At 48.5% G+C, this 142977-nt stretch overlaps 1 protein-coding gene across 1 annotated transcript; it reads right to left on the bottom strand.

The window, feature by feature from the left end:
* Positions 1-30931: 30931 nt before the first annotated feature.
* Positions 30932-115895, bottom strand: PTH1R (parathyroid hormone 1 receptor). The gene is made up of 13 exons (XM_068176382.1): positions 115359-115895; positions 76610-76715; positions 65760-65870; positions 62503-62621; positions 53092-53186; positions 50479-50665; positions 47345-47498; positions 40963-41023; positions 38979-39045; positions 35254-35348; positions 32882-33023; positions 32369-32410; positions 30932-31294 (listed from the first exon to the last, which is right to left on the bottom strand). The coding sequence occupies exons 1-13, from the start codon at positions 115431-115433 to the stop codon at positions 30932-30934; spliced, it is 1617 nt and encodes a 538-aa protein (XP_068032483.1). The 5' UTR covers positions 115434-115895.
* Between the last annotated feature and the right edge of the window lie 27082 nt (positions 115896-142977).

The raw sequence follows: 142977 nt of genomic DNA, 5'->3' as shown, positions 1-142977 counted from the left end.
CTCCTACTCATCCCTATCCTCCTTTTTGAGACCCAGAATTTGGGATGGGATTGCTCCTACACCATCTGTGGGAATAAGCTCACCAACTGCTTTTGCCAAGCATGAGGAATTGTTGGAATGGGGAAAAACACAGTTCTGGGCCCTTCTGGATGCATTTGATCTTGGATCTGCTTCCATTCAAATCCTAAAATAAGGCGAGGAATTTGGACCTGCTCACGGACCCAGGCTGCGAGAGAGGGGCAGAACCCTCCGACCGCAGCGGATTTCGATTTCTGGAGGCACATCTGGGCTGGATGTGCTGTTCCCTGATTCCAGCAAAAAAATGTGGAGGCAAGATGTGTTCCCTGCTTGGAGCTGGCAGGGATGGGAAGTGATGAGTGAGTGGGAGTGATAACCCGGGCTGCTGACGGGTTCCTGCGTGAAATCCCAGGATGCTGGAGCGGGATTTGGGATTGCTTTCCCTGTCTCGACACCCCCTCCTGCTCCCAAATGCCAGAGGGGAGGAATGTCTACACCACAGAGCAGGCTGAGCACAGGATGGCTTTCCTAAGTCCTCCTGACTTCTTCCTGCAATGCTGGACCTGTGGATCATGGAAAACGGGAGGATCCATCCTTTTTAAAGCTGGACATGGACAAGATGGATGTTCCGGATGTTTCCAGCCTCCCTGAAAACTTAATCAATGATTATCTCATCCAGAATTGAAAAATCCATGATAAATTGATAAATCCAAACTGATTCCATGATTTCCTACTTGTTTCTGCGGGAATCGTGCAGTCACCAAATGACCTGGAGCTGGATCCATCCTGGGATGATCCTGATGTGCTCCAGTTCTGGGCTGGGATTTGTCCACTTCCACTAACCCAGGTTGCTCCAAGTCCTGTCCAAGCTGGCCTTGGACACTCACAGGGATCCAGGAGCAGCCACAGCTTCTCAGGGAATTCCATTCCAGTCCTTCTGCACCCTCCCAGCCAGGAATTCCTTCCCAGTATCCCATCAAATCCTCACCTCTTTCAGTTTAAATGACCTTGACTGATTTGATAGTGAAGGAAACAAAAAATTCACATCCCAGTTGTTGCATCTTCCAAAATTATGGTGTTATCCAAAAAGGAAAAATCTGGGAAGACTGGAACATCACCCCTGGACAAATTATTCTGTAGGACAGCTCCAGTGAGCCAAGAAGACCTCACCTGTTCTCCCTCTCTGGATCTCCACAAATTCCAAGGAACTCTCCCAGCCCCTCAGGGAAAGGCTGTGTGGGATATCAGAGCTTCTCCTCCTTGTCCTGTGCCTCTGCCACTGGCTCTGCTCCACAGCTGGCACCACTTGGAGCCAGGAAAAGGCAGGATTGGTTTCCGGAAAGATGAGTCTGAGCAGCTCCTTGACGCAGCTGGAAGCAGATGTTGGGAGCTCTGGCACGGCTCAAATTCCATAGGGAACACATGGAGGAGGGAGGAGCAGACCTGATTGGAAGTCTTTCAAACAGGGATGAAACATTCCTCTTTGGAAAGATGCTGGAATATTTCAGCTTGTCACTCAGACCCTCTCTTTTTTCCCTGCTTTTCCCTATTTTTTTCTGGTTTCCAGCTGTGCCAATGAGATTTCACTTGTGAAGTTTTTTGGAGAAGCAAAAGCCAATTTTGATTGAAAAGATAAGGTTCAGTGGGATTTTTTTTTATTTCATGTTTTTTTTTTTTTTATTCCATGGATCTGCATGGAGCTGGAAACATTCCCATTCAGGAAGGTCTACCTGATTTTTGTGTAATAAAAGAAATTATCTTGCTGATTAAAGCTTGCCCTGGACTGTATTTCCAGATCATGGAATGTATTTCTGGATCACGGAATGTATTTCTGGATCATCACGGAATGACACAACCAATAAAAAAATCAACAGAAATTCATGCCTGCTTTGAGTTTAAAATGTTGGGGTTTTTTTCATAGCAATCACTGCTGGTGGAATTCTTCTTGGGCAAAGTCAACCATTGCCTGGAAGGCAAAGGAACGACAATTCCCAGGCTGTGTGGGCTTTTCCCACTCCCTGCCTCAGCTGAGGGGTCTCTCCCATGCCCCACATTTTCCTTTGGGCCGTTCCATGGATCCAACAAAGCCTGGAATTCCTGGCTGTGCTGGATGGGTGCCGTACAACGTGACAACCACTCTCCCTAAAATAAATTTTAAATGGTGTAATATTTTTACTCAACACTTTCCTGAGTCATCTGGGGTCAGGGAGCTGATTCCCTTTGTCCCCAGCTTTATCTTGGCCACAAACTGCGTTTGCAAATGAGGGATCAGCCAGAAGGAATTCGGGGGATGTGACGCCATTCCTCTGCTTTCCTGCGGGATTGGAGCATCTTGTGAGTTGGAATAACACGAATTCTTCTCCTTCCTCACCTGAATCCTCCTGGAGCTGCTGCAGGGTTTGTTATGAGGGGCTGTAGCAACTCCAGGAAAGGGAATGGAGCTGGGAAAGGGGCTCAGCCCAGAGAAAAGGGGGGTCAAGGGGGACCTTGTGGCTCTGCACAGCTCCTGACAGGAGGGGACAGCCGGGGGGATTTGGGATTTTATCCCAGGGAACAGGGACAGGAGGAGAGGGAATGGCCTCAGGCTTGGCCAGGGCAGGCTCAGGGTGGAAACTGGGAAATGGTCCAAAGGGAACATCCAAGAGAGCTGGAGAGGGACTGGGGATAAGGGACGGAGGGACAGGACACAGGGAATGGCTCCCACTGCCAGAGTGCAGGGATGGATAGGATATTGGGAATTAAGAATTCCTGGCTGGGAGGGTGGGGAGGGGCTGGGATGGAATTCCCAGAGCAGCTGTGGCTGCCCCTGGATCCCTGGAAGTGTCCAGGGCCAGGCTGGACAATGGGGCTTGGAGCAGCCTGGGACAGTGGAAGGTGTCCCTGCTATGGCAGGGGTGGCACTGGATGATCTTTAAGTTCCCTTCCAATCAAAATCATTCCATGATAACATTCCTGGAAGGGGGATGTCCAGGTGTTGTTTGGATCCCCCCTGGATTGAACATCTAGGGAGCTTTATTCCTTGGAATGATGGATGTTTGGTTCCAATCCAAGATAAAATTGGTAATTGTAAAATGAAATCCCCATGGGTACCTGTGGGGCGCTACCTTCAGTCAGATCCAGAGGTTTGTGTTCCACAAAAAGTGTTTTCCATGCAATATTTCCCTCCTTTCCCTGAGCAGGATTCCCAGGGCAGAGGTGGGACCCCATCCCCAGAGGGATTTAAAAGCTGTGTGGATGTGGCACTTGGGGACATGGTCAGTGGTGGCCCCAGGGCTGGGGAATGGTTGGAGTCCATGATCCTGGGGGGCTTTCCCAACCCCAGTGATCCCATCATTCCCTGCTTTAGCACATCCGGAGCAGCCGGTTGCCCTCGGAATGTTCTCCTGACCGCTGCGTGAACCCTCTGCTCTCCTGAGGGCTCCCTGACCTCGCTCCGGTGGGTGTGGAAGGATTGGGATGAATCCAGAGCTGGGAGGGGTGAGGATGTCACTGACACCCTGCACCCTTTGTGTCTCCCTGTCCGGAACGAGCGGAATTCTCCGCAAACACCAAGGGAAAGGGAGAGTGGACAACAACTCCCAGCCTTTGTTCCTCTCCTCGCCTCCACTCCGCTCCCTCATCCCACACCTCCAGGGACAGGACCTCCATCCCGCTCTCTGGCAAATCCCAGGCTATGGAGCTCTACATGGATTTTCTCATGAGCTCATCTTTCCTCATCCTTTTCCTGAATCCAGGGAGGTTCCAGGCATTGGAATCCCAGCCGTGGGAAGGAGGGAGGCAGCTCCTGGAATCTGCTTCATCCCACATCATTCCGACTGGAACAGGGGGACATCTAGGATCTCCCTGGCGCGAGAACACTGTACACAGCACCAGCTGGGTGTGCCCGAGGTGGTACTCAGGGGGTCTGAGGTGATTCTTTCCCTGCTGAGGGTCTGGAAAATAGGAACAGGCACCTGATGGAGGGATTTGACTGCCTTCGGAAGCGTGGGGAGTGTGGGAGTTGAGCAGGGCTGGTAAACACAGCATTCCTATCCCCACCCTTCCAGAGAAAACACAAAATCAAGGATTAATAGCAAACAGACAATCCAGCTGTCCGCAGCTCTCCAGTTATCAGGTGATTCCCGCTCCAGACAATCCTCAAGAATTGTTCTTAAGCCTACTAAAAATGAGGGAATCGCTGCAAGGATGAAACACCATCATTTTCCAGGGGTTTAGGTTTGATTTCCAAGATTCCTGGAGAAGGGAAAGGTCTTGTGCAGCAGGTGGGGAACCTAGAATTCCCAATGGGAGAAGCAGGAGGGCCAAGAATTCCTGGACCAAGAGCTGGATGCCGATTGGTGCTGGAGCATCCCTTACAGGTGGGTGTGTTCCAAGGTGCCCTCACCAGGAAAAACAAGGAAAAAACAAAGACTCTCCAGGAATTAATGCCTTGAACCCATGGAGATTGGGAAAAATCCAGTTCCCAGGAACTGATGGGATGATTTCACACCCATCGCTTCCATGGGATAGGGAACATCCTGTGTTGGAAAGGATCCTTCTCTCCCTGTGATGTCTTGGTGTGCTCTGCCCTGACTCTTCCACGGTTTTTTGGGATCTGTTTTTCCAGGCTTATCTCTCCCATCCCTTCGCTTGACATTTTGTTTCCCTAAGGAGTTGATTATCCACTTGTTTGGGTCTGCTCAGGAGATCCTGTGGAGATCCTGAGATCTCTTCCCATTGGAGTTGCTCAATGTTTGGAGCTGTAAAAATATTTATGGCTCCTGCATTCCATGCCTGGAAGGAATTCCCGCTGCCAGGAGGCCGGATTGCTTCTAGGTAGTGATCCAAGCATTCTGGTGGCCTCCGTCAAGTTCTGGAGGAGGGAAAACATCTCCTTAAGGGTCACCAGATCCAAAAAGGAGCAGAACTCCCTCAATATTCCTACACTGGCCGATGGAGAAATGGCGCTGGGAAATCCATGGGAGCAAACAGCTGATCCTATGGACAAGGCCGGGATCCAAAGGGAGGCAGAACTGGAATTTGGAGGCAGAAACCCTTGGGAGAACATTCAAGCTGGAAATGAGCCAGCTCCATGGGGAGGGAACAGGAAAAATCCACAACTTTTAGGGAACGTTTCTCATGGAAGAGAACTGGGATTCTGACGAAAAAAATATTTTCAGGAAGAATCTGGACACAAAGATTTGGGATTTGGGATTTCATCTCCTCCCTTTCCATCCCTCCCTGGGATGAGGGTGGGGAGGCCCTGGCACTGCCCAGAGCAGCTGTGGCTGCCCCTGGATCCCAGGAAGTGCCCAAGGCCAGGCTGGACAGGGTTTGGAGCTGCGTGGAAGATGTGGAAGGTGTGACGGGGGTGGAATTGGACGATCCTTAAGATCCTTTCCCATCCAAACCATTCCATGATTCCGGGATTAGAAGGTCACAGTGTGGCAGAGAACCCTCAAATCGCAACAATCTGAACTTGGGGCGACAAAAATGTTCAAATCCAAATATTTTTTCCCCCAGTATTTTCCCAATCCTGGCAGGACTGAGCCTTAATTGGCTGCTGGGATTTAATGGACAATCCCTGGAATCTTATCAGAGTCTGAAAATCCCAGACCACTCAGAGCAAGGGCAGGGCTGATGGGGGGGTGTCAATAGTTACAGACAAAACAGGATAAATGCTGGATAATTCCCTGAAGTGGCAATAAAAAATCCCTCTGTGGCTGGGAGTCCTGCTCTCCTCATTATTTCCTGGATAACAGATGGACTGGGAGGTGTTTGGATGCTCTGACAGGCTGTCCATGAGGAAAGAGATTAAATCTTTCAAATAAATGGTCCAGCTTTCCTTGGCTGGGGTATCCATCTTTTCCAGAGAAAGGATTATCAGGAATGGGGGATATTTGTCACTGACACTGTGAGCAGAGCTTGATTTCCAGCACTTGTCCTGTTTGGAGATGATGGAATCATCTGGAAGATGATGGAAACTTGTCCTGTTTGCTGATGGAATCCATCAAGTACTCCAAGGATCCTTCAGGCTGGAATTAAAGCCGAGATTATTGTCCCACATTGGTCACCTTGGACCGTCCAGCTTGCCCTGTGCTGCTCCAAAGTGACCCCAGGGACTGGAAAGGGGAGTGGTCATTCCATGGGGGAATGAACCAGGACAGGCTCAGGGAGATGCAGGGATGGGATATGGGATATGGGATATGGGATATGGGATATGGGATATGGGATATCCTGACACCACCCTGGGATGAAGGAGCTGCTGAGCAGCCCAAGGATTTCCCTGCACTGCATCAGCATCAGCACAGCCTGGTGATTGGCTGGACAAGTTAATGAATATACAAACATGCAAATGATATGTTAATGAGCCCCTGAGGCTGTGCTGGCTCTGATAAGGACTCGGAGCCTCCTCCAGGCAAAATTTCCCCCCTCTCCTGCTTTCCCTGCTTTCAAATCCTATCTCATGCCCCTCAACCCGAGACTTCCCAGTTCCCATGCCTCGGGATGCAGCCTGGAATTCCAGAACAAAGCTCTCCAGTCCCTTCCCAGACCGCTGTCCTGTTGGGTGGCAGCCTCCCAGTCCAGCTCCCCAGGCCGGGATGCAATCCAAGCCTGGAGGGGGCTGCCTATTTTCCAGAGAATCCCTGGGAGACTCCACAGTTCTCCCTCCAGTCTTTCTTCCCTTTCTTTTTTCACCTCCTCGGTTTCAATTATTTCCCTTTGTGAGAGGGAATGGGGGCCTGAGAGCCTGCAGAGCGGAGCCTTAAAATCCACATGGGTGGCTCCCAGGCGGAGCGAAATGAAGGAAGGGGGAATTTCAGGATGTGCCGTCTCCCTCCATGGCATTCCTGGTGGTCCCATGGTGTGACACCAAAGGCAGATCCCTAAACTGAACGGGCTCCTCTCACTTCCCAGCTGGATTGGGAAGCAGGGATGGCTCGAGGAGGGAGGACATGGAGCACAGGGGAAGGAGGAGCAAAAAATTCCATGGAGTTACAGTGATGTCTCAGGTTTGAGCTTTTATATTTTTCAGATTCTGTGCTGCTTTAGTGTGTGGGTCTGAGCTTCATATCAGGGGATGGTGAGCTCTCTGCACAGAGCAGGGAGACAAAACAATTCCTTCTCCAGCTGGGCACCAAGGACAAATGATCCAAATCTCAGGCCCAAGAGCACAAACAACATGGGCTGGAGAGAGAAAAACAAGCAGGATGGGACTGCATGGGCTAAAGCTGGAATGGGACAATGAACTCCAATGTGCCAATGGAGCAGAGCTGATCACAGTGAGAGCCCCCGGGAGCGGTCGTGCATTTTGGGAGCATTTTGGTTCATCTTGGGTACAGCCCTGGCTGGGCTCATGTGCTGCCCAGGGTGGATCCATGGAGGAGATCCTTTTAATAAATCCCTGCTTTATTCTTTAGCTCTGTCCAGCCTCTGCTCTAGGTCAGCCTGCACAAGGCATCAAATTTAGCAAAATTGGCAAAATTCGCCCCAAAACTGGGGAAGAAAACACCCAAAAGAGGGAAAAATAGGAAAAAAGAGACCAAAAAACATCCAAAAATGACCCCAAATGACCCCAAAATTACACAAATTTACCTCACATTATCCAAAATTAGTGAAAATTACCCAAAACCACAACAACAACAAAAAAACAACATCAAAACAACCCAGAAACACCCAAAAATGACAAATTTCCCCCCAAAATCCCATTTTCATCCCATTTTCCCCCCAACCCTCCTAAACCCTCCCCAAAATTTCCAAATTTCCCCCCAAATTCCCCAAAATTTGAGAAGGGCTCAGGACGGACAGAGCTGGATGGGTTGGAAGAGGTTTTAGCAGATCATTGTTCTGCTTGGAGGGACAGGAGCTTTGTGCCACAGGATCAGCTGGAATTTGGGCATGGCAGGAGCCAGGTCCAGCTTGGACTCGGTGGCACCTGGTGTGAACAGGTGAGATACAAACCAGGACATGACATTCCAAGTGTGGAGAGCTCCCAGCATCACCCAACAGCAAAAATCACGGGAAATCCTGAATTTCAGGCCAAATTCATCACAATTTCACACCAGGAATGCCTGTGCAGAGCAGGAAGCAGGGAGCAGCATGGGAAAGAGGGAATTCCAGGCTCTGCAGGAGCTGGAATTTGCCATCTCTGTGTTAAACTGAGAGTTTATCCCTTGGGACGGAGCTGCCCAGGGAAACCCCACCTTGTTCCAGGCCTTGGAGAGCTGTGGAGTCATGGAATATTCTGAGCTGACCCACAGGGATCATCCATCCCACCAATCCCCGCCTGAATTCCAGAGCCCCGGATTTTGGGATATTGCTGAGATTTGGAGCTCCAGGCCCAGGTGTGAGGGAGAGGCTGGAGAGCTGCAATCCAGGGAGTGCCTGGCACCTGCGCTTCAGCTTCCTTATCCCTGGGAGGAAGGTGCCTGGAATTCTGGAATTTTCCCTGGAATTAGGTGTGGGGCATGCTGGTCCTTCCCTCCTCCTTGAAGAAGTGGTGTGAGCTGCGTCTTTTCCTGATCCTAATCATTCCCACCGCTGGAATAAATCTCCTCCAGCTGCCATGTGTGTGCTCACCACAGAGGCCTCAGCAGCTTCCTGCAGGCTTTGCTCTCCCAAAGCTCGGCAGCTTTTCCACCCCTCGGATCCCGTGTCCTGCAGGAGGGACCACCCAGCAGCTCCTCTCCCTTTGTTCCACTTGGATGCGGAGTGGCAGCGTGGGAGAGGCTGGAGCTGAAGGTGAATCCCACCCAGGAGAATTCCAGCCTGGAGGAGAGAGACCTCAGAGCCCCTTGCAGGGCCTGAAGGGGCTCCAGGAGAGCTGGAGAGGGACTGGGGACAAGGATGGAGGGACAGGACACAGGGAATGGCTCCCACTGCCACAGGGCAGGGGTGGATGGGAGATTGGGAATTAGGAATTCCTGGCTGGGAGGGTGGGGATGGGCTGGGATGGAATTCCTAGAGAAGCTGTGGCTGCCCCTGGATCCCTGGCAGTGCCCAAGGCCAGGCTGGACAGGGCTTGGAGCAGCCTGGGACAGTGGGAGGTGTCCCTGCCATGGCAGGGGTGGCACCGGATGATCCTTAAGGTTTCTTCCAATCCAAACCCTTCTGGAATTCCAGGATCTGACAATTCAATATTTCCCAATTAAATATTTCCCAATTCAGTATTTCCCAATTCAATATTTCCCAATGGCTGCTGAGCAATCCCAGTTATGGATTTCTTATGGGCACTGCACTAAATGGAGGCTTTGGGAAAATATCCTGGCTTTGAAGGACATTTAAATATCCCTGTGTGCCTCAAACGAAGGAGCTCCAGGGCAGCAGCTACAAAACAAGAAGGATCGTAGAATCACAGAAGCTGGAAAGAGCTCCAGGAAGGAGCTCTGTAATCCAGCCTCCTGCTCTGTGTGGGGCCAGCTCAGGGCTTTCCAGTGGGAAAAACTCCAGGAGTGGTGATTTCCCAACCCTCTGGACACCCTTTTCCACTGTCTCAGTGTCCTAATGATCCAAACAACATCACAAGAAGGAAAAACATCCCTGACAGAGAAAGTCAGCTGAGTTGGAATTCCCAGTCCCTAATATTTTAACTGATAGGGGGAAAATACTCAAATCCTAAGGAAGAGGAGATTCCCACAGGGAAAAGTGGACTCATTCTTCTGGAGATGTGAGCCTGGTTGCGGCAGACACCCTGATCCTATAAATAGATTTTAATTACCCCTCACAGAAGGAAATTCCCAGAATTACTGCATCCCAAGCTAACCGTGCCCTGTCTGCAGTAATAAAGCAGCAGCAGGGAATAATCCCGGGACACTCAAGAGTGGCAAATGCAATTTGTCACAATCCCTGGCTCTCCCAAATTTCCAGCTCCAGCTGGAAGGGCTCTGATTTCCCATCTGCAGCAGGCACTGATGTTTCCAGCAGCTTTCCATGCTCTCCCAGGAGCATCAAAGAGGATCCAGCAGGGAGGAAAAAAACATTCCCAGTTCCCTCTGCTGCTGCTGCTGACGGTGCTGGGAGGTTTTGGAGCAGAACATGAGGCTCCCTTTTTTTAATTCCACCCCTGGATTTTGACAGTTTCATTGGAGCTGTGTGGAATTGTTTTCCTTTCCCAGTAAATCCGACTGGGCCCTCCCTGGTTCTGTGTTAGGGACCCGTTTTAGGAGGGATGGGATATTTTGGCGCAGAACTGGAAGGACTAAACCAGATTTTGTGCTCAATCCCACAGGTGTGGAATTAGAGAAATTTTACTTGAGTCAATGTCACCTGTTTTAAAGGAATTAATGCAGGGATTGGGAAGACTCTGGAGCAAATGAGGTGGGAGGGACCAGGATTTATCCCATTATATATCAAACCCAGACACCTGGAATTCAATTTAACAGACAATAAGGGATGTCTTGAATTCCAGCAGAATTCCAGAGATCACTTCTGTTGTCCATAGAAAGGTAGCAGGAGTAAAAACAAGATGTCTTGAGGTCATTTAAACATCCATATGGGCCTGGAAAAGATGGGATTTCTGTGGCCTTTCAGGGGCTGAAGGACAAAGAGGATGAGGACAAGGAAAGGAGAGAGGTTAAATTAAAGTGGGGGGATTTAACTGGAGATAAGGAAGGAGGGTTTCCAATGAGGGTGGCAAAACCCTGGGATAGATTTCCCAGAGGAATTGGGGTTGTCCCATCCCTGGCAGTGCCCAAGGCCAGGCTGAATGTGGCTGGGAGCAGCCTGGGACAGTGGGAGATGTCCCTGCCATGGCAGGGGTGACACTGGATGGGCTTTAAGGTCTTTTCCAGCCCAAACCATTCCAGGATCCTTTTTTTGCAGCCTTCCAGAACCTGAGGGGAGCTACGAGAAAGATGGAGAGGGACTTTTTCCAAGAACCTGGAATGCCAGGATGAGGGGGAATGGATTCAAACTGAAAGCCAGCAGGGTTGGATGGGATATTGGGAAGGAATTCCTGGCTGGGAGGGTAAGGAGGCCCTGGAACAGGTTCCCAGAGAAGCTGTGGCTGCTCCTGGATCCCTGGAAGTGCCCAAGGCCAGGCTTGATGGAATTCTGACCAACCTGGGATAGTGGGAGCTGTCCCTGCCCGTGAATTTACCCTCACTCCCAAAGCCTGGCCACGCCGACCCAACACACGCTTTTGGGATGGAAATTGTGGGAAATGTGAGTTAAATTCCAGTCCCACTGGGATTCCCCACAGAAGTTCTGCCCTGTCCCAGCTCGGGGTCTCTCTGTCCTGCCCTGAGCTGGATGTGCCCCTCCAAGACTCCAGAAAAAGTCCAGGAAGGATTTTTCCCGGCACCTTGCTGTCCCAGTTGTGTTTATACCCACACCTCCATGCCAGGCTCTTCCCACTGTTGGAGAATAAACCCAGGGGTGACAATTTCCAGCCTGGAGATCCTCTGGAATGGGTGAGACCTGCTCCAGAGGCTTCGTGCAGCCCGAGGAGCAGAGCCCTGGGAATTTCCAGGGTTGGGATGAAGCAATGGGACTTGAAAGGAATTGTAGGAGCTCCAGGGAACGTCTTCATGCTGCAGCTCCTAAATCTCACTAATTGTGGTACTAATTAAGGGCTGGGTTATTAAATTATCTCTCCACTCTGGGAAGAAAACAAACAAAGGAATTCCATGGAGCTTTTAAATCTGGATTTCCAAAATGTGTGTCCCATCTGGCCGGGGCACTGGGAACAACTCCCCGGCTGTGTTCCGTGTGGGGATGAATCCCAGGACACCTCGAGGGTATTCCCAAAGGAATCCCACAAAACCAGCCCCTTTTTGAGGCACTTTTATGGCCCTGCCACCACCAGCTGGAGATCGGAGAGGCAGCTGGATTTGGATCCATGAATGGATGTTCCTAGGAAGGCTGAAGTGGCACAGAAAGTGCGGCATATCCCAAAAATCTCATCTGGGACCAGGGAGCATTAAAACCAGGGATAAAGGAGGGAAATCCCAGTGTGGAGGAGGGAACGAGCTGGTTTCAACACTCCAACGCTCGAGAGGATTTCCAGCTGGCTGCCCTCGCTCCATCCTTAAATGTTTCAGGAGCCAGGCAGTGGAATTGCAGGATTTCCAAGGGCTGTTGCACGTGGAAGACAGATGAGGGACTTGGGGAGAGGGAAAAGTGCAAGGCAGGCCTTGAAAAAGGGAAAGACAAAGGAAGGAGTTACTGATGAGTAAATCATGGAAAACTGCTGAGGAAAAGGATCGGAAGGAGTAATTCCGTTATTTGGGATCCTCAACCCCACAGCTCTGTTGCCAGGTGAGCTGGAAAAGGGATTTATGGAAAAGAATGAGGGGTCCTGGTGGTAATGGGGGAGATGATGGATCTGCACTGTCCAGTTTGGGGTTTCCCAGGAGAGGAAAACCATGGAAACACTGGAGCTAGCCCAGTGAAGGGACACCAGGATGGCTGCAGGCAGGAGCAGTGGATGCTGGAGGGATCTGGAATTGTTCTGCCTGGAGAAGGTCTGGGATAGAGATTCCTCACATTTACCTGATGATCCAGAGTCTTCCCATTCCTGGGACAGACAGGGCTGGGATTTCTTCTGGAGAGCCCAGTGAAGGAGGCAATAATTGGATTTGGGTTTCATATTAAAAAAAAAAAAAAAAAAACAAACCTAAAATGGCCAGAACAGCAGCAGACCCAAGGAATTCTTTTCCACTTCCCGCCAAATTTAGGATGAGGGAAGAGAAAAAAACTCCTGGCAATTCCTTCCTTTTCCACTCTTTCCTTACTTTGTGCTACTGGGAAGAGGCAAAGGAAGCCTCCTAGATTCCAGATTTTTTTGTTGTGCACTTGTAGGGTTTTTGGGAATTGCAATTCTCAATTTTTAGCTGTGTAGTTGTAGGGTTTGGGGAACTGCAGTTCTGGATTTGTAGGGTTTTTGGGAATTGAAATTCTGGATTTTTTGTTGTGCATTTGTAGGATTTTTGGGAATTGCAATTCTCGATTTTTAGTTGTGTATTTGTAAGGTTTTTGGGCATTGCAATTCCGTATTTTTAGTTGTGTAGTTGTAGGGTTTTTGGGAATTGCAATTCTGGATTTTTAGGACTTTGGGAATTGCAATTCTGGATTTTTAGTTGTGTAGTTGTAGGCATTTTGGGAATTGCAATTCCATATTTTTAGCTGTGTAGTTGTAGGGTTTGGGAATTGTAATTCTGGATTTGTAGGGTTTTTGGGAATTGCAATTCTGGATTTTTTGTTGTGCAGTTGTAGAGCTTTTGGGAATAGTGGGGCTTTATGCTTTGGAATTTTTAGGTTGGATATCAGGAAAAGGTTCTTCCCCCAGAGGCACTGAACAGGCTCTCTGGAGAATGGCACATTCCCAAGGGGGAATTCCCAAGCTCCGTGAGGGTTTGGACAATGCCCCCAGGCACAGTGGGGGACTGCTGGAGACAGGATTGGGATCCAATCCTCCCTTCCCAAATCCTGGTTGAAATTCCTGCAGCTCTTCCTTGTCCATTTCTCCCAGCCAAAATGCTCCCTAAAAATGGAGCTGCTCCTTTCCCAGTCTGGATATTCAATTCTCCTAAAAAATCCCACAAAACCAAACTGGGAGCGGGGTTGTGACCTCATTCCCTTCATCCCAGAGCTGTTTGCTCCCAAAAAACAACCCCTGTTTGCTTGCTTGTTTTTTTGGAATATTTGGAGGGAATTTTCTGTCTGTTTTCTTTTCCAGAGGAGTGGGAATTCCAAAAGCTTCCACAGACCCTCCTTTCAAACCAGGCCAGGAATTCCCTCCCATCTTCCCACTCCCAGACAGGACAGAAATAGGGAAATAAATAAATCCCTGGATCCAAACAAACCCTGTTGTTTTTCTGGTGAAAAATCCCGGGATCTGTGAAATTCCTCACAAGAACAGCAGCTGGCCTGAGGCTCTGACAACTCCAGGGATTTTACTCTGGATGAATAAAAACGCGATAAAGGGAGTGGGGCTTTGTTTTCCATCCCAAATGATTCAATGAATCTGCCTTGGCTTTTGCCCATTCCCAGTTCTTTTATCTGGGAACGATCCAGGAGTGGACACAGTTCCTCAGAGGGTGGGGGAGGAGGAACCATAAAAAAACCTGTATGAGAAGAATCCAGCTCAACCCACATCTGTGAATTGTGGCCTCAAGCACTGACACTGCTTTTCCCAGGAGAATGGTTTCTTTGAGATCTGCTCCAAAGCACAGGAGGTGGGAATCTTTGATTCCTGAGGTTCAGCTTCTCCCTCTTCAAGTCCATTCCTTTGCAAGGAGCCAGTGGCCCCTGGAATGTCACTGGGAGCCACCAGCATGGAGCAGGGCTCACTGGGAGACATCCCAGCTGGAGGGCAGTGGGAACTGGAAAAAGGGAATAAGAGGAAGGTGAGGGAGGTCAGGGGGAGGACTTGGCAGGAGCATCCTGGGATCACCTGGATCCCTCCAGCTGCCTGGAGAGACTTGGGAAGGACCAGGAGGTAATTCCCAACACAGGGATTATTCCCTCTGGTGGAAGTCCTGGCCAGGGAGCAGGAGCAGGTTCCAACACTGAACTATTTCATGATTGTACAGTTAAATCCAGGGGTAGTTCCTGGTGGATTTGAGGACAATCCTGCTCTTCAGCAGCAGGAACAGGAGGGGGAATTCCAGGATCAGCACTGACCTCCTGTTCCGTGCTTTTGTGCTCCTGTGCCTCCAAGGACAGGGTTTGGACTTTTTGTCCTTTTTAGAAGAACATGCTGGACTGAGGGTTTGTTTATTTATTTATTTTTTCATGGAATGGTGTCAGTTTTGCCAGGGAAGAACATGGAGTGGAGTCACATGAGCTGTAAACAGGGGAGGAGCTGATGTTCCATCCTTTCTGTGGAGAGCTCAGGGAAAAGGAGGCAGAGGGAACAAGGAGAGAGCCAGGAGGGAGGACTGGGGTGTGCTGGGATCCAGGTTGGAAAGATCTTCCCTGCTTAAATTAGAGCTGAGCTTAAGTGGGCCTGGCTTTGGTGAGGGACCCTGGAACGGGATCCGGCAAATCCAGTCAGGCAGAAAAGGGAAAAAAAGGCAGGAAAGAACACTTTCCCCACTTTCCCAGGAATGAAGACTCCTGGGCACTGGCGGACCTGATCTTCACAAGACAAAATGTGGATCCTTGTCTGGCTCCCTAAAAATGGACATGGGATGAAATTCCATGAATGGCAGGGCTGAGGGAGCAGCTGAGACCCTCCTGGGAGGCCCTGTTTGGATCATGGAATCATCCAAGAATGGTTTGTGGCCCTGGGATGACAATCCCAGAGCAGCTGGGGCTGCTCCTGGATCCCTGGCAGTGTCCAAGGCCAGGCTGGATGGGGTTTGGAGCATCTTGGGACAGTGGGAGGTGTCCCTGCCCATGGAATGGGATGGGCTTTGGGGTCCTTGCCAACAGAAAATTTCCAGGATTCTCTGATTCCCACCCTGAATTACTCTCTGGGGAGGTTTTACAACTATTTCACAAGATCTCTTTACCTTTACATGTTATTTTAGCATTCCATGGGAAATGGCAATCCCCAGGGATGATTAGTCCAGAGGGGATTTAAGGGAGAGGAATTATTCTCCCTGGATTAGCAACACTCTACTTCCCAAATTGAAACCATCAATCCAGAGGAATGCTTAGAGCATCATCCAAGGGGAGGAAATGAATCCAGGAGGGTGAGATTTGCAAAAGAAAACAACAGAACACTGAGGGAGGTGATGACTCTGGAGGTGAAATTCCGAAGGGATCCTCACATTTCCCTCTGTCTTTGTGCCCTTTTTCCCTGTTCTGGAGGTTGGACTTTTTTTGGATCTGCCTGAAGAAGTGGGAGGGATTTTCCTGGACGTGGTTTCTTTCCTGTGGGGAGCTCTGGGCAGGTCCCAAAGCCCACACGGAGAGGGAGCAGTGAAGATCCACAGAAAGGCCCCAAATCCGCTCTCCTCGTTATTCCATGGAAGAGAATTCCCAGCTCGGGGCACAGTTCTGTCACTGTAATTACTCAGTGAGTGCATTAGAGCCCTGCTCTTCCTTGGGAGCCATTCCCTTTTGTCTGGATGCTGTTTTTCCATGGAGAGGGAGGATCCAGAGCTGGCTGCTGGTCTTAATCCTGAGATTCCCGCTGGACACTCCGTGCTGGGGGTGGAACAAATGTTTTTAGGAAGCATTGCTGCTTCTCCAGACTCTTGCAGCGTCTCCAGAAGGAACTGTCAGGAAAGCAGCACAGCAAGAGTTGAGGAGGATTAAACTTACGCTCAGGCCAACGGCTGAGTCTAGGTAATCTCCTGATTAAATCAGGGAACGTGCCTGGGGGGGACTTCATGGAATTTGTCACCATGGAAGGGGCCCGGGAAAGCCAAATTTAGGAGGAGTGGAAATTCATGGATTTGCAGAGCCAGGAGTTGTTGGAGTAAAGGCTTGTCAGCAGTGGAAAAACTGGTGGTTATTAATGATCCCATTCCTAATTAAAATCCTTGGATTGTCACTAGTGCTGCAGGAGCTCGGCATTCCTGGGAAAAGAGGTGTCTTTTTTCCCTGGTTTCACAGCTCATGGGGAGAACATGGAGGATCCTGACTCTGCCTGGAGCCTCGGGACAGGAAAAAAAGGACAATTATTCCCCTGAAAAATAACCTTTTCCTTCTGGGAAGAACAAACTGTGTGGGAAACAGATGGGCTGAGGAAGAAGAGCTGTCCTGGAGCTGGGATATCAATCCATGGATGTTGGAACCCTGGCTGCTGAGAATTTCAGACTTTCTGTGCTGCCAGGCACTGACCCCCAGGAGAACACTGCACTTGACCTGAGGCCGTGGAGAAGGCTTCCAAAATGGAATGACAGAACTGGGATTGTGGGGGTGGAGTTTGAATAGAAGTGTGTGATATCACAGGGTGGGAAACTCAGAGTTTAAGGGTTTAGAATACAGCAATAGATATAAAGCAAGATGGAGGTTTTGGGATGGAGGCTGGTCCTTCTCCTTCTCCTTCTCCTTCTCCTTCTCCTTCTCCTTCTCCTTCTCCTTCTCCTTCCCCTTTCCCCCCTCCTTTCTCCTCCTTCTCCTCCTCCTCCTCCTCCTCCTCCTCCTTCTCCTTCTCCTTCTCCTTCTCCTTCTCCTTCTCCTTCTCCTTCTCCTTCTCCTTCTTCTTCTTCTTCCTTCTTCTTCTTCTTCTTCCCCTCAATCCATGGAAATCAATCCATGGATATAAATCCATAGATATCAACCCATGGATATCAATCCATGGATATCAATCCATAGATATCAATCCATAGATATCAACCCATGGATATCAATCCATGGATATCAATCCATAGATATCAATCCAGGGATATCAATCCATGGATTTCAAACCAGGGATATCAATCCATGGATTTCAATCCATAGATATCAATTCATGGATATCAATCCAGGGATATCAATCTATGAGAGAGGCTGGAGAGGGATGGAGATCCCAGATATACCTGGGACCCTCTGCCTCCAAGGAAGGCAGAGCTTCCTCCTTTCTGGATCTCTCTGAGGGTAAAATTCAAGCCCAGGATGAATCCCAGGATCCATCCCAGTGGGATACAGACCACCTTGGAGAAACATCCCCTTTTCCTTTGCTTCCCGATGAAGGAATTGTGTCAGGCAAGGTGAAGTCAGGGACATGTCCCTGGGATCTCTCCTCCTGCAGAGTAATGAAACATTCAGGAGCTGCAGACAAAGGAAAGGGAATCTCTTCACATCCCCACTCCCTGGCTTCCCTTGGAATATTATCCCTAGAGCTCAGCAGGGTTTGCTTAATGATACAAGCAAATTACCATTAACTGGCTTTTAATTGGATCGGAATATTTTTCTTTTTCATTTTCTGACTGCTCCCCAACTGCGCAGAGTCCTGGAATTCCTTCTCTTTTTTTTAGGCAGAATATATTTTAGAATGGAATGGTAACTAGATTTTCCCTCTTTTGGGACAAATCAGAGTGTTATTCCTGGCTGGGATCAGCTGGGATGTTGATGAGCTTCCTGCAGGAGTGCTGAACCTGCTCTGCTCTTCCAGAGCTTTTCCATGGGCTGCTTGTGGAGAGTTTTGCCATGAAAATCAGAAATTTTGGATTAAAAGAGTGGTCACACTCTGAATATTGCATCATCCAGAATATGAAGGGAATATCTCAACATCCCAGAATAATTTGGGTTGGAAGGGTTCATAAAGGTCATTATTGGGCAGGGACACCTCCCACTGTGCCAGGCTGCTCCAGCCTGGCCTTGGACACTTCCAGGGGTCCAGGGGCAGCCACAGCTGCTCTGGGAATTCCACCCCAGCCTCTCCCCACCCTCCCAGCCAGGAATTCCTAATTCCCAGTATCCCATCCTCCCCAACCTCCCAGCCAGGAATTCCTAATTCCCAGTATCCCATCCACCCCTGCCCTCTGGCAGTGGGAGCCATTCCCTGTGTCCTGTCCCTCCATGCCTTGTCCCCAGTCCCTCTCCAGCTTTCCTGGAGCCCCTTCAGGCCCTGCAAGGGGCTCTGAGCTTTCCCTGGAGCTTCTCCTCTCCAGGTGAACATTCCCAGCTCTCCCAGCCTGGCTCCACCCCTGGAGCAGCTCCGTGGCCTCCTCTGGACCTGCTGCAACAGATCCATGTCTTTCCCATTCTGGAGATGTGGTGATTCCCACCCTTCTGCTGTGGCCAGGCTGGCTCCTGGTCTCTCAGCTGGGATTCTTCCTTTGGTGGTGGCACCAGGAATCTCCCAGATTTTCAGGGAACAAAGGATCTTTAACCTCTGCCCCTTTGAGGAAATTTTCCAGAGTTCAATTCCTGCCTGGGAAGAGAGAACAAAATAAACGTGGATTGGGTTTAATTCACCTGCTGAAGGTATCCAGGTGGGAATAAGAGCAGTTGGTGCTCCCATAAATACCTTGGGAAGTTGGTGTGATGAGGAGAAAGGGAATTTGGAAAATGCCACCAGTAACATTTTCCAGGGAAAATTTAGGAGTGCAAAGCATCAATTTCTATAGGATTTTATATGATTTAGGCCTTTAATGTCTTCCAGGTTTTTGGAAATCTCCCCTGTGGATTGGGCTGGATATAAACACGGCAAGGACAGGGAAAAGCACAAAATGAAGTGTTTGGAATTTTTTGGCTGGAATTTTTTGGGTGTCCAAAGCCCTGAGAACGAGGACAAAACCTCCTCACTCTGCTCCAGAGAGTGATTTCATGGAATCTCCTGATTCTGGGGGATGGAAAAGCTTCTTCTGCCCTGTACAGGGCCAACGAAGCTGGAGATGTGTCAAATATACAGAATTTACCAGGGAAAAGGATTTTATGGAGGAAATGAATAATTTCAGACAGCATAAACTAATCAGAGATGTTTGGAGACGAGAGCTGCCCATGGAATCGGATTTGATCCAGAAGATAATCCAATCAAAGGATAAAAATAAGGTTGTTTATTACCTGTTGTAAAAGAGTTGTCTGGGCAAAGAATAAAAACCAGTTTTGTCTCTGTAATAAAATTCTCCAAACAGCCTCATGTGGATTTGTGGGATTTAAAAGAGATGGGATAATTTAATCCCCAAATTTGACCTCAGTGATGTCACTGTCCCTCCGTGTCCCCCCATGTCTCCATTGTGTTGGGTTTGGGGACAATAAGAAAATCCAGTCTGATTAAAATTTGGGAGTCAATTCTGTAGCTGACGTTCCCAGAATTTCAGTGATTTAGAGGCATGGAGACCTTGATGTCAAATTTAAAGGAATAATAATAATAATAATAATAATAATAATAATAATAACAATAATAATAGCAACCTTATTTTTATAGTGCTTCATGAAATTATTGGAAACAAACCTTTATTGGGAATCATCCTGGATTTTCAGCATGTTCCAGTTTTGACTGGAAAAATCCCAAGTCCTTTTTTCTGAACCAATACTTTTTTGCAATTTTTCCATCTCATAAAACCCTGTCGTGTTTCAGGACCCTCCCCAGGTCTCCCACTTCTCAAGATCTTGGATGTACACGGAGATTTATGGAAGTGCCTTTATCCCAATCCCACACCAAGGTCAGGGAAGGTGTTGGAGGGAGGATGAATGAACAAGGCAGGACAGAGCCAAATCCAAGTGAAGACAAAACCTCCAAACATTGCTGGGGTTAACAGTGGGACTGGGGGAAGGAGGGATTTTCACCATTCCCTTGGCAGCATTCCAGCTGTTTAACATTGGTTTTTTTTTTACCTGAAAACAATTTTTTTACCTCAAGAAATTTTTTTTTTTTGCCTCAAGACTTGGCTCTCCACATCTCTCAGCTGTTTTTGTCAAGGAAAGTGATTCAGAATTCACCAAAGTTGTTTTTCCTTTGGATCCGTCGGTGTCCTACCGGCAGATAAGAGCTGACAAAGGGAATGTGCATGATAACAAACAACAAGAATTGTTTTGGATCCGATGGATCCCTCGGGATTGGTCTCGTGTCTTCTTTCCCTTCGGCTTTTCCCTGCCAGACACTCCCTCAAATAATTCTTGCTGCCCTTCAGGCCTTTACTGCTTCCTCTGTATTTACTGCAGCTTTTCCAAGAGAATTTTGGAAAATTCAGGATTCTGCTTCTGGAGCCCTGTGGTTGTTCCCAGAGAGGGCAGGTTTCCCTCAAAATCCAAATGAAATTTCCAGTCCTCAAGGGGCAACTGCAGCTTCTCTGGGAACCTGGGGCCTCCTCACATTCCCAGGGAAGGATTCCTTCCCAAGATCCCATCTAAAGCTACTCCCTTTCATCTTGAAGCCATTCCCTGTGCCCTGTCCCTCCATCCCTTGGAAATTTTCTCTCTCCCTCTTTCTGGTGGCTCCTTCAGGTCCTGGAAGGCCCCAATGAGGTCACCCCAAAGCTTCTCCTCTCCAGGCTGAGCATTCCCAACTCTCCCAGGCTGTCCTCATAGGAAAGGTTCTCCATCCCTCTCATATCCTTCCCAAACTCATAGGAACTGCATCCACCGGGAATGAGCAGCCTTTCAAAAGGGAGTTCCAGGTTAAACAGAGCCTTTCAAAATAAAAATTCCAGGTTCCTCCTTTACCACGGTGATTTCGCTGCTTTGCCATCTCCCAGACAGGATCAAATATATCCAAGGAATATTGCATGAGCTGTTTGGATGCTGGAACTCAGGGATAGACTCTGGATGGACTCGTGGAATGGTCTGGTTGGCTCCCACCCTGCTGCATCCATCGCCTCAATTTACCCCCTCAATTTACCCCCTTACCGAAACGCCTCATCCCTCCCACACGAACCAGCTCGGAACATGCTTCATGATCCACCTGCTGCTCCAGGGAAACCATTCCCCATCCCTGCACACAGCAGAATTCCTGCAGAAAGCCTGCGCAGTGCTGCATGTGGAATCCAGCTGTTTGTCAGCACTTTGGCACACCTCGACCCTTCCCTTCTCCAAGAGCTGTTGATTCCAAACAGACATCGCTTGGATTAAATTTCGTTTTCTTGCTCCAAGTTTGTCTGCCTGGATGTTCCCTCTTTTCCAGGAGCAGATGAAGGCCCTTCAGCAGAGCTGATATTACTCGTTAATCCTTGCGGCATTCCCTGGAGCAAAGAGAAATGGAAAATGTTTTCCAAAGGTTTTGTTCTTCGAGAGAGAACTGCAGAGATTTGGAGCTGCTGAAAACCTGAAACCCCAATTTCAAACTGAAATCCCTGTTTCTCAGGGGGAAAATTATCCATGTTTCATGCCCAGCCTGGCCTGGACACTACCTGGGATCCAGGGGCAGCCACAGATTCTCTGGGAAATCCACCCCAGCCCCTCCCCACCTTCATCTCAAAATTATCTTCCTTTTATCTTGTCTGAATCTTCCCTTTAGTTTAAAACCCTTTCTCCCAGTCCTGGCTGTCACGGATCACAGAGGGATCACTCCAGGCCCACTTCCATGAACCAGCCCTGGGGAAAACAATTTCTTGGAAGACTCAGTTCAGTAAATCTGAGTCTTCCCTTCCCCTCACATTAAGACTGAGCCTTTTCCACATCGTTTTCCTTAGGTTTCCCTGGATAAAAGGCTGCACAGCATCTCCCTGAGCATGGCCCTAAATCCCAGCCCGAGAATTCAGGAGAAATTGAGGAATAAATAGAAAACAGTGGGAACTGGCCAAATGTATCTTTTGTCCCTCCCACAGCACAGAGCCCTCTGTTTTGAAGGAAGATCCTCTGGGACGGGGGACACCTCATGGATTCCCTGGAGCTCTGCCCCACACACGGAGGAGGCTGGAACAGGACACGAGCAGATGCTGCTCCTCCTGTGAATGTGAAATACAATCCCAGGGAAACTGAGGCAGTCCTTCATGGAATGTCATTCCCACTGCTTTGGCTGCTCAATACCATCAAGCCCTCCCTGGAATTCACTCTTCCTGCAGCCCTTCCCTTCTGGATTAGTCATCCCAAACAAAATGGCTCCAGAATCCACAACTTCATGAGAATTTTATTTCAGTGAGACTGGGGCCCTTCTATATCCAGGTTGGACAGGGCTGGGAGCAGCCTGGGATAGTGGGAGGTGTCCCTGGCCATGGCAGGGAGTGACACTGGATCATCCCTTCCAACCCAAACCGTTCTGGGATTCTCTGACTGAAGGAGCCAAACCAGGCATAAGGATAAGGATGTCAGCGGTGGAATTACATCTCCAGAACTCCTGGAAGCACGGATGGGAGGTGACCAGGGTTGTTCCCAGTGCTCCTGAAAATCACAAGCCTAAGGAGGTTTTGAAGCCACTCAGTGTGAATTTTCCTGAAGGAATCCCAGAGAAACTCACTCCCATCTTTCTATGTCTTTAATGAACTGGAGGATCCCATGGAGCTCCTTCCTCGAGAACCCAGAGGAATAATTAACCCACATCCATCCAAGTGTTCCTGACAGGATTTTTGAAGTTCTGAGTCCAAGAGATAGGAAAAGACATGGGAGAAAGATTCCATGAGAATCAATAAAGGTTTCTTTTTTATTGGAATTCCCTTTTACATACACCTGTGGTTTGCCTTTTCCCGCTCGTTACTTTGGTCCATGCAGAAAGCAGAAGTGGAGGAATGTAAACCAAATTCCTGCCTGGAGACACACACATGGCAATGCCCCTGGAATCACACCTTTATCCTCTAGTTTTTTGGGGTTTGTCCCTCCTCTGGAGGGGAACAAGGTCTTGAAACCCACTTCAGTGTTGCAGAGGGACAAACACCCCCCTGCTCCTCTCCCTCCTGCTCCGAGTGGAAGAAGGAGCCAATATCCTGGAAAAAACCCTTTCCCAAAGCCGAGACCCTGTGACTTGTGGTGACCACGAGGGCTGGGTCACTCTGAAGCTGCTGAGATGAAGCAAAGGGGTTCAGCAGCAGGTTTGTCTCCTCATGGATCCCAATGGGAAGAGCTCAGCAAAGGATTTGGAATGCGGGATGGGTTTGGTGCAGGGCTGTGCCTGTCCTTCCTCTTCTCCCACCACTCCTGTCCCACCAGCTCCACCTCATCTAACCTGGCCTTCCAAAGATCCCACCTTTAACAACAGGTGGCTTCTTGTCCAAGGCCACGCTGGGCAGGGCTTGGAAAACCCTGGGATAGTTCCATGGGACTGGAACTGGGTGGTTTTTAAGCTCCTTTCCAACCTAAACCCATCCTGGGATTCTCTGATTTCTCCTTTCCTGCAGCTCTCAAGGAAGAAGGATTCACTTAGATAGGGGATGAGGTAAAAGACTGGCCTGGCAAGAAGAGCTCAGGTCTATATTTAGGCTGGCTCATGTCTCATAAAGCTCTGCTTTAAATCAGTGCTGCTTCTCATGGTTTTGTCTCCTCTTCAGGCACCAGAGCCTGCCTGCCTGGGCCACCCTTCAGTTAAGCTGGGCTTAAGGTGCCTTTCCAGTGGATTATGTATCCCTATTTCAGAGGATGCAACCCTGGGCATTTTGGAAACCAGGCACACGCTGATCCCTCTATCCCAAACATTTTAATTCCAGGTATTTCCACCCAAGTGTCTTCCACATCGTAAATCTCTACATGGGGAAGCTGATACCAAGAGAAAATGAAGAATTTTAGGAGAGGAAGCTGCCCCTTCTCCTGCCTCTGGATGTCAGGGATCCTGCTGGATTCTGGATCTAAAGGATAGAGACACTCTGAAATCCCAGTGCCAATTAAAGTTTTGGGAACAGGGAATTTATTTGAATAATTCCCCTTTTCCTCTTCAGAATTTACGGGTGAAGGCCACTCCATGGAAATGAACAGACACCTTGGTGTTGATTGTCCTGGGGTCAGGATTTCATCCCAATTTGTGCCAGCACCTCTGGTTTTGCACACCCCATCATTAGCCCAGAATCATTAACCCCCACTCAGAGGAAATAATTAAATTCCATTGAATTCCTTAGTTAATGTGCCAGGAAAACCATTGCTCCAGTCGAAGGGAGAAGTTACTCTGTGGGACCAAGGAAAAATGGGTTGGAATTCCATGTTCTCAAGTAGAGTTTGCTCTAATTCACCTATTTTTCCAGGGAAAAAAAAAAAAAGGAAAAGTGGCAGTGAGGATGAAAAGGAAGAGGAATTTGTACTGACTTTGTCACACCCCACCCTTTTGCTGTCTTAATATTCCTTCAATTAGGAGAAATCCTAATTAAGCACTAATTTACCCTTGTCAGATCTGTCTGCATGGAAAGAAGTAAGATTTATTGGAGTTACTCCTGATTAACTGGGTGAGTTTTCCAGAATTTTTCCATTCTTTCCTGGCCCCTGCCAATCCCTCAGCTGATTTCCAGCCCTAGAAATGCCTGGAAACACCTCTCTGGGGGCAGATTTTGGGATGTGCCATGGGTGCAAAGGCAGCTCAAGGGACAAGTGTTCCCAAAGGAGACCTATCAGAGAATCAGGGAATTGCTGAGATTGGAAAAGCCCTGTTGGATCATCGACTCCAGCCAGAATCACTGACCCACAGCTGGGTGCAGAAACCACAGGAGCAGATGAGAAGGTGAAGCTCAAATTAAACAAGAATATTTAATGCTGTATCAGCTCTAATCCCAAACCCCTGGACATGCTGGAAAGACTCCTGGGAACTCTGGAACACTGAGTCTGGATCCTTGAGGAAAACAGGAGTTCACTTGGAGGGTGAAATGCTGGGCTGGAAACCTGGAAACCCTTCCCTGCTCCGTGGGAAAGATTTCAGAGGAACCTGAGTTAATGTTTCTTTTAATGCTCCCTTGGGATCATCCTTCCTCCACTTGACTCCCAAATCCTGGCAAAATGTTGATATTATTGGGAACTTTGTGTGCTCTGGGGCTACTGGAAACCTGGAAAACAGTGGGAAAATTTGGAGGATCAGAGTTCACATGCAAGGATGGGAAGGAGAATGGAGAATGGAGAATGGAGAATGGAGAATGGAGAATGGAGAATGGAGAATGGAGAATGGAGAATGGAGAATGGAGAAGGGAAGGGAAGGGAAGGGAAGGGAAGGGAAGGGAAGGGAAGGGAAGGGAAGGGAAGGGAAGGGAAGGGAAGGGAAGGGAAGGGAAGGGAAGGGAAGGGAAGGGAAGGAAAGGAAAGGAAAGGAAAGGAAAGGAAAGGAAAGGAAAGGAAAGGAAAGGAAAGGAAAGGAAAGGAAAGGAAAGGAAAGGAAAGGAAAGGAAAGGAAAGGAAAGGAAAGGAAAGGAAAGGAAAGGAAAGGAAAGGAAAGGAAAGGAAAGGAAAGGAAAGGAAAGGAAAGGAAAGGAAAGGAAAGGAAAGGAGAGGAAGAGGACAGATAAATGGGATTGTTTTATGTCCAGCTGATCATAGGGTGTCCTTGGATTTAATCCCAACACAGAGCCTGGTCTGAAATTCTCAGCAGAGCATTTCTGGAGCTGCACTTGGAAGCTAGATTTGAAATCCATTCTGCACATTGGACATGAGTCCTGAGCTGTGCTTTAGCTCCAGAGCTGTTCTGCCTTTTCACTGCTCTGAGTTACCCCAATTCCCCTCAGCCAAGCAGCTCCCGCCTCATGCCAAGGAATATCAAATCCACATCAGAGCTGCTTCCAGCTGTCCTGCCCTGGAGCCCAGCTCAGAACATCTCTGCCCACTCACATCCAGCACAGAGAACTGAGAGAAGTCAGAATTCCAGACACGGTCCAGAGCCCAGCAGAGCACTCAGCAGGACCCCAGAAAATAAACAAAAATAGCTTATGATTTCTATTTTGTTGTTTGAAATCCTCCTGGAGTGCGGCACAAACACAATGAATGTTTTCCCTACTCTCTGTGCCCTTTTCCCATAAAACCACCGAGATTTAGGACTATTTTGGAGTCATCTCCCACCCTGGGATACCTGAACTCTGCCCCAGGTGTGATGAGTACAGTGAGACCCAGATGATCCAAGGAAATCACATTCCCATCCCAAAGCTCTGGATTGGTTTGGAAACTGCCAGTTGAGATTGGCTTTGAACCACAAATCCTTCCCTCCAGCCAAATTTGCACCCAAGTACTTAAAGGGGGAAATTAAATGCTGAATTAAGTTATTAATTAAAATAAGGTTTTGAGGTTGTTTTGGAGGGACAGTTTGGAAAAAAGAATTGAAGTGTGGGAAAAGACTCCCAGAAGAAAATCCTGGCTACAAACCATCCCAAACCTCTTACATAGCAAAGAGCAGCCAGTGAGGATTCCTGTCAGCACTGAGGGAAGGAAAACCAGGATAAAGAGATTTACCAAGGACCATTAAAAGCCTTGACAGCAAATTAGTTTGGAGTTAATCACTAACTGAATCACATCCAAAGGATTTGTGTCTCAGCAAAGTTTGTTTGGTGTCAGCAAAGTTTGTTTGGTGTCTCTGAGCTTTAAATGGCTAAGGAGGACCTGGGAACACCGAGGAGGACCTGGGAACACCGAGGAGGACCTGGGAACACTGAGGAGGACTTGGGAACACTGAGGAAGACCTAGGAACACTGAGGGGGACCTGGGAACACCGAGGAGGACCTGGAAACACTGAGGAGGATCTGGGAACACTGAAGAGGACCTGGGAACACCGAGGAGGACCTGGGAACACTGAGGAGGACTTGGGAACACTGAGGAGGACCTGGGAACACCGAGAAGGACCTGGGAACACCAAGGAGGACTTGGGAACACTGAGGAGGACCTGGGAACACCGAGAAGGACCTGGGAACACTGAGGAGGACATGTGAGAAAAAGAACCCAACCTATAAATGAGGTTTCTTAACTTTCTGAAACATCAGAAACTGAAATTAAAAGCCCTTTCAGTCACCAAGTTTATCAAGACAACCAAGAGGAATAAAAACTTTGGAGATCTTCTCTCTCTGTGGATTTTCCTGGTTTAAAAAGTGGAAAATTCTTCCCAGCGCTGTGGATGTTCCCTGAACTCCAGCTGATTATCCATAAATAGATAAACAAAGCCAATCCCTGGCTAAAAAATTTGATTTTGGGAGATCTTTGTGAACTTTTTTGGCTCCAGAACAAGACAAGGAGCAGAGTTGAGGAATGATGAGGGGTAGGACAAGACATGATCTCATCTGAACCCGGACCAAGGGGAATGGAGGAGGCAGAAAAACAATTGTCTGCCCTTATGCAGGAGAAGCAGGAATGGCGAAACTGCTGCAAAAAGTCATCCCAAGAAATAAAAGGAAGATTAAACAGCTGTCAAATCCCAGAAAAGAGTGGGATCATGGAGCAAGGAATCCCAAGGAGAACTCTGCTGCTGTAACAATAGAGGAACCTGCCAGGGGTGAGATTCCCTGTCCAAGCCCAACATGTGGCTCTGGAGAAGAGGATGATGATCCAAAAGATTCCAAGGAGATTCCGTGTCAGCCAGTCAGCCGGGAAACTGCAATGCACAGCTTGGCTTGGGGAAGTGAGAGGCTCCATGGAAATACTCCATGGAGTATTGCCAGATGTTTTCTAGGATGAGAGGAAAATGGGCACAGATCTGACACAAAGGAGGTGGGAAAACTAGGGAAAAAGAGGGAACAGCTCTTTTGGATCTTTTCCTCCTCCTTGAAGTGAACTTGGGAAAGTTTCTTCCCGTTTTCCAAGGTGGACAGGGCTTGGGGCAGCCTGGGATAGTGGAAGGTGTTCCTGCCCATGGAATGAGATGGGCTGTAAGGTCCTTTCCAACCCAGCTCATTCTGAGATGATTCCATGACAATGATTCCATGACAACAATTCCATGATAACAATTCCATGACAATAATTCCATGACAACAATTCTATGCTACGTTTGCTACACCCCAGCTCCAATCTGTTCTCTCCGCTCCATGATCCCACATTGGATCTGAACCAGGATGGGCACAAGCCCTGTCATTCCTGCAGGATTTGTGGAGGGCAGTGGGTGAATCCTGAACAAATGAATTCTCTCCTCCAAGTTATCTGTTTCCCGTGGCCTTTGGGGTTCCACAGGAAAGTCCCACAGGGGAGGAAATGTTATCCCAGAAGGACTCAGACCTTTGGATGGGGACAAACTCCCGGGGAAATGTCCTTAGCCCCTGGTGATGGATGAAGGGAAAAGGAGCCTGCTCTGGATCCAAAGTCTCTGGCTAAGCTCCAACAGGATCATTCCATTTGTCCTTCCAGAGGACAAATCCCACCCTGAAACTGGGGCTTCTTCTCTCTTTCCAGACATCCCAGCTCTGATTCTTCCTCACTAAAATCCAGGAGGAATGACCCTGGATCTCTAGATATTCCTGATCCATACACTCAATCAACAGTTTGGGACCAGCCCAGGAATGATGGGAACTCACTGTGACAAACAGATCCTGCTGGGCCTTAATGGCAGTTTTCCCTCTGTTTTGGTGTCAGCATTATCCCAATTTTTACATGGATGTTGCTCATGCACAGAAACATCCAGGAAAGAAAAATCTGCTTATGATTTGCAATTCAAAGGATTAACAAAAAATATTTCTTACCCCTACACAACCCTAGTGCCTGTAATTTTTATTTTAATCCTGAATAATCCAGTGTTTAATTCATTTCAGTGAGAACTGTGTTTTAGGAGGGGGGAATATGTTTGTTTATAAATAAATTTATGGCTTTTGCTGATTCCTTGAATTTCTGAGGGATTGTCAAGTGTTCTCAGTTGTGAGTAATAAACACAAGCAAAGAGTGAGTCACTGGTTGGGGTTTTTTGGTATTTTTGCTTTGTTTGGGGTTTTTTGGTATTTTTGCTCTGTTCCAGCAGTGAAATGATAACTTAGAAATGTCTTTGAACCAGAAAATCAGGAGGGGTAGAAGAAGAGAGTAGGAAAATCGATTAAATTTTGAAAAGTTGATATTTTGATAACTCTTATTTGGTGGGAAATGGTTATGATGAGGTTTGACTTCTTTTGATGAGGCTAAACAAGAAAAGAACATCACAAATAAATATTGGCTGTCAAAGATTTCTGTTTGGGACAAGAGGGAACAGCCTCAGGCTGTGCCAGGGGAGGTTCAGCCTGGACACCAGGAGGAATTTCTGCATGGAAAAGGTGGTCAGGCCTTGGAAGGAGCTGCCCAGGGAGGTTTGGAGTGCCCACCCCTGGAGGTGTCCAAGGAATTCCTGGATGTGGCACTCAGAGCTGTGGTGGGCATTGAGCACAGCTCAGACTTGATGACCTTGGAGGGCTTTTCCAGCCTTAGGAATTCTGGGATTCTGTGACCTGCAATAGATGGAGAGGAGCTCCAGCTCCTGTCAGAACCTCACAGCCACCACACCCCCACCAGGTCTGAATCCAAACCTCGGACATGTTAAAGGGAGGAGATTTTTCCCTGAATTCCACTGGACTTTGGCCAGGCCCTAATCTGAGAGGTTGATAAAGACACAACGGACACAAAGTCAGGATCCCACCTGCTCTTCCTGACTTCCTTCAGAGCCTGGGGAAATTAATTCTTAATTAGCCCACGGAAGAGCAGCTGGCTGCTGCTGGTGGAGTCTTTCTCCTCATTAAGGTTTGGATTAATTGTCCAGAGAAAATGTGGATACTCCATCCCTGGATGTGTCCAAGGCCAGGTTGGATGGGGCTTGGAGCAACCTGGGCCAGTGGGAGGTGTCCCTGCCCATGGCAGGGGGTGGAACGAGGTGACCTTTAAGGTCTCTTCCAACCCAAACCATCCCAGAATTCCATGAGCCTGTGGACCAGGACATTCAGAGGGCAGAGCAAGGAACAATCCCGAGTTTTAAGAAAGGATGGAAGCTGCTTTCCAGGAGCACCCACAAAAAGGGAGGGCTGAGTTCTCCACCCTGGGAGCTGAATTTAGCCACAATTACCCCTCTGGGACGTGCAAATTCCGTGCCCTTGGTGGTTCCCTCTCCACCTGCACCTCTGGAAGAGGAGGAATGATGCACATTCCGATAACCACATCCAACCCTAAAACTGTACCGGCTCCTGCCTTGCTCCCAGGACTTGGGGGAAGGAGAGGATAATCCCTGCCTGCATCCATGAGCTGTTAACCCTCCCTGCCCCAGAGGAACATTTTGCCAAGGAGCAAGAATTCCCAAGGGAAGAGGAACATGGGTCTGGTTGTACCCAATGCATGACCGACGGATCGCGGGGCCTTTCCCAGCTCTGTGTGTGTCACCAGGCAGATCCACAGGCAGAGAACAAACCAAACCCAAGCCACCGACCCCCAGGGTGGCTTGTCCCCTCCCAGGACGATGGCACTGCACCCTCCCTGCACGCCTCCTGCTTTCTTGGGGGACGCTCCCGTCCTCCTTGGCCACCCCCACTCTTCGAGGGATCCAAGGACCACGCAGGGCTTTGCAGCCCTCCCTGGCGAGCTCCCAGGATCTCTGGTGTCCAGCAGGTCTGGAGAGCTCTGTTATCACCAGGAGAACGTGGATCACGGAATTCATGGATGGCATCACCCACTGGCCACGTTGGTGGCTTGCTGCTGTTTTTTTTTTTCCCAAATAACTTAATCTCTCATTCCACAGAACAGAGGAGCTGCATGGAAACCCTTGGATTCCGCTGCATGGCCTGATGGTCTTTTCCCACTAAATGCTCTCCAGGAACCTTTTTCTCGTCCTTTGGCTGAATTTTTTTTCCTCCTCCTGTCTTTACATCACTGTCTCTCTCTCCTCTTCCACAAGGACTGTGGGTCTGTCTCCATCATAAAGCCCGGAGCCATTCAGGTATTCCTCATCTTTGTTGTACTGCTCTGGGCCGGAGGAAGGCATGGAATTCTCTGAAATGGAGCCATTTTTCACATAACCTGGCAAATTCCGGTGGCCGTTGAGGGTCCCTGGGATAAGTCTCGTGTTGAGGTGCAGGGCAAGCGCCCCTCTGGTGGCTACATTTGTGATGCTGGTGTGGGAAACCATTGGTCCATAACTGTAAGTTGTGCTCCCACTCCGGGCTTTCCTTTTAAAGTCAAGTGCTAAAGTCCACCTGCTCCATGACTTCTTTATCTCTGCTTGGACCTAAGGGGAAAAAAAAAAGGAGGGGAAAAAAAACCCCATGAGCGGGAGAAGATGGAATGGGTGGGAAACTCTGTGGGGACTTGGAATTTCATGGTCTTTGTGGGTCCCTTCCAAATCAGGAGATTCTGTGATTCCATGAAGTTGGAAAGAATGGTAAATTCACATTAAATCTGCCCTTTCCAAATGAAATATTGGACACTGGGAAGCTTGAATGGCTGAAAAGATCTGGCCGGAAAGGTGAGATAGCTCTGCCCAAGGGTTAAGGGATGGAGAGCAGCACATCCAGGAGGGAGTTGTCTCAATGTCCCATAAAAATCAAGTGTCAGTGGGAAAGCCACCTTGAGAGGCACCTGAATCCTGAGAAATTTCCCTAGGATGGGAATTTTAGACTGGGTCTAAAGTAGGTTGCTAAATTTAGGATGAGATCAATCCCCCTTAGATTTTATCCCTGTTTTATCTGCAGAACATAAGCAGCAATTTTGTAGTTCAATTTCCCCTTAAAATCCATAAGTTTAGGTTATAAATTCCCCTTAAAATCCATACATTTAGGTCATAAATTCCCTTTAAAATCCATACATTTCATTTTATGCCAGTCTGTGGAAGTTCTTCCCTAGGGTGCAGCCACTGACCATCCACTTTCTTAATTAGCATCAATAGAGTGAATTAATGGAAATGAGAAAATTAAAGTATATTATTCTGGAAATAGACAAAAAAAAGTCGTAAGAGCCTGGAAAAATCCAGTTTTTTTTTGTTAATCAGTGACTCTATCAATGTGTTTTTCTTCCTAATTTAAAATGAAAAAGCACTAAGCAGCACTTGAGGTAGGAAATTAAAAATTCCACTTTTTTCTGCATTAGCTGCTTCTAGTAGCTCATTTATTGGTGCCATGTTGACCTGGGGGTTTTCCACCAGAAAAAAAAAAAAAAGAGTATTTGAATTTTTTATGGGGTCTGAGACACCTTGGACTGCAAAATAAAGTTGTTTGTTGCAGAAAAATGAGGTTGTGTTGATGTGCATTCACCTGGGTATGGAATTAAACGAAGAAGGGAGGGAATGAAGATGTTCACGACTCACCTCTCCATTGCAAAAACAGTATATGATGGCAACAAAAAATCCCTGGAAGGAGGAAGAAACAACAAATTAATGGGAATTTAGGGAAATTTGGGTCTCTTTTCTGCCCAGCTCCCCCAGGCTTCTCTGAGAATGGGGACATTCAAAACCCGCTGTGGAAAATGTGTGTGAGAAATGTGGGATTGTTCAGTGGGGCAGGAAAGGGAAACAGAGAAAATTCCCTGTGGATGGCCCTCCTGGTGGACAAGGAGCCAGCAGAGTGTCCTGGGGGACGAGAGGCCAACGGGATCCTGGGGTGCATTGGGAAGAATTGGGAAGAACATTTTTTGCTGGACACATTTCCCATTTTCTAGTTGAATTTTGCAAGTAGAAAACATAATTGAGGCTAAAATATTTTCAAATCCCCTGATAAATTAGTTCTAGTGTATTGTAAACCCTGCTTCCAAAGGCAGCCTTGCACCCACATTTCCCTCCTCTCCCCATTGAAATTCCCATGTTTTCCCGGAGTTCCAATACCTGGAAAGAGTTGAACAGCATTTCATAGTGCATTTGAACTTGCCAAAGAATCCCTGACACGTCTGTGTATGGCATAGCCATGAAAACAATATAGTGAACGCCAAACAGAGGCATAAGGACGAGGGTAGATTTCAGCAGCTTCCTGCAGGGAAAAAAAGGGGAAAAGGGAAAGAAGGGGGGAAAGAAGGGGGGAAAGAAGGGGGGAAAGAAGGGGGGAAAGAAGGGGGGAAAGAAGGGGGGAAAGAAGGGGGAGAAAAGGGGAAAAAGGGGGAAAGAAGGGGGGGAAATGGGGAAAAGAGGGGGAGGGGGTGGAAAAGGGGGCAGAAATGGGGGGAAAGGGGGGAAAGAAGGGGGGAAAGAAGGGGGAGAAAAGGGGAAAAAGGGGGAAAGAAGGGGGGGAAATGGGGAAAAGAGGGGGAGGGGGTGGAAAAGGGGGCAGAAATGGGGGGAAAGGGGGGAAAGGGGGCAGAAATGGGGGGGAAAGTGGGGGAATGGCGGGAAAGGGATGAAAGGGAGGGAAAAGGGAGAAAAGGGGGGAAATGAGGGGAAAATGGAGAAAAAGGGGGGAAAAGAGGGGGGAAGGGGGGAAAAGAGGGGGAAAAGAAGGGGAATGGGGAGAAAAAGGGGAAAAAAGGGGGAAAAAAAGGAATTAGTGCATGGATAAACCTCCCTAGCATCACCAGCCCTGCCAGGTTTGTCGCTGGGCACAAGTTGCTTGTGGTTTTCTCCCTGCCCCCTTGGATATGGGATGTTTACACAGGTGCTGTGGAATCCCACCTGGAATTCCAAGCTGTTGGTTCATGCTTCAGCACGTGCCAGTCCAACCCTCAACTTGTCCCTGTGTGATGCTGGAGGTGACAACACTGAGGTGGCTTTTCCAGCCTCAGACCAACTCCAGGCTTGGGTCAGGATCATGGGGGGAAGGTGGAAAGGAAGGAAAGGAATTTGCGCTGCAATTCCAGCCCTCGGGCTCCAACTAAAATCCACCAAATCCACTTATCCCTAAAGGATGGTTCTCCATCTTCCCGTGGTCCTACACGACCTGCAGTGGCTGCCACTGCTTGAGCAGGAGGGTGGAGAATTGGCTTCCAGAGGTCTTCTCCAACCTCAACCACTCCGTTGAGGCAAGACAGGAAAATCCACCCTGGATCAGTGGCTCCTGTGCAATGAGCAGATCTGGAGGAGAGGGAAGTGAGTTAGGAGTGGAATTACTCTAGATATCCAGGGGAAGAGGACAGAGCAGAGGTGAACACTCCTAGGAGGTGCTTTGGGCTTCAGCATCCCTTGGAAAAGCTCCTTTTTTCAGGAAGCAGCTCCACCTCAGCACAGGATCAGTGCTGGGACTCCCCAGAGGCACCACAGCCCAGAGTATTTGGCTGGGCTGGCTCCAGTGGGAATCAGCTTTGCCTGGAAGTGACATTAATTGAGGGATTTGACCTCGTGCCAAGAGTTCCAGCAAGTCCCCGAGTGCAGCAGGGATCGGGAAGGGCAGGAATCACTCCCAGAAAGCCCCGGCACTGCCTCTGTCCAGCGCCTGCAAACCACCAAGGGAATTTAACACTTTAAAAGGAGCAGGCTGCATCCAAACCATAATTAATGGCAAAGCTTCAGCCAGGGAGAAGTAAATAAATGGATAAATCAGAGCCCTGACAGGGCAGCGAGGAGAATTGGGAGGTGTTTTCCTGCCAAATCTCCCTCCTGCCTCAAACCTGTGTTTGGAGAGGGAGGTGGGAGCAATGAGCTCATGGTTTACATCCCAAACCATTCCTCTCTTCCCCCTTCCCAAGTGTCCTGTTGGGCAGGCCAGGAGATCCTGAGAAGCCTTGGGAGCTCTCAAGCAGACATGGTGTCCCAGCAATCTGATTTTTCCATCCAATTTTTGACCATGCTACAAATAACCTGAATTATCAAGAGAGACCAGCTGGCAGAACAAAGGAAAGCCAAACAAAAAACGAAACGAAATTGGAATCTTTTTTTCAGTTCAGCCAAGGCACTGAAACACCCGCTCAAGGGCAGGTTTAGCCAATAGGCCAAGCTTAACAAAGCACAGGAGGAAAATAAAAACAAGCAAATAAACTGATGCAAGTTTTACGGCCTTCAACAGCACAAACAATGTTTTATTTTTGCACTTTGGGTTCAAAAACTAGCTGAAGAGCTGGAATTCCTCCCTAACCTCCAGCAGGCTGAATTTGAAAGGTTTAGGAGAGTTGTAAATTGCTCTGCTTCATTCTGCATTACCACACTTGGAAGACAACAAACATTTCAAGTTATTTTAGGTGGCACCAGTGTCACCCTGGGCTTTCTCCACAGCCAGGGGGGTGAACAAGGACTTCGCCCCATCCCAGAAAGGGGACAGGACAGGTGACACTCACCTGTACTGTTGTCTCGAGTCACACCTCCCTGCATTCGTCTCTCGGAGCTTGGTTGCGAGGACTCTGATAATATTGATAAAGAGAATAAAATTTACCTGCAAGGAAAAGAAAACAAACAACAAAGAAATGAGAACTGTTAAAAAAAATTGATGAAAATGGTGGAGTTGTTCAGTTGGTGTTTCCCCCAGGGGCTGGGGGGGAAGTTCTTCCTGTGGAAGGGATGACAGTTCCAGGAATGATCTCGGGGTTTTTAACCTTCAGGGAGAATATGGAATGGCTCACAAGGTGTGGACATCTCACATGGAAACATCTGAGCCAGTCAGCCCAGCAGGCACCTGGAGAAGACCAAAATGGGGTTTTGTTTGTCTTTACAGCCCAGCTGGGATTAAAATCCACTCGAGATACCAGGAGCACTTGTAGGATGTCTTCCCACATTTCCATGTGCAAAAGGAAAGAGGAACAAGCCCAAGGCACCATGGTGAAGATACAGAGTGGACCTGACTGGAGATGACAGCTCAAGAATGCAGAAGGGCAATGGAACTTTTGGATTTCTCCCATATTCCCACTTGCTCTGGCAAGTGTTTAGGACGGAGCAGACAAGGACAGTCAGGGAATATCATCTACTGCCTTTCAGGGAGACACATTTGTGAACCCAACTTGTGGCCAGCTCCTCAAGATAATTCCAGTGGTGTCTGAGCACCTTGGAACAGGCTGCCCCAGGAAGGGGTGGAATCCCCATCCCAGGAAAGGGTGGAATCCCCATCCCAGGAAGGGGTGGAATCCCCATCCCAGGAAGGGGTGGAATCCCCATCCCAGGAAGGGGTGGAATCCCCATCCCAGGAAGGGGTGGAATCCCCATCCCAGGAAGGGGTGGAATCCCCATCCCAGGAAGGGGTGGAATCCCCATCCCAGGAAGGGGTGGAATCCCCATCCCAGGAAGGGGTGGAATCCCCATCCCAGGAAAGGGTGGAATCCCCATCCCAGGAAAGGGTGGAATCCCCATCCCAGGAAAGGGTGGAATCCCCATCCCAGGAAGGGGTGGAATCCCCATCCCAGGAAGGGGTGGAATCCCCATCCCAGGAAAGGGTGGAATCCCCATCCCAGGAAGGGGTGGAATCCCCATCCCAGGAAGGGGTGGAATCCCCATCCCAGGAAGGGGTGGAATCCCCATCCCAGGAAGGGGTGGAATCCCGTGTGGATGTGGCACTTGGGGACAAGGGTTAGTGGTGGCCATGGTGGTGCTGAGGGAATGGTTGGACTTGATCTGAGAGAACGTTTCCAACATTCATGACTCCTACAGGAACACACTGAGGAAAATTTAATGGCAACGCCTCATGGAGAGGAAAGATGGGTTGGCACTGGGGAAATTCCCATCTTTGTAGAGCTCTTCAGAGCTTGGCTTCCCTGGATTGCACCAGCTGCTGGCCCAGCCAAACCCATCCATGGGATTATGGAGAGGGTACAGGCAGGACCATCCTGTAACTGCACTGAGCAGATCCATGTTGGATAATGCCTACGGATTCCTCTGGAGCCTTCAGCATTTCGAGGCACTGAATTATCACACCACACACCGGCTCGGAGTTTTAGGGAGGGACCATTGTGAACCTCAAGCTGGACAGTCCAGGAGACCTCCTTGGAATCATTTTGGTTGGAGCCAGAGCAGATCTGTGTTCTAGCATTTCCATGGGGGAGATTTCTCCACTGCAACCATTGGAGAGTCGTTCCCATGGTCAATTATCCTCCCCGGGAAAACCAGGAATTCCCTGAGTTGCTGAGCAATCAGGGGCTGTTTTGCCATGGCTTTGTCTCCTGTGGTTGGATTCTTCCTCCTTTGAGGAGGTGCAAGCTTGTTTGGAACTGTTTTCCATAAAAAAAAGGTTGTGCCATATCCTTTCTGTCACTGGGATATGAGTGAAAATTCTCTCCCATATCCATTTCCTTGTTTTCATAAGGTTTGTGGGAATTTTACAACCCCGCAACCACATTCCCTGAGTTCCTGAAATTTCCTGACTGGCACAGGAATGATAAGGGAGGAATGGATAGACCAACAGGCAGGGAAGGACAGAGCCTGGGGGCATTTAATTCCTTGGAAACCATCTGAAAGGGAAAAACCAAGCAGGATTTATGTCTCTATAGGAACTTTTCCAGCTTTAAAGGCTCCAAAGTGGGTCCTTGTTTTGCATTTGTTGGCAAAATTAAAGATGCCCAGCCTTATCACATCCAGGAGGGAAACTCCTCTGATCTCCCCAAACGTGCTAAATTTGAAAAGAAATCCAGACACACAAAATCACATCCAAATTAGGAATCACATACAAATTAGCAGAAAGTGGAGAGATTTTAAACCCCCCAGCCTCCAAAATCCCATCCAGAAAATGCAGGACTTAGTCCAGCAACGTGGGAATGGCAGAAGCAGCCAAGTGAACAATATGAACCCACAGAAATTAAACAGACACAACCAACAGAATATTTTTGCATAATAAACAGCTGCATTTGCAAATTGCCAGGGCACAGGCACAGCTTCCTGGAGAAACCTTATTTTTCCAAGGATGAGCCTCAATTGGGCTCTTTATCCTCTGCTAATTGGCCTGTAAATGAAATGTGATGGGGTCGCTGGAATTAATTTAATTGAACCATGTGAACTTTCTTCTCCAGCCTCTGCTGTTCCATTTCCAAAGATGTGGTCTCGGTGATGCATTTGTTCCAAGGAATTGCTGGAGCCAGGTGGAGAATTTCCACCAAAAGCATGAAATCCAGACCCGCCCCCAAACCCCAAAAATCTCACCTAATGGCACAGATGAGCACATTCACCTCAGAAAATTTCCTGCTCTTTGTGTGTCTGTTGTTCTTCTCACTCACACTGAGCATCTTCCAAGGCCTCCTGATTTGGGAGGCAGGAGGAAGAGCCTGATTCCAAACCCTCTGGACTGTGGAGAGATTCCCACTGGCTCCACTCGTGGATGAGTGGAACTGGGGGGAGTGCATGAGCTCTTTTACATGGATTCCATCAGGAGACTGAGCAATGGAGAACCCCAAATAAAGAGAGGAGGGAAAGAGGGTAATTAATTAATTCATTAATTAGGACATAATTGAATTCACCTGGTGCAGACAATTAACTCTTATAATGCCCTCTCCAGCTTTGGAGAGCTCCTCTTCTCTTGGGATAATATCACTTGGATCCTTCCTTCCCCCTCTGTCTCCTGGGTGGGGGTTGGAATAATCCACCCTCAGTGATTAAAGATCCAGTCAAAGCTGGGATGGTTTCATTTCCCTTCCCATCTCAGGCTTCCCAAGCTTTTACCAGTTCAGGAATAACGGGATGATCCTGAAACATGCCTGGGAAAAGCTTTGGTCCAGCTACAGACACCAAATTCCATCTCTTCCATCTGGAGATGGCTGATAAGAATGTATCATGGCCCCTGAGAGTTTCCAAGATCATCTGAGTTGGAAATATTTCCTTGGGTGTTGGTTTCATTGGTGATTTTAGGGTCTTAGCCCTGAAAATGTGGGACTTTTCTCTCCTTGAAGGCACTCACAAACCCTTCTGCCATGTTCAGCTGCCAAAATTCCAGGCAGAACCCCTCAAACACAAACCCCTCAAAGTGGAGATGTAGGGACTATTATAAGGCAGGATTTTTGATAGTAGGGTGATTAGGAGTAGGAAATCCTGGATCAGCTCTTCCCAAGGACCCAAAGGCCTCCCAGCCCCTCACTCATCCCATACTCACCACGATAGCTGCCAGGATGGGCACCTGAATAATCCACTTTAAATTGCCAGCACTCAAGTCCCAACACCTGAGGAGAGATGGACATCCTGTGAGGAAAGCATTGGAAGAGCAATCGAGTCCAGAGTTCCACTGGAAAAATCCCCCTGGAAGGATGAGTTCCTCCAAAGCCTGGTGGAAGGACCTTGCTCTAACCCTGCCTGCACTCAGTGGGACTTTGGAATATCCCTTTTCCTGCTGTAAAGCTACTAAAAAATGAGAATATTCCTATGGTTGGGATGGTTCTGCTCTCCAGAGGGTGAAGCTCTTTCCAGCGCTTTCCACACCCATCCAGACTTGTCCCTTCTGGCCAGGAACGGATCCTTTTCCACTTCTTAACCTCCTCACCAGAAAAAAAAATCCCTACATTAAAAATAATGCAGGTTTTATGAACACAGGAGAGGCTGAACTGATGTGGGATCACAGAATCCTGGAATGGGTTGGGTTGAAAGGGACCTTAAAGATGATTTAATTCCAAATCCCTGCCATGGGAGAGAGGTTGCTCCAAACCCCCTCCAACGTGGCCTTGGACATTTCCAAGGATGAGGCAGCCACAGCTTCTCTGGGTGACCTGTGCCACGGCTTCCCCACCCTCACAGGGAAGAATTTTTCCCAATATCCCATCCATCCCTGCCCTCTGGGATTCCATTCCCTGTGTCCTGTCCCTCCAGTTCCTCATGAGTAATCTCTTCGGTTTCCCTGTAGGCCTCTTCAATCCTGGATATGTCCCTGCTCATTGCAGGGGGTTGGATTAGATGACCTTTAAAGGTCTTTTCCAACCCAACCATTCCATGATTCCCCCTTGGAATAAACCTGCACAACTTCCCATGGAGACAGGTGGTGATGGGGACAATGCTGGGGTTCCACTCTTGCTTCCTGGGTTTCCTTCAACCCTGCCCTTGCAGCCAATATCCCCCAGAATCCTTTACCTCCCTCCACCTTCAGTCCTTATCCCAGTGAGGAGTGGGAGGGCCAGTTGGTGACAGGGATGTTGGGATATTGGCATGATGGGATCTAATCCTCCATCTGCCAAGAAGGGACATGCTCTATTTGCTCCCAGGAGTCTCCAGCAGCCATTGGAAAAGCTGACTCAGTGTTAATTATCCTGTTGGAATTCTCTCCATCTCTGGAGACAGGAATGCCACAGGCTTTTCCTTATCTGATCCTGGTAACCCCCACATGGCAGCTGCAGTTTTCCCAGGCCAGCTCCTCAGGGAAAGAGAGGCTGGAAAGCCACCGATGCTCCCTGGAACTTCTGTGAGGATGAGCCGGTGTCACGGATGTGTCACCCTTCAGCAGCTCTGCTGAGCCACCTGCCCAAGCCTGGAGCTGAAATCCCCTTTGGAAAGTAGTGTCTTCCCATGCAAAGCCATTTGGGAATGCCTGGGGACCCTCAGGTGGAGGATCCTGGGAACATTGAAGCACTTGTGTGGTCAAGCCTGCGAGTTTTGGAGGAAAAGTCAGGTTGGACAGGGCTTGTTGTCCAACCTGGGATAGTGGAATGAGTCCCTGCCCATGGCAGGGGGTGGAATGGGATGAGCTTTAAAGTCCCTTTCAACCCAAACCATCCTGGGATCGTAAAATCCATGGAGGAGTTACAGTTCTACCACTCCAGCATGACCAAACCTCTCTGACTGTGCTGCAGCTGCTGTGTCCCAAATTCATTCCTGCTCATTCAGGATTTTAAGGATCCCTGTCTTTTCCCTGCCCAGCTGTGACACAGTCCCTTTATCCCCAGGGATAACAACTGCAGGTATTCCCATTTATTGGATCCTGCAAAATGAAAGGAAAAACTATCCTTCACTTCCATCCACCACCCTCCTCCAAAAGTTAATGATGCCAGAGTGGAATTCCAGCTTTGCCTGGTTCTTTTTCCTTTTGGATTCTCTCATAAATCCCACAAGACTTTGCACATAAGAGGGAGAGAAGGAAACCCAGTGGGACTTACTCTGTGTCGGCCAGAGTGGCTCTGACGCTGGCCCACACTGTGACAAACACAGCAGGGAGTCCTGCAAAAGAACACAGGCGACACGAGGTCAGTGGGGACCAAGGGCTCCGGCACCGAAATTCCAGGTGGAGTGGGTTAGGGGAAGGTGGAAGGAGCTGCTTTCAATTATTCAGGCACAATTGAGACTTGGAAAGGCTGAGCTTTCACATCTGAGAGCTGAACTGGTTCAGTTTGGAGAGCCCACAACAAAGATATTGAGGGGCTGGAGCGTGTCCAGGGAAGGAAAAGGAGTTGGGAAGGGTCTGGAAAACTCCTGAGGGAGCTGTGAAGGGGCTCAGCCTGGAGGAGAGGAGGCTCAGGGGGGACCTTGTGGCTCTGCACAGCTCCTGACAGGAGGGGACAGCTGGGGGGGTCGGGCTCTGCTCCAGGGAATAGGGACAGGAGGAGAGGAAACGGCCTCAGGTTGGGCCAGGGCAAGCTCAGGTTGGATTTTGGGAAAATTCTTTCCCAAAAGGAGCTGTTACACACTCAGACTGCCCAGGGCAGGGGAGGGGTCCCCATTCCTGGAGGGATTTAAATCCCTGTGGATGTGGCGCTTTGGGACATGGTCGGGGGTGGCCTTGGCAGTGCTGGGAATGGTTGGACATGATGATCTCCAAGGCCTGAGAATGCTGGAACCTGAGAGACTGAAACCAGCTTTGGCCAGCTTATCCCATGGGAAGCAGAGAACTCTGCTCTGGAGCCAGGCTGGGAGAGATGGGAATGTTCACCTGGAGAGGAGAAGCTCCAGGGAGAGCTCAGAGCCCCTTGCAGGGCCTGAAGGGGCTCCAGGAGAGCTGGAGAGGGACTGGGGACAAGGCGTGGAGGGGCAGGACACAGGGAATGGCTCCCACTGCCAGAGGGCAGGGATGGATGGGAGATTGGGACTTAGGAATTCCTAGCTGGGAGGGTGGGGATGGGCTGGGATGGAATTCCCAGAGCAGCTGTGGCTGCCCCTGGATCCGTGGATGTGTCCCAGACCAGGTTGAACATTGAGGCTTGGAGCCCCTTGGGACAGTGAAGGTGTCCCTGCCCATGGTAGAAGGTGGAATGGGATGATCCTCAAGACCCCTTTCAACTGAAACTGTTCCATGATTCCAATGTTTTTTTGCAGCACACCTTCTCTAAGATATTTCCTCCCTTCCTTCACATCAAGGAAAGGTGGAGCGGGAGTCAGGCTCCTACAGTTTCTCCCAGAAAATCCCTGGATGGATTGGAAGCTCTGTTAAATATGAGAGAGCCACTGCACAAAGCAGAGAAATCCTAAAATTTAGGATTATTCTTCCAAAGTATCCAGCCAAAGGTTCTTTCCCAAAGGAACCATCCTGATTTCAGCACAGCTACCCCAGGCCATCATCTTTTCCCTATGAAACGTGGAAAAAAAATTGCCAATATCCAAATGCAACCTTGTATTTATTTTTTTTTAGGGTCCAGTTATTTGTACAACTGAGTCCCCTACTGGCTTCCCTTAAAAAGCAGGATCAAATCCACAGTAGCTTCCACAAATTTGGGAAGAATGACGCCTTTCAGGTGGAAAAAAAATTATTAAAAAATAAATAAAGGCGACATTTATCAGCGGGGACTGTGAAGAGGCTGTTCCCAGTCTAAGCTCACTGGGGCTCGGGGATAAGCCCAGGCTTAACTTTCAGCATGCACTTAAGTCTCATTAGGGTGCTTAAAGGTTTTCCTGACCACGGGGTGTGGAGCAGGGACGGCTGTGTCCCAAACCCGGGGACAACGGGGCCCTTATCCAAGCTGGGAGCTGGGAATGCCGAGGTAATATAAGAAAGCATAAATAATTAAACACAGAGCCTCACTCAGGCCCAGTGCTCCTACAAAGCCACATTTATAAGGAATTCATCCCGCTCCACAATTCCCTGTGCTGCCGGCACTGGGAAGAAAATCCTTGACCTGTTGCACAGGGAATTTGGAGTGAGGGAAGTGAGGGCTCGGGGAAGGTGACAGGCACCAGCTCTTTCCTCCTCCCTGCCATCCACCTATCCATGGAAAGTAGGGCAAGCTCTGGAAAATCATCCAGGGTTTAAATGGATTGAATTTTTTGGTGCTCTTTCAGTTCATGTCCACGGAGGAACTGCCATGTTGAAAGGCTGTCCATGAAATACTGGATATTCTCACTACAGCAAAGTGAGAAGTGAGTCTGAAGGATGGATTTTTTTTTGAGATTTGGATGTATTTAACAGGAATTTGTTCCTCTCTTGCCTGTCCTGAGCTTCAGAAGAGACACAATTCCCATTCTTACTAATCCTGTAACATGGGACTTTGAGCTTACAAGCAACAATAAAATACCCAGGGGAAAACAGTTATCCCTAAAAATCCCAACATGTGCATGCATGGATGGATGGATGATGGATGGATGGATTGATGGATACATGGATGGAGGATGGATGGATGGATGGATGGATGGATGATGTATGGATGGATGGATTGACAGATGGATGGATGGATGGATACATGGATGGATGCATGGATGCATGGATGGATGTCCTTTCCGACTCCAGCCCAGCCCCCGCCGTGCCGTGAGCGACTTGTACAGAATCCACATTGTATGCGCTGTGCATTTCCAGCCACACACACAGTGTGTACAATGCAGGTGCTATAAAGTCAGGAATCTCCCCAGCAGCCGGAAAATGGGAAAGATCTGCTGGCCACCCCACCCCTTCAAGAGCTTTTCCAGTGTCAATGTCTCCCAGCAGCTGGAAAATCGGTTTCGTGCATGTGGAGTTTGGGAGCGACTGCTGGAAGGGAGTTTAGGAATAAAGCCCTTGTGTAGGCCTGAGAATTCTGGTCTCAGTTCCCTGGGATTTAAAAGCTTCTCTGAGGAACAATGCCTGTGTTTTATGAGTCCCTCTGTGTCCCTTTTTCCTGATGTTTAATGGGAATAACAATAATACTTTTAAGGCCTCTAGTCCTGTTTGGTACAAATTTTTCAGGGAAGGATTATTCCTGCTTGGATAAACATGCAGGGATCATCATAATGGATTTTTGGGGCACCTCCCACCATCCTTTTTTATCTTTTCCAGGTGTCCCTGCAATCTCCAGTTTGCTGAAATCCAGGGCAGCCCAGCCATGCGTGTGGGAATTAAAGTGGTGTGAAGGAAAAACGCCAATGGAATCAGCTTGGATTTCCTGGCTATTGGTCATGGTTCCTAAACTTCCTTCAAAAAGCAGCTGCAAGGAACTGGGAGTCTCCCAAGGGATTTATTGTTGCCCATAATGTAATTATTTATTTATTTTGGGTGGGTGCTGGCATGGAGCGAGTTCCTTTCTGTCAGCGGGGTCTCCCTTGGAAGAAGGGAGTTGAGGACTTTGATGGAGCTTGTGCCAGTGAGGATGTGGATTGAAAATACTGGACAGAAATCCATGGAGATGATATCAAAGAATTGCTCTTTGTCCTGCTTTTCCCATAAATATGATGTTCTAGGGTGATTTTCGCTGCCCGTTTCCACCTTGGAGATTTCCAGGCAGGAAAAATTCAATGCTGATTATTGCCAGAATATTCCAGTTTTAGGGGGGAAAACTGTCTTTTCTGTGGAATAATTATTTATCCCTGATTCCCTGTCACTCATTGCTGCGGTGTGGGCAGGATCCAGTGCCCGCTGCAGGGAACTGGAATTTTTCCACTGTCTCCAGTGGCTCCTGGATTGGTTTGCTCTTTCCAGTGCCCAAAAATTATCCAAACAATCCGCCTGAGCGGGTGTCTGTGTGGACATTATCATCCCAATCCAAACAAAGCAATCCCAACTGCCACCAGGAGGAATCGTGTGTTCTCATTCCAGAGGAATTTCCATGGGGCAGCCTCAGGCTCCTGGAAGCCCAGGGACGCTGGCTGTTGTGACAGGTGTGACTCCAGCCCTGTGGTCGCTCTGATAAAATGATTATTCCCTGGCAGAACTTGGGAGGGCTAATGAGAGCAATCCCTGCCTGTCCCAACTTTTTCCTTTGGTTTTGCTTGTTAAACACATGGCATTGTTTTCCAGCTGCTTCCCTCTCCTCCCAAATTCCCTCTGGGAAATTGCTTCTTTATGTCTGCTCTTTGCAGTTTAATGTTATTTTTTGAGAGGGAACTTTTACAGAGCCTGAAGGTTTGGAGGAAGATGAGTTTATTTCTCTTTTCTAATTTAATTTAGTTGGGGTTTTGTTCATTTGCTTTAGCAAAGAGGTGCCATCCAAAGCCCTCTCCGTCCCTCAGCAGCTGAGATAAGAAATGCCAAATCCCCAAAATAGAATCCCAGAACCATCTGGGTGATGAGGGACCTTAAATCCCATCTCATTCCACCCCCTGCAAAAGGCAGGGACAACTTCCACTATCCCAGATTGCTCCAAGCCCCATCAAATATCTCTTAATTTGTTGATTTTCCCAAAATTTTTCCAGCTGTCCAGGACTAGGCTTTTCCTGAGAGATGGAGTCCCACTTTGGAATATTTCTGTATTTACACTTCCCATCATTATCATCTGTCAGCACCAGCAGTTTCTGACCTATGGCACAGCGGAACAGGAGGTTTGGAAGCAGCTCCTTCCCCATATCCCATTTGGGAAGGAGAAAGGCTGGAGAGAGCCCTGCCTCAGAGTATTGAATCCCAAAAATCTGCAATCCTTCATAAACTCAGTTCTGTGTTCCCTGCCTGTTCTGAGCTCCACCGTTAGAGAGAGCCACCAACTTTTTTTCACAAAAATCTCATTCTGGAATGGGGGTGGGGGTGGTGCACACCTGAACCTTATCCTAAAAATGCAGTCAGGATGTGGCCAGGTGGATTTTGGATATGGAATTTGGGAAGTGGTGCTATGCCAGACAACTACAGCCCCCCTGGACAGGTTTTCCTGCTGTAATTCCTATTTAAACCCACACCCCATTACCCTTCCTTACATCCTTGAGGATCATCGGAAACATTCCCTGTTCTCCTCCCAACCTTCAGACTCTGAGACAACTGTGGGCAGTTGTTTTATTGTCCCAGCACCTCGTAACTCCTGGGAAGCCAAAATTAAAGCCAGGAGTGAACAGAAATCCCATTCTCCTCCGAAATGTGCGTGCCCAAAATGTCTTCTCCTAATGAGCCCCTTCCCTGCACCCACATCCCTCCCCTTTCTCGTTACTCAGGGAAAAGATGCCCAAGTTGAAAGAAAAGGAAAATAAAAAACTCTTCCCCACAAATTGCAGGTTTCCAGTGGTGTTCCAAGGCTCAGGAGACCTCAAGGATTTGAACCAGCTGAGGTTTGCGGGAGGAAATCAGAGCCTGGGGCTCTCATTGGGAGCAGATGCTCAAAACCTCCCACAGATTTCTGCCCCTTCAGCTCAGCACTGGTTTCTCAGCAGGAGATCCTGGGAAGAGGTGGGGCTAAATCCCTGAAATTGGCTGTCTCATCCCAAATTTAGCCCTCACATTTCCTGCCCTGTAAGAGTGGCAAAATGTGAAGGTGGTGAGGCTCCACCAGAGAAGCTGTGGCTGCCCCATGATCCCTGGAAATGTCCAAGGCCAGGCTGGACATTGGGGCTTGGAGTAGCCTGGGACAGTGGAAGGTGTCCCTGCCATGGCAGGGGTGGCATTAGATGGGATTTGAGGTCCCTCCCAACCCCAACCCATCCTGGGATTCCCTGGCTCTTTTTGCTGCCTCTCCAAGCCTGGGCTGATCCTTTTGGAGACCCTGGAAGAGCCACAGTGAAAACACCACAATTCCAGAATGATAACATCACAATTCCGGAATGATAAAGGCTTCCCAGTGCTGGAATCCGAAATATAAGGAATTCTTAGAATTTTGAATTTGTAAATCAAAGTTTAGAATTAAACACAGGATTTAAGACTTTAGAAAAAGCTTTTAAACTTAGGTCTTGAAAATAAAAATGTAGATTTATAGCTTAAAGACATGTTAAACTAAGTAAAAGAAAGTTTTGAGCTTTAGAGTTTGAGATATAGAAAAAGTAAAAGTAGTTACAGAAGTAAACAAAAAGACCAGAATATAGTATTCTAAGTTTGTGTATTATAGTATAATTAAGAAAGTTTATACTGCAATATAAGTTTATGAGACAAAATATTTAAAGATTATGTTAAAAATATATTTTTATTAGTAGTGTTTTATCAATTACTCCTTAAAAAGCCTTATAATTAAGGCTCTTGTGAGTTTTTAAAAAACAGCTCACAAGTCCCATCTCTAACTTATTCAAAACGCCCCACAAAAATAATTATCACATCCCAGGATGGAAAGCCTTTCCTTCAAGAGTTCCCTGACGCTTATCCTGCCTCCATCCCCTCTCCCATATTTCTGTCCATCCACAGTTTCCTTCAAGAACCACCTCCAAGAGGCTTCTCCAGGAGCAGCCATGACTTACCCCAGCCAAATAATGTGAATCCCCAGAGATATTTCTTCTCTGAGAAAAATGCCATGAAGATGAGGCTGTGGAGATAGAGCCCTTCCACCAGGATCCAGTAGTAATTGGTAGCCAGGAAGTAGAGGAAGAAGGTGACAGCTACTTTACAGCCCACCTGCAGTGACCACAGAAGAACAGAGAAGGAACACGGGGTGAAATTCTTGTGCTGCTCAAACACATTGAGATGGGGTGCGAAACAAGGTGGAGAAAGGAAATAAATCAGAAAAAATCTGTTTCGGGGTTTTTTATGAGGAGGAAAATCTGCAGAAGAGCAGGAAAGATGAACTGTTGGGAAAAAACTCCTGAGCCAAAGATGATTTTTCCTACAGCAGGTGAGTTGGGAAGTAGAGAAAAAGTGATGGTGGCCTGATCCTGCTCTCTCCCAACCCAGTGATGAGGGGCTTACACACTTCCTAGAGCAGCTGGGGTTCATCTTTTCCCTGTGTTCCATTTTTTCCTATGTTCATTGTCCATGTTGGAGGCCAAAGGGCCTTGGCCAAGTTGTCCCGGTCTAGGTGTCCTGCTGAAGTCACAGCACTTGGAAATACAACTCCTTCCTCAGCTCATGGAGAGACCAAGGTGGGATGGAGCCACCCCATCCTTTCAGGGATGTCCACTGGATCCTCCAGGGCTGTTTGTCTGTCCTCAACAATTGGAAACTGTTGCAGATGGCTCCTGCTGCCTTTGGAGCCAGGTGTTCCAAGAGCAAACGGGACCTGGAGGTTTTTCCCTGGAAATCCCAAGGTGTCCCACCTGACCTGCAAGGTGGGACATCTGGGAGAGACTTCCAGGACATCCTGGTGTTAAAACTGAGCTCTTGCTCCATGCTGAGCTGAAATCCTTTAATTTTTTGGGAGCAAAACCCTGACTGTGGCCCAACACTCCCTTTGGACAAAGCCATCCTTCTTCCCAACTTCTCAGCTCCAGTAGAGACAGGCTGCAAAATATTGGTGCCACATTGGGATTAATGCCAGCTCTTGTCAATGTGGATATCTTTGAAGTCTGGGAAGTTGGATTTCCCAGGAATTCTGTGGCTGCCACATTCCTTGGCCCATCTTTGTGCTGTCCCTTCCTTTAAGAGGAATACAAAGGACTGACAGAAAATGCCAATAATAATACCTCGGAAATAAAAAGAGATTTTTTTTTTTATCCTGGTACAGCTCCTTTGCTAATTCTTTGTCCATCAATATACACATCTATACATATATTTGCATACTGATAAGATATGCATACATGACACTCATTTTCTTTCACAGACAGAGGGAGTTAAAATAGATTAATTAAAAATCCCCCTAAATTAATTAATTTTTTTTAAATTTATAAAAATTTCCCATCTAGGTTTGATAATATTTTCTATATTTATTTTTTATATTTATTGCGTCCTGCAGGGAATGTGAAGCACTAATTGCAAAGTTCCCACTTCATTTGGAAACAAAAGAAATCCATTGTCGCCTTCATCGCTTGTTTGCCTTGCAATTCCGAAGAGTAGGAAATGCCATTAAATGCTAATATCCAAAGAATGCCATAGATTATCCTAATTATTCCTTATAATGAGCCCGGCAAGAGGAGAAACACCAAACAATGCAGTGAAACATTTTGTGTTCTTTCCAAAAAAATGAGAGTTTTGGAGTGTGTTGAGTGAGACTCTGTAAATTGATGACACGGATCTCCGGGATGAGAAAGGAACACAATGACAAAATTCCAGTTGGGACACTTGGATGCACAGTGGAACATTCCCAAACCCTCTGATTTTTCACAGGGTGTTGCTGGTCCCTGGTTGTAGCACAAGCTGGGAAAGACTTGAGAAGTCAAGCAAATCCATAGGCAGGAAGTTTATCCCAGAATCCTTGAGGTTGGAAAAGACCTCCAAGACCATCGTGTCCATGTTGTGCTTGATCCCCACCAAAACACCAAGTACCACATCCAGGAATTCCTTGGACATCTCCAGGGGTGGACACCTCCAAACCTCCCTGGACATTTCTAAGGCCTGACCACCCTTTCCATGGGGAAATTCCTCCTGGTGTCCACTCTGAGCTCCCCTGGTCCAGCCTGAGGCCGTTCCCTCTCCTCCTGTCCCTGTTCCCTGGGAGCAGAGCCCGACCCTTCTGGCTGTCCCCTCCTGTCAGGAGTTGTGGGAAGTGAACAGGTGCCATATCCAGGATTCCATGGGAAATCCGTGGTGGGACCAATGACAAGGAGAGCTGAGAGCTGCAGGATGTGAGAAATGTGAGGATGGGCTTCATCCCCCCCTAGCACATGGACAATGCAGATATTGCCATCAGAGATTTCTATAGAGTGACATCCCCATGGAATTTTGGAGGAGAGTCCAACTGACCTCACTTCCATTTTTCTTTTTGGATGTTGACTCATCTGCCTGGGTTGACTGCATTGACTTAACCCAATCATGAATGGAGCCGGAGGTTCAGGCTGGACACCAGCAGGAATTTCCCCATGGAAAGGGTGGTCAGGCATGGGAAGGGGCTGCCCAGTGAGGTTTGGTGTCGCCATCAATGGAAGTGTCCAAGGAATTCCTGGATGTGGGACTCAGTGCTCTGGGCTGGAGGCAAGGTTGGGATTGGGGACCCGCCAACCATTCCAAGGTGGGATGACTTTGGAATTCTTTTCCAACTCAATGATTCTGTCTGAGGTCCCTCTCGTAGACAACACCTCCTCTTTGCAGATGAGCCCCACCCTTTCCTGTGACACCACACCCTCCCTCCATTTTCCCTTCCAAAATGATTTTTTTCCACATGAGAGGGAGAAAAGTCGTGCATTCCCCATCCATGGAAATGTTGTGAGCCAAGCTGGAGGTGCCTTGTGCTGGGATGGTCAGGAATGTTTCCACAGCCATAAACTCCAGGGGCTATCGGGGAATGTAGGTGAGAATCAAACCATCAACCTTGACTGCTACAGGAGCAGCTTTTCCTTAGCTCAGGAATTGGGAATCCCTCTGAACCAATGGACTGAGAACAGGAAAGGATGGGAAGAAGCTGTGAAAGATGAGTAGGGTGGAAAACTCCCCAAAAGAGGGTGAGTGTTGAACAGAGAGGACAAAGACACGAATCCTGGAAAAACACTGCTCTGGCAATACTCACAAACTGCGATTTATCTGCTGGAGGTGCTTCCGTGATGGATTTCAAGTCCTCCTCGGAGATCCGCTCCATCTCCTCCAGGGCTGACCCGGAGTACAGGACTGCATCCTTTACGAAGATGCTGACGGCCCTCAGCATGAAGGACACAAACAGATGCATGTGGATGTAGTTCCTAGTGCAGTGCAAACGTCTGGAATAGGAGAAGGAAGGATTGGGAAGTTCAGTCCAGCTGCTGGATGGAGCCAGGACCACTTCTGGCTCTGGAGAGCCCCAGCTCCTCCCACTGGCACCGTGTCCCCATGGGGAGCAGAGTGAGGGTCACGGCTCCCTGCTCTCCCATGGGATTGGGAAATGGATTAATACCTTCTCCAGAGGCTTCAGAGAATCATGGAGTAGTTTGGGATGGATGGGACTTCAAGCCCATCCAATCCCACCCACTGCCATGGGCAGGGACACCTCCCACTATCCCAGGCTACTCCAAGCCCCATCCAACCTGGCCTTGGACACTTCCAGGGATCCAGGGACAGCCACAGCTTCTCTGGGCACCCTATGCCAGGACCTTCCAACCCTGTCAGCCAGGAATTCTTTCCTAAAATCTGCTCTAACCCTGCCCTCTGGCAGTAGGAAGCCATTCCTGCTCTCTTATCCACTCCTACCCTTGGATTCCAGAGGCTCCAGAACTTGGGGCCACTGGAAACCTCACAGAACTTCCTGTAAACCATTAATTTTTTTGCCCAGCTCACTTTAGGAGCAACTCCAGCAGTAACTCGGGTGTGCTGGGCTCTTCTCCCTCTTTTCCTACTGTAAATGTCATCCTTTGGAGCAGTTTGTGGGTTCCACCCCAGCAATGGCAGCAGTGACCCCACAAATCCCAGCTGTAAAGCGCTTTAAGGTCCTTTTTGGAGGAAAAGCTTTTTTGGGGATGGTGAGGGGTGAATGGGTCAGAACAAGGAAGAAGAGGTGTATTTTGGAATCAGGATTTTGGGAAGAAGGAACTGACCTCTTGGGGTCCCCTCTGGAGCTCTGGTGCCGTGCCTGGATTTATGAATGGATTTATATTCCTCTTAAATCCCAATAATCTGCACTAATTGAAGGCTGTGTTTTTATCCCTTTTGCAGGACGTTATGGTAACAACACCAGTTGTTCGCTGCGCCTTTATAATCCAAATTACTCCAAGTGGAACTGATGAGGTTTATTAAATGAGGATTGGCTTTGTTCCCTGCATTTGAAAGGGAGTCAATGAATCTCTGGATTATCGAGGATAAAATCTGGCTTGATCCCTGCTGCTGCTCTGATCCTTGGGATAAAGATGCTCCAGCACAGCTGCCCAGGTCGTCTGGGCTGGAAATGAAGTGGGATAAAGATATGGATAAAGAAAAACCAGGAATTCTCTTGCACACGTGGACATGGAATATTTTAACAACCATGCCAGTGTTCAGTGGGAAATGAAGTGGAAGGAAAAGGTCTGGAGAACAGGAGTGTGGTGTTGGGATGGGGTCTGCAGTCCCCCTTGGACTGGGTCTGTCATGGATTTGGGATTTGTTGTCCAAGCAAATCCCCCTGACACCTTTTGCTGTCAGCTGAGAGCTCTGAGCACTTTCAGAGCCCAAAGCCACACATTTCATTCTCAGTGTTCCATGTCCAGGGCTTGGCTCAAGATTCCCAAATCCCTCTGCAGACACCAAGTAGCTGTTTTGGCCACCACCAGCTCTTCTCCAGGTTCTGCTGGTTTTTTAGGAGAAGATATGAGCAGACATGGAAGGGAAGCAAATCTGAGGCTCAGGGTTTGAGGTCATCCTGCTCTATAGGGTCACCAGATAGAACATTCCCAAAGGACAAATCCCTGGATATGGGTGACACCTTTCATCCCTCCCATTCCATGCTGTCTGTGCTAGCAAGAATCCCAGAATCCCAGAATGGTTTGGGCTGGAAGGGACCTTAAATATCATCCTATTCCAACCCTGACACCTTCCACTATCCCAGGCTGCTCCAAGCCCTGTCCAGCCTGGCCTTGGACACTTCCAGGGATGGAATCTGCAACACTGGATTGAGGAATGATAATGAGGGTTCAAAGTGGCATTTTGGGGTCTAAATCCCTTGGTGGGGATGGTGGGAAGGGAAGGGACACAATGGAGTCAGGAGGGTCAGTTTTGGAGCCCTGGGAAGAGCAGCAGTGTGGAGAGATTGGAGGAATCAGCCTGGGAGTTTTCCATCCTTTTTAACTGGGTTTTCCTTCACGAACATTTGAATTTAGAGTGGGATTTCCCTCAGGAAATCTTATTTCTCTGCAAATCAGCCATCTAAAGCTAAGCCAGTCACCTGCAGGGACAACAAGGACAGAAAATCCTGGACAGTCTTCCAAGGAATTCCTGGAGACGTCCCTCTTCCCATTTGCTACAAAGAGGGCCTGGAAAACTCCACCTGAGGGAAGTGGAAGGAGTTCCAACATCCCACCCACCATCCCCCAGGAAGTTTGCCCTAAGATACCCTAACACAGCCCAAATCACAGATGCCGCCACCACTGGTGGCTTCCTGAACTGTCCCACCCCAGTTTTATCCTTCCGGAAAAACTCGCGGCTTTTCCGGTGTCGCTTAGGTAAAAACAGAGCCGCCTACCTGAAGTATCCCAGGATAAGGACAGCAACTGTGAGGGATCCCAGGGAGATGGAGTATCCAACAGTATAAATCAAATAGAGGCGATCAAAGACCTCCTGCAGCAGAAATGATGGAGAAAACAGCGTCACACCGGGAACGCGGCCCTCCTGCATCACACAACCCTGGCAGCACGCAGAGCCCAGATCCTTTGGGAATCCCATCTTTTTGGCAGCTTTGGGAAGCAGGGTTTGTGTTCCCTGAGGTGGGGAAGTGGGATTTTCCCAAGGGATTTATGATGGAGTGGGATTAATCCCATACCTGGGAGTTACGCAGCATTTTCATCCCAAAGGAACCCAAAGCGCTTTACAAACTCTTGACCCAGTTCAGGGATCATTTGGGAATTTTCACCTGGACAAAATGCCTGCTGAGCTGGGAATTTTGCAAGGGATTAATAATGGAGTAGGGTTTATCCCATGACTGGCACAGCATTTCATCCCAAAGGAGCCCAAAGCGCTTTACAAACTCCTGACCCAGTTCAGGGACCACTTGGGAATTTTCACCTGGACAAAAATGCCGGCTGGGAATTTTGCTGGAATTGCACAATTGAGCCGTGGCTCGATGACTAATGTCCAGGCTGGGGGAGCATAACCCACACCAGAAAACATGGGAAGGAAATACTTCGGCTATGGGATATGAGGAAAAAAATCACCTGTATTTATTTTTCCCTTTTTTAAATCCCAAGCAGCCTCTGCCTGTGGTTATCCAATCCAGACGCAACCTGAGCTTGCCAAAATGCCATTGGAAAAGGTCCTGTCACAGGAGAGTTCCTAATAATTAATCTTTTAGGAAGTTTTAAGTTGCTGTTTTCTAAAGACGGCCTTGAAACCCTGAGGTTTCCATTAAATCCTGGGATATTTTCCTTGATCCTGCAGCTAAATTCAGGGATTCCTGGAAAGGGTTAAAATGCCTGCCCCCTCCCCATCCCAGCCTGTCCTGCCTTTCCCAGACTGATTTTAGCAAAAAAATCCCAAAAAACCCAACCAGTTCAGCATCTTTCTCCTCATTCCCTCCTTTCCCTCGCCCTGCCCACGAGGCTGAAATAATGTCAGGAATGCTGGGCTCTGAATGACAGCTCTGATTGGGATTTGAGGTTTGGAACGCTGTCCTGGAATGCCAAACCTCAGCCCTATTACATCAGAATCCACAGATTTGGGAATGTTTCTCTGCGGTTTGCACTGGAGGAGCGAAGCCCTTGCCAGTATTAATTTTCTGAGTGTGTCTGTGCGTATTTATGGGATATTTTTATAGATTTTTATAGATCTGTCTGTGCAGGCAGCAGGCCCTGAAAAGCCAAGAAGAAGAGATTTCAAAGCTTTCAGGGAAAAATATCCTGGTGTGATTTCCCTGCTGCCAAGCTGGAATCCTCTTGGAGCTGGAAAACATTTGCCTCCATGGTAAAAAATGAAATAATAATAATAATAATAATAATAATAATAATAATAGTAATAATAATCTCACTCCAAGGTTGGAATTTTCAGTAAAACAAAAGTTGTGAGGCCTTAACAAAACATCCCTGAGCCCCATTCACAAATTTCACTGAGAAGATCCACGTTCCTATGGGCGGGAGTGTCCTTGGGAAGAGCCTCTGTATTGGCAGGAGGTTTTGGAAAGTTGAGTGCTCTGATTGACCACAGGGCCTCTCTTTGAAAGGAGGTTAAGCCCCAAGAGCCAAGACACAGAAAGGCTCTCCTGGAGCCCTCCTTGGAGGAGGAGGTGCCCCAAATCCTACCTGGAGTCACTCTGGAAAGCACTTGGGAAATGTGATTTCTTGGAGGGGGTACTCAGATCCTTGGGGAAACCCTTTGGAGCAAAAAATTGAGGTTCTCCACTTCCACCTCTCCCTCACTTGGAGCTCAGGACTGGTAGTTCCCAGGACCTTTTCCTCCCTGGATTTACCCGTGAGGGGACAAAATCTCCAAAGGAGTTCCATGTATCCCAAGGGAGGTCCTGACTCCATGAAAACCACAACGAACAACCAGGAAAGATCCTCCAGGCAGGAAAACATTGAATGATCTGCCAGCTGCAACGACGATCTCCATGGTCTGAGGAGCGTCCTTAGGGAGCTGAGATGGATGGGAAGTTAAATAATTCCCAGAAAACCACAAACCATTAATCCATGATGGCCAAGCCATGGACACAACCTGGAGATCCATCACTCCAGGAAGTTCCCACCTGAAGTCTCCTGGAAGTCCACCCTGAGGAGAGACTGACCATCCCTGGTCATCCCTTGTTGGAAGAGGCCAAACCTGGCTTTGCCAGATCCTGGTCTATAAAGTGTGGTAACTAAACCAATGGGATTCAATTTAATTATAATTTAATCAGAATATTCAGGGCTTTGAGCAGCCTGGGCTGGTGGAGGTGTCCCTGCCCATGACACAGAGTTGGAACTGGCTGGACTTCAAGGTCTCTTCCAACCCCAATCAATTCAGTATTCCAGGATTCAATGAATTAGATTCCTGCAGGAACCTTCCACTCTTTCAACTGTTGCCATGTGTGCAAAAGGAAAAGGAAAACCAGACGGAGCAGGAATTTTCTGGTGGCAAATCCTATCCTGAGTTTCATGGAGCTGTGCCCTGTATCCAAATTTTTCCTTTCATCCTTTTTATTCCCCTTTAGCAAGACACCAGGAGCACTGGGGCTGTGAAGCTGGCAGGGATACAGTGTTTTTTGAGGAATGGGAAGCCTGTGAAGGGTGGGATCAGCAGCACAGGGAAGCATAAATAAGGATTTTCCAGATGGAATTTCTGCAAAGTTTCTCCGAGCTGCTGATTCCAATATCGTTAAGGACACGTTTGGAATCAGGGGTTTGCTGCTTTGAGTGACAAACCAAGCCAGAAAATCTCTGTCCTTGCTTTTCTTTTTTTTTTTTTTATTTTTTTTTTTTTTCTTTTTTTTTTTCTTTTTTTACAGGAAAATGGGACTAAATAAAAAGCTAAATGGGATATTCACAAAATGGGATATTCAAAAAATGGGATATTCACAAAAGGCACAGAACAGGCACTGATTTCCAAAGCCTCAGGGAAAACTGAGTGTTGAGTGTTGAGTTGAGTTGAGTGTTGATGACCCTGTTCCTGCAGGACTCTGTTCCCCTCATCCACAGAGATTCCAGGCTCTTAAATCCTCCCAATCTGGAGCGTGACTGGGAGCAGCTCTCACAAAAGATCCTCAATTTAGCCTCAGACACTCCAGTTTACTCTCAGACACCCCAATTTAGACACACATGTCCATAAAAATCACCTTTAAGTTCCTTTTGAACCCAAACCATTCCAGGATTCTTGGATTCTATATCCAGGAACGCACCAGACCAAATCCATAGGCATGGAATGAGAATGGCACCTCGGGGTTAATTGAAATTACGAACAAAACATCTCTCAGCTAATTTTTTTTATTCCTCTACAGACTTTAAAGCCTCTGCCCGTGTCCTGCTGTAAATGCCTGACACTGTGCTGGCATTCCTTTGTGGAAATTCGGGATAAAACAATCCAAACTCGTTCCTGTGCCGTCGCTTTGAGGCTCCACAAAGTTGTTTGCTTTTCCCAGGACCTCAGAGAGCTCCAGGACTGCTGCTTGGAACAATGGGGTTTAGATAAAGCAGCCCTGCAACACGCTGGGCCCTTCCCATTGTGTTTGGAAGGGGATGGATTCTCCAGGCCCCTCCGAATTCCCAGGAAGCCGTAAAACCCTCACGCTATGAACAAGCAGGAGCAGATGAAGACAGGATTGGGGTTGGATCTGAGGATGGCCCATCCTGCTGGTGGTGACTCCCAGGCTGAGCCAACCTCCCAAGTTGCTGGCTGCAACTCTCCTTCCCCAGGATTTTGGGAGATGGAGATCCCGTTCACCCTTCAGCTCACCCTTGGAAAGAGGATGGGTTTGAGCTGCTCTAAAAAACAGCTGTGTTTGGCATCCCCGTTCTTCTGGGGGAGATGGGAATGAGGGTAATTCCTGGGAATGCCATTGCTACTGCCACTGTTAGAAAAAGTGACCGGAAAAACGATCCTGCTGCTATTGGCTGGGATCCACAGTCTGCGGTTGTATGGAATTTGGGGGGAAATGGGCTAAAAAGCTGCCTGAGGTTCATCACTGTCATTTGTGCTGCATTTTTTTCCAAAGATTCAGGAGCTCCAGGAACACAGGTCACCCTCCCTCCTGGTTTTAAGGGAGTTCAGGCAAAAAAGGAGAAGGGCCAGGCCAAAAGTCCTTTTAACTCTGGTCCCTGTCTCCTTCATGGCCAGGAAGGGGTGCTTAGTGTGGGAACAGAACAAATCCACAATAAATATGAGCTGCTGAAAAAAATCCAGAGGAGGTCACAGAGCTGCTCCAGGGCTGGAGCTCCTCTGCTCTGGAGCCAGGCTGGGAGAGCTCGAATGTTCACTGGGAGAGGAGAAAACTCCAAGGAGAGCTCAGAGCCCCTTGCAGGGCCTGAAGGGGTGCCAGGAGAGCTGGAGAGGGACTGGGGACAAGGCATGGAGGGACAGGATGAGAGGATTGGGTTCAAATTGAAATAAAGTCGATTTAGATGGGATACTGGAAGGAATTCCTGTCTGGGAGGGTGGGGAGGCATGGGAATGGAATTCCCAGAGCAGCTGTGGCTGCCCCTGGACCCCTGGAAGAGTCCAAGGCCAGGTTGGACTGTCCCAGGAGCAGCCTGGAAAATGCAGGTGTCCCTGCCATGAGGGACAAAACCACCCAGTGCCACCCCTGCCATGGCAGGGACACCTACCACTATCCCAGGCTGCTCCAAGCCCTGTCCAGCCTGGCCTTGGACACTTCCAGCTGATTGTTCACTCCCTCTTTAATGTTATCTGGAAGGAATTTGAGGAAACACTTCCCTACCTGACTAAAGGAGGAATCAACCTCCAGGACTGTCAATTCCCATCCTCCAGTGGTAATTTTCCCTGAGGAAGCAGTTCAGGAGCAGTTGCTGCCCTGGGCAGTTACGAGCTGTTAATTCTGCAGGCTCTGATGGCTTTAACACACTTTGCTCTTTGCAGAGAGCGGTTTCCGAGCTGCTCTGTGTGAAATAATCCCCATTTATTCGGGGCAGGACACCAGCTTGCTCTGGGGCCCTCTGTTTGCTGCTTTGGCCAATCTTAAAATTATCCCAGCATGGCTAAAATGGGAAAACTCCCCACCTAAACAAACATCCCTGGCTGGAGATGTGTGCATGCACGTGGTATTTATTTAGGTGTGGATATCTCCAGCTATCTATAGGTTCAGGCCTGTTTCCAGAGATAGCCAGCAAATCCATATATTTATAGCCACAGACAGTTGGTTTGTTTTTTTCCTAAAAGCCCAGTTTCTTAAAATTCCCTCTGGTTGCATCTGCTCGGAGTCAGCCACAATCTCCTGGCAAAACGTTGGGTAAATGCAGCTGTTGGTGGTGACGCAGAGATGCTGCTCCCCAGGGAGGGAAATAATAATAGAAAACCATCTCTCGCTCAAGACAACGGCTCAGTGTGGCCAAATTCCCCTGTTCTGACATCTCTGGACACATTTACTCCATGGAAAAGAGATATCAAAGGACGGTTTATTAATCCCAGGGCTGCAGTGCCACATTTATGTGTGACAGGAGGCCCTGTGTGCTCTCCGTGAGTAAAGACATCAGCGCACTGAGGGAAAAAGTGCATTTTTTCCCTTCTCTTTTATTTCCAGAGTGGTTTTCATACTCCAAGGCCCAAGAGACCTGAGTGGATGCACAGATAGTCCTTCATCTGTCACCAGAATTCAGCCACTTCTGTGATAAAATCAGGGAATTCCATGACAAGGCACAGAATCGCTGAGGGCAGGGCAGGGCTGAGGAAAAGACCTCTTGCAAATACAAGGCTAATAATAATAATAATAATAATAATAATAGTAATAATAGTAATAATAATAATAGTGTTAAAATTAATAAAGAGATGTTGTTGAAAATCTACTCCATGAAAAAAAAAGAAATCAAAGGAAGGTTTATTAATCCCCGGGCTGCAGTCCCATATTTATGTGTGACAAGAGGCCTTGTGTGCTCTCTGTGACTAAAGGCATCAGCACACTGAGGGGAAAAGTGCATTTTTCCCCCCTTCTTTTATTTCCAGAGTGGTTTTCATACTCCAGGGCCCAAGAAACCTGAGTGGATGCACTTTATTTGCCACAATAATTCAGCCACCTCTGTGATAAAATCAGGGAACTCTGTGACAAGGCACAGAATCGCTGAGGTGAGGCCATGCTCGAGGAAGAGACCTCTTGCAAATATAAAGTTAATGATAAGAATAAAAATGGATAAATAGAGGTCATTAAAAAGCATTTGTTGATCAAGATATGATTTCAAAGCTGGCAGAAACATCAGTTTTTTTCTGTGTTCTTTGCCCTGGGTAAGCACCACTTAAGTTAGACCAGCTTGGTCATTTATTCTGAGCAGTGATGATGGTTTAATTTGTCTTAATATTAAATATTATTCTATTCACCTTTGTAGCTATGACAGAAAATTCCTGGCAAAAGATGCCTCAGCTTTGGCTACAGGATAATGAAGATGAGGATTTTGGAGTGGGTTATTAAAACAGCTCCTTAAGGGAGAGCTCATGAGAAGCAGTAATTTTCCAAGAGGTTGAGAATAAAAACAAAGTGACATCTCCTGTAAATGTCCCTCCTGGGAAGCACAGCCCGAGTCCCCTGTGCTGTGACACCCTGTTGTTGGAGCCCTGGCTGCTGAGAATTTTGGGCTTTCTGTGCTGACAGACTCTGACCCCCAAGAGAACACTGCATTGACCTGAGGCCGTGGAGAAGCTTCCAAAACTGGAATGACAGAACTGGGATTGTGGGGGTGGAGTTTGGATAGAAGTGTGTGATATCACAGGGTGGGAAACTCAGAGTTTAAGGGTTTAGAATACAGGAATAGATATGAAGCAAGATGGAGGTTTTGGGATGGAGGCTGGGCCTTCTTCTTCACCTTCTCCTTCACCTCCTTCTCCATGGGTTTGGGTGATTTTGTGTAATTGGATAAAAAATTCCCCATTTCGGGCATGGGTGGTTGGTTATTGGGTTAAAAGTAAAAACAATTCAGGTGTCATTTCTCAATTGGACAGTTGATACTTGAAAGGCCTTGTAGAGAGAGAGATGGGGCTCCATGTTTAGTTTGTTGGAGTGAAGGGCTGCAGAACTCAGGGTTTGTGAGACTGTGACAGAGATAAGAACTGATAAACATCTGAGTCCCAACAAGAAATTCCATCTCACACATTTAGTCCCAACACTGGCAAAAAGAAGCAAAGAGTCCTCACCCTGTCTCACTCAGGGGACACAGACAAAGTCAGGCACATCAAACCCAGCACAGGAGATTTTGCTTTCAGCTTTTTAAATCACCCTGGAGGTTGAAAGTCTCCATTTCTTCCTTGTGGTGGAGGAAAAAAAAAAAAAAAAGCGGGGGGGGCAATTCTGTTGCTCTTTGTGCCCTTCCTTTAGCAAGCCACCCTGACATTCCTGCCAGTGGAAGGTTAAAGGGAAAAAGGGAAGGATGTCCTTTCCCTAGGGGAAATTTTGGGAATCAAATGGACAATTCCCACCCCAGGGTGGGTGGGCTGAGGGTAGTGGGACAGGGGAGATGATTTCAGAGAGGTCAAACCTTTGCACAGTAATCAAGGTGCTCCATGACCCCGACACCTGCTCCAGCACCTTCCTGGAAAACTCTGGGGCTAAAAGAGTTCTTTCCACTATAAACTGGGAAAAATCCCACCAGACTGGTTCTGGAAGGGAACATCATCCAGGTCTTTGCTGGAGTGGCTGGAGCAGCGCCCTGTGCACACAATCCTCTGCTCCTTGTCCATATGAGAGAAAACACTCAGCAGCTCAAGGAACTCACTTCCTCCTTTCCCTCATTTCCTAACTTTCCTTAATCACTTCATTTGTGAGTTGCCTCACTCTTAAGGAGAAAAAAAGCAGCAACAACAAAAAAAAGGCAACAAAAAATGAAAAACAAACAAACAAACAAACAAAACAAACAAAAAAGAAATTAAAAAAAAACATCAAAAAACCAAAGCAAAAATCAAAACCCCCTGCTCTGTGGTTAGATTTAAAATTAAGAACATTGTCCCGAAGGGCCCCTGGATCATCCTCAAGGAAGCTGTGGTTAGATCCTTATCTCCAGCTGTCCGGGATGCTCCTCCCTGCAGCAGATCAGTCCCTGATGCCATGCCCCATATCCAAGGGGACTCTTCCAAGAACCACCGGAAAACCAGAGGGTTTGGGTAAATTCTTTGGGAATTACAGGTGTGTGTGGGTGGGAACGTCATTCTCTGTGGGACAAGGAGGTCACATCCTCCTGAGTGACACCAGGCACAGCTTTGCTGTCACCTTAGCATGGAATTCCTTCCAGACTTCCAGCATTACAGAGCCCCAGGCTGGTTCATGGGGAGGAAGGAAATTTCTGGCAGCTGCTATTTTATCATTATCTGAATTTTTGGAAATTTCTGGCTCACAGATTTTTTTTTTTCTCCCAGGAGTACGCCAGACCTTATCCATGTTTGAAACCCTTTTCCAACTTTGGACTGCTGTCACTGTTTCCAAATTGTGACTATACCAGAATTAATTCAAGATCATGGAATACCAGTTAGGTTTGGGTGGGAAGGGATCTTAAGGATCATCCCATTCCACTCTCTGCCATGGGCAGGGACACCTCCCACTGTCCCAGGCTGCTCCAAACTGGCCTTGGACACTTCCAGGAATCCAGGTGCATCCACAGCTTCTCTGGGCACCCTGTGCCAGGGTCTCCCAACCGTCAGCCAGGAATTCCTTCCCAATATTCCATCTAATTCTACTTCTTTCAGCTCAAAAATATTCCCTGTGTCCTGTCCCTCCATCCCTTGTCCCCAGTCCCTCTCCGGTTCTCCTGGAGCCTCCTTAGGCCCTGGAAGGGGCTCTGAGCACTCCCTGGAGCCTTCTCTTCTCCAGGCTGGACACTCCCAGCTCTCCCAACCAGTTGCTCTGGGTTTGATTCCACATGTGTTTGGGCATCCCCTCCCAGAGACAACCACATAAACATTGGAATTTTTGATAACAACCTGGCAGCAAAATGATTTCCTGCTGTGGCAGAGGGAGTCTCAATGCCATGGAACAACCTCCAACCACTTCTGAGCGTCCCTGAGACTGCTCCAATTTTCCCCAAGATCTCTTCAGGAATGGGATCAGGGCAGCTGCAGGAAACTTTTCTGCCTTTGAGGACAATTTTCCAATCAAATCATTGCCCATCAAAGCATGATGTGGCTTTGGCAAGCTCAGGAAGGGTTTCCAAGAGGAGGAAGATGAGCTGGAGCTCATCTGGGGTTTTAAATGAGACAGAGGTCCGCGGGTTAGCCCGGCGTGAGGCCAGAAATTCCTGCTGCGTGCAGGAATGGGAATGCCTACCCTTTCCCTCGTCTCGTTGGTGAGGAACTTGGCGCACTCGCTGTAGTTGGCCCAGGTGCGGTTGTTGCCCGGGACCAGCTCCCAGCTCCCGTTCAGGTCACACCGGCGATAAGCGTGGCCTGCCGAGAGAGAGGAGACACGGAATCAGTGGGAAAATGGCAGGAAATTCATCCCAAATTCATCCCTGCCTGGAGAGAGGGACATGGAATCAGTGGGAAAATGGCAGGAAATTCATCCCAAATTCATCCCTGCCTGGAGAGAGGGGATATGGAATGAGTGGGAAAACGGCAGGAATTTCATCCCAAATTCATCCCTGCCTGGAGAGAGGGGACACGGAATGAGTGGGAAAACGGCAGGAAATTCATCCCCAGGTGGGTCCTGTTATAGATACATATTATAATATTGGCTTTTCACAAATATTGAAATGGATTTTATATGTGTGGTGTTAAAGGAACTTCATTATAGAGTTTTTATTTCTGTTGTTAATTAAGATTAGTGAAGTAGCTGATATCAGTGTGCTTGTGTTAAAATGCCTGCTGGGATGGGATAACATCCCATGAACACAGGATGAGGACACCTGTACGGATCTGCCAACCATCAGCACTCACCCTCTGAAGATGGTGTGGAGCAAGGCCCAAAAACTGGAGGGGATGATAAAAAAGGACTAAAACCACAACCAAGGCATACACATGCTCTAAAAAGGTGAACCCAAGAAGAAGCCATGCTAAACAGCTCTTGGAGCATGTAAATTAGTTTGGGGGAAAGTTTACTATGCATAAGGACTTATGAATATGCAAAGGGCTGATGTAATTAAAAGGTGTTTAAGGGGTATCCCCAAAGATAACAGGGTGCTCTTGGCTGCGTGCCAAGATGCCCCTGGCTGTAATAACCTTTGCTCTATTGTCCTTTATCAAACTTCTTAAATTTTCACAGGAGAGTGAACGTGTTTTTCACAAGCCCGTCCATGCTGGGGCCTCCTGCCTGCTTGGAAGCTCGGCTTGAAAAACCGACTTCCATCTCCATGTCAGTTTATCAGCTGTATCAATTTTTTAGCTGAGAAACACCACGGAGGCCTTAAGTTTCCCTTAGTGAAGTTCAGATGCTGGGTCTGCAAATCAAGGAGGAAAGACTTGGAAAACAACAAAGCCCAGAATTACCCTCTGAATTCCTTGCATCTCACCTTATGGGAAAAAAAAAGGTGATTTGTACTATTTTGCTTTGTTTGCAAGTTCAGGTCATGTCAAAAGGTATTTTGTTACCCCTGCCCTCCTCGTGGGGATGCAGAAGGAAGGCAATGCGAGGTTTCATCCTTGGGTTGGGCTGGCAGAGCAGAAAATCCGTGTTCAGATGTCTGTGTGGGAATTGTGGCATCAGGCATGTGTTAAAATGCCCTCACAGAAAACAGGGATTAATCCCACAGATCCTGGCACTACAGAGTGAGAGTAGGGAGCCTAAGGAAAGATGGAAAGGGATTTTGACAACGGCTGGAGGGACAGGACACAGGGAATGGCTCCCACTGCCAGAGGGCAGGGATGGATGGGAGATTGGGAATTGGGAATTCCTGGCTGGGAGGGTGGGGAGGGGCTGGGATGGAATTCCCAGAGCAGCTGTGGCTGCCCCAGGATCCCTGGCAGTGCCCAAGTCCGTGCTGGATGGGGCTTGGAGCAGCCTGGGTTCAGTGGGAGGTGTCCCTGCCCATGGCAGGGGTGGAATGGGATGATCTTTATGGTTCTTTCCATCCCAAACCATTCTGGGATTCTCTGATTCCATCACCTAAGGCTCTCCATCGGGCTCCCACACTCCCTGACTTACCCAGCAGATATCAGTGAAATGAGAAATCTAAGCCATGTTGGAATATTGAGAAAAGAGGGAAGGATTGCACTAAGTCAGGTCTAGGTTGGATATTGGGAATGTTCCTCCTGGAAAGGGCTCTCCAGCCCTGGCCCAGCTGCCCAGGGCAGGGGTGGAGTCCCCATCCCTGGAGGGATTTAACATCCCTGTGGATGTGGCACTTGGGGACATGGTCAGGGGTGGCCTTGGCAGTGCTGGGGGATCGATGGACTGATCTTGGAGGGCTTTTCCACCCTAAATAATTCCACGATTCTCTGGCTCCTTGCTCGTCCTGGCTTCTGAGGGGAAGAGTGAGAGGTCACCTGCCAGGGGTGAATCCCAGCTCTCAGTTGTTGTGGAATAGTCAGGACAGACTGTGGGAAACCAGGATGCCTGGGAATATCCTCCCTTGCTTTCCAAAAGCCCCAGCAGTGCTCTGCTCTGACCAGAGAGTCTGAATTCCCTCCTTTTTCCCTCCTTGGGTGCTTGGAACATTCACGGACGGGCCAAGTGTGCTCTGAGCCAAGAAATGTGGAGCCTGAGGGAAAGGGAGATAAGGAGGAATTCCCACGTTCTGCTCCCTGACACCCACCAGGGCTCTGGACAGAGGATTAACAAAGCCCGAGGCAGAGAATAAAAGTTGGAAGAATATTTTGGGATTCTATTGCTACACAGAGTTTGTGGGGACAAACAAATCCAGGTTTGGGAATTGCCAGGATTTACAACTGGGAGCTGTGAGCAGGTAACTGGTGCTGAGAACATTTCAATCTGTGTAGGAAATTTGCCATTATTTCAGTTCAAACTGAGCTTTTATTCCATTGTCAATAAACAGCGACTTCTTCTTTCCTTCCTTTTCCCTGGCTTTGCTCCTGCTTGGAAGGGAGGCACCATGTGAGAAAAAAGGGATGATGAAGGGAATTTTGAATTTCCTGGCTGTCAGGGATGCCCTTTGTGCATCCCCCAAGCTCTGCTGGTACTGACAGGAAGAAATTCCCACTTTCTGCTCCCAGACACCCACCAGGGCTCTGGACAAAGGATTAACAAAGCCCGAGGCAGAGAATAAAAGTTTGAAGAATATTTTGGGGTTCTATTGTTACACACAGTTCATGGAGTCCAACACATCCAGGTTTAGAAATTGCCAGGATTTGCAACTGGGAGCTGTGAGCAGGTAATTGGTGTTTAGAATGTCACATTCTGTGAGGGGCAGGTGGCAAATTTGTGATTATTTCAGTTCCAACTGAGCTTTTTTCCCAATAATTTATGTTTATCAATAAACAACGGCTGCTCCTTTCCTTCCTTCCTTTTCCCTGGCTTTACTCCTGCTTGGAAGGGAGGTACCATGTGAGAAAAAAAAGGGATGACGAGGGGAATTTTGAATTTCCTGGCCATCAGGAAGGGCCTGTCCTGGCGCTGGGGTCCACACCCACCTTTGTGGTTGAAGTCGTAGATGTACTCGGGGCAGGGCATGGCCACCACCTTGCCGGGCACGCCCTCGGGCCAGCACACGATGCCATCCCACTCCGGAAGGCAGAAGCCATCTGTGGGAGAGAACGGGGACAAAGAGGAGTCACTGCACCCGCAGAGGTGACACCGGTGCCCCCCTGCTTGGAGAGGGCTCTCCATGAAGAACCAGTGCTGGCATTCCATTGGGAAACCTGCCCTGGGAATATTGCCAGTCCCTTCTTAGTGTGTGGCTCTAGAAGGTGCGAATTATCCCAAGTTTTATTCCGCAAGGAAGTACTGTCCGGCTCTGGGATCGCCAGGATCAGAATGACGTGGCGCTGCTGCAGAGAGTCCAGAGGAGGCAATTCCAGAGAAGTTTCTCCCAGGGCTGGAGCCTCTCTGCTCTGGAGCCAGGCTGGGAGAGCTGGGAATGTTCACCGGGAGAGGAAAAGCTCCAGGGAGAGCTCAGAGCCCCTGCCAGGGCCTGAAGGGGCTCCAGGAGAGCTGGAGAGGGACTGGGGACAAGGCATGGAGGGACAGGACCCAGGGAATGACTCCCACTGCCAGAGGGCAGGGATGGATGGGATCTTGGGAAGGAATTCCTGGCTGGGAGGGTGGGAAGGGGCTGGGATGGAATTCCCAGAGCAGCTGTGGGAGTGTCCAAGGTCAGGCTGGATGGGGCTTGGAGCAGCCTGGGATAGTGGGAGATGTCCCTGCCCATGGTAGAAGGTGGAATGGGATGATCTTCCCAGGTCCTTGGGACCTTGCTGAATTCCAGAAGTTTCGTCCCTGCCCATCTCCCCAACCTGTCCAGGTCCCTCCACAATCCCCCAAGGCATTGCTTGCTTCCAGCTCCGTGTTCTCAGGGATTTCCTCTGCTTTGGGCTGGGTAACTGCACCCACCCATGAAATTCCAGCTGCAGTGCAATACTGAGAATTAAACGCTCAAAGTGTCGGATCTGCCCCAAATCTGCTCCCAGAGCTTTGTCTGCCCTCAGCCACGAGGTTATCGAGTGTCGGACACAGGAGTTACCTGGGATCACAAGGAACAGGAACCACCTGCTCTCATCCACAAAAAAACTCCTCGCAGAATTAAATCCAAGCAGGGCCAAGATCTCAGCGTGATCCATGGATATCAAAGCTTCCCACCACCCAGGAATTCATCCTTCCTCACCAGCGTGATTCCCCAAGATTAAAGGAAAACCAGGATTGCTTCGAAGCCCTTTGGCTGGTCTAGGGTCAGAGCCGACACATATTAATTCACTTTGGTGGTTTTTAGGACATAAAAAACACTGAAAGTCTCCTCATTTAGCAGCTGATTTCTTATCTATTATTTAGTGTGGATGAAAAGGACCAGACAAATCGTAGCCTTTCTTCTAAAGCATCAACTGGGAGTGAGGGTCAGGAGCAAAAATTCCTCAACAACCGCGTGATAAAAAAGAGGGAAATGATTTATTGCATTTTGTCTGCTTAGAGTCCCACTAGGAGGAGAAAAATACATTTCCTATTCATGAAAACTGGGAAAATTCTTCCCTCTGGCTCATTATTTGCAGGATAATTTACACTGGGAAAAAAAGAGTTTATTTATTTCTCAGTTCTCTGGAAGGTACAAAAGACAAAGGAAAAAACCAAAAAACAACACAGGGCCCCACAAAATTTGGCTCAGGACAAAATGTTGATGTCCTTGACATTTTTTCTGCAGACAAGAAAGTAAATAAAGATTTAATGGAGCCCTCAAAGTGCTCTTGCCTAAAATAAAGTCAGTTCTTATGACAAAATAAATCAATTTGAGTAAACATTAAAAGAAACACAGTGGAGAAACAACTCTGAGAGAAAAACAGTCCTCCAAAAGTGCTCTGCAATGAGAGGGCAAATCTTCCACTTTTCCAAAATCTTCGCAAATTGCAAAGGGCAATTTCACTTTTAAGAGATTTCATTTCGCATCCCACCGAAATATGTGGCCAGAAAAGAAGAAAGTGCTAAATTTTGTGGTGGGTGCATCCTCCTTGTGCTGGAAACATGGAAAACTGATAACAAACCTCACAATTATTGATTTTTGGGTACTTTGAGCCCCCAAAATCCTCCCCAAAGCTGAAGGGAACGGTGGTGGGACACCCCTGGAATGCTGCTTTATGGGGGGACAATTTGGGGAGCCAAGAGGTGCCCTAGGAATATTTCAAAAGATGATTTTTGCATTTAAAATTTTGACCTCTGCATGGAAATGATTCCTTAAATGATTTAATCCTGAGTCATTAAAGGATTCTCCTGAGTCATCCTGAGTATTAAATCCGGATAAGAATCCAGTGAGACTCAAAATTTGGGAAGCGTCTGAGCTTCTCAACAAAAGGATCCATCATTGTTACCAAGACCTGAACCCCTCCCAGAGAAATCTCTTCCCCCTCCTCTCCATCATCTCTGGCCTCTCTCTCTCCATTCCTTGCTTGGAAAAGCCATTCCAGGACAGCTTGGAGGAGGGATAAAACATCTCAGTGATCGTTTCCTTCCTGGAATTCCCCGGTGATAGATGACAAGTTAAGGGAAGGACGGGTGCATATTTTGGATCTGCCACCTGGACACCCCCCTAAAATTCAGGATAAAGCAGCTGTTTCCTGAAAATCCCGGGAGCCACAGGGGAAGGAGTGATGATTTGGGTTGGGAACAGAGATTGCAGGTAGGGGAACCTGGTGAGGAACATCCACAGGTCAAGCTGGGTGCCTCTGGAGCTCCTGGAATGATTTGAGGAGCTCCTACATTGACTGAAACTCTTGGAAAACCTCTTTCAAATGGAAATATGGACTGATATCAGGCACAGTCACACTTTGGGATTGTTGGATCCACATTCCTGGGGTTTAACACAGCCAAAAGCTGTTTGTCCCCTCCGTGTCCTGCAGAGGAGCCTCACCATCCTCCTCTCCTATCCCAAATCCCTCCAATTGTCCCATCTAAGGAGATCTCCCAGGACCACAAGGAGGGATGGGTTTAAACCACAGGAGGGTTCATTCCCACTAATTACAAGGAAGAAATTTTTTATTATGAGGGTGGTGGAACACTGGAACAGCCTTTCCAGAGAATTTGGGGATGCCCCAACCCTGGAAGTGTCCAAGACCAGGTTGGACAGGGCTTGGATCACCCTGGGATAGTGGGAGCTGTCCCTGCCCAGTGCAGGGGTGGAACTGGATAGTCTTTAAGGCCCTTCCCAAACCCAAATCATTCCATGGACCTCTGATAAAAGAGGAAGGGAAAATCCCGTATTTCCTATTGTGCTGGAATCCAGACAAGCCATCCCTTTCTGCTTGTTTGCCCAAAGAGCTCCTCCAAATATTTTTTCCCCTGAATTTATAAAAACATTCACAGTATCAACAACTTGGCTTCTCCCTTTGTTTTCCTTTTCTCCCGGTCATTTCCCCAAGGAGATCCAGGCTGAATTCCAAGAAGAAAGTAGAAAATTGGGAAAGTTTGGCCTATTAATCAGTCCCTCCTGAGACACTGGTAATAATATTCCAAAGCACAGAGAATTCCAAAGGATCCAGTTGGAAAAACGTATTGAAAACCTCTTGGAATTTTGGTGAAAATGAGTTTGAGGGTTCCACTGTGCTGTTTGGATCGATCCAGGTAGTTCAGGATGTGGAACCGGAAAAGTCAAACATTTCTTTCCTTGGAAGAAATAGTAGGATTCACAGATGATGGAAGTCCAAAGGAATTCATAAACTATTGAGAAAACAAGGAAGTCTCACACATATCCCACATCCCAGAGTGTTTTGGGTGTGTATCCATCAGCCAGGCAATGCTGAAGGGATGATCGTGTTTATCCCTCAGGGATTTGCCTCCTCTGAATCCAGAGCTGTGTCTCTCATGGATGGGGACACGGAAGGTGGGAATGGCACTGGAATTCCTCGTGATTTGAGGACATCACTGACCACTTCAGTGCTGGAGAAATGAGTCCTGAAGGGAAACATGGGATCCCTCCAGGATCCCAGGACATCTCTTGGCTCTCACCTTCCCCCTTGAAGCACATGGAAGTTGCAGTCATTCCAAGATGGGAACAAGCAAAAACTCTCTTGGATGACATTCCTGAAGAAATGAGACCTGGAGGCAAGCATGGGGTCCCTCCAGGATCCCATTGGCTCTTGTCCACCAAGACATCTCTTGGATCAATCCTTTCCTGTTGAAGGATGGAATCTCAGGACGTGAAAACTGAAGTCATTCCAAGATGGGAACAAGCAAAAACACTCCTGGATGTCATTGCGGCTGGATTTCCCTCTGGAAGGCAGGAAGGCCAATCCCAGAACACTTTGGGAAGGGGCTGCCCCAAATGCATCCCTCATTTTGCTCCTTGATTTTGCTCCTCCACCTGAGCCAATTCAGAATCCCAGAATCCAAGAGGTTGCTTTGGTAGAAGAGAGAAAAGTAGGAGCAAATTTGGGCCATCCCTGCTCAGGGTGCACAGAGAGTCATTCCCTCCTCCCTGCCCCTATTCCTTTCCCCTTTTCCTTTCCCTTCCTGCTCCTTTCTTTTCCCCCAGCCTCAATTCCCGTTCCAGGTGGAACGGGACACTTTGCATGTGGAGAACGCATTCAAACCATCTGCGAGGCTCCTTGGCAGCTGCACAAATGCAAACACGGGCTCGAGGTGTTTATCCAGGGGCACGGAATATAAATAAGCCCAGTTCATTCCGGCACCCGGGAGACCACAGTTGGAATACGCTGTGTGATTGTGGTCACTCCATTACGGGAAGGACATTTGGGGCATTAGAAGCAGGCGGGGAGGAGCGACCCAAAAAAAATGAGGCAGCGTTTTGGGATAGGAAGGGGAAGAAATCATTTGGGGATTGGAAAGAGGAGGAATTGTTTTGGGATAGGAAGGGGGGAAAATCATTTGGGGATAGGAAGGGGAAAGAATTGTTTTGGGATAGGAAGTGAGGAGGAATTGTTCTGGTATAGAAAGAGGGAAGGAATTGTTTTGGGATAGGAATGAGGGAGAAACAATTTTGGGATAGGAAAAGGGAGGAATGGGGGCTTGGAGGGGCAGGAATTAAGTTTAGGGCTTTGCAGATGGATTTTGAACCTGGCTGTGAGGGCAGGGAAGATGAGGGGCTGCTTTTGGGGCCGTCTTGGTCTATAGGAGGGTGTGGCTGGAGGAAGAGGGGGTGTGACCCAGTTGTGTGACCTGGTTGTGTGTGGATATGGATATTGTGGATATTGTTTGGACAGTTTGGAAGGATGTGAGGAGTGGGATTCTCACTGATCCAACAGAATCAGGCTGTAAGGGACCACAATGGATCAGCTGCTCCAGCAGAGCCATCCCAGAGTGCAGGGCTCAGGATTACATCCTGACAGTTCTGGAATATCCCCAGGGAGGAGACCCCACAGCCTCTCTGGTCTCTGCTCAGGGCTGGGCACTGCCCAGGGCAGAAGTTCTGCCTCCTGTGCTGGGGAAATTCCTGGGATCAGTCCCTGCCAGTGGCTCTGGTGCCATCGCTGGGCCCTGGAGCACAGCCTGGCCCTGCTCTGCCCCTCCCTGCACACAGGGACACCCAGGGACAGACTGGGACAGACAGGGACACTCAGGGACAGACAGGGACACTCAGGGATACCCAGGGACAGATGGGGACACCCAGGGACACCCAGGGACACCCAGGGACACACAGGGCTGGGGCCTCTCTCAGCTGGGGCTCCTCTCCAGGCTGAGCAGCCCCAGGTCCTTCAGCCTTTCCTGGGCACCAAGATGTTCCAGGCCCTTCCTCAGCTCCATTGGACCCACTCCAGAAGTTCCACGGCCATAGGTGGATGCAGCTTCTCTCTGTCACTGCTTCAAGGCCTTTGCTGCTCTTCACCCAGTGTCTCATGGACAGAACACCCCTTCCATACTCAGCCCTGGAGGAAACGGACATTGGAGGGGATGGACATGGGCCAGGAGCTGTTCCATGTCACAACATGTCTTGGCTTACCCCAGTCCCAAGGCCACCAGACAATTCCATGACTCAGCTCTGGAGACACCTTCCTGACCTCACCAGCCACTTCCATCTGGACACTGCCCATCCACCTCCCAGATTCAAAACCCAGGAGCAGAAATTCAACATCCAACATCCCATTGGGATCTCCCTACCTGCCACTGCTGGCACATCCAATTCTTTCCTCATTCCAGCACTTCCAGTCCTTCCAATCCCCTCCAGCTTGCCTCTGAGAGGGAAAACTATCACTCCCATCAATCATTAAAACAAGGTTGATAATTAGCATTAGAGTTCAGCTGCCTTTTGGAATGTTTTCCACCCTTTCTCTGTGTTCCTTTACAAATCTAAACCACAGACCACTTGTGCCTCTCGTAATTCCCAAGATCCGTTCCTCCCATGAGTTCCAAGCTCTGTTTAGCTGCTCTGTGGACTGGAGCCCCTGGCCCATAAAACTTTGCAGGTAGAGGCCACATCCCAGTTCCAGCTCCTTCAAGTCCATCACAGTTCATATTGATGACTATGAACTCCCTCATACTCCAGAAGAACAGTCTGGTCTGTGATTCCATTCTCAGAGGTCTCCTGGTCCATAATGCCATCCTAGAAGCTCTCCTGGTACATAATTCCATCCTAGATACTATCCCGGTCCATAATTCCATCCTAGAAGCTCTCCCAGTCCATAATTCCATCCTAGACACTCTCCCAGTCCTTAATTCCATCCTAGACACTCTCCTGGTCCATAATTCCATTCTAGAAGCTCTCCCGGTCCATAATTCCATCCTAGACACTCTCCTGGTCCATAATTCCATCCTAGACGCTCTCCTGGTCCATAATTCCATCCTAGAAGCTCTCCTAGTCCATGCTGACCCCCCAGATGGTGTCCACTGGGGCAGTGACAGCTCTTCCAAGCCAAAACTGTGCTGGGAATATATTCACAAGGAATGGTTTGGGGTTTTTTTGTGGAATTTGGGCCACATCTGCAAGGACTGAGGACAGAAACTGGGAGAAGATGGAAATAGCTGGAGAAATTATGTATTTATAGAGGGCTAGGGTGTTTAGGGCTTAGGATGCTTCTGTCTCCCTTAATTTTTGAGGTATCTAAGGCTTCTCCCAACCTCTTGGAGCTCCTGGCATCAGGGAATGGTGTTGGACCCTCTGGAGAGGAAACCAGGAGCAGATTTTGGGGGTTCTCAAGGCAAGCAAGAGCCTGGAATCAGCTCTAGGTCCTTTAGGGACAGTGAAACCAAACTGGGATGCACAACCCAGGTAAATAGACCCAGATTCCCAACTAAAAATAACACCTTTCCTGGGAAAACAGGTTTATTTATTAATAAAACAACACAGTTTGGAGCTGCAACACCTCGGGCTCAGAGAAAGGGCTGGCCATGGCCTTTGCTAATGACAGGGTTGTGCAAAACTCCCTCTTCTTTCCCCACAAAATGTCCCATCTCCTTTTCCAAACCAGGCAAAGACAAGCTTTTAATTCATGGACAAAAAAAAAAAAAAAAGTCAGGTCTGATGGCTCAGGGCTGGGAATTTCACTTCATCCCCTTCCAGGTTTAACTTTGGGGTGGCATCAGCTGCCCACCGGGGCTGGGATGGAATATTTGTGTTGGGAGAAGAGACATTTTTGGGTTTCCTGTTCTTTACCAAAGGCTTTCATCTGGAGAAAAAATTTAAGGAAAAAGGGGGGGGGGGGGGGTGGAGTGGGGGAAGAGAAAAGGAGGAAACCAAATGCTTGTGGGGGAAGGGTTTTTGGGTTTTTTTGGTTTCGTATTTTGGGTCTCCAGCCCTCAGTGCCTCAGCCAAAGGTGGAGATGACGCACAAATCCTGCCGGGGCTCTTTGGAATCTCCCGGAGCAGCTCAGCCACGGCTTCTCATGGCACAGATCCATGTGGGAGCCACATGGATCAGAAGCCAGGGCTCAGTGACACCTGGGAGGTGGCCAGGGGCCAGAGGATCCCTGTGAGCCCTCCAGGAGGAGAGGAAGGACCTCATCTTCCCATAAAACAGAATTTTAACCTTTTTAGGGGGTGAAAAAAGGGGAATTCGGAGTTTTTACACATAAACAGTGGCTGAAGAAAGTCTGAAAATTTAGAGGGTTTTAACCTTTTTGTCCCCTAAGATTTTTCTTTGGAATATCAACCCTGCCAGCCAGGACATGTTCCCACTTTCTGGAATGGGGTCAAAGACTCTTTTCCTATGACCCCTGTGGGGAGGAGTTTCCCAGGAGAGATCCCCCTCAAGTCCTCAAGTTGGGTCAGGAATTTTAAGTGGAAGCTTTCTCCTTTCCCAAACATCCAACACTGCTGGGCTGTCGGCAGGGCTGGCCCTTGATTGGAGTTACTCCAGGATGATCCCAGAGGGATTCTGGCTCTCCAGGAAGATCCCTTCCAGCGGAGCTGAACATGGATCTTATCCCTCACCACAAACAACTCCTTAAGAAAGGCTGGAGAAATCTCATCCTTGGATAACTGTGGGATGTGTTTTCCTGAGGATCTCCCCAAAACTGCTGCCTCTTTGTGGGCCTGTCCTTTTCCCTTTGGAATGACAAACCCAGCATGGATTTGACCGTGGGTCAACTGGAAACCACATCCAGGATTTATTTTGCTCCAAACCAACCCTACTTTTCCTCAGAAATTTTTCCTTTTAAATCCTATCTGTGAATAGGAGCTGGAGCATCATAATGGTGAGGACTGTTGCCCTTTCCAGAGTTTTCTTTGGGATCTGCAGTGAGTGAAGAGGTAACAGGATGAGATCCTCCCTCTGGATGAGGAGGGCAGAGGTCTGGATGTCTCTGATCACCAAAACAGACACCACATCCCAAATTCTGGATCATCCAAGGATGAAAGCACCGGACCCAACCACCTTCCCTGTGTCCAAGGACATCTGAAATCCCAAAATCTGTGGATGGCAGCTCCTCTGAAAAGTGGGAATAACTTTTCCAAATTGGAAAACTCTTTGTTGGGACCACAAACTCCTTAAACCATCTCAGGGGCAGTCTGGCAAATCCCTGCCTTGTTTGGGAAGTCTTAAAGGGAATTTATGGGGTGCTAAATCCTAAAAAAACATTCCTTGCGAAAAGTTGAGTGGGAACTCATTCTGCCTTTGGATTAATGCAGATTAATTGGATCCAATTCTCTTCCTCTAATGAGTGAAGTCTCCAAAGCTTTGAAATCCAGATGATTCCTCCTCTTGGACTATTTGGGATTGGATTTGCTGTAGAGGATGGAGCAGGGGGTCTGAGGAGCTCAGGACAGCTTTTTCCAGGGGCAGGATTTGGTCCATAGGATTAAACCATCGGATCTTGGAAGTTTTTCGTTCCCGTCCCAGATCCAGGTCTCCAACCAGTACCAAAATCACGGGATCTCCAAATCCCTGGGATCTGCTTCCTTTGCTCTGCCCGTGGGAAAGAGCCCAAAATCGGGCTGTCAATCACATCCCCATCCCTGCCCATAGTGAAGGGGGATCAATCCCAAATGCTGCCTCAGGAAAGCTGGAAAAGGGGTGCAAGAGCAGGACCGGGTGGGCAGCGAGACACCAGCAGGAAATGCCTTCACACATGTGCTCATTAACGAGGTGTTAATTGGGCACGGGGTGAGGGGACAAAGGAGCAGCAGAGGATGTGGCTTGAGGTTTGCTGATGGAAAACAGGAGGCTCGGAATCAAAGGAAAGCTTGGATTTTATGGCCCTTGCTGGCATTTCCAAAGGCACCGGGAGGGCAGGTGGTGAAGCTGGATTTGGGGACCTTTCCCACAGCACTCCCCGAGGGAAGGGAAAGCCGAGGTGCAGGAACATCGTGGCTTGTCCCGTTTTCCTGTGAAATAGAGGAAGTGGCACAGGACACCCACCCCGGGGACTGAAGGGTCCCTCAGGAATTAACACTTGGGAATGTGAGGGAAGGAGCCAGCAGTGGGTGAGGGCTTTACTCCCCACATCAGAGAGTTCTCTCCTTCCTCCTCCCCACTAGTCCCACAGCTGGGAGTAATTTTCCAGCCCAAAATAGAAAGGAAATGGGAGGAAGAGGCTCAGCTGAGCTTGGGCCCTTCCGAGGAGAGAGAGTGGGGAAGGAGAAAGGCCTTGGAGTGCTGTTTTGTTTTCCCTATCACTGGCTGCAAAGGATTTTTGGGATTTGGAATAGTGGCTTTCCTCTGGAACAAGTCCAGAGGAGGCCTAGGAGCTGCTCTAGGGCTGGAGCCAGGCTGGGAGAGCTGGGAATGTTCACCTGGAGAAAGGAAGTCTCCAGGGAGAGCTCACAGGCTCTTGCAGGGCCTGAAGGGGCTCCAGGAGAGCTGGAGAGGGACTGGGGACAAGGCATGGAGGGACAGGACACAGGGAATGGCTCCCACTGCCAGAGGGCAGGGATGGATGGATCTTGGGAAGGAATTCCTGGCTGGGAGGGTGGGAAGGGGCTGGGATGGAATTCCCAGAGCAGCTGTAGCTGCCCCTGGATCCCTGGAAGTGTCCAAGGCCAGGTTGGAGCAGCCTGGGGCAGTGGGAGGTGTCCCTGCCCAGAGGGGTGGAACAGATCTTTAAGGTTCATTCCAACCCAACCCATTCTGGAATTCTGTGATCCTGGCAGAGCTGGTGGCTGGTGCTCTTTCTTGTGCATTGGGTATAACAACCAGGGCTATAATTCCACAACTTCTGCATCCTCCTGGACCCTAGGCATTTGGAATTCTAGAGCAGAACAAGTCTGGGACAGCTTTGCTTTCCAACACTTCGCACTGAAACCTCCTCCCCCTGGACTATCCTGAAAAAACGATTCGCTGGGATGCTCCAAGTGCTTCCTTCCCTCCCTGCTCCCAGCATGTGGGGCTAAGGGGAAAGGCTGGGAGGAGCAGGGGTGGATCTATATCCAGCCCCGGAATTTGGGAGCACTCACCGTGCACCTTGGGCACCTTGGCTTTCAGGTGACGCTCACACTTGGCCTTGGCCTTCAGCAGGAGGAAGATCTGCTCCTCCTTGGTGATGACATCGTCGGCATCCACCTGCAAGGAGGGGACAGAGAGGTCAAACTCCACTTCCAAACCCTCCTCTGCATCCATAATTTCCTCGGCCTCACCCTGGGAATCCCGGTTTGCTGTGCAGTTGTGTCCCGAGGAGCAGCTCCTCCATGGAATTACCATCCATGGAGGTGGCAGAGGAAGCGCAGGCTGGGGCTGACCCCATTGTGCACATTCATATATGAAAGCAGCAGTTTTGGGATGGAGCATCCCAGATTGCAGGGATGAGGCTGCTATCCAGGAGGAAAACATTCCTAGGAAATAATTGAATGCCAAGGACCCCTCTCCTCTTAGGAGTTACAACCTCCTGTGCTGCTTCCTCCTCTGCACGGAGATTTCATCCACAGGCGTCAGGCTCCATAAAATCCTGCCTGAATCCCAGGAATGTGTGGAGGGATCTGTCCCAGGCAGAACTGGGAGCTGACAGCATCTCCCCACCCTCTGCCCCAGGAGAGCTCAGAGCCCCTTGCAGGGCCTGAAGGGGCTCCAGGAGAGCTGGAGAGGGACTGGGAAAAAGGGATGGAGGGACAGGACCCAGGGAATGGCTCCCACTGCCAGAGGACAGGGATGGATGGGATCTTGGGAAGGAATTCCTGGCTGGGAGGGTCGGGAGGAACTGGCACAGGGTGCCCAGAGCAGCTGTGCTGCCCCTGGATCCCTGGAAGTGTCCAAGGCCAGGCTGGAGCAGCCTGGGATAGTGGGAGGTGTCCCTACCCATGGAATGGGATGGGATTAAGATAATCCTTAAGATCCCTCCCAACCAACCCATCCCATGATTTCCCTGCACTCCCCAAACCACCCCTATCCCAAATCAAGGTTCCTTCCCCCCTTTGCCAAGACAGTAACAGGAAACAGCTGAGGGCCAATTAACTCCTGACACAAACTCCCTCCAAATGACATAACAAGGGTTAATGAATCCCAGCTCCCAAATAAACCGGGATTCGATTTCCCAGTGGGCTCCCAGGGAGAGGAACGGGGGCAACAGACACGCAGCTGTGGAGTTAAATCTGATAAGGGGCCGGGAGTAAAACGGGAGTTGGGTTTTCGTGTCCTTGGAATAAATCCAGGCTGAAAACCCTTCACAAGCGGGAGTCACTTCCAAACCGCGTCCACGTTAACAGGAACGATTCCAGCCCTTCCCAGATGTTTGGCCTGTCCACATTTAAGGCACCATCCCTCACTTCAGCTTGGACTGGGAACAGAAAAGCTTGGGGTCAGCTCCCGCTGGCGCTCGGATCTGTACAAAGCCGGAGCGATTCTGCCAAAGCTAGAGGAGTTAGGCTGGATTTAGAGGGATGGGACCTCAGGAATTCCGAGGGATTCATCCCAAGCACGCTCAGTCCTCGGCTGCTCTGACTGTGCTTAGAGGGATGTGCAGAAAACACAGTTTCATTCCCAGAAATAAAAGGGAAAAATCTCCGAGGGCTGGGCCTGGAGCTGGGCAGAGACAGAGCTCCAAGCTCAGCTCAGGTTTGATTTCCTAAACCTGCTCTTATCCTTAAAAAAAAAAAAATCCACCAAAACTGACCCCACATTCCCTCCTCTCCTCTCAAAGAATGGTTTAAATGATAAAAAACCAATCTATTTAGGACCTGACTTTGTGGGCTTCTCCTTGGTCAAAGGGGTGGAAATGTGAATGTAAATAAATTTATGGTTTAAGCTAGAGATTTTCACTGAATCCTGGTGTTTGAATACATCAATTCTTTGAAGTTTTTGGTAAAATGGTGGAATGGTGCTGGATAAATCCCATTAAAAATCCAGGGAAAACCAGGCTGGGAGCTGGGAGTTTGGAACTTGGCATCCCCTCTGTCCCAACCCTTGTGGGGATATTCCAGTGCCTTCATGGGGCTGAAAGATCCCCAGGGACTGGGGATTATCCAACCCTGGAATCCTCAGATTTGGGATCAAGGGACAGCAGGTGGGACAGCACAAACACCCAGAGTTCGAAAACCTGGAACACCTTTGGATCTTCCAGCTGCTGGAGGAATTTCAACCCCCTAACTGCACATTTTCCTGATTTTCCTTGGATTTTCCTGCCCTGGATCTCCTGATTTTAAGGCAAAATTAAATCCTCTGCTCCTCTTCCCAGCCCGGCTGTCCAAGGTGAAAGGAATCCATGGGAATATTTTACTTGTGATAACTTTCTGATCCAAGGCACGTTTGGCTCTGGCTGGGCAAAGCTTTCCCTTGGAAAAACAATCCCACCACCTGATCCAAATAAAATGTTGGGGGATGGCCTTGCTTAAACCATTTGTGCCAATTTTTGGGAATATGGAGATTCCCAGGCAGCAAAAGAAGTGGCTTCACTTCCAGAAGTGCCCATGTGGGGCTTCAGGATTTGGGAATGAGTGGGTAGTGCTGGGAATGAAGCAGCCGCTGCTTTGGAGGGGATTTGGATCCCTTTGGGTGGGAGAAAAACAGGGATGGAGGCCCCAGGATGAGACGTCCATAGGATATGGAGAGAGGAGGGAAATTAATCCCTAAGTGGCAGGATTTGAGACTCAGATGAAGAGAGCAAGGACTGAAAAATCCCAACAAATACCAACCAGGATCAGACAAATGAGCAAAGCCCAAATCCAGCAGGAGATGGGAAAATCTGGAGCCTGGATGCAAATTCTGGGGGCAGGAATGTCCTAAACTGCCCCAAAGCTGGGAGGTGACAGCCATCAAGTGTCACCTTTTTTCCTAAACTGTTGCTTCCTGGAATTAGGCTAAGATGGAAAATTGACCAAAAAAAGGGATATTTTCATCAATATCCATGGATTTTCTCTCTTTTTAAGGCCACGTGTGCCATGCTGAGAATCCCAAAATCCACATTAATTCCAAAATTTGCTCCATTTATTCCATGAACTCCCTGCACATTCTGCTCAGGACAATGAAAAAGGAGATAAAAGGCACTGGGAATTTTTCATCCCAGTGAATTCCAGTGCCAAAACATCAAGATTCCCATATTCAACAATTCCCTCCTCTTTTATCAAATTCCCACATGCCTTCACCTTTTTATTCCCCTCCAAAATCCTTCATCCTGGTAAAACCCTTTATCCAACAGAAAGGAACAAATACAGGATATATTTTTCCCAATAATCCCTGCCTTGATGAAAAACTGGGAATATCCAGGATGGGATTTACCAACCTGAGCTATTCCCTCAGAGCTCCTCCTATGGTCTTTTCCTGCCCAGAGTAGCTGGAATTCATTCCTGCCTCAAACCAGCACCTGAAATAAATTGGATAATCCTTTTTTGGGATTTCTGCCCCCGCCTCTTTTTTTCTTCCTCATTAATTGGCCACTCAGGAGCACTGAGAAGATTTTTGAGGAGGAATTTTTGCTGATGGGAATTTTGGGAGCAAGAGGAGCATCCAAGGGAAGGCAGAAATTGTCCCAGATGGGTCCAGCTCCCAAATCCAGCTGTTTTCGAGGAAGAGGTCGAGGTTATCCTGTCCCTGCTGACTTAATCCCTCTAAAAACCGCCAGCAAATCCCTTTAAATCAGCTTTCCCTAAATTTCCTCAGCAGAAATTCCTGCACTGAGTTCCTTGGCATGCAGTTTGTCCAAGGAATAGTTTTATCCCGAGGGATGTTTTCCCCTTCGTTCCTGAAATCCCAGGAGCACCTGGAAGGGATGGAGGCTCCTCCCCGGGCTTCCTGGTTTTCCAATCAAATCCCACCTGCTCCTCTTGCTCAATCATCCCCTTCTCTCTTCCCATTGCTAGGTTTTGCTGGAAAATAAAAGATCCTCGTGGGGAAAAGATCTGGGAATGTTGCTTTTCTCTCATTGTCCGGAGAAAGCAGAAATGCCAAAGGGAAGGGGGACACAACAGCTTTATCCTGAGGCTGTAAAATCAATTTGGATCCCTTTCCCCCCCTTTCCTTGCCCCTCTGGAGCCTGTGGGGTAGGATGAGAATGTCCTCTGGAATTTCCATTCCCTGGCTGATGTCCCAGCCACAAAAGCAAACCTCAAATGTCCCTGGGGAGGTCTTGGTCATCCTTGTTTATGGGCTTCATTTTGGGGAATAACGGGGTCCTTGCTGTGCCACTTCCCTGGCAGCAACTCAAAAAGCAGCTCCAGGCAAAGAGATTTGTTGGGATTGAGGGCAGGGAATGATGGGATCTGCTGGGAGAGCACTAGGGAATCGCTGGGAAGGGGAAGGGAAGTGCAGGAGAAAGAAGGGGAAAGGGAAAACATTGCAATTCTGGAATGGTTTGGGTTGGAAGGGACCTCTAGGATCATCCCATTTCCTGGGCAAGGACATTTTCCACTATCCCAGGGTGCTGCTCCAAGCCCCATCCAACCTGGCCTTGGGCACTTCCACGGATTTGGAATCCACAATTTGTAGTCAGCACGTGCCATTTATCCAGGAGAACTGAGATTTGTGGTGCCTTTCCAGGAACAGGAATTTTGGGACAAGATTTGTCAGTCCCAAAGGGTTTCCTGTTTCCCTCGTTTGCTTCCCTGGAGCAAATGAGGTGGGACCTGAGAGGCTGAGCTATGGAAAAATCAACTTCCAAGCAAGGAGAAGATTCCCATAATTTCCCCTCGGGCTGCCCAAGCAGAGATGTTCTTCCCAGAGATCGGAGCATGGAGCTGGTGCACAGGGATCAGCAGGGGTTGGAATTCTATTTCTGGATCATCAGCAACACCCATGGCATTCCATGCTTCAGGAATGATTAATCCCAACCGAAATGACTCCGATATTCCCAGGAATCCCATCCTGGTCATCCTGGAGAAGTCCTCATCCTCCTCAAGCCCAGCTTTTCAAGCCAAAAGGGACCTGTGGAGGTGACTCCAAGTCTCCTGAAGAAGCGGAGCCAGGATTTGGGATTACCTGTGGCGCCTCCATGGTCCTGCACCTCCCTGCTCCAGGTGAAAACCTGGAATATCCCTCAAGAGGCAAAACATCCTCAGGATTCACCTGGGAATTCTGAGTGATCTTGTCTTACTGAACTCCAGACATTCAGATCCTGCACACCTTGGTGACTCCAAGCTCCCCAAGGAATTCTGTCTGGGAATGTGGAAAGCAGATGCTGCCTCAGTTTCCCACAGGCCCAGCAAAGCTTCTCCCATTTCCTGCCTTATCCCTTTGGACTATCCCAAAGTTTTTGGTCCTCTGCCTCAGGAGGAGGGGAGGAAAAGATTAATTTGGGAGCAGGGATTTGGGAGCAATGAGCTGGAGACGCAGGAATTTCTCTTCCCCTGGGATCAGAGGGAGCTCTGCCTGCACCAGGAATGGGAAAAGAGCTCCTGCTCCCAAATTCCAGCCTTCCCATAGGTGAATTATCCCAAGGTTTGACTGAAATCCCAATGCAGCTGCTCCAGCCCATGTTGGGATTGATTCCTTTTTTCCCCCTTTTTTCCCCCCCATTTTCCTGATTTTTCCTCCTTCCAAAACACCAACCCCTCACCTTCCATCAGCCCTGACTGGAAATCAACACAGGATCACTCCGTGGCCTCCGGCAGCCCAGGAATTTTGGGAGAGAGGCAAAATCTTGGCATGACTTCCCTGCTGCAACTTGGAAACCTGGGATAGCACAAATCCTTCAGGTCAGGATAACCTGCCCCTTTCCCTGGAGCATTTGTTCAGACATCCAGCTGCATCCTCATCCCAGCAATTCCCTTTTTGAGAGGCACAGACCTGGAGCAGCCCTCCCTTCTTCCCTCCCAGTCCGGAGAAATTGAGGTGGAAGCAAAACTCTGCCATCCTTGATGTCCTTAAGGGGGCTTGGGGGATGATCCCAAGATATTTCTGCTGGAATGGTCAATCCCACACCCCTCCCCGCTGCCCCAGCAGGGATTTGGGATTGACTCCTGCCAGGTCACGTCTGCCGGTGGGATTGGACCGCGGGGAGACGCAGAATCCGTGCCCTGGGAATGCTGTGCCAAGGCCGTGGGGCAGCTCCGGGCCACGTTCCCGCTGCTCTGTGTGTGCCAGGGGCCACAGCCGGAGCAGGGAAACCTCAGAGTGCTCCCAGTGCCAACAGCTGCTCCCTCGGGATCATCCACGGATCATCCGCATGGGCAGCACCACCAGGACTAAGGGCACATCCCAGGAGACATTAGGGACAGCAGGGACACGTTCCTGCACGGATTGGGCAGGGAATTGTCCCTCAGGATGGGAGCTGCCGTGGTGGGGGTGGGGCTATGCCCATCCATTTCCACCAATGAGCTCCACATCGCAGAAATCTGGAGGTCAGGGCAGGAAAAGAAGGATTTCCAGAGTGGGAGGGGGCCCCTCCTGGCCTGGATGTCACCCCAACAAGGCTGATGTCACAGAGGCTGCTCCCTGGCCAAGGTTGGAGCATCGCTGCAGCCACGGGAAGCATCCCGGGTCTGGATCTTATTCAGGGCAGGAAACCCAGGAATCACATTTGGGAGATGGGCTGTGGGTTTGCATTGGAGAATCCAAACATCCAGCACCAGCGTGGGATGGTTTGGGTTGGAAGGGACCTCAAGGATCATCCAGTGCCCCCTCTGCCATGGGCAGGGACAATTCCCACTGTCCCAGGATGCTCCAAACCCTAGTGTCGAACCCAACCTTGGACATTTCCTGTCCCTTCAGATTCCCCCTCTGCCTCCAGCTCCTGGTTTCCATCCTTCCCTTGGAATAACAAATCCCTCAGTCTGGTCAATCCCTGAAGGTTTCTTATTTTTGCCTCCCTGTTGGATTTGCATGGAAAATCCCCCAGATGTGTCCCTGTGAGACACGAGGCTGCAGGTGGTGATGCTTTTGCTCCGTGAGTCAGCGCTCCCCCCATCCATCAGCGACCCAAATTCCAGGGGACGCTGCTGGCCCAGACTATCCATAAACACAGGGAAAACCAGGCTTAGACAGATCTCCATGAAAAGCATGGAATAAACGAGTGGGGTGAGGGAGATTATCAGAGGAAATAACACATCCTACTGTGTAGTCATGGAATCAGGGAATGGTTTGGGTTGGAAAGGAGCTTCAGGATGATCCCAGTCCACCCCTGCCATGGGCACTTTCCACCATCCCAGGTTGCTCCAAGCCCCAATGTACAACCTGCTCTTGGACATTTCCAGGGATCCAGGGGCAGCAACAGCTTCTCTGGGAATTCCATCCCAGCTCCTCACCACTCTCCCAGCCGGGAATTCCTCCCCAGTATCCCACCTAACCCTTCCTCTATTCCTTCCACACTTGCCTTCCCAGCTGCAGCTGTGTTTGGAACCATATAAAATAGACCAGCCAAGTCCAAATGACCCAAAGCCTTTTTTAAATCCCATACTGGGGGGATCCAGCTGATCATTGCAGATCCCACTGGAACTGGGCACCTGGGGCTGTGTCCGAGCCAGCCCCAATCTGCTCAAAATATCTGGGATTTATATTCCTGAGGGGATGAGTTATGGCTGGGGAACCCCTCTGGCTCTGGAGCAGCACCCAGACCCGTGGGCTGCCCCATTCCTTCATCCCAGATTATTCCTGGGCACGGCATAAACCCCATCCCTGCCCTGCTGCTGGGCCGGGGCCACGCGCCGCTGGAGGCCGGAGGAGTTTGATCCCGAGTGAAATCCCGAGCGGATCCAGGCAGTGTTTGGTTTGTTGGAGCCGGCGGTGCCTGCAGTGCCAGGAGTGATTTATCTCCTCCTAACCCAGACACGTAAACAGGGCCATGAATCATTCCTTAAATCATTCCCTAAAAGTGCCTCTTTTCCCTGGGAGGCTGTAAAGGGAGCCTGGGATGAGCTCACGGGGAGCGGCTCCGCCACCCAAAGGGGTTCGAGCCTTCCTCCCGCTCCTCTGCACCCTCCTCTCCACAGGCCTTTCCCAGAACTGCTGTTCCCGATGCCAGTCCCTGGCTTTGCCCTGTTAACTCGGGCTTTACAAAGTTAACAGCCGGGCTTAGGCAGGGACAGATGTTCCTGATAAGCCACGGCCTCCTTAAAAGTGTTGCAACCGAGTTTTCCTTCCAAGTGCTCCCTGCCCGAGCCAGAGCTTTGTGGTGGGGAATCATGGATCACCTGGCTGGGGCTGGGATTTATTTCCTGCTGCTGCTGCTTTCCCTAAAAAAGCCACTTATTAATCACCAGCTTCTCCTGCAAATGGTGGGGACCCCCCACTTCAGATTCCATCACCTTTTCCAGGATGAAGGATGTGCTGATCCCTCCAGCACAGCCAAAATTCCCGGCTACCCGTGACCTTTTCAGCATGGACAGAGGCAGATCCTCATGATTGATGGGAAGGGAAAAAACCCCAACAACCCCACACTAAAAATATCTCACTGTATTTCACCGTCCCAGCTGGAAGCTTTTCCAAAAATTCCCTTTGGATTCCAAAACAAGGCCAGTGCCCATCCACAAGCCCGTAAAACAAGTAATGAGTTTTTGTCTGGATGAAAACAGACTTTTCTGGGATGAGGTTGGTGCAGGGATTCCAACAAACAGTGCTCACATCCTGCTTTGGAGGCTCCACCTGGGTGTCAACAAGAAACAGAGGGGAAAAAATTCCATTGGAATCACGGGGATGTTGGGGAGCTGTGAGAAGGTGGGACTGCAGCAGGACTCAAGGGATGCCCCATCCCTGGAAGTGTCCAAGGATAAGGCTTGGATCAGCTTGAGATAATGGAAGGTTTCCTGCCCATGGGATTTGAGATGGTGTTCAAGCTCCCTTCCAACTCAAACCAGTCTGGAATTCTGTGACTCTGGGATCAGGATGACATGGAAATACTGGGATAGGAAACCTGAGCCGGGCAGTTGCCTCCTGCACTTTTCCCCTGCAGCTGAACCAGGATTTTCTATCAGAAAACAAGAGAAGGAAAACTCTGGAAATCAGAGGCAAAAGGAATGAGTTTTTATGGCTCTGGAAATCTCCCAGTTCTGCCACCAGGGAATATTCTTAATTGTGACTATTCCTGATTGGGATTTTTGGACACAGCTGTAAAGATACTGCCAGGAGCTCTGGGTGTGTGCTGGAGAAGGCCATTCTCTAAAAATTTTTTTTTTTTTTTTTTTTTTTTTGGGGATACAAGATGCATTTAAGTTGTCCTGACCGGCCTAAGACCTTGTTCTCCCTGGGTCTGGCTTAAGTGCCAATAGCTGAGTCTTCCCAGCCAGCCCCAGGTGACCACCCCCCACCCCACAATTTTGGGGTCACCTTGTTCCCCTCCCTGCACTGCCAACAACATCCACAACATCCTGTGATCCCAACTTTCCACCTCTGTCCATGTTGTTTGGACTTTAGGCCAGACTATCCCGGCTCTGACACCAAAGCTGAGGCTGCCTGGTCCTGCTGGCCTTTCCTGGTCACTGCTGAGCTTGGTTCATCCTGCTTTTCTCAGACATCAGGGATACCCTGACAATGGGATTTCTCCCCAGGGTTGTCTCATCCCTGGGAGGAGAATCCTTCCAGCCACTTCCCACTGCAGATCTGGGAGTGTCCTGCAATCCATTGGTCATTCCCAGAACAAGCTGAGCCTGATTTAGTCACCTCAGGCCTGGCTGAACTTGGACTGGCTGTCCCACATCAAGGAATCAATCAGGGAATGGTTTGGGATGGAAGGGAACTTAAGGATCACCCATTCCAGCCCCTGCCATGGGCAGGGACACCTCCCACTATCCCAGGGTGATCCAAATCCCAATGTCCAGCCTGGCCCTGGACACTTCCAGGGATCCAGGGGCAGCCACAGCTTCTCTGGGAATTCCATCCCAGCCCCTCTCCACCCTCCCAGCCAGGAATTCCTTCCCCAAATCCAACTCAGTGCACTCTCCTTCATCTTAAAACCAAGGGAAAAATTAAGCCTTACATTCCCAGGTCTGGTTTGGAGTTATCCAAACCCAGGCAAGTCTGGGGCTCATAAAAACCCAACATCCATTGACATCTTCCCTTTGTGCTCCTCATCCCAGAGCTGGGAAATGCAGGGCTGCATTTTTTTCCCCAGCCCTTGGTGTTATTTTTCAATCCCTATCACAGCGGGAATGGCGCAAATTCCCCCAGCATCCCCAGCCCTGCCGAGACACGGCAAAAAGACCTGGAATTTTGGGCGGTGGAAATCGAGCTGCCCCGCTGACGTCAGCTGGGGAAGGATCCCTTACTGAGACCCCACCGGAGAATCCCACAGCCACAATCCAGGGTTTGTATCCAGGAATATCCCAACGGATCCGGCTCTCAGCACGTGCGGATATCGTGTTACTGGTGCCGCGGTTAGAAACGCTCGGAGCAGCACTGGGAATTTCGGGGCACACCCAGGCCCGTGACTTTGGGATGATGAATTTACTCCTGTCTGGGCCTTAAATTTAGCACAGACTCCTCTCCATCCAAAAAAAAAAAAAAAAAAAAAAAAAAAAAGATTGGATGCCTCCCGAAAAAGAGATGGGGATCTCATCCTTAAGAAATGGGCTTTGTTCTGGAATAATGGTGGGAATTCCGTCTGGAGTTTTGTATCTAGGAATAGTTCACGCCAGCAAATTAGTGAGTAAACAATGGATGCAGGGAATTCCAGTTTATCCCAACCTGGACTCTGGATGCCTTGCTGGGTAATAAAACCCAGGGCAGGTTTGAACTTTAAGCTCTCAAGGTCACCAATGGTTCCATTTCTCTCCCCTCACTCCTGGAGGATTTTCCAGGCTCTGACCAGCTTTAATACGTCAGCTAAAAATCCGATTGATTCCAAGTTCTCCAATATATTCCAAGCTTTTGGAAAGTTAGAGTTGCAAGGGAAGATCATGGCAGGGTCAGGGTTGGAAGGGACCCTGTGGATGATGCATCTCCAACCCCAGATGTGCACAAACAAAAAATGAAATAAATCCAATTTCTTTGGGGAATTCAATTAAAAAAAATTTCAATTTTGGACTGATTAAAGACTCCTCAGGATTCCAGTTTTTATTCAGGAGTTGGAGGTTGGAAAATAAACATGGATGGAGAAGAGGGAGGGATGTTACACCACACATTTTTACGATGGAGTTTTTTCCATACCTCCTAAAATGTGGGGTTTGGCCCCTTTGGAGCCAGGAATGGGGTTGGAAAAGCCCAGCTGGGTTTAGCCGAGCCTGGGCCTGCTTTCCTCGGGAGAATTCCCACTGCTGTCCCCTGTCACCACCGTGAGACACTGGGCCCTGCAGTGGTGGCCTCCCGACTCCCACAGCAGCTGTTCCCCGTGGGTGACGAATCCCGACTGGAAGCAACAAGCATGGAAAGAGGGCGTGGAAAAGAGAAGGGGAAATGTGGCCTCTGGCACCTGGAGTTGGTGACCCCGAAAAAAAGAGCTGCAACAGGAAACCACTACTGTTAAGAGAGCCCCAGACAGCATCCAAAGGACTTTAGTCCTGAGCCTTCCTCTAAGCCAGGCTTAGGGAAGCAGATGGAGGAGGGATGAAAGAAAAAGGTGGGAGGGGAGGGAGCTCAGGTCTCCCGGGACACAGGAACTGGCTCAGAGTCTTGGTGGGTTCACAGCAGACCTGAGGGAAGCCCCTCCACCCCTTCGCACACCCCGGGCACAAACGGATCCCTTCCAATGGGAATTCAGATGGAAAACTGATCGCAGCATTCTCTCCAGGCATGGATCCAAGAGCGCTTTTCTTACCTACACCAAATATGATGGGATTCAATCCATGCTGATGGATTTGGGCTTCTCTTGGAGGCTCACAGCCAGGAGATCACAGCTCCTCATGGCTTCAGCCCATCTTGGGGGAATTCCCATGGCTAAGGAGCAGTTCCCTGTGCTGGGAGAAATCCTGAGGCACTTGGGGAGAGTTTCTGGACATTTGGAAATGGCAGAAAAGGGATTCTGGAGTTCTGGGGATGTGGGGGGAATTTTGGATTATGGTGTGCAGTCCATCCACAGGAGGTGGAGATGTGTGCTCCAATGCCCTGAGGAACCAGGCAGGATTTCCTGGTTGGGAACACAATATTCCAGAGCAAATTGGGATTTGGGCTTTAATTCCAAGCCATGGAGATCCAGGAGTTTTGTTTCCTTCCCAAAACACCACGGCCACAGCTCCGACTGCTCTGATCTCAGCTCACCTCCCACAGCACCGAAATAGGGAGCAGAGTTTGTGGCAGCCCCTGCTCACCACAGAGGGCAGGGTTGGGCTCTGTGGGATGAGTCAGCCCAGCCCAAGCCACGGCTCCTCTTGGAAAAGCCCACGCTGGCTGCTGGGAAAAGCTGGATTTGAGCTGGACTTGAGAAGTTGTGGCTCTCTCATCCCTGGGATTGATCAAAGCCAGGCTGGACGGGGTTTGGAGCAGCCTGGGACAGTGGAAGGTGTCCATGCCCTTGGAATGGGGTGGAATTCCTGAATAAAAACCAGAATCCTAAGGAGTCTTTAATCAGTCCAAAATTGGCATTCTAAAATTTAATTCCCGAAAGAAATTGGATTTATTTCATTAAGGTCCCTTCCAACCCACATAATTCTGGGATTTTACAAATCCTGATGGATTTCTCCCTAAGGGCAGGTGTGAACTTTCCTCTTCATCTTTCTGCTGGAATTTGGGGTCAAAATCCAGAATTTATAGAAAAACAATGACAAAATCATCCCTGGTCAGTTCAGCCTGGAATGCCTGCCTGGATTAGGAAGGAATCCTCAAGGACACTCTGGAGGCATCCACACATTTTGGGTTTGGCTTTTCTCGTAACAGGAATAAACCAAAACAACTTCCCAGCCTCCTTTTGTCCCAAATAAACCTGGCTGCTCCCTCTGCTCCTCTATCAGGCCCAGATCCTGCTTTTCGACACCTTTTCCAGAGGTTTTGGAAGCAGAGGATTCCCAGTGCCATCCTCACGTGCTGTTTGGAATGCCAGCCCTTCTCTGTCCCCCCAGGGCGCCTCCTGGGGAGCACCAAAGGTTCAGAGGACTTGGAATGTTGGACCTGGCAGGGATTTGGAGCTTGATACACGAGGATTGAGCTGCCCTGGTGGGATTTTATTCCAAAGGCTGACTTTGGTTCCCCTGTGTTGGGACAGAACAGCAAGGTCTGACTGGATTCTGGGAATATTTCCTGTGGAGCCAGAGGAATTCCAGCCCAAAGCTGATCCCTGAGCTTTGAAGGACAGCATCTCCTGGGGCTGCAGAACCTCAGAGCTTTGCCCAAGGCTTGGGCAGCACAGGGGGCTCACAGCTACCCTGCAGCAAAAAAACTAAGGCTGAGACAATCTCTGAGAGGTTTTCTTGCGAAAGAGGGAGAACCAATGTTTGGGAGCCACAATTCCATCCCCAGACAGTGATCCCAGAGGTGACCATCCCAGAATTTCACAGAATTCCCAGAATGACCAGGTTGGAAGAGACCTTCAAGATCGAGTCCAGCCCAGCCCCAACACCTCATTCAGGCTTTGTTAAACACATCCAGGGGTGGTGACTCCACCACCTCCCTGGGCAGACATTCCAGAACTTTATCACTCTTTCTGTGAAAAACTTTTTCCTGATCTCCAACCTAAACTTCCCTTGGTGCAGCTTGAGACTGTGTCCTCTGGTTCTGCCAGTTCCTGGAGAAGGAGCCCAAGCCCACCTGAGCACAGCCACCTTTCAGGAGCTGTGGAGAGTGATGAGGTCACCTCTGAGTCTCCTTTTCTCCAGGCTGAGCACCCCCAGCTCCCTCAGCCGTTCCTCACAGGGTTTGTGTTCCCAGCCCCTCTCCAGCCTCGTTGCCTCCTCTGGACGTGCTGGAGCATCCCAAGGTCCTTCCCAAACTGAGGGGCCAGAGCTGGGCAGAGCACTCGAGGTGTGCCCTCACCTGTGCCCGGTACGGGGGCAGAATGACCTCCCTGATCCCATCCCATCCCGAGCCGAGCAGCCCCAGGCAGTGCAAGGGATTGTCCAGTCCCTGAGACACAGGAATGTCTCCATGGCTGGAGACAGGAAAGAGGGTGGGAACAAAAATTGTGGTGGGAGAGGAGAGCAGGGATGGAGAAAACTGGGAGAGGGGAGCAGAGCTATAAAGTTGGGAAAGGGACGAAGTCAAAGTTCAGTGGATCCTTTGCAGCTCAGGAGAAAATTTAGGAACATTTAAGAACCGGAATCTCTCCTCTGACACGGATTCATGGGATGAATGTGAGCATTTTCCAACTGCAAACTCCCTGGAATAAAACCAGCCCTGTGGTTGGAATGGAGGAGATTTGGGAATCCAAATCAGGACGAGATATGGAATGGGGAAAGAGGTAAATAAAGAAAGGGAGCAGCCAAATAATCAAGGAAAGTTCGGGACTGGGTTTGACCCCACGCCCCGACTCCGGAGTATTCCAATGTCCCAGGAAGGAAAAGGATCCCAACCCTGCACTTTTCCTGATTGAAAACAAATGGACGCTGTCCCTTTTCCATTCCCTGGTTTTACAACAGTTTGGAATTAGGCTGATGAGGAGTTTCCTTGCCAGCTCTGTCTATCTTGGGCTAATTATAGAGAAAAAATTATGGGAAAATTAAGCTACTTGTGGGATAAAACCTATGGAACCACATCATTCGTTCTCTGGGCTGATTACAGAGACCCTGCTAATTGTGGGACAAAACCTATGGAACGATAGCATTCCTACTCTGGGCTAATTACAGAGACACTGCTAATTGTGGGACAAAACCTATGGAACCACAGCATTCCTGCTCTGGAATTCCAGAGGGAATTGTGTGGGGGAACTTGGACTCCTGCTCATCCCATCTCTTCCCTCCCTGGGTGGTTCTGCTCCTGAAAGGAAAATGAAAGGAGAAGGAACCAGGCAGGAATCAGCATTCCAGGCTCTGGAGAAGAGCCAAGGACTGAGCCTGGCTAAGGGAATGCACAACAAAGAACTGGAGGGGCAGAATCCAGGGATTTGGGAAAGTCAAGGCAAAGTGAGGAGCAGCAGGGCTGGCTCTCCTCGGTGGAGAAGGGATCGGGAAGGTTTTGGATTTCCTGCTTGGATGGGGCTTGGAGCAGCCTGGGATAGTGGGAGCTGTCCCTGCCCATGGCACAAGGCTGGAATGGGATGGGTTTTAAAGTCGTTCCATCCCAAACCATTCCAGGATTCCATGGAACTTGAAATATGGCTCCACTCTGGAAACGGGATCCAGGGAACTCCTGTTAAATGATCCCAGAACAGAGGGATGGCTGGAAAACACTGTGAGCCTTCCCAAAATCCCTGGAGGTGGGGCCCTGAAATGACAGCAGGGGCAGAAGAAGGGGAAGGATCACTCCCAACAATTCTATTATTCCTCTTCCCAAGCACTTGGGAATATCCCCTGTGGAATTAGGGCCTCGGGCTGGGCAGACTTTTCATGGAATCACAGAATCTGAGACTGGTTTGGGTTGGAAGAGACCTTAAAGCTCATCTTGTTCCAGCGACACTTCCACTATCCCAGGCTGCTCCAAGCCCTGTCCAGCCTGGCCTTGGCCACTGCCAGGGATCCAGGGGCAGCCACAGCTGCTCTGGGAATTCCATCCCAGCCCCTCTCCACATTCCCAGCCAGGAATTCCTTCCCAATATCCCACATAAATCTCCCCTTTTCCAGTCTAAAACTGCTGCTCCTTGTGCTGTCCCTGCAGGGCAAGCTCCCTCCTGGATCAGCTCCAGGACCATTCCCAAGGATCTCCCCAGCCTTGACTTCCTCCACATCCCCCAGTTCATCCCAGTATCCAGGAGCTGAGGAGCCTGGAGGTGCTGCCGGTGGTGCCAGAGCTGCTCTGGAGATCCCGGGATGGGAGCAGCCGTGATCCCACCGGTGCTCCCTCTCCCTTTGGAGGAGAGACCACACAGCAGAGGGATGCAGGAATTTTCCGGGATGCAGGAATTTTCCCGGCTGCAGCCAACTCAGCGGGAAGCTCCGAGACATTTGCTGCCATCTACGGCCAATCCCAAATAGTGCAAAATCCGGGAGAGACCTGACTCTGGCTCCAGGCTGGATTTTCCTGGGCACTGGGATGTTTGGAGGAGGCTGGGAACGGGGAATGGGGGAGCAGGGAGGAGCTGTCTGCAAAGGAATTCCTAGGAATTCTTTTCCATGGAAAACTTCCATCCCGGGATGCATAGAGCCCGCCAGGAACGGGTATAAAGTGCAGGGATGGGATAATCTGGGATTGGGAATGACGGTGCAAAGCTGCTTCAGAGGGGACACACCTGAAAGGCTTTGGAAAACATTCCTGCCCTTTTCCTTCCTTCTCATTCCCTTTCCCCCTGTTTCTCCTGAGCAGATGCCTGGAAAACTTCCAGTCCTGATGGTGTTTCACCAGCATTTCCCTGGGAATTTGTATCCCTCTATCCTGACCCAAATTCTGGAAGCAAATGCTGCGTGAGCAGCGGGATTTGGGATGGGAGCACCGGGGAATTGGGATATGAGCACTGGGGATTTAGGATGGGAGCATCAGAGTTTGGGATGGGAGCACGGGGGATTTGGGATGCGAGCACCAGAGATTTGGGATGGGAATACCAGGATTTGGGATTTGAGCACAGGGGATTTGGGATATGAACACCGGGGATTTGGGATATGAGCACGGGGATTTGGGATCGGCGCAGGGAGCGGGCGGTACTTCCCTTCCTGCCCTACTCCCTCCCTCCCGGCGAGGCAGGAGCGCATTCCCGGTGTGGAATTCCCGGGAATCCCGAGCGCCGCTGTTTGTCCTGGCAGGGTCCCAAGGCCGCGGAGCCTCTTCCCTGCCAGGCTCCGCTTCCCGAGCTCGGGATCAGGGATCCCCTCTGGATGCTCCTGGAGCTGCCTCCACTGCCTTTCCAGGGAGGTGGAAGCTCCTTTCCAGGCAATCCTGAACCTTTCCAGGAAAAGACTAGGAAAAGGGATTTGGGATCCTGGGAAAGCCCAGCAGGGCTGGGACACCGCTTTGGGGACAGCAAAGGGACTGAGCTGGTCCCTTTCCCTCCCTTTTCCCTCTCTAAATCCAAGTCCTCTGGTATCTGGGAGAATCCTGTGGGAAACCCAGAGCGGAGCTCCAGCTCTGGCTGGGACACTGGTGTGGGATTGCTCCGTTGAATCCCAGAAATCTGGGAAATGGGAATGGGATTGGGTGGCAGGGTGAGCTCAGAGCCCCAGGGAAATATCCCATCCCTCCAGCTTCCATGGAAAAGCCTGGATCAAGGATCAGCTCTAGGGAGAAACCTGCTCCTCCACAGCTGATCCCTCAGCCCTCTTCCCATGGAAAATTCCCGCGGAAAATTCCCGCATATTCCCGCTCCTGCTGTGGTGATCTTGGCATGTCCAGCCCCAAACCATCCCTGGGATGTTTCCCTTTGTACAAATCCTAAAGGAACCAAAGGAAAGTTTGTGGATTCCCTGCTCCCGAGTTATCCCGAGGTATCCAGGTTTTTAAACTCGGCTTAATTCTTTATTCCAAGGGAAAAAAAATTGGGATATTGTGTTCGGGATGGAAACAGAGCTCAGGTACAGCAGGGAAAGCCAGAGTTCCAAAGGATCATCCCTGATCCACCAGGATGTGTCTGGATCCCACATGGAATTCTGAACACAATTTTCCTTTTGGGAAAAGGAATTGGGATGCCCAAGATTCCCCTGGGAAATCCAGGAATCGGCTTCCTCCAGCTCATTCCACCAGCCTACCTTGGTAATTCCAGCTCTGCAGGAAATCTGGGAAAGCTGGAAAACTTCTGGATGTAAAACACTGTGGATGCTAAAATTGTATGGGAATAGATTCAGGAACAAACAACCAAAAATCCCACTCAGGTCCTGAATTCCGTGGGAAAATAAAGCCTTGATCAGGAAATCCCCGAACTTTGCTTTGGATTTGGAAAGGAAGTTTTCCATTATCCTTGACCCGGGATTTGTTTCCAAAGCTCTTGGCCACCTACAGAGAGGAGCAGAAATATTTGGAATATTTCAAGGAGCAGAGCTGGGAATTGTGGCCTTTTCTGGGTGTTTTGGAGGCTGCTGCTCTGAAAACTGTGGGATTTCCTCCTTCCCTGAGAGAGCAAAGCATTGGAAAAGCTTTCCAGGGAAATGACGGAATGCCCGTCCCTGGAAGTGCTCAATAAAGCTGGATATTCATGGAATCATGGAATGGTTGGGGTGGGAATGGAGCTTAACAATAATTTAATTCCAGCATTAATTAAATGATTAAAAAAAAATTAATTCCTTCCCCTATCCCAGGGTGCTCCCAGCTTTCCTAGGACACTTCCAGGGATTTGGCCAATGGATTTGTGGGGTAAGGCTCCTGTGGGAAGGTTTCTGTTCAAGGAAAACTTTTCCTGGAGGGTTGGGATAGGGATTTCAGCAGGGAACTGGAGCAGCCTCCTGGAATTGTGGCATTCCCTCCACTTCCCTCTCCTCCCTGTCCTTGGAATACCCACAGGGCCGATCAATGCTCCTTATAAATATCTCACAAATTCCCTAAAAATGAATATCTCCTAAATTTCCTAAAATAAATACCTCATGATTCCCTAAAGAGAAAACCTCACAAATTCCCTAAAATAAATACCTCATAATTCTCTAAAAAAAAATAGCTCATAATTCCCTAAAAAGAAATATCTCCTAAATTCCCTAAAAAGAAATAGTCCCTAATTTCATTAAAAATAAATATCTCACAAATTCCCAAAAAATAAATAACTTATCATTCTCTAAAAAGAATTATCTCCCAAATTCCCTAAAAATAAATATCCCATCAGCTCCCTAAAAATCTATCAGAGACACTCCAAGCCACAGAATCCTGCTGCTGCTGGGATCAGAAAATGCTGCTGAGATATCCCAGATTCTCAAGCAAAGCCCCTGGGATGCCACCAGGACTCAACATTCCCATGGGAGTGACTCTGTGTCTCTGGAGAGGGGACTGCTGGAAAAAGGGAGGCTTTGGAGGAGGTCTTTTCCTCCTTTTCCTCGGGATATTTATCCCAGATTTTTTCTGTGGATAGGGAATAGCAGGCAGAGCCAACAGAGAGGGAATTCCAGCCGTGCCTGCTGTGTGTCCCCCATCCCTCCTCCCGCTCTCCATCCCTTCTCCAGCTGCTGCCTTTGGGAAATCCTGAACATGCCCGGCAAGGTGGAAGCAGATGAAGAAGGAAGGTGTCGATTCTTTATCTCCTTTTCCTGCCTGGTCAGGGTCGGGATTGAAGTGCTTGAGATGGAATTTCTTGTTGGGACTCAGATGTTTATCAGCTCTTATCTCTGTCACAGTCCCACAAACCCTGAGTTCTGCAGCCCTTCACTCCAACAAACTAAACATGGAGCCCCATCTCTCTCTCTCCAAGGCCTTTTAAGGATCAACTGTCCAATTAAGAAATGACACCTGAATTATTTTTACCTTTAACCCAATAACCAACCACCCGTGCCCGCAATGGGGAATTTTTTATCCAATTACACAAAATCACCCAAACCCATGGAGAAGGAGAAGGAGAAGGAGAAGGAGAAGGAGAAGGAGAAGGAGAAGGAGAAGGAGAAGGAGAAGGAGAAGGAGAAGGAAGGCCCAGCCTCCACCCCAAAACCTCCCTCTTGCTTTATATCTATTCCTGTATTCTAAACCCTTAAACTCTGAGTTTCCCACTCTGTGATATCACACACTTCTATCCAAACTCCACCCCCACAATCCCAGTTCTGTCATTCCATTTTGGAAGCTTCTCCATGGCCTCAGGTCAATGCAGTGTTCTCCTGGGGGTCAGTGCCTGGCAGCACAGAAAGTCTGAAATTCTCAGCAGCCGGGGTTCCTAGAGGAAGGAGCAGATTTTGGGATGGGAAGGATCCTGTTTATCCCAGGATATCTCGTTCAAGGTTCTGCATCCATAGCCTGAACATTCCCTGTCCTTGCTCCATTCCCATCCCGTGTGGGACAGGGAGGGATCCTTCCCACCTGGAATCCCATCAGCACTGATGGAATTCCTTCCATTCCTGAACCATGGGAGCCAGAGCAGATCCCTCACCAGGATAAACGCTGGATTTTCCAACAGTTCTGGACCTCAGTTCCAAGAGACTCTCTCAGCCTCTGTTCCAGCCTTTCCAAAGGTTTAGGAGAATCATTCCCTGCCTTTGGAGTGAGCCCTGGGATGAGGAGCATGAATCTCGTCTGACCGAGCCAAGCATGGAACATTTGGATCCTGGGGCTACTGAAGCTCTGTGGGAACTTCAGACTGGAATATTCTGTGTTTGTGAGGGATTGAATTCCCTGCTCCCTCCAGAATTCCAGCTGCACCCTGAGGAGCTGGCGTGGATCTGGATTTTAAGAAGTGCAGCACAAAATTTTCCCTTTTCTAAGGCCTATCCCATTTCCCAACCTTTTGCAGGAAAAGAATCCTCTTTTTTTCCCCACAATTTATCAGGAATCTACAGTTTGGCCTTCCTTTATTCCCACAATTCTGGGAATTAGAATTCCCACCTGCCTCTTTCCAGCCTTTTGCTTCTTTAGGTGCCTTGCACTATGAGAGAAATCTGCCAGAGAAGGGAAGGAAATGGAATTAAAAATGGAAGAGCTCTGGCTCCTGGGAATTCCAGGAAAAGCAGCATTCCAACATTTCCTGGATAGAACAGCAGGAAGGAGAAATGATACCCATTAAAAAGAGGGAAAGAGGAGTGGGAGCCCAAATTGGGTTGGGAAAATCCCTTGGTTGCACTTTCCATGAGTTTATTTTGGAGGGATTGAGCACAGGATTATCCCGATCCATAACTGGGGATATTCCCAAAAAACGCTGGTGGCTGAGGAAGCAGAACTGGCACCAGTTTAGGCAGGCTTGGTTCTCCCTCTGGAGATTCCCATTCAGGGGATTCCAGATTTATTCCAGTGGAAATGGCCCAGAGTTGTCAGGAAATCCTGGCTTTTGGGGCTCTGGAATCGTAGCACCTTCAGAGGGCCTGCACATCCATGGGGATGTCTGGAAAATACAGATCAACCACCTGGAAATCAGGTCCAGAGCCAGAGGACACAGAATTCCTCTTGGAATTTCCAGAATTCCTAATGGAATTTCCAGATTTCCAGAATTCCTCATGGAAAATGAGCACAACCAGAGGTTGAGCCAGGTCCCAGCTCTGTCCGTGCTCCCAATTCCCACATTCCTCTGCTTTGCTGGGACATTATGGAAATGAGTCTACACATCCATGTGGCTGTCTGGAAAATACGGATCAACCACCTGGAAATCAGCTCTAGACTCAGAGAACACAGACTTCCTCATGGAATTCTCAGATTTCCTCATGGAATTCCCAGATTTCCTCATGGAAAATTATCACCAACAGAGGCAGAGCCAGGTCCCTGCTCCCACATTCCCATGTTCCCACATTCCCACATTCCTGTACTCTCTGCGACATTATGGAATCCCAGGATCATTTCTGTTGGATGATCCCGTAGGATCATGGAGTCCAGCACTGCCAAGGCCACACCCTATGTCCCCAAATCCCATATCCACACTTTTAAATCCTGCTGGGACCAGGATTCCACCACTTCCATGGACAGCCTGTGCCAGGCCTGGACATTCCTTTTGGGAAAAACTTTTCCCTGTCGTCCAATCTCCCCCTGTCCTGGCACAACTTGAGGATGTTCCCTATTATCCTGCCCCCATTCCTTGGGAGCAGGGCCTGACTGTTCCTATCTGGAAAACCTGAAGGTGAAGGAGATCTAAACGTCCTAAAAATCCCTGAAATACGGAAAACCCTGGGAATATTCCAGGGAAAGCTTTGCCTGGCCTGCATTAAGTGCTTTGCAGGGCTCTGGTGATGCAAAGCAGCTGGAGCTCGGTCATTCCCATGAAAAACCATCTGGGATGAACCAAGCCTCACACATGGGGCTGGGAATATTGGGAATGTGCTCCAGGGATTGCACCCTCCTCGGGTCACTGAGGGGTGTCCTCTGCATCCTTGGAATGCTGGAAGTGCTGGCAGCTCCGGGCTGGGAATTGGCAATCCCGTGGAGCCGAGGCAGCTCTGGACAGTGCAATTCCATGGTTAAAACTCCAGGAGTTACAAAACAAAGGAAAAGCAGCCAGGCTGCAGGGGAAGCGCTTTTGTTTCGCTTGGGACAGGGAGGATTTGTTGACAGCCCCGGGATCTCCTTCCAGCCAGGAACACTCAGAGAATCCCACAAAACTTCTCATTCCAGGAGATCCTTTATCCAGTGCTTCCCTGTCCTTGAGGGTTGTCCTTCTGGGATGGAGACATCAGCTCATCCCACTCTCCATCATCCCCAGCCTCTGGAAAACATCCCGTGGTTTATCCAGGATTGTGCCCTGCTCTCCTTCCTTGGAGGGAGGGAATTGTTTGGGAGATCCTGGTCACTTTTCCTTCGAATCTCAGGATTATTGAGGTGGGAAAAGCCCCTCGACTGAGCCCAGCTCTGCCAAGGCCACCCCTGACCATGTCCCAAGTGCCACATCCATGGCTTTTCAATCCCTGCAGGAATGGGAACTCCAGCACTGCCCTGGGCAGCTGGGCCAGGGCTGGACAACCAATTCCAAGAAAGAATTTTCCCAGTGTCCCACCTGGAACTTCCCCTGAGGCCATTCCCTGTCGTCCTGTCCCCGTTCCCTGGGAGCAGATCCCAATTCCCCCCAGCTGTCCCCTCCTTCCAGGGAGCTGTGGAGATCGAGAATGTCCTTCCTGAGCTCCTTTTCTCCATTAACATCCTTCATCCTCCTTTTCTGGGAACTTCCCTTCGGGCAGGAGGTAAAACTGGTCTGGAGGGGTTTTGGGATAATCCTGGCACTGCTGAGCTGTTGGAAACACAGATCTATGGGAAGCACTGAACCCGTTTTCCTAATTAAACCCAGGATCAGCTCTGCTTTAATTATTTTGATGACGTTCTGGGGCTGAGACCCCCCTTGAGAACCAATCCTTCCCTTCCCAATATTCCAGCCCCACCATCCTCCCTGGAATCTTCTGACTTTTAACCCAATTTCCTTCCCAACAATCTGAGGTCATCCCAGCCAGTCCCGGGGGGATTGAGGAAGGGTTTTTCCCTCTCCTTTCATGTGTTGGGAATTGGGATCATGTGTCTCCTTGATCTCCTCCAGCCCAGACGTCTCCCTGTCTCTTCTCTCCCGGATCATGGATCATGAGATCCCGGTGCTCCAGGGCCACTTCAGGACACAGCCGGGTGACCTTGGCCACAAGGATTTGACAGCAGCCAAAAATCCCGGGATTCTCCAAGTCTGTACCACCAGGAAAGATTTTCCCCATGCTCTGGGTGGAAGGGACGGAGCAAGGTCTCGCCTGGGAATCCAGGTGGAAAACCCAAAGGATCTGGGATTTTCCAGCCTTGGATGCCTCCATGTTCTCAGGGAGGTTTAAAGATAACTTCTGGAGGGGTTTCTCCAACAATTCTTCCCTACCTCTGCTCACAAAGGGATTTATGGGAAAGAAATCCAGGGATGGAATGTGCATCTGAATGTTCAACCACGGCCTTAGGGAGGGATGTTGGATCCAAAGGGAACCGGGAACTGCCTCTCCTAAATATTCTCCAACTCCACAGGTTTTTCCATGGGAAATAAGGAGAACCAGGAGAGAATTTGGGGTAAAACAAAATCCAAATCTAGCTTTCCCTGCTCAGCTGACCAAGAGTGTGAAACAGTACCCAGGAGCACTCTGGTGCAGGGGGAGAGGGAAACTGGGGATGTTTGGGAGGGATATTCAATCCAAAGGCTGTTGGAGGGAGGGATGTTGTATCCAAAAGGAACTGGGACCTGGCCCTCCTGAATATTCCCCAGCTTCACAGGTTTTCCATGGGAAATAAAGAGAAGCAGGAGAGAATTTGGGGTGAAACAAACCCAACCCCAGCTTTTCCTGCTCAGCCTGAAACAATATCCAGGAGCACTCTGGGAAGGGAGGAAAGGGAAAATGGGAATTTTCGAGCGGCTGCGAAAGCCATGGCGCTGCCGGGCCCAGTTCCTGCCCAGTTCCTGTCCTAATGATCCCTCAAATCCATTAGCTGGGATTCCTTTCTCCCCCTCCTTCTCATCCTGGCTCATTTGCAGCCGAGACAAGGAGGGAGCAGAAAGCTTCCCTGGCCAGGCTCCATCCAGCCCAGGGACACAGAGTTCTCCCCAGGGAATTCCAGCCCGATCCTTGTTTTTCCCTCTGATTCCTGCTGTGTCTCTGCTGCTGTCAAAGCCCTTGGACCAGGACTGGCATTCCCAGGTCCACATCCACGTGGATGTTACATCCTCCAGGAATGGGGGCTCCACCTTTGCCCTGTGCCAGGGCTGGACAAGCCTTTCCATGAGGAATATTCCCAATATCCAACCTGGCACTGCTGGAGGCTTTTCCTCTTCTTCCATCACTGATTTCTTGGAAGAAGGGACCAAGCCCTACCTGATTACAACTGATTTTAGGGAATTTTAGGAAGTAAGGAGGATTTGGCAGCTGGATCTCAGCATGTGCCTGAATTCCAGACCTCTGGATCCATGGAGGATCCTTCCCAATTGGAAACCATTCCTGCTCTGTCCTGAGCCACTGAATTACCACAGATCCTCTGTCCTGGGAGGAACTCCTGGCTCAGGGCCCAGCAATTGGCTGGGAAGTTTTGGGGAGAATTCCCTCAGATCTCAGGGAGAACCTGGATGCTTCTGAAGCCAAGAGGGAGGGAGGGAGGCAGGAAAGGAAGGGAAGAAAGGGAGGGAATGGAAGAAAGGGAGGGAGGGAAGAAAGGGAGGGAGGGAAGAAAGGGAGGGAAGAAAGGGAAGGAAGGAAGGAAGGAAGGAAGGAAGGAAGGAAGGAAGGAAGGAAGGAAGGAAGGAAGGAAGGAAGGAAGGAAGGAAGGAAGGAAGGAAGGAAGGAAGGAAGGAAGGAAGGAAGGAAGGAAGGAAGGAAGGAAGGAAGGAAGGAAGGAAGGAAGGAAGGAAGGAAGGAAGGAAGGAAGGAAGGAAGGAAGGAAGGAAGGAAGGAAGGAAGGAAGGAAGGAAGGAAGGAAGGAAGGAAGGAAGGAAGGAAGGAAGGAAGGAAGGAAGGAAGGAAGGAAGGAAGGAAGGAAGGAAGGAAATGATGAACAGGGGTGGAGCCATCCAAAGGTTGAACATCCAGCCCAGGGTGTTTCCATGCATCTCAAAGAAAAGCAGGAACACACAAAATTCTATGGGATGAGAACTCTGGAGTGCCATAGGAAAAACCTCCATGATTTATAAAAGCTGGATCAAGTGAGATTAAATATTCTCATCCCTGTTCTCCTATGGGTCACCTCCTGCTGTTCCCATGCCATGATCCACAACTGATCCCAAATCTCCCTCCAGAATCAGAGTAATCACTGGGACTTGGAGCTGAAGGTTGGAGGTTTCAGATCCTGGTGGTCTGAAGGGAATATTGGGGATTAACTGGAGGCTATAGGCCTTTATCCATAGGTTTTTTTTTAGGAGATGTGGACCTTGTCTCATAACCTGTGTCTATTAATGATGGATTTGGGAATTTTTATCCATCTTTCTCCAATCTCTCTGTGGCCAATGGAGCCGAGCTCAAACCCAGAGAGGCAGCAGATTTTATTTGTGTTTCCAGATGTTTCTGAGAATATTCCTGAACTTCACGCTGGATTTGGACCAACCACTCTCCAGCATTCCATGAAAATGCAAGGAAATGACAGGGATGTGCCATGATTTTCCTGCTCAACTGGGTGTTTTCCTTCTGCTCTTTGAATTTCATTTACACATAAATCCCTGGATCCCAGATGTTTTTTTCCTCCACCAAAAGCATTTTGGACATTTGATCGCATGGAATCATCAAGGTTGGAAAAGACCCCATTAAATCTGGAGTCCAATATTTGGGAGAGACAGAAAGGATAAAATTCCCACCCTTGCTGCAGCCTCAGAGGGATTTTTATTGAGATAAAAACAGAATTACTGCACATTTGGAGCAGGAATTGGAACCGTCCAGAAATCTTGGAGCAAAATTCCATCAAATCCGGAGCTGTCCTGGGGTAGGCCCAGCTCAGTCAACAGAGAGAGACAGACCCTGCTTGTGAGGGTGCTGCTCCCTTTCCAGGGGCTGCCCTGCTCCCCAACCACAGGCAGGAAAATCCCGACTCCTGCTTTTCCAGAGGCTGGTGGGAGCGAGGTGTCGAGTGCTACTTGATGCTCCATGGCTTCCTGCTGGTCCCCAGCCAGCTCTGCCTTCCCTGGGAGGGTTTCTTGGACACCCTGGGTGCCTCTGGATGACTCCGGGAAGGCCAAGGAATGAATGGAGCCTTCAGTGCCTCCATGGAAAGAACTGGATCCCTCCCCAGGAGCTCCGTGGACAAATTCCCACCACAGAGCCCAGGAGACACCTGGACATCCCAGGGAATCTCCTTCCCGGAGGATGAACTGGGAGCAAGGCATGAGGGAGCCTCTGCCTGGAAAAAATTCCAGCCAAGAGGAACCAGAAGCACCTGGAGGAGGAAGCAGCTTCCTAATTATCCTAATTGTCCTAATTGCCCTAATTATCCCAATTGTCCTGCTGGGAGACACTCACACAGCTCCTTGGAATATCTGGGCTCACTTAGGCCAGGATGGTCTCTGCAATCCCTGAGCACTGAGACAAAAAGCTCTGAGACACAACAAGGAGAGATGGGATTTGGGAAGGGATTCCTGTCTGGGAGGGTGGGGAGGGGCTGGGATGGAATTCCCAAAGAAGCTGTGGCTGCCCCTGGATCCCTGGAAGTGTCCAAGGCCAGGCTGGAGCAGCCTGGGACAGTGGGAGGTGTCCCTGCCATGGCAGGGGTGGCACTGGATGGGTTTTAGGATCTTTTCCAACCCAAACCATTCCATGATTCTTTGGCAATTCTACCCTTTAAAATGTCTCGCTGGGCCACATTCCCAAACCAGGAAGGAGAAGCTCTGAAATTCCAGAGTTCCACGGTAATATCTGTAAGACAAAAGGTGAACCAAAGCCTGGGGAGCTGCTGGGGCTTTTCTGGGAAGATTCTCCCAGTTTGTCATATCCAGACAAGGAATTCCTGGCTGGGAATGCGGGGAGGGGCTGGGATGGGATTCCCAGAGCAGCTGTGGCTGCCCCTGGATCCCTGGAAGTGTCCAAGGCCAGGTTGGACATTGGGGCTTAGAACAGCCTGGGATGGTGGGAGGTGTCCCTGCCCTTGGGAATGGGATGAGCTTCAAGGTCCTTCCAACCCAAACCATTCCAGGATTTCCTGATTCTTTTCAGCCTTGGAGTTCTGACTGGGACTGTCCCTTTATTCCCTTCAGGACCCATTTTTGGAATCTTTTGAAATTTAATTCACGCCCAAGCTGCCTCTCTTGCTCTTTCCAAAGGTGCATTGCCCAAATCCGACCACAAAAACTCTGACATCCAAATCTTCCCACTGTGAACACCACAAATGCAACAAAAACCCAAACCGTGCCCAAAACACCAAGCAAATCCGACTCATTCCAGGAGAATCCCTATTCCTGTACACACAAACCCCCACAGGAATTAAAATGTGGATTTTTGGGATCCTTCTAATTTGCCCTGGCACTTCCCTCTACCCCACAGTGACCAACTGGATAAGGTGGAAAAAAAAATTAAAACAACACCAAAAGAGCTTTTAATTCCGGGAATTCCCCCCCAGATCTTTGGATATCTCTTTTGTGAACTGCTTCCAGAGGGGGAATTGCTGAAGGACACACAGGGAGGAGATAATAGGATTTTTTTTTTTACTCCTTTTCCCCTTTAAGGACATGGGAATACCAGGATTGTGCGTTCTCATTCCTTCCTCTGCCGTGTTTTAGGAGTGGTTTTCCTCCATCCTCAACTTTCAGAGTTATTTGTGGAGAGATACAAAATTCCCAATTAAAATTTACCTGTCCTGGCCACAGGAAGAAGCTGGAGATGAATTCCAGAGTGCCAGGATAAGGGTACAAAAAGGAAAAGAAATCAAGGCAAAAGCTCAACAGGCAGGTTAAAAACCGGTGAGTCCTCCCAGAATCATGGAGCAGAGCTGGGAAATCCATGGAAAACTTTCCTTTTTCCTTTTTTTTTCCTTTTTCCTTTTTTTTTTCCTTTTTCCTTTTTCCTTTTTCCTTTTTCCCTTTTCCTTTTTCTTTTTTCCTTTTCCTTTTTCTTTTTCCTTTTTCCTTTTTCCTATTTCCTTTTCCTTTCCCTTTCCTTTCCTCCCGGGGGAGCACCCACAGTGAGGATCCATAGGATTGTCCACTACCCCCTGGATCCCAGGAATGTTAATATTCCCACAGGAACATGCATGGATATCCCTTTGCAATGTGCTCCAGGGTTGGATTGATTTGGATACTGGATTTGGCTTCTTCCAATGTGTCACAGCCAGGTTTTCTCTCTCCAGGGATTTTCCTTCTCCATCCCATAATCTCCTGTGGAAAAGCCAATCAAGCTTTTCTCCTCTCTTGCCTTATCCTGGGGTTACCCTCAGCTCCAGGAGCAGCATCTCCACTTCTTTCCCAGAAAAAGGAGGAGAGGAGGGAATTCTGGAGCTGCCTGGATGGAGGAGGAGATGAGGGAATCGTGGAATTGACTGGCTGGAGTGAGGAGATGAGGGAATGTGGGAGCTGGTTAGCTGGGTTTGGGGAATATGGGGATCCCAGAGCTGGTCAGGTGGATTTGGGGAATGAGGGATGTCCTGGATGTGCTGCTGGATTTGGGAATATGAGGAATGTCCTGGAGCTGGGATGTGAGGGATGTCCTGAAACTGGGATGTGAGGGATATCCCAGAGCTGGGATATGAGGGATGTCCTGGAGCTGGGATGTGAGGGATGTCCTGGAAGTGCCGCTGGAGCAGGAGCACGTGGAGCATTCCCTGCGGGCTCCTGTGCCCCACACAGAGCCGCCCTTGTTGTCCTGAACATCCCATCCCATTCCATGCTCTGCTCCCGGGCACCGCTGGCAGCTCCCGCCTGGGTTTTTTTGGGAACAGAGCGGCTCTTCCTAAGAAAAGGGAGAGAGGGGGGGTCTGCAGGGAGCAGAGGGAGAGGGGAGGGGGGTGTCCCGGCTCTGCCGTGGGGTTGTGAATCGGGACATTAAGCAGCATTCCAGGGATCGGGATGGGGTTGGATACCTGTGGTTTGAGGCACTGCTGGAGCCAGAACACCACACTCTGCTCCTGGAGTGGGAGCTGCGGCATTCCAGCAGGAATCCGGCCGGGAAAGGGCAGGGAAAGGGTTAAAGAGGGTTAAAAGGGTTAAAATAAAGTGAGAGGGGAAAAAGGGGAGGGGAGGGGAGGGGAGGGGAGGGGAGGGGAGGGGAGGGGAGGGGAGGGGAGGGGAGGAAAGGAAAGGAAAAGGAAAGGAAAGGAAAGGAAAGGAAAGGAAAGGAAAGGAAAGGAAAGGAAAGGAAAGGAAAGGAAAGGAAAGGAAAGGAAAGGAAAGGAAAGGAAAGGAAAGGAAAGGAAAGGAAAGGAAAGGAAAGGAAAGGAAAGGAAAGGAAAGGAAAGGAAAGGAAAGGAAAGGAAAGGAAAGGAAAGGAGAAAGATAAAAGAAAGGAGAAAGGAGAAAGGAAAGGAGAAAGGAAAGGACAAATCCAGACTCAAAGGGAGTTCCCAGATCCAAGAATCCCGGCCTTTCCAGGCAGAGCTGAGGAATATCCTGCTCCAGGTCTGCTCCCAGCCCCATTCCCAGGTTTCCTGCAGGGATGGGCCCAGGGATCTCCTGGAATGCTGCAATGCTCCCAGCCAGGTGGATAAATCCTGGCAATAAAGTGATTAAATCATGGAATTGTGGAATAATGGGGGTTGGAAAGGACATTTAAATGCCACCTTATCCTTCCCCTCTGGAATGAGCAGGAAAATCACCTAAAAGTGGCAGAGATTCCCAAAATCCCACAAATGGCAGTTCATTGATCATTTGTCCTCTTCTAGGTGGGAATTCCCAATTCCTGGAGTGACAGGATGGGTGGGAGAATGGGGGATTCACCTCCGTGGGAGCAGGGATAGGAAAACTGGGAAGCAGAAGGAATGTCCCTGCTGTGGCCTCTCCTCAGCCATCCAGGGGGTGACAGACGGGTCACCCTGGGGCTTTGTTGTCTTTATCAGAGCCCTTATCAGAGCCCTTATCACCCTGGGGGTGCTGAGTCAGGGGAGCTGGAGGAGCCTGCATTATCCCACATGGAGATTCTCCCTGTGATCCCATTCCCTGGCACAGCCCCAGCTCCTCCCCAGGATCCCAAACACGGGAACTCTGCTGCTTTTCCAGCACCTGAGCTCCGGCCCCTCCCCTTTTCCAGCAGCCTGAGGCACCTCTGGCTGGTGGCACAGAAAATTGGGAATACACAGCACAGGGTGCTGATTTCCTGCATCCAAACCTCCAAAATCCATGGAAAGGCGATTAAAATTCAATTTATTGATCACAGAGACTTTGCTGATGACACTGAGGCAAAATCAGGAAAAAATTAGGGGAGCAGAGAAGAAAAAAATAATTTCCTGACCAATCTGCTTTAAATACTGAAACTCAAATTGCCCAAATTTCCAAGATGATTTGGCAGCCCTTAAAAACAGCTCCAAATCCACAACGGGGTCCAGCCCTGTCCTGTGGTTTGGAAAATCCATGATTCCCGTGTGTCCATCCTCCTTCCCAGGGTCAGGAGGGACATTCCCGCTTTGCTGAGCCCCCACATGGCTCTGCTTGGAATCATTTCAGGGAAGTTTCATAGCTCAGGGCAGGGAGGAACCACAGGAGCTGCCAGAGATCACCAGGGCTTGGAGATGCAGCTGGAAAACTGGGATCTCTCCATTGGGAGAATTGTCTCCCTTCCCACCCAACTGGGATCTCTCCTTTGGGAGAATCCTCTCAATTCCCATCCAGCTTGGACTTCTCCATTGGGAGAATCCTCTCCCCACCACCCTCTCTCCCCTGGGAGAATCCTCGCCTTTCCCATCCAGCTGGGGTCTCTCCATTGGGAGAATCCTCTCAATTCCCACCCAACTGGGATCTCTCCTTTGGGAGAATCCTCTCAATTCCCATCCAGCTTGGACTTCTCCATTTGGAGAATCCTCTCCCCACCACCCTCTCTCCTTTTGGAGAAACCTCTCCTTTCCCAACCAACTGGGATCTCTCCATTTGGAGAATCCTCTCCCTTCCCATCACCCTCTTTCCACTGGGAGAATCCTCTCCCTTCCCACCACCCTCTTTCCATTGGGAAAATTCTCTCCCTTCCCATCCAGCTGGGATCTCTCCATTTGCAGAATTCCTTTCCTTCCCATCCAACCCAGACCTCTCCAGCTGGAGATTCCCTTTCTGTCCCATCCCCAGCCCTGCAGCGACACCCTTTGCACTCTCTTGGATACACAGACACATCCCAGTTTTGTACCAAATTCCATGGGTTTGTACAGCCAAGGAAAAAAACACCCTGAGGCAAACCCAGTCCTGGCCCTATCCTGCCTTATCCCAGTTCAGGGGCTATCCTGGATAAACAGACCCGGGAAATCAGCATGCAGGAAAATCAGCCATGCCTCTGTTACCCTGGAATGGTTTGGGCTGGAAGGGACCCTAAAATTGGAATAATTTTATGGGATCATCCCATTCCAGCCCTGCCATGGCAGGGACAACTTCCACTGTCTGAGGCTGCTCCCAGCCACATCCATCCCAGCCTGGGACACTTCCAGGGATCCAGGGGCAGCCACAGTTGCTCTGGGAATTCCATCCCAGCCCCTGCCCACCCTCCCAGCCAGGAATTCCTTCCCAGTATCCCACCTATCCCTCACATTTCTTAAAGCCATTATAGATCCATATATAAACACCCCAGAAGTCCCACCTCTATCAGCTCCCTCCCACTTTTATTTTAGGGATCATTTTCCTGTATTTTTATTGAGCGGGGTCGAGTTGCAACCCACAAAATAAAAGCCGCTTGTAATGGATATTGATCCGAGTCTCGGAATAAACCTGGGACAAGGAGCTCGTGTCCTTGCTCAAAGTCCCTAAGCCACTCGGCTTCCTCCCTATTCAAGAGGAAACATGGATTGGGGTGCAGGAAAACAGGAGGAAGTCAAGGTGATGTTGAGGCAAGCCAGGGCTTCAGGCAGTTAAAGACCATGGAAATCAGTCCAGAGTTTTCAGGGAATTTTGGAATTTGATTTGTGTCTTTGAAAAATAAAAGACCCCTGAATAGTGGGATGAACTTTAAGCTACTCCATCCTGGAATTCTGGGATTCTGTGAAAACAAATTAGTCCGCAAACTCTTTTAAGGTGCTTTAGTTCAGAAGATCAATTAATTAATTAATTAATGACTCTATGATTTCCTACAGCTGAGCATTCCCTGGAGTCCCAGATCCCGCTGTATCCCTAAACTAACTGTGTTCCAGAGCATTCCCAGGTTTTGGGGTTATGGAAAAGGAAGTAATGGGGCTGGGTGGGGGATGAAGCTGAGGATGAGCCATGACCAGCTTTTCCTTTGGGGAAATTCTATGTGCCCACATGGATCAGGCTGGATTCAGCTCTGTGGCCCTTCCAGAGCAAAAACGTTGATTTTTTGTCCCCAGAATTGTGACAAAAGGGCCAAAGCCAGGGATGGAAATGGTGGAACAGGGTCTGATCCCGATGGGAGATGGAGCACGGGAATGATGAAAGGAATGGGACAAATTCAGACTCAAAGGGAGTTCCCAGATCCAGGAATCCCGGCCTTTCCAGGCAGAGCTGAGGAATATCCTGCTCCAGGTCTGCTCCCAGCCCCATTCCCAGGTTTCCTGCAGGGATGGGCCCAGGGATCTCCTGGAATGCTGCAATGCTCCCAGCCAGGTGGATAAATCCTGGCAATAAAGTGATTAAATCATGGAATTGTGGAATAATGGGGGTTGGAAAGGACATTTAAATGCCACCTTATCCTTCCCCTCTGGAACAGCAGGAAAATCACCTAAAAGTGGCAGAGATTCCCAAAATCCCACAAATGGCAGTTCATTGATCATTTATCCTCTTCTAGGTGGGAATTCCCCACAAAGTGCTCATCCCTAAATCCATGAAAAGCTTGAGCTGAATTTTGGGTCTTTGTTAAAACACGGAAAAAAATTAATAAAACCCCAAAACCCCAAATTTCATTTTAGTCCCCAAGCCAAAATTTAGGGAAGGGAAGAGAAGGTTTCCTAAGGACACTCAAACATCCAATCCTGCCCCTCCAGATCCAGCTGGAGCTGGAGAAACCCCTGGGAATTCTCGGAGAAGGGGGGAGGGAGGCTGGAGCCGAGATAACATCGGGAGCCCGGATCAGCACCGGGGCAACTGTGTGGAAAACCAGATAAGGAGCCCGAGCTGCTGAGTCAGCAGTTCCTGACCCCTTCCCTGCCCCAGACACGGATCCTGGGATCGTTTTCCAAAGGCCAAGATTCCTTTGGATGAGGTTCCCTGGGAGAAGTTTGAACCCTTGGGATCATTACGATGGAAAGGCTCTAAAGCCTGGGATTTGGGGGATGGTTTGCACTTGGAGAGAGTCAGGTAGGGGAAGGGATGGGATGGGATCAATGGGATGGGATCCATGGGATGGGATGGGGTGGGTGGGATCCATGGGATAGGATGGGATGGGATGGGATGGGATGGGGTTTCCTCCCAGGACAGTTTTCCCCCTCACCCCACAGCCATAAAAGCCGGGATTTCAGGGTGACCAAAGTGACCTTTGTGTCCCAAATCCCTCTGCAAACGGGGCCTGATTCCAGCTGGATTGGATGGAGGGAGTTCTCCGAAGGATGGGAGTCCTCCAGCGGGACAGTCGCAGGAAGAGCTCTGGGATGTCCCTCCCAGCATCACCTTCCAAAGGGACAGGGAGTGGCCCCAGTGGCTCCAGCTGTCCCTGCCCAGGGGATCCCTGCAGGCACAGCCACGCTCCAGCCAGGATAATCCTGCTGATCCCAAAAAACCGCTCCGGGCTATTTCTGGGAGAACACAAACCAAACAACAACTGCCGGGACCCAGGGCCACCCTCGGCTTTCATCTCCCGCAGCCCCGACCCCGCCGTGGGCTCAGCTCTGCTCCTGCTTTTCCTCTTCCCAGGGCCAGCAGCTCCCACAAATCCAGCGCGGATTCGCCGGGATTTCCTTGGCTGGCGAGGGCCGATCTGCCAGGCCGGGCTGTGCTCCCCACAAGGGTTTTTTGGTTTTGCCTTTGCTGCGGGAGAGGCTCATATCCAGGGATATCAGAGGTTCAGGGATACTGGGATTTTGGCTGATCCCGACTAACAGCGGGGGAATCCCTCGGAAATCTGGGAGCAGGGATGGGCTCCTTCCCGGGAATGTGCCAAGGAAAGGACATTTCCCATTGTTTGGGGCCTGTCTTGGTTTGTTGAATTGGGATTTGTGGGATTTTTATTTTACAGGATTATTTATAATTTTATTTTTATTATTTTTATTATTTTATTATTTTATTATTCTTATTATTTTTAATTTTATTTTCTTCTTTTCCTATTTTCTTATTTTTTATTATTTTTCTTATATTTCTTATTTTGCTTCTTCTTTTATTGTTATTTTTATGTTGAATTTTTTATTACTATTTTCATTATTTTAAAATTTTAAAATTTCATTTTTTAAAATTAAATAATAAAAAAATATATTTTGGGTCATATTCCAATGATGAGCATTATCATTCCTTCCTTCCATCCAACTTCAAACCATTTCCCTTTTCCCAATTTCTGGAGATCTGTGGGATTGATCCGCCCAACAAGGAACGAGCCCAGGAGGAAAACCCCATCCAGCACCTCCTTAATCCCAACCTTCCTCAACAGCATGGAATTCCGGAGTGCTTTGCCTTGGAAAGGGCCCTAAGGATGATCCCATTCCAACCCCTCCACCTTCCCCCATCCCAAGCCGCTCCGAGCCCCATCCAGCCTTTTCCAGGACAGTTCCAGGGATGCAAGGGTGGATGTGGAATGGGGAATTCTCTCCAGGCATGCCAGAAAAGATTTCCAATCCTCCAGAGATCGGCATTGCAATTTTTGGGATTGTCCCAAAAGCAGAGGGAAGTTCAGAATCACCCGAACACCCTGAGCAGGCTGGGGCAGCCAAGGAAAAGTGGGAATGGTCCCTGTTGCCACCCTGTTCCCACATGGATCTGCTTCCCGGAGCTCAGCCCGCTGCAGCCTGGCAGCTGCTTCCCAAAACTGGGATATTCTGGTCCCAAGTCCTGCAGGAAGCTGCTGTCTTATTCTTATTAATAATTAATTCATGGATTGATTAATCAGAATATCTCCTCCGGTGCCAGCAGGGCTGAGATCTCCCAGGCTGAGCAAAAGGAGGGAAAAAAGGGAAAATAAAAGGGGTTGGAAGAGCAAAACCTTGGAGATTTTGTCTCTGTGAATCCCAGGATTAGGTTGGAAAAATCATTCAGATCCTAAAATCCAACCTTTTAGGACAGGGGGAGATTTTCCCTCTGCCAGCACCTCCCAAATAAAAATCATTCCCACATTTTCCCTTCTCCTGAGCTCCGCTGGTGTCAGACTCGACTTTCAAAGCTCCTTTTGCCACAAATTCCCCTCAAGCCCATCTTTGCAGAGCTCTCCGCCTTAGGCTGGTCTTAATTCCTTAATCCTGGGACTAAAGAGGAGAATTATCACAGATTCCCACCCTCACCGTGCCGGATTTCAGGCACTCCATCCAGGTGGAATTCCACCCGTTGCCCAGGCAGGTGTTATTGGGCTATTCCAGGGAAATCTTGGGAAGATTTCTCTGGATTGTCAGGAGAGCTGGAGCAAAGCTGAGCCTTGCCCAAATCTGTCCCTAAAACCCCAGGATTGGGAAACTGATCCTGCAGGGATTTGAGCCTCAGGGAAGAGGGCCCTGATTTCCCAGACTTTTCTCTCCTTCCCTGAGATTTTTCCCAGTGCTGGATTTCCCTCCCTGCTTGGAATACAGAGACAGCCAAGGATGCTGCAGAGGAGGGATCCAGATCCAGATCCCAATCCTGGGATATCCCAGGGATTGGGATCCAGATCCTGCGATATCCCAGGGACCAGATCCCAATCCTGGGATATCCCAGGGATCCAGCTCCCAATCCTGGGATATCCCAGGGATCCAGCTCCCAGTCCTGGGATATCCCAGATATTATTTCCCAGCCCTGCTCCAGCGCAATTCCCTTTAAATACTACTTGGGCACGATCCTTGCCAGCTCCAAGGGGAATTCCGGGAATGTCAGCACCGGCTTTGGGACACTCCGGGCTCTGCCCCATCCCAGCATCACAGAGCTGCAGAGATCCCGGGAATCTGGGCCCTCATTCCCAACATTCAGCTGGGAATTGTGCCCTGGAGCCGCCTCTGGCTGTGGGAATCTCCTGATCCAAGCCCACAGCTGAGCCGGGCTCTGCTGTGCCTGGGGGTAAGCTCGGGAGCGCTTTAAGCTCAGCCCAGAGACTAATTTAAATCCCTGCATCCCCATCCATCCATGGATTTTTCCTTGTTCCTCCTAGGAAAGGGAAAATTTACGGCAGCACCTCCCTCAGAGCGAAATATCAAATATATTTGTGACCCTTGTATAAATAACAACAACGAATTTTATAATAAATAATAATAACAACATTTATAAGAAATATTAACAACACATTTCATAATAAATATTGTTAACAACAGTTTTTAGAATAAATCCATAAAATTTCTCCTGCTGACCACCCTCGATCCCATTCCCTCTTTCCAAAGTCCCTTTAAAAATCCAATTAGCTGGAAAAAGAAGCAACAGCCCCAGGAAAATCCAGGCTCGAGGCAATTCTTGGACGGGGGTGACAAAGGGTGACATTATCCTGCCTAAGGGGGGACACTCGGGATCTCTGCAGCTCCCAGACTGTCAGGATGGATTTTGGAACCCTCTGGGAATTCCTTCTGCTGTCAAGAGCAGTTGGAAAAGCAAGGGAAGTGTCTAAAATGGGAATTTAAGCCTGGCCTAACTAAACCAAGCACGATTTGGAGCAGCAAGACCTGAAACCAGTAAAAATCCGAGTTAGGAAGGATCCATGGGATCGGCAAATCCAGGTCCAGGAGGGGTTTTAGGGAAACTCCTGTGCTTTCCCAGCAAATCCCATGGATTTCTCAGCTCTCTGGAATTCTGGAAGTGATCATTCCCAATTTCTGCCAGGTCCAGCTCACTCTGAGCCAGCACTGGGGACATGGGGCCCCCTCCCAGCTCATCCCTTGGGATGGAAAGGATCTCTTGGGATGGGGGATCCCAAAGAAATTCCACTGTGAATTCCAGGCAGCAGATACTGGGAGAGAGGAGTGAGCTGCGAATGGGAATAATGGGAATGGGAATGGGAATGGGAACATGAATGGGAAGGGAACAGGAATGGGAATAACGGGAATGGGAATAATGAGAATAATGGGAATAATGGGAATAATGGGAATAATGGGAATGGGAGATGCAGCCTTGCCCAGGTTTTTTGCATCCTGAAATCTCCCCAGCTCCAGCCTGGCTGGTTCCCAATCCTGATTTTCCCAGTCCCAAAGCAGCAGGAATTGCAGGAATTCTGGAGAAGGGGGCAGCAGGTGCTGCAGGACCTGGACACAGCCCCAGAGTCAGGAGATGCTGATCCAGCCTGGAATTTGGGAAAAGCCTCATCCATCCCTGAAATCCCAACAAATCTCCAAGTGGTTCTCCTGATTTCCCCAGGCTTTTTTGGGTTTTGGGAGGTTTCTCCACACATTGAACAGGGATAGGCTCAGACAGGGATTGTTTTCCAGGGGGCTGATCCTTCTCATTTAGTGAGGAGAAATCTTCCGCTGGAAAAGCTGGAAAACACCCCCAGCTCTGCACAAGGATTCCAAACTACCAAGTCCAGGGATAAGGCCCGGGCTGATGGATGCTGGAGGTCAGGAAGGACCTGACTGGAGCCAGAATGATCCGATCCCGATCCCAATCCCGATCCCGATCCCGATCCCGATCCCGATCCCAATCCCAATCCCAATCCCATTTCCATCCCTCCTGGAGAGCAGATCCCACTCTTCATGGGTGTCCTGCTCCTTCCTGGAAAACGCTGGGAAATGGGAGCAGGAGTGAGAATCCCAGGGATGGGGAAAGCCAGGAGAGCTCCTGTCACAGGGAATTCCAGCACTGACTCCACATCCAGCAGCTGATTCCCAAGGAAATGTCCCTTCCCTGCTTCCGGAGGTTTTGGAGCTGCAGGTCTCACACCATTTCCCATTTTGGATGGATTTATCCCGGTTTTCCAGCCTTGGGAAGCCTGGTGTGCAGGAAGGGGTGGAAAGTGCCAAGCAGCAAAAGGTTCCTACAACTTCCCTGTTTTCCTGGGATTTAATTCCAAAGGGGAGGCTCCGTTTCATTGGGATTGAGGAGATTTGCAGGGAAAGGAGAATTGGGAATGAAATTGTCTTGGAGGAGGTGGAGAGGAAGGGAAGGGAAGGGAGAAGAAGAAGGAGAAGGGGAAGGGAAAGGGAAAGGAAGAAGGAAAAGAGGGAGGGAAGCAAAAGGGAAAGGTGGAGGAGAGGGGAAAGGGGAAGGGAAAGAGGAAGGGAAAGGGAAGAGAAAAGGTGAAGGGAAAGGAAAAGGAAGAAATGGAAAAGAAAAAATGAAAGGAAAATGAATAGGAGAAAAAAAAAGAAGAAAAAAAATTAAAGAGAAATAAAAAAATCAAAAGGGGAAAAAAAATGAAAAAGGAAGCAAAGTTGTCCTTTCTCCATAGGCAGATCCCGAAATTCTGCCCCAAACGCTGTCCCAGATCCCTGTCAAACCTCACACGTCCTGTCCAGAGCTTTCCAAGCGATCCCAACTCCTGGGAAGCACAGACATTTTCACTGCAGCGCCTGCAGCCCGCCAGCGGATCCCAACAACCCCAAACAGCTTTTTAATCCTTCATCCCCTCATTTATCCCTCCTGGCGGCAGGATCCGCACGGATCCTCCGGGAAAAAACCACGGGGGAAAAAAAGAAAAAAAAAGAAAAGAAAGCGGGACTCACCAGCGCGTAGACGGAGCTGAGCACGGAGCAGCAGAGGATCAAACCCAGGCTGGGATACACCAGATATGATCCCATATCCAAGGGGCTGCTTCCAGCATCCAGCCTCGCGCAGGGAAGCGGGAGGAGGCGAGCTCGGAATTCCAGCGGCGCGGATTTCTCCTTGTCCTCCCTCGCGTGCCCCCAGATCCGCGGGATTTTGTTCCTTTGGCTCCCCAGCTTTCAGCCAGAGAGGGCACATGACGAGAGATCCCGGGGCTTTTCCTCGTTTTCTCATGGCTGGAGTGGCGGGCAGCTCCCAAAATTCCGCCGCGGAGCCCATGAGCAGAGGCAGCGGAGCCGCTCAGCGCCGCGGCTCCCGGTGCCGCTGGATCATCTGGGAGAGAGCTGGGAAATCACATCCATATGGGCCCGGGTGCGCCTCGGGATCCCGATTTTCTGCGGCTCCGGGAAGTTCAAATCATTTCTTTGTCAAACGCAAACACGGAGAGGCAGCGGGAGAGGGAGGGAAGGAGGGAGGGAAGGAGGGAGGGAGCAGGGAGAGGGCTGGAAGGGGTGGAGATGGCAGAGGGAGGGGGAACCTTTAACCACCGCTTTATTTTTAGCCGCAGTAATTTTATCTTTTCGCTCGCCGAGGGGACAAAAAACCCCAAACTCCCCCCCGCTCTTCGTCCTTTTTATTTTTGGGTGGATTTTTTTTTTTTTTTGCCTCTCCTCCTCTCTGCCGCATGCAAACAAATCCCAAATTTCCAAAAAGCCCCAAAAGTTGGGAATGTTTTCCCTCGGCAGTTGCCTTTGGGGCAGCGGCGGCACTGGGGAGGTTTTGCTCGGCTGTCCCAAAAAGTTGGTTCTGCCAGGCAGGGAACTCTCTGGTTTTAGGGAAAAATTGGGAATTTTTGCCTTCCCTCTCCCTCTCTGTCTGTCTCCAAGGAGCTGCAGTTTGGAGAAGACGATTGCAAACGTGGGGCTGAAAATTCCCGTCCCCTCTTTCCACCCCTTTCCCGTCCTTTATTTTAGGAGTGGTTTTTTTTATTTTATTTTATTTTATTTTATTTTATTTTATTTTATTTTAATGTATCCCCCCAGAGCAAAAGCGCTTTGTCCTCACCCCGAAATTCCATGAAATCGTCGGGATTTGGGGTTATTTTGATTTTGGGAATTTTTTTTTTTTTTTTCACCGACATGGGCACAGAGTTTTCCGGGAGATCCCAGGATCCCTGAAAACCGGGAAAAGGGTTGGGATATCACTCCCAGCTCAGCCGGGAGCTTTCATTCATAAAACTCCGCTGCGAAAAAAATATTAAAAAATTCCAACCTACTCTCTCTTCCCCCAGAGTGAGCTGTGTGGGGGGGGGGGATTATTTGGGAATTGCGGCGGGATCCAGCATTCCCTGCTCGTTTTTCTATGCTGGGAAGAGAAGCGAGGCTGGGAAAGGGTTACAAGCCCTGCCAGGGATGCACCACGCGGGCAAACACTGAGAGGCGCCGGGCTCGGGGCTGACTCACTCAACTTTAAAAATCAAACTCTGAGGGATTTTTTTGTCGTTTTTCCCCTTTCTTCCCCTTTATTTCCTGCTTTTCTCGCGTATATTTAGGAGCTGAGGAGCGAAAAATTCCAGTCTCTCCTCTCTCGGGGAGCAGACGGTAAAAACATCAAATTTTCGCTGCGAGCATTTCTGGGTTATTTTTTGGAGCGCCGAAAAAAGAAAAAAAAAGAAGAAGAGCGAGAGAGAGAGCGAAAAAAAAAAAAAAAAAAAGAAACCCCAAACTCTCCGCTTGCTCGGGTTGGATTTTTTTTTTAATTCCCGTTTTTTTTTTTTTTTTTTTTTTTTTTCCCCAGCTCCATGGCCGTGAATGGGAGCCTTGAGCTGGGTTTATGAAAGGCTCTTTCCAAGCGAAGGTAGAGTTGGGCTTCCTGTGAGAGGGAGAGAGGGGAAGGGATAAAAAAAGGGCCGCTCTTGGTGCGATCTCTGCCTCCTCCTCTTCCTCCGCCTCCTTCTCCGCCTTCCCCTCACCCTGGAATCCCAAAGGATCTCGGGGGAATCGCACAGGGGTGAACCAACCCCCCCCCCCCCCCCCCCCCGGGGATTGCAGCGGATCCAGGGCAGATGGGTTGGGAATGAAGGGGGGGGTCTGAATTCATCCCAGTGCATCCCATCCCACTGCATCCAATCCCATCCCATCCCATGGATCCCGTCCCACTGCATCCAGTCCTATCCCATGGATCCCATTGCATCCCATCCCATGGATCCTATCCCATGGATCCCATCCCATAGATCCCATTGCACAGATCCCATAGATCCCATCCCATGGCATCCAATCCCATCCCAATCCCATGGATCCTGTCCCACTGCATCCAGTCCTATCCCATGGATCCCATTGCATCCCATCCCATGGATCCTATCCCATGGATCCCCCTGCATCCCATCCCATGGATCCCATGGATCCCATCCTATGGATCCCACTGCATCCCATCCCATGGATCCCATAGATCCCATGGATCCCATCCCATAGATCCCATTGCATCCCATCCCATAGATCCCATCCCACTGCATCCAATCCCATCCCATCCCATGGATCCTGTCCCACTGAATCCAGTCCTATCCCATGGATCCCACTGCATCCCATCCCATGGATCTTGTCCCAGTACATCCCATTGCATCCCATTGCATCCCATTGCATCCCATCCCATCCCATGAATCCCATCCCAGGGGAGCAAGATTGGGCTGGATGCTGCTGAGGCATTTCAGAGCAGTGCCTCCACACTCCTCCCACCCCATTCCCATTCCAGCTGGATCCCCAATCTGCTTTTCCAGCAGTGATTCCAAAGTTATTCATTAGGGAGAGCAGGGAAGGTTGAGGGGAATTTGGGAATTTCTGGGCAGCTCTTCCCACCTCTTCTGGGGATTTTCTGGGATCTGGCTGCTTTTCCCACTGAGGGAGGCCTGGGACTGGGGAAATCCTTCCCAGGGATTCCCAGGATCTGTGTGGGTTTAGGGACACAGGGATCCACAGGCCTTGGGAAAAGGAGGGGAAACTCCCCTGCAGCATTCCAGGGGCTCCATGGTGGATGTTTCCCTGGAGAGAGGGGGAAGCAGGGAGAATCTCATTTCTAGGTTTAGAGATATTAAAAATTAGGATTTTATAGGGGCCCTGTCCAGAGATTCCAGTGCCAGGAGGGGATGGGAATAAACCGGGATCTGAGATGGTTTGGGAATGGCCACATCCAGGTTTTTAGTGTCCCCTCTGTGTCCAGAGCTTGATCCAGGGATGCCTCTGATCCTGTTTGGTTTTCCACATATTTTGTAATTTAGAGATATTTCATTATTTAGAGACATTTTATTATTTATTTATTTATTTATAATTAATTTATTTCAAATGTGCCTATTTAGAAATTATTTCAAATTTATCATTATTTATTTAATTTATCAATTTAATGTAATAATATTTACTTATTTAATTTATTTTATTTATTTCTTTAAACTTCCTTTATTATTTCCATATCTACATTTTTTTATTCCTCCCCCAAATTGAAGGGATTAAAGGGAGATAACCCTGTATTGCTGGAGCTGCACAAGGAAATGATTCCCAGTTCAATCCTTGCACAAGAAGGGAATTTTTCCCAGTTTAACCCTGGCATAAAACTGGGAATTTCCCCAGTTTAACCCCTTGATAAAACTGGGAATTTTTCCAGTTTAACCCTGGTATAAAACTGGGAATTTCCCCAGTTTAACCCTTTGATAAAACTGGGACTTTTTCCAGTTTAACCCTTGCACAAGAAGGAAATTTTTCCCAGTTTAAGCCTGGCACCAGAAGCTCTCTTGGGATATCTGCCCCAGACTCCAAGACTGAGAAATTCTGGATCCCTTTTATCCACAAAAATCCAAACTCACTCCTCAGGCTCCTAAGATCCAAAGTCCTCCCCCTGCCAGATCCAACAGCCAGGAAATTATTAATTCCCCCATTTCCTCCTGGAAAAATGGGAATTGCAGGGCCTGAAGTGATTCTTTGGTGGAATGAGCTTCAAATACAGTCCAGCCAAATGGATTTTTCCAGGGAATCCTTTTCCCAAACACTCAGAGCGAGGGAGGGTGGACAATTCCCACCCTTCTTCTTGGATCCATGGGAATTAAGGTTTGATTCCCAGATCTGCATCATTCCCGTGGATTTCTGGGGAATCCCACTGCAGGGGATGAGCTCAGATCCCAAGGAAGGATCCACCCAGCTCATCCTGTTCCCTGTGCTTTAGGAAGAGTGGGAATGCAGGCACAGGCCTGGGGAGGGGGGAAGAACTTCTCTATAATCCCAGGGAATCCCATCCCAGCTCCAGAGGGGCCATGTGAGCGTCTCCACATCCACATGATCCTGGAGAGCCTCTCCAGCTTTTCCCCACATCAAAGGATCACGAGGTGCAGAAGTTCTGGCCCTGCGCTCGGAAGATTTTCCTTGGAAACTCAGATTTATTCCAGGAGCAGCCCCAGCCCCACTGCTGGAATTTGGGATGCTCCAAGGATTCTGGCATCTCCCATCATCCTGAAGCTGCTTCCAAGAGGAATTTTTCCCTTTCTGCAGCCTTTGGAGGGCAAGGGGGATTCTTCAGCGCATCCTGGGTTTTTTTGGGATGATGCAGCCAAGTGTGGGAGGTCTTTGCTTGGAATTCTTCCCTCTGGAGGACTCCATTCCCTGTCCCAGCCTTGCCTCCCTCTCAGAGGGAATTCGGACACTTTTGTTTTTCTTCCCTTTCTGATTGCATCTATGAACAGGGATTTAAGGAAGCGGGAAGGAATGTGGGATAAAAGGAGTGTTTGTAACATTGTTGTTTTATGGAGCCCCTTGGGAATGGCAGGGCTTGGAATGTTTCTCCAACAGCTTGAAATGAACCTTTCGAAATGTTTGGATGCTTCCACTGTTGGAAATCAGCATCCTGGGAAATAAAAAAAAAAAGGGGATCATCTATTTAAACTGCTGCAGTTTGGGCCAAGAATGGTCACTTTTAGGAATCAGCTCCGTATTGGAGGGAATTTTTATTTAAAATAAAAATTTAAGGATCAAATTCTCCTTTCCCTGGATTTTTAATTGATTTCCAGCTGGGGGAACATTTTCCTCCTGTGGGAGTTGAAATTCCCATTCTGGATAAAAATATCTTCTGTCCTCTCTCTCTCCTGGTCACTAAACTGACAAAAGGCAGGGAGAGAGGGGATATTGGGAAGGAATTCTGGGCTGGGAGGGTGGAGAAGGACTGGGATGGAATTCCCAGAGAAGCTGTGGCTGCTCCTGGATCCCTGGAGGAATCCAAGGAAAGGTTGGATGGGGCTTGGAGCACCCTGGGATAGTGTAAGATGCTCATGGCAGGGGTGGATTGGGATCATCCTTAAGTTCCCTTCCATCCCAAACTTTCTGGAATTCCATGGCAAACTAGAACTGCATCATCTTGGTGTCAAACTTCCAAGGATGAAAAATTCCATCCCTGCTCTCCTTCCCTTGGCTCACAGCTCCAACCATTGGGAAATAATCTGAAATATGGGAAAAACTTCCCCTTTTTTTGTTCTCTCTCTGACTTTCTCCAGCAGCATTCCACACTCTGGGAACAGGAATTCCCTGCAAAAGTGGGACAGGATGAAGGAAATTCCTGCGTGTTTCTCATCCAGCCTGGGAGAATTTCCAGAATCCTCCTGGAGAACTGGTGTGAGAATCCAAACTCCTAAAACTCTTCCCAGAGTTATATTTGCTTTCCAGTATTTTTGTTGTCTGCATTGGGAGAAGAGGGACATGAGGAATGTGGGGTTGAGGGGGTTTGAGGTCATGGATCACCTTCGGAATCATGGAATGCTTTAGGTGGGAAGGGACCTTACGGATGATCCCATTCCATGGGCAGGGACACCTCCCACTATCCCAGGTTGCTCCCAGCCCTGTCCAACCTGGCCTTGGGCACTTCCAGTTTTTCTTCCAGTGGATCATTCCTTCCTTCCTGCTTCCTTCCTTCTTTGATTTTCCAGCTTCATCTTCCGAAACAGCTGGAATTTATGCAATAATTGGAATAATTTTTCCAATTTCTTGGGAATTTGCTGCCCCAAAGCAGCACCGTGAGCTGAGAGGTTTTACCATTCCCTGATGTTGCTGTCCCTGCTGCTCATCCCAGTTTCTCCATTCCAGGGATTTCTCCACACCCTAATAAGAAAAAGAGCATGTGGAATCTCCACATTTTTCTCCAGATTGAAAAAGTCTTTTATTCCCTCTTTTTAAAATTATTTTCCCTTTCCCCCTCCCCTGCCTCAATGCCCCTATCCTCACTCAAATTATTCTTCTTTCCCTTTTCCCAAACTCTGGCCAGAATCCACAGAAAAACTCCAGAGGCGAGCGGGAAAATTCCTCGGAAACTGTTGGGAACCAAAACAATTTGGGAAAACTCCTCAGGAGCCAAGTGCCAGCCTGGGATGAAGGAATGGGAGCATTTTCCATCCCAGCCAAGGAGCCCTTTCCCACCTGCCAGGGAATCAGGGGCATGGAAAAAAGTGGGACAGAGCCTTTGCAGCTTTGCTGGATCATCCTGGAGCTCAAACAGCTGGAGAAACCCAGAGAGAGCTGAGAATCTGACTCCAGACTTCTCTGGAAATTTGGGAATGGGGATTCTGTGAGATGGGCCAGTTTTTCCCATTCCAACAGCACCTAATGCAGCCTTGGAAGCTGCTGGGACCTTGCAAACTTTGGTTGTGTACAGTTGCTCCTTTGTGAAAAATCCTGAGTTTTTTGATGAGCAATCCCGATTTTTTGATGAGCAATCCCAATTTTTTGACGAGCAATCCCAATTTTTTGTTGAGCAATCCCAATTTTTTTGATGAGCAATCCCAGTTTTTTGACAGACAAAGGATGAGCTCCCAGGGACTGGGAATGCTCCGATCCAGGAGGAAAAAGCAGGATGAAAGCAGCTGGAATCACTCCCACCCCAACTGCTGACTCCAATAAGGGGACGATGAGGGATGGGATTATTTTCTACCGTTTGAGCTCAGAACCTGTTCCCTGGGATCATAAACCGGGATTTACTGCCTGGCCCTCATAAAGCCGCACTTATCCGTTGGGCTGAGCCTGTGGGGAGCACGTGAAGCCTGTCCTGAGCCGCCTCCGGAGCAGTTTTCCCGGGAGTTCACAGTCCACCGGAGCTCCGATAAGTGTTCAAATGTGATGGCCCCAAACCTGCCGAGGATACCGGGGGCAACAAGGTCCCTTTGTGGGGCCACTGCTGGGGCTGGAGCATGGAATGTCACCTTTCATCCCATTCCCAAACATTCCATGAGGATCCACAACCTTCATCCCAACAAATCTTCTTCGCCGTCCTGGAAAAATCAGCCATGGAGAAGGGATGTCCAGCCCTGGGTGTTTTTAGGTTGCTGGGATCCATCCTGGGTTGGCACTTTGGGGAAAGCTTTTTGAGCTGGAAAAGGATCTGTGAAAATCATGGAAAATGCCACAGGGAAATGGGGATTTGGGACTTTTCCTAATAAAGAGTTGGAACACAGCACTGAAAATTCCAGGAGTGCAAAGCAAAAGAAGGAGTTGGCTCCTCCTGGGTGGGTGCTGGAGCTGAGGAGCTCCTTGCGCAGGATTTTGTTTGTGTGGATTCCAGCTGGGATTAGATAAGGAAAAAAACATTCCAGGCTTTTAAAACCTGGAGTGAAATGTCTGTGCCCTGGGAGGTCCCTGAGTTTGGAGTTGTTGGAGGCTGGGGAATTTCATGGAAAACAATCGGATGTTCCCACTGTTCTCATGGTCATGAGGAATTCTACTCCCAGGAGTTACCAGCCTGTTGTTTCCTCGTTATCCATCACCAGTGCTGCTGGAGACAGGAGATTCCAGAGGGTGGAATTTTAATCTGAGATGGATCAGCAATTCTGGGGTAAAATAAAAAAAAAATCAGGAAAAAAGGGATTTTCCAGGTAGAAAACTCCTCCCTGGCCAAGCTCACTCCTCTCTGAAGTTCCAGAACTGTAAGCAGGGAATGGTCCTGATTTTCCAAGCCCATAGAGCATCCACAGTCCCTCTGGGTTCCACTGCCTGCTTTCCTGGGAATTCAGGGCTCCAAGAAGTGGAATATCCTGGAAATATTAAAATATCAGGGCTTATCCCTCTGTTTGCTCTCCCAGTGTTTTGGTGGGATCAGTCTGAACCTGGCTCTGGGAATCTCAGCATTAAATTCTCCCACAAATCCTTGGGATGGTTTCTCCAGGTATTCTGGGATTCATGGAGATGGTTTTGCTGGAGGATCTCCTGATTATCCCAAATTTCCCTCTTGGGGTGGGGCAGAACAATATGGAGGTCATCCCATCCAACCCCTCTGGAATGAGCAGGGACACCTCCTACTATCCCAAATTTCTCCAAGTCTGCCCAACCTGGCCTTGGGCACTGCCAGGGATCCAGGGGCAGCCACAGATGCTCTGGGAATTCCATCCCAGCCCCTCCCCAACCTCCCAGTCAGGAATTTCTTTCCGATATCCCATCTATCCCTGCCTTCTGGCAGTGGGAAGCCATTCCCTGGATCCTTCATGCCATTCTGCTCTCCTTTTCCCAGATCCATGGAAGTTCAGACACCCAAATAACGCACTGGGAATATCTGGCTGTGTGTCCACGGGGGTGAATCTCATTTTCCATGTACAGAGCCAAGGATGAGCTGGGAAAAATCAAGGAAAACTCCACTCCCACAGTAAATTCCAGCCCAGGGAGGGCTACGGCTTCAATCCGTGATTTTTCCTTCAATAGAGGTTTGAATCTGAGCATCTCACAATTCATTTTATCAGGGATAAAATCCATGATTCCAGTTTAAAAAGTCCTCTCCATCCAACTTCCAGCTCCTCCAAACTGATTTATTTGAACAGAATTCTCCCATTTATCACTTAAAATTCTATTTTTAATAAAGAAACTTCACAGATTAATTAAGAAAGCTCCAAACCAGCTCCTATCATGGATTTATAGAAATTTAGAAGCCTCAAGAAGTTCCAAGGATCTGTCGCTTTCCAAATTTTCCAAGGCAAGAGTTGGGGGAGAAAAGATTTATTTTATTATATCCTATTAAAATGGAATTAAATTATTCAGCATTCCCTGTTGCCCTTACATACCCATTTTTACATTTCCCACTCTTTTAAGGACTTGTATGAAAAAGAAGCTGCAATTCCTTAATTTTCTTTTGGCTGAAAACAGGCTTTAATAGAAAATCATGGATTTTCCCTTCTTTTTACAGGAATGGAAATATTTGAAAATAATTTTAAATTGTCCTGATATTTCTTTTTTATATATTTTTTATATTCCTTTTTTTTTTTTCCACAGCTGGCAGCTGGGAATTGGGATTTTCCTTAAACTCCAGAAGGAATTTAGAGGGATCCCTGTGCTTCCACAATTCCATGAACTGTGGAAAGGCCATCTGTAAAATACTCTGGGATCCAGGATGGTTTCAGTCCATAAAAATTTTTGCTGCCTCAGGAAAAGCTGGAAGTTGGCTCCTGCACGTTCCAACAACTCAGCCAAGCATAAGGATAAAGGAGCAGAATGGGAATTTAAAAAAAGGAGAAAGCAAGAAAAAAAATCCACCCCAGCCTTTGGAACATTTGTTTTTTGCCAGGATTTCAGGAATTTTCACTGCAGGAATGTTTTCCAGCTTGTCCAGTAAAATGCTTAGTTTTAAATAGTGCTACTTTGGCAGGAATGGGTGATAAAGGAAATTTGGGATGATAATAAAATTCCCAACTCAGGACTTTTTATTTCAGCATCCAGGTGGTCAGAAACAAGGTCTTATCTAGGGAAAAATTTGGATCTTTGCATCCAAAATGTCCTTGCTAGGATGATTTTGGATGACTTTGGGATCCTTCTCCATGTGTAGGATTGGGAAAAGAATAAATCCATGGATTAAACTGGATGGATCAAGCTTCATGTTGAGGATTAGGAGAGATGCACGTGGGACGGGAATTACGGAATTCCAGGATCACTGAGGTTGGGAAAGACCTCTGAGATCACCATGTCCAAGCTGTGCCCAATCCCCACCAGAGCCCCAAATGCCACATCCAGGAATTTCTTGGACACCTCCAGGGATGGGGATGCCAAACCTCCCTGGGTGGCCCCTTCCAATGCCTGACTACCCTTTCCATGGAGAAATTCCAGCTGGTGTCCAACCTGAACTCCCTCAGATGTGCTGGAACTGGGAGTGAATTCCTTCCCAAAAATCCTGAGGAGTTTGGGATTAAACCCCAGGAAAATCCTCTCCTGGAGTTTCTAAACTCACCTGGAGAGTTTTGGAAGGGCTGAGGGAGGGGCTGGGGGTTGTGGAGGAATGGAGCTGGGAAAAGCGGCTTTTGCATCCACAGAATCCTAAAATCACTGAGGCTGGGAAAGATCTCTGGGATCACCGAGTCCAAGTTGTGCCTGATCCCACCAGAGCCCTGAGTGCCACATCCAGGAATTCTTTGGACATGCCCAGGGGTAGGGACTCCAAACCTCCCTGGGCAGTTTCAATGCCTCACCAGGATTTCCATGGAGAAATGATCCCAAATATCCAATTGAACCCTTCCCTGGAACTACTTCAGGTCATTCCCTCTCCTACTGTCCCTGTTCCCTGGGAGCAGATCCCAATTCCCTCCGGCTGCCCCCTCCTGCCCTAGTAGGTCCCCTTGGAGCTCCTTTTCTCCAGGATGAACATTCCCAGCTCCCTCATCAACACCATCAAGTACATCCCAGTTATTTTTAATATTAAATGGAATGATTTGATTCCATTTGTTTTATCCCTGGGATTCCCAGGCCTCCCAGTCCCTGCCCCAGGAACTTTCGACCCCGTTGCTCAATTTTAAATAAATTTCCCAGAAGGATGAAAGTCCTGTAAATATTTTGTGTAAATTCTGTCAAAAGCGATTGTGAGAGTGGAGGGAAAATTCCAGGAGAAAAAACAACTCCTAAACAAGAGGCTGCAATGGAAAATCAGTCATCAAAATTATGGGATGGAGATGCAGGGATAAAGAGGTTTGTAAGTTCTGGGAAGGAAAAAGGAAAAGGAAAAGGGAAAAGGAAAGGGAAAGGAGGAAGAAAAGGAAAAGAGAAAGAAGAAAAGGAGAAGAGGAAGGAGAGAGGGTGAGAATGAGTATGAGGAGGAGAAGGAAAAGGAGATGGAAAAGGAGGAGAAAGGAGAAGGAGAAGGAGAAGGAGAAGGAGAAGGAGAAGGAGAAGGAGAAGGAGAAGGAGAAGGAGAAGGAGAAGGAGAAGGAGGAGAAGGAGAATTCCCAAAGGGTAGAGAAAATCCCAAGGAAGCTGAGCAGGAATCCCAGCACTCCTCAGCCAGGACAATGTGTTTGGCTCAGTGCTGCATTTATGGGAAGATTTATGGCTCCTACTCAAAGAATTTCATGGATGAATCAAGGAAAAATGTCTCATTCCCAGATGGTGAACAGAGTCACCCAAGAACGAAGTGATGGCATGGGATCATAAAAACTGGAATTATAGAGCTGGGAGCTAATCCCAAATCCCATAAATCCTTGCCTGGTGACTTCAAATAAGGCTGCCCATGATATTTCTCCTGATGGAAGGGGAGTGTCCCGGTGACATCCGTGACCTGGATTCCTTTTTCCTGAATCAAGGAGCAGTTGGAGCTCCAGAGGTTTTGTTTCACATCCGTCCTCAGGTGGGAATACCCAGCTTGGAGTCATCCCTCTCCAGTGACTGGAAATAAGGACTTGGACAATGGGAAAAGGAAAAGGAACATGGAAATTTGCCTTGAAGCGATTTCCTGCCCCAGCACGAGCCATTTTTATAAATAATTCCATGATGAACATTTTATGGAAAGACAAATTTCCAATTTAAACCCAGCTGCATTATTAATTTCCTAATAGATATTCAAGGATGAGATTCCTTGTAATTAGTATAACTATATCTTGATTAAATAAATTAAATAAATATAAATGATTTAAATAAATGTATTTTAAATTAAGAAATAGATATTAAATAAATATATATAGGAAAAGATATAATAAATAGATATTAAATACAGAAATACATATTTAAATACATGGATTATATAAATTTAATAAATATATGTTGGATATTCCCTATTAATTCTGAATTCCCACTCCCTCCAATCCATGTTTGGGCCACCACATTCCTACTGGACCAGCAGGAAAACTCATCCAGAATAAAACAAATTCCATTGATACGGGGCCGGTTTTAACTCCAGAAATTCTTTGACCCAGACAGTGTGGGGGAAATTTCTATGGGAATTCAGGAACGAGCAGGGAATTCTTGCTTCCATAGGCTGGGGAGCAATGCCAATAAAATATCCGTGCCTATGATCCAACTGGGAGAGGAGCTTCAGCCTTGTGTTGGACCTAAGTGCAAATATTTGGATCATGTGGAAATGTTTAACCCAAGAACAAACACAAAAAACCTGGAAAAAGAATTTTCTTCCTTCATCCCACCCTCCTCCCTGTGAATATCCAGGATTCAGGAAGGGAAGAGCTTCCAATCTTTTCCTGGAGCTGCAGGGCTGGGTCTGTCCCACTTCTTCACTGCCATAATTATTCCCTCAATCCAGTTATTCCTGAGATCATTATTCCAAAGTCAACATTCCTTAACTGGAAGGAAATATTTGGAATATTTTCCCAGTGGAAAGTTCTCTCCTGTAGGATTTTTCCAGGCTTAGGCCAATCATGGAATCATGAAGGTTGGAGAAGACCTCCAGGAGCATCAATTCCAACCTTCAACCAAATTCCCACTAAACTATCTTCCAAAGTGCCGTATCCACTGTTTTTTTAAAAAATCCCAGGGATGGTGATGTGACCACTGTGTCCCAAATATCTTCCCAGGGGAAAGATTTCCCTTCGGAATTTTTGACTTCATTAACAGAGACTTTAATTTTATTAACATAAGGAATTTTTACTGACTTAGAGGCAGTGGGGATGAATTCATTGGTGACTTCCCATGTGTAAAAATCCCAAGAAACCTGGGAAAACACCAAAACCTCATCCATGATTGCTGGGTAGAGAGGAAAACAGAGCCTGGAGGGAAAAATATGGAATATTCCTGGGATATCTCAACACGGGGCTGGTTACACCTTCCAGCGTGATTTTCCTTAGGATTTGTTTTGTTCTTTTTCTGGAATGAGGGAGCAGAATTCCCACGTGACTTTATGGCAGCAACCCTTGGCCCTTCTCACCCCATTCCTGCCTCCCCTGCAATTCCGATGGAATTCCAGGAGTTAAGGAGGACAAACATGGGAAGGTGATAAGAAGAACCTGCTCCTCCGCCACCACCGTGTGCTGAGTTCAAGGGTGGGAAAGGTCCCAGACAAGCCTGTCTGGAGCTGGATTTCCAGGAATCTTCACTGGGAAGGTCATTTGAAAACAGATCCCAAGAGTCCTGAGATCCCAGAGTGCTGTGGGTTGGAAGGGAGCAGCAGCACTAGCAGGAGAGTTCCCAGGATTTGTCAGCCTGGGATAATTTGGGAAATGTTGAGTCCTCAGGGCCATCGAGGCCCAAAACATCTCAGGGGGTCGGGAGCCCTGGTCAGAGCCCACAAGTCCTGGATCTCAAATGGAATCCCAGATTTCTGTGGCATGAGATGAAGGGGAGATTTTATTTATATGTAATATTTAGGGATGTTGAAAGGCTGGGAGAGTTGGGAATGCTCATCTTGGAGAAGAGAAACTTTGGGGTGACCTCCCTGTGGATCACCCCTTCCCACCCCATTCCATGGCAGGGACACCTCCCACTGTCCCAGGCTGCTCCAAGTGTCCAACCTGGCCTTGGATACTGCCAGGGATCCAGGGGCAGCCACAGCTGCTCTGGGAATTCCATCCCAGCCCCTCCCCACCCTCCCAGCCAGGAATTCCTTCCCAATATCCCACCCACCCCTGCCCTGTGGCAGTGGGAGCCATTCCCTGTGTCCTGTCCCTCAATCCCTTGGAAATTTTCTCTCTCCATGTTTCCTGCTGCTCCTCCAGGTCCCAGAAGGTCACACTCACCACATAGCTTCTCCTCTCCAAGGCTGGACATTCCCAGCTCTCCCAGCAGAGCTGCTTCATCCCTGGGATCATCCTGGTGCCTCCTCTGGGCTCTCTCCAGCAGCTCCAGCTCCTGCCTGTGCTGGATCCAGGTCTGGGGCAGCTCTGCAGGTGGAAGGGGGGGCTCATCTGAGTGGGGCATGGGGGCAGAATTCCCTCCCTGGATCTTCTCCCCACACTCCTTTGGATGAGCCCAGGACACGATTGGATCTCTGGGCTGCCACCACACGCAGTGGGGTCACATCCAGCCTCTCATCCATTGGGATGGGCCAGGCTGGGATGTGTTTTCCCAGCCACAGCCACCAGCATTCCTCGTTTTTGAGGGTTTTTTTTTTTTTTTTTTTAATGCAAAATTCTGGCTGGACTAAAAATAAAAATAATCTCAGTGTTTGGGGTACACAGAGGGCAAAACTTCTCGTGCTGTCAGCCAAACCTGCAGGGTTTGGTTCCTGCAAACCCGAGCAGCTCCTCCTGTGCTGCATGAATTAATTGCATTAATTAATCATGTTAATTATGGCTGGATTGATAAAATCAGATGCAGAACGAACTCAAGGAGCAAAGCAGTGGAAGAGGCTGTGGAAAAACAAGGATTGTGCCTCCGTTTGGATTTTGAGAGTGTCTGGGTTCAGCTGCTCTCTGGTCACTCAGCCCACCCTCTGCAAAGGCTGAGTTTAATTAATCCAGGCTTTATTAGAAGCCATCCCGCTGCTCCTGGTGTTCTGCTGCACTTTGCCATGGGCAAAGTTTGGGAATTGGCTGCCAAAACAAGCATGGCTCAAAAAAATGAAGTTATTGTTGATCCCTTCTGAGTTTTTCCAGCTTTATCAAAACACAAACAAGGATTTTGTGCTGTTTCAATGATCCTGGCACAGCCAAAATTCTGATTGCTCTTAATTCCCATTTATAGAACAAATAAAATCCCATTATTATATAATAAGCTCCTACTGTTTATTCCTTTTTCCAGACTTAATTGTGTGGGTTCCTTCCCTCCAAGTCTTGGTTCTGCTAAGGGCTCCTTTTCTATATTTATTTTTTAATTTTAAAAAATCTATTTATTCTTATTAATTCTTTTATATAGTATTAATTTTCATGATTATTATTTTATATATTAATGTTTTTTACATTAATTAATTTGTATATTTATCGCTGTATATATTATTATTTTGTATATTTGGTATTTTTATACGAATAATTTATATATTTGTTACTTTATATATTTATTATTTTATATATTTATATATTAATGTTTTATATATTATTATTTTATGCATTACTATTTTTAGATGTTATTTTATATTAATATTTTTATGTATTAATTTCCAGAAATTTATTAATAACACTTTTTGGGGGATTTTGGGGATTACCTTAAAAAATATTTCCAGATTGGTCACTGGCACCGAATTCCCAGAGCAGCTGTGGCTGCCTCTGGATCCCTGGAAGTGTCCAAGGCCAGGTTGGACACTGGGGCTTGGAGCAGCCTGGGATGGCATTTAAGGTCCCGTCCATCCCAAACCATTCCATAATTCCAGTATTTCTTCGTCCCTGCCTGTGGAATGGTTTCTTTAAGAGTCAACCCCCAAGGACACAAATCTCAGCAAACTGGTTAAAATCCAGCTGGAAACTGATGATTTACCCAACGCTCACCCGGGGTGGGTAATGAACACCTGAGAGGGAGAATTTTCCAATTCCTTCGGGACGGGCCAGTCCGGGGTCAGCCAGACCCGGAGCGAGCTGTGAGCTCAGCAAATCAGCCGGGAACAGTTTTGGGAACATGGGGAGAGAGAGGAAAACTCCTGCTGGGCCCCAGAGATAGTCAGAGCACACCTGAGCAGCCCAGACCAAGCCTGAGTAGCCCAGACCAGACCTGAGAAGCCCAAACTAGGCTTGAGAATTCAGGCCTGAGTATCCCAGAGCAGACCTGAGAAGCCCAGACCAAACTTGAGTAGCCCAGAGCAGACCTGAGAAGCCCAGACCAAACTTGAGTAGCCCAGAGCAGACCTGAGAAGCCCAGACCAAACTTGAGTAGCCCAGAGCAGACCTGAGAAGCCCAGACCAAACTTGAGTAGCCCAGAGCAGACCTGAGAAGCCCAGACCAAGCCTGAGTAGCCCAAAACAGGCCTGAGTAGCCCAGACCAGGCCTGAGAAACCCAGAGCAGACCTGAAAAGCCCAAACCAGGCCTGAGTAGTCCAGGCTAAAGTGCTCCTCTGGTCTTGCCCACAATTGAACATTTCCTATTCCTTGGGAATGAATTTCCCCATGTTTTTTTGGAAGCAGAACCAGCTGCTCCGAAGTTTTTTCCAAAGGCTTTAGGCTGGGTCTGTTCTCAGCCACACACAAAACCAGAGTCAGCAGAACGATCCCGGGATCAGGAATCAAAGCAGGAAAACACAAACAGCACCTGGGTTGGGATGCAGGGAATGCTGAGGGATGTCAACACTGGTGATGCCTCAGATTTTAGCTTTTATACTTTTCAGATTCTGTTCTTTTTTTTTTTTTTTTTTTTTTTATTCTTTTATATTTTAGATTCTGTGCTGCTTTAGTGTGTGGGTCTGGGCTTCATGTCAGGGGATGGTGAACTCTCTTCACAGAGCAGGGAGACAAAACAATTCCTTCTCCAGCTGGGCACCAAGGACAAATGATCCAAATCTCAGCCCCAAGAGCACAAACAACGTGGGCTGGAGAGAGAAAAACAAGCAGGATGGGACTGCATGGGCTAAAGCTGGAATGGGACAATGAACTCCAATGTGCAAATGGAGCAGAACTGATCACAGTGAGAGGCCCCGGGAGCGGTCGTGCATTTTGGGACCATTTTGGTTCATCCTGGGTGCAGCCCTGGCTGGGCTCTTGTGCTGCCCAGGGTGGATCCATGGAGGAGATCCTTTGAATAAATCCCTGTTTTATTCTTTAGCTCTGTCCAGCCTCTGCTCTAGGTCAGCTTGCACAAGGCATCATTGTGGAAGCCCCATTTGAAGGAGATTTAAGCTCCATCTCCGTTCCCATTTTTCCAGGGAATGCTAATCCAGCTCAGGATCAGATCTTGTGTATCCCAGCTTTTACTTTTTCCAGGAAGGATGTGCTGATTTGATTTATTTCAGCCTCATCCACAGGCCTTGCTTTTTCCAGGATAATCAAGGATTTGCTCAATCAACAGCTTTTATTCTTCTTGTGGCCAGATGTGGCTCCTCTTTATTTTCATGGAAGTTTAAATTGGAATCTGAGGGAATCACTGACAATTTTTGCTCCTTTAACTTCATGGAATTGCTCTGGGCTTGGGAAGCAAGGATGGGATTAATTAAATTAATTAAACTAATGAAAAGCTGGGATTTTTTTAGGAATTACTCAGAGAATGTGGAGAGACATGGAGAAAGGAAAAAGGAGATCCTGGGGTCATCTGCAGCTCACTGCAGCCCTCAGTGCATCCATGGATTCCAAACTTTCCCTGAAAGGCAGTGGGAGCTGTTGGGCAGCAGGAAAAGTGAAAAATTTTGGGAAAAGTGAGATTCCAAATATTTGGACTCATAGACCCACAAAATATCCAGGCTTGGAAGGGACCCACAAGGACAATAAAAGTCCAATTCCTCCTTCAGTATGTTAGAAGTTTGACAAATTCCAGTTTTTCCCTGAGTATTTGGCTCTGGGGAATCCCAACCGACTCCAAGAATTATTCCCTAGGGCTGGGAAGAGCAGGTTTGGATTTGGGGGATTGGGATGGGGGAGCTCCAAGAGGTGCTGGGACAGCCCAAAGCACTTGGAGGAGATTAAATTGGGAATTAAGGAACAAGTTTTGGTTTAAACACCTCAGAAATGGATAATGAGAGATAAAACTGAGCTTAAAAATTGGTGTTTAAAAGAAAAATCCCCAGATCTGTTCAGGCTGAAGATGGAATTCCAGCTGTCTGTGATATCTGAGTTTTCCTTCTGGGATAAGCAAATCCACATGGAATTCAGGGTCCTGCACTATCCCTGGCAGCTCGTGGATGAGAGCTGTGCCCTGAGAAAGTCACTGAAAACGTTAAAACTTCTTAAATTTCCATCAGCTGCAGTGGGGAGGCTTAAATAGATCCTGAAATATTGGATTTGCCTTCTGATTTGCAAAAACTGGGAATAAAGAAGAATTCCAAACATTTATATTCATCCTGCAGTGTTGGGTTTGCCTTTTGATTTGCAAAAAATGGGAATAAAGAAGCATTCCAAGCACTTGGAAGCATTCAAGCTTTTACACGAATGAGGAAAACTAATGGAAGAGAACTGAAATCGGGAATTTCCCTTTAAATAATCCTGGACTGAACTGAAACTCAATTTCGGAAAGGAAAAGCTCCAGGAAAAACTTCTTGGGTGAAAAATTTCCACACAGGAGCTACAAATCTGGGAATTCACAGAGGACACGTTCAACAAGGGCTGGGAAACCGAGGGAATATCAGGGAATATTGTCCCTGAAGCAGCTCAGACCTGGATATTTCCATTTCAAAACAAAATAAAACCCTTGGAAAATCCCAGGTGTGGTTCTGCTGAAACACAGATTACCCTTTTTTTCAGTCAGTGAGGAAAATGCAGTTTCCCAGCACTTGGAAAAATGTGATGGGACTGAGATGAGCACAAAGTTCGCGGATAACGGGATGCGGAACATTCCGTTCGGACAGGAAAGTCCAATCCCACCTTTATCCCCTCTGGATAAGGAGATAATTCAGGATTTTCCAGATCAACACCAGCAACTTTTACTGCTGCAGCTTTTCCCAAGACCAGGTGTGGCTGGGCCTGGCTTAAAGGGAATTCGTGATCCTACAGCCATGTCCTCATCCCGGAATTCTGGGAAGTGCTTTAGGATCCCTGTACTCGAATCCCTGGAAATATTTGTTGGATTGGGAGTGTTTGCATCATCAGGAAAGGGCAGGGAGGCTGTGGAGGTGCTGGGGCTCATATCCAGGTGATCCTGGGTGTGATCCATGACCTCAGTCTTTGGGACAGAATTCCAGTCCCTGCTGCTGGATATTCAGAAACCTCAGGAAAAAGAGCTTTTCCAAAATCAGGGAATTCTGGCATAAATCAGAACGGAAACGGATCAAATCCCTCTAAACCACCCAAATAATTGCCATTAAAAGCCCCCTCCTGGGATTTACCTGACCTCAGCTCAAACTCCAGCTTAAAAAAGGAATTTATTGCCTGAGTTTAATTTTAGGCCTGGCTTTTCACAGCTGAGCTGGGCTCAGTTCTCTTGCCTGGCTCAAATTTAACTCTCCTTGCAGCTTTCAAAATAAAAATCTTGTTGGAAAGGATTTGGGGGAGTGGGAAGCAGCTAGAAATTCCATTTTTAAAATTGAACTATAAATGGTCTTTTAGGGGATATCCAGGAAAGGGAAATCCCAGTCAGGAATTCCTATGGAAGGCTGGGAAGCAGCCACAGGATCCCAATCCAGCCCATTCCTGGCAGGAACATGAAATACACCCCAAATTCCTGTGGGTGGGGATTTCGAGTTCTGTCCTTCCTCCAATTCCTCATCCTCACACTTGAAAATTCCATAATTTTGGAATGATTTACTGAGGAGAGAATTTTCCAAGCAGAGCATTCCTAATGTTTGCCCCATTTCTTGGCTGTTTTTTTGGGAATGCTGCCATCCCCACATGAGTCCTGTGGCGGTTTGAAGGGGTTTAATTTCTGTATCTTTTATCCCATAAATTAGATTAAAAATTGTGGAATTAGGGAATTATTAAGGACATTATTAAAGAAATTATTAAGGAAAAGCCCTCTAGGACTGAGTCTAGTCATAAACCAGCACTTCCAGGTCCACCGCATTTTGATATTTTTGGGACAATTTTTTATTGGATAATTCTGGGACAATTCCCACCCCTGATAGTGAAATATGGGACAGAGAGCCCTGAATATGGGACATGGATCTGGGGCTGATCCCAGCTGATCCTCTTGGAAGTGAGATGTGAGGAATTGCAGCTGGAAAAGTAGGGAGGGACTGGAAAAATCTGGTCCTGCTGGAGCAGGGAGCTTGGATCAGAATTTGGGTTCTACTGTGCTCCCTTCCAGCCATTCCCATGGTGGATTCTGTGATTCTGGGATTGTGGGAGCCTGAGACTTTGGAATTCTGTGATTCTGGGAATTTGGATTCTTGGATTCTGGGACTCTGGAATTCTGTGATTCTGGGATATTGGGATTCTGGAATTCTGTGATTCTAGGATTCTGAGATTCTGGGAGTCTGTGGTCCTGTGATCCTGGGATATTTGGATTCTGGGATTCCAGGACTCTGGAATTCTGGGAGCCTGGGGGTCTGTGATTCTGGGATATTGGGATTTCAGGATTCTGGGATTCCGTGAATTTGGGATTCTAGAATCCCCAGGGAGCTGCAGGCAGGCTGATGCTCTCCAGATTCTCTGGGAACACATGTCCCTGTTTCAGGTGTTATCCAAGTGCTCCCAGAATCCTGGTGAAAATGTAGGAAGTTATTCCTGCGGTTTGGGATCAGACTCCAATCCCAGATTCCCCTCCTGTTTTCCAGCCTCAGCTCGGGCTGAGTCAATCTTTAACTCCTCTTCGAGCGCCAACAACGACCTTCAGGATAAATGAGTAACTCCTTTCCTGCTGGGAATTCTTCCATGGATTTCTCTTTCCGCTCCACGCTCTTTTTTGCCGGATCTGTTGGCACAACCTTTGTTTTGGTCTCATGTCCTTGGCTCCTGCTCGTGCCCGTTTTTTGGGATTAACCATTTTTTTGGCTGGGAACTCAATCTCGAGGTTCAATCCATGCCCCTTGGAATGGAAAGAACGGGATGTTAATTAATGCACTTGGAGGTAATTTATTCATGGCGTTAATCACCCCTGACAAACGAGGCCATCCCTGCCCATGGAGCTTTTCCATGGAGATATTTTTATCTCTTTCCATGGAAACTGGGAAGGTGCAGAGGGCAGGAGGTTCACGCCTGGGAGTGTCCGAGTTGTTCATCCACATCCAAATGGAGAAAAATTCCTTAAAAGTCCCTGTGGGGCCAAGGTGCCCCTCAAGGATATTTGCAGTTGGACTTAATGATCCTAAAAGTCTTTGCCAGCCTTAATCCCCATCCCTGGAATTGTCCAAGGCCAGCTTGGATGGAGCTAAGAGCACCCTGGGATAGTGGAAGGTGTCCCTGCTGTGGGAAAGGGTAGGACATTAAATCTTTAAAAGTTCTTCCCAATCCAAACCATTCCATGATTCCATGATAAAGAGAATCCCAGATGTGATTCCCAATGGGATCCTGGAGGCCCTGGAAAGCAGGATGTGCACTGGACAGGGAACAGAGATAAATCCCATGGGATGCTTCCTTATTTGTTGTTTTCATTTTCTGATGGACATCGGGATTTCCAGCTGGATATTGGGTAAAGAGAATAAAACATCCCAATTTCCAGCTGGATACTGGATAAAGGGAATAAAACATCCCAATTTCCACCGGGATACTAGGATAAAGGGAATAAAATGTTCCAGTTTCCCTCTGGATATTGGGATAAAGGGAATAAAACATCCCAGTTTCCAGCTGGATACTGGGATAGAGGGAATAAAATGTCCTAGTTTCCACCTGGATATTGGGATAAAGGGAATAAATCATCCCAATTTCCACCTGGATACTGGGATAAAGGGAATAAAACATCCCAATTTCCAGCTGGATACTGGATAAAGGGAATAAAACATCCCAGTTTCCACCGGGATACTGGGATAAAGGGAATAAAATCTTCCAGTTTCTCTCTGGATATTGGGATAAAGGGAATAAAACATCCCAATTTCCAGCTCGATATTGGGATAACAGGAATAAAACATTTGGATTTTCAGCTGGATATTGGTTTAAAGGGAATATTTGGATAATATGGATATTTGGATAAAATACTTGATCCAGTTGAAGCAGGATCCTGGAATCCCTGATCCAAGCAACTCATCCCAGGGACTGATTTATTCCTTCATTTCTTTAGCATTGTCACCTGCAAACAGGAGAAGGAGAATTCCATAGGGATATGCTTGGGAATCTGGAAATGAAGCCCAGCCTCAGATGAGATAGAGATGACTCAGATCCAGATGTTTTTATCTCCAGAAGGAATTTCACACTTCCAATATAGCAGCTGGAAAGCCAGATTCCAATGGGATGCAGAACTGGGGGATTTCCACCCATTTTTTACCCTCCTTTTCCCTCCATTCCCTGATTTCTTGTGTCTCCAAGATGCCGAAATCAGGGCAGGTTTCCTATGGAAGGGGGGAAAAATATAAAAAATAACATTAAAAATTCTCTATAAAATCTATTGGAGAGCTGCAGGACCAGTCCAAAGGCTGATATTCCAGGAATTTCAATCCATGATCCTGCTGAATTCCATGGATTTTGTCCCTGTGCCCCATTTAAGAAGGGCAGTGCAACAGGAACCCTGCACAAAGCATCGCTCTCCCGGCGACATTCCACAGGGAGTTGGGAAAAATCTCAATCCTCATTTAAAACATTCCCAAATTTTTCCTCCGTGGCTTGGATCTGTTTTGATAAGGCCCTCCTGGGAGGAGATAAAAGCTGGCCCCTTATCAGTCCCGTTATCCACATTATAATGGATGGAAGCATTTCCTTCCTGGATCGCTCATAAATTGCAACTCGGAAACAGAATTTTATCCTAAACCTGGCTTTGGGTTTCTTTCCCCAGGACCATAAATTTTGGGAAACCCTGGAGCTTCTGATCAGCTGAAATTTTTGGGAATATCTGGAGCTCCTGATTGGCTGAAATTTTGGGAATCTCTGGAGCTCCTGACCAGCTGAAATTTTGGGAATCCCTGGAGCTCCTGTCAGCCCAATTAGCTAAAATTTTGGGAATCCCTGGAGCTCCTGACCATCTGAAATGTTTGAAATCCCTGGAGTTCCTGATAAGCTGAAATTTCGGGAATCTCTGGAGCTCCTGATCAGCTGAAATTTTTTGGAATCGCTGGAGCCCCAGATCAGCTGAAAAATCCCATTTATTTCCAGCCTCCATAAGTTTTTAAAGCTCTTTTCTTCCCCTGGGAGCATTTTCAGGATGAGTTTTTCTCCTGGCAGCCGAAGCTGAGTTATCACATCCAGCCAGGAATGCTGACAGTGCTCAGCTATGTCCCTTGCCAGAATTTTGGGAGAAAATAAAACTTTTGTGTAACTCCTGGAGCGGCCGATTCCAAGTGACTCATCCTGAGGGAAGGACTGCACAAGATGATCTAAAAATAAGGAGTAGGAGAAGCTCCAGCAGATCTGTCACGGCCGTCCTGGAGCCTGAAATCCTGGCTGGAAGTGGAAAACTGATTCTGGCTCATCCCAAATCATTCCTAAGGCCAAAATTCCAATGGAAAAAGCCTTCCGTGCCACTGTCCCCTCTGAGATGGTTTTGAGGATGGTTCGAAGGTTTGGACATTTTTTGGTTCATCTTCTGTCTCCCCACATCTGGATGGGAGGGAAGGGATCCCCTCTGGAATTCCTGATTCCCTTGACTGGGAATTTTGGCACACGCTGGATTTTATCCAATCACCTGCTGGGAATCTGGGATTCCTTTCTCTCCATCTCAGGTGCATCTCCCTCACAATTTTTGGGAGATCTCCTTGCTGGGCCAAAATCTCCCTGGCATATTCCTTGAATCCTTTGGGCTAGGTGGACACGGTTCCATGATCCTACAGGATCTGAATTCCCTGTGTTCCTGGCTTCTCCTGGATCCTGCTGCAGTGGGAAGAACATGGAAGATGGGAAAGGAGGCTCTGCCATTTGGGGGGTCTTATCCCTGTGGTTTTGTGGGATAAGGACTCAGCAGGTGACGGAATTGATGGAACAACTCCACACCCACCCACAGGGAGGGAAAATCCTTTGCATCCATCCAAAGATGACTTTTAAACAACACCAGGATTATCCCAAATTCCCCACCCTCCTGTTCCATCATTTCCCTCCAACAGGGGCTCGGAATTGTGTCCCAAAATCCGCCTCCAGTTCCTACAGCCATTGTTTTAATGGATTGCTGAATTGGGGATTTATTATCCCAGACATCGGGCCAATGTAAATGTTTCCCTTCCTTAAAGCCAGCAAGGATTTGTAATATTCCTACGGATAATCCTCCCCTCCAACCACATCAAGGAGAGGGCAGCGAATTCCAGAGAGGAACAGACAATTCCCGCCCTGGGAGAAGCCGTTGTGAGTAATTCAATGTTGCTCCTCTCAGTCAGATTCCAGCTTTTATCCTAGCTTCGAAGTGTCCGTGACATCCCAGAACTTTAAATGATAAATGTCAATCCTTATGAACCCTTATCCTGCAATTCCTACAACTCCCAGGAGTTATCTCATCTGGGAGCAAAAGGAAGTCTCCTTTCTGGGAATCACAGATTTGACATCTCCAAAAAGTTAACTCTTTGCTGCTCCCTTTCAAAGCTGGTTCATATCCCAGCAAATAATTTTTTAATGGAATTTCTTGCTCCTTGATAGTCCTTCATTGTTTTCATGGTGATCCCACAGAATGCTGATCCCACCCCACAGAAATCCAGTTTAATTCTGGGGAGAAAAAGGTCAAACTCAACAGTGATTCCAGTGGCTTTTATTCCAAAGCAGCAAATTGTGGAAATTCCCAAAGATCGAACAAATGAATCTTATTTTTCTGGGCCCTGGAATTAAGTGAGTTCATATCCACTTCATCCTTCTCCTTCTGTTTGCTTTTATTAAAAACCAGCCATTTTTAGCTAAAAAGATCTTTCACCTGGAAGTATTTAAGGAAAACATCTGGAATTGGGTTGTGGTAGCCTTGGAAAAACACCTGGAAAACCCCAAAACGACCTAAAATTGCCCCACAAATACCAAGTAAATCCATTTTTATGTTCAGTTCAAACCAGTTTCACATCTGGGTGATTTGGGCCACCAGTGGGAGCCTCCACCTTCTCCAGGTTCCTCTGGAGCTGGGAATGGATTCTTACAACCAAGGAGGATGATTTAGGTGGAGCCTCCTTAAATCTTCCTTCCGAGTGAGATCTCACTGATCCTTATCAATTTGGAATTCTCCTCCCAGTTTTTCTCAGGAGCAAGGGTTGAGTGACACAACCTCCTGCAGGGTGCTGGGAGTCATGGATTTTGTGTCCATAATATCAGAATTCTGTTATACTCCCAAATTCAAATTAAATTCTGAGTGGTTTAGTGACCTCCAAGTAAAATTATCCATCTTTTTTAGACCTGGATTTATAATCCAGGCTGGAATCTCAGTGGAGAGCTCAGTCCTGCTCCTCTTCCTCTTTCCAGATGGGCCTTTGCTCTCCATGGAATTCCCTTTGAATCAGCATTCCCTTTAAATCAGAATTCCCGGACTCTCAGAGCAGGCAGAATTAAAATTCCTGGAATACCTTCTCCCAGCCTCTGGAATCCATCCTGTGCTGTGGGAAGAAGTTTAAGGACAGGACTGCTGGTTGAGTTTCCTGGGATTTAACCCACCTTTGGGATGAACCACAGCCCTCATTCCCTTTTTTCCCCTTACTCTGCATTTGCACAGGCCATAATTTCTGTAATTTCTGTAATTTCCATAATTTCCATATTTAGAAGCCGGAGGGATCTGTGTGGGACATTGGGATATGGGGTTTGGAGCTGGGAATTTGAGGAATCTCCTCCCCAAATGAGGGCTTTTCTGACATGGAATTAGTTTAAATGAGCAGTTTAGTTTAAATTAGCAGGTTAGTTTATATTAGAGAGCAGTTTAGTTTCAACTAACAGTTCAGTTTAAATTAGGAAGCAGTTTAAATTAGCAGTTTAGTTTGATTTAGCAGTTCATTTTAAATTAGCAGTTCACTTTAAACTAGACAGCAGTTTAGTGTTAAACTAACAGTTTAGTTTAAATTAGCAGTTTAGTTTAAATTAGCAGTTTAGTTTAGTCTAAATTAGCAGTTTAGTTTAAATCAGCCAAAAAAACCCACCTCTATTTTAGGTCCCTGTAATCCCTGTAATGACAGAGGCACAATCCCAGCCAAGCTTGGGTGGGAATGTGCTGGAAAATCCAACCTTGTGTCCCAGACTGGAATCTGAGGTTTGCCCACGGGATGTTTGGGCAGTTGGAAGTGAAATCCAATTCCCCTTCATCTCCTCTGAGTTTCTCTGTGTAGGTTAAACCTTGATCCTTCTTCCCTTCCCTTCCCTTCCCTTCCCTTCCCTTCCCTTCCCTTCCCTTCCCTTCCCTTCCCTTCCCTTCCCTTCCCTTCCCTTCCCTTCCCTTCCCTTCCCTTCCCTTCCCTTCCCTTCCCTTCCCTTCCCTTCCCTTCCCTTCCCTTCCCTTCCCTTCCCTTCCCTTCCCTTCCCTTCCCTTCCCTTCCCTTCCCTTCCCTTCCCTTCCCTTCCCTTCCCTTCCCTTCCCTTCCCTTCCCTTCCCTTCCCTTCCCTTCCCTTCCCTTCCCTTCCCTTCCCTTCCCTTCCCTTCCCTTCCCTTCCCTTCCCTTCCCTTCCCTTCCCTTCCCTTCCCTTCCCTTCCCTTCCCTTCCCTTCCCTCTCCAAAGGGATTTTCTTCCAAGGGTCATGGAAGGGGCCTGAACAAACATTTGTATTGTTTAGTTTGGTTTTTTTTTTTTCAAAGAAAGTTTGGGATTTCTGGGTCATCTTGCTCTGAGGAAGGCAGGACTGTGATCCCAGGGGAAGACAGAACTGTAGGGAAAGGAGACTCAGGGAATCCTGGAATGGTTTGGAAAGGAACTTAAAGATCATCCCATTCCACCCCTGCCATGGGCAGGGACACCTTCCACTATCCCAGGCTGCTCCAAGCCCCATCCAGCCTGACCTTGGACACTGACAGAGATCCAGGGGCAGCCACAGCTGCTCTGGGAATTACAGTCCACCTCCTCCCCACCCTCCCAGCCAGGAATTCCCAATTCCCAAGATCACATCCATCCCTGCCCTCTGGCAGTGGCAGCCATTCCCTGTGTCCTGTCCCTCCATGCCTTGTCCCCAGTCCCTCTCCAGCTCTCCTGGAGCCCCTTCAGGCCCTGGCAGGGGCTCTGAGCTCTCCCTGGAGCTTCTCCTCTCCAGGTGAACATTCCCAGCTCTCCCAGCCTGGCTCCATAGGGAAGTGCTCCAGCTCTCCCAGGGAAGGGCCCAGGGTGGGCTCTGTGGGCGCTTTGGATGTCATCCCTGTGTTTTTGGATGGAATTGGACAGAGAAGGAAAAGAGGGATCCAGACCTGGCTAAAGCTGGGATTTGGATGCAGTGCCCAGGCCAGGCCCAGGTGAGCTCTGCTCTGATCCTCCCTGGGCAGGGAATGATGGGATTGGCCATTCTCAAACCATTCCCAAGCCATCCCCAGCTTCCCTGCATCCCACAGGGATCGCAAGCTGCATTTCTCTCCCAGCATTTCTCTCCCAGCACTTGTCTCCCTGGACTCTGGGAATGTCCCGTGCCAGCCCTTCCCAGCCATCCCTGCAGGAACAACTCCAAGACAGGATCCAAACAACAAGATTTCTTTGCAGCTGCGCTTCCATAAAATGATAATCAGAGAAATAATGGGAACATTTTCCCCAAATCTGGAATTCCCTCTTTTTTCAGCGTTCCTCCTGATCCCCTTCCCATTTTAGGTGTTCCTCTCTTCCCCTGGCACCTGACCTCACTGTGGGCGTTGCCCACGCCGTGG

The sequence above is a fragment of the Anomalospiza imberbis genome, chromosome 1 (genome assembly GCF_031753505.1).
Source record: "Anomalospiza imberbis isolate Cuckoo-Finch-1a 21T00152 chromosome 1, ASM3175350v1, whole genome shotgun sequence".
Classification (NCBI taxonomy): Eukaryota; Metazoa; Chordata; class Aves; order Passeriformes; family Viduidae; genus Anomalospiza; species Anomalospiza imberbis.
Note: the sequence above shows the minus strand (reverse complement) of the source record. Positions and strands in the feature narration are given on the sequence as shown.

What these genes read in the sequence shown, in the direction of transcription:
- PTH1R (XM_068176382.1), bottom strand. Translation starts at nt 115,433, where the DNA reads ATGGGATCATATCTGGTGTATCCCAGCCTGGGTTTGATCCTCTGCTGC. An exon ending in TCAGCTCCGTCTACGCGCTG is followed by an intron (nt 76,716 to 115,358) that starts GTGAGTCCCGCT and finishes CCCTCCTTGCAG; the next exon opens with GTGGATGCCGACGATGTCAT. An exon ending in CCAACGAGACGAGGGAAAGG is followed by an intron (nt 53,187 to 62,502) that starts GTAGGCATTCCC and finishes TTTCTGCTGCAG; the next exon opens with GAGGTCTTTGATCGCCTCTA.